The 143,709-nt window shown below is 46.4% G+C and overlaps 4 protein-coding genes across 7 annotated transcripts; all 4 read right to left on the bottom strand.

The window, feature by feature from the left end:
• Positions 1-6,389: 6,389 nt before the first annotated feature.
• On the bottom strand, positions 6,390-12,475 carry CPN2 (carboxypeptidase N subunit 2). Of its 2 annotated transcripts, XM_077826636.1 has the most exons (3): positions 12,367-12,475; positions 11,087-11,147; positions 6,390-8,476 (listed from the first exon to the last, which is right to left on the bottom strand). In XM_077826636.1, the coding sequence occupies exons 1-3, from the start codon at positions 12,473-12,475 to the stop codon at positions 6,829-6,831; spliced, it is 1,818 nt and encodes a 605-aa protein (XP_077682762.1). In that variant the 3' UTR covers positions 6,390-6,828. The 2 variants fall into 2 exon arrangements, with proteins under 2 accessions (XP_077682762.1, XP_077682761.1); XM_077826635.1 differs by lacking the exon at positions 12,367-12,475 and having other exon boundaries at positions 6,390-8,481; positions 11,087-11,204.
• Positions 12,476-18,355: 5,880 nt separating this feature from the next.
• Positions 18,356-22,156, bottom strand: LRRC15 (leucine rich repeat containing 15). The gene is made up of 2 exons (XM_077827206.1): positions 22,084-22,156; positions 18,356-20,142 (listed from the first exon to the last, which is right to left on the bottom strand). The coding sequence occupies exons 1-2, from the start codon at positions 22,154-22,156 to the stop codon at positions 18,356-18,358; spliced, it is 1,860 nt and encodes a 619-aa protein (XP_077683332.1).
• Positions 22,157-38,085: 15,929 nt separating this feature from the next.
• On the bottom strand, positions 38,086-48,363 carry GP5 (glycoprotein V platelet). The gene is given in 3 exon segments (XM_077826836.1): positions 38,086-38,238; positions 46,680-47,216; positions 47,218-48,363. Coding segments are annotated over 3 exon segments (1,836 nt in total).
• A 9,601-nt stretch (positions 48,364-57,964) lies between these two features.
• On the bottom strand, positions 57,965-130,197 carry ATP13A3 (ATPase 13A3). Of its 3 annotated transcripts, none has more exons than XM_077827353.1 (34): positions 130,089-130,197; positions 124,886-124,982; positions 121,982-122,155; positions 117,260-117,430; positions 116,769-116,839; positions 112,926-113,006; positions 108,251-108,320; positions 107,121-107,255; positions 103,136-103,208; positions 100,074-100,205; positions 98,852-99,031; positions 94,618-94,775; positions 93,677-93,865; positions 92,446-92,507; positions 91,412-91,562; positions 90,784-90,900; positions 89,655-89,672; positions 89,388-89,541; positions 89,177-89,297; positions 84,442-84,566; positions 81,516-81,694; positions 80,027-80,149; positions 79,858-79,937; positions 78,896-78,938; positions 78,680-78,789; positions 76,947-77,043; positions 75,603-75,675; positions 73,669-73,846; positions 71,994-72,181; positions 70,676-70,764; positions 70,086-70,166; positions 64,139-64,264; positions 62,244-62,456; positions 57,965-60,124 (listed from the first exon to the last, which is right to left on the bottom strand). In XM_077827353.1, the coding sequence occupies exons 2-33, from the start codon at positions 124,934-124,936 to the stop codon at positions 62,259-62,261; spliced, it is 3,798 nt and encodes a 1,265-aa protein (XP_077683479.1). In that variant the 5' UTR covers positions 124,937-124,982; positions 130,089-130,197; the 3' UTR covers positions 57,965-60,124; positions 62,244-62,258. The 3 variants fall into 3 exon arrangements, with proteins under 3 accessions (XP_077683479.1, XP_077683481.1, XP_077683480.1); XM_077827355.1 differs by having other exon boundaries at positions 64,175-64,264; XM_077827354.1 differs by lacking the exon at positions 89,655-89,672.
• Between the last annotated feature and the right edge of the window lie 13,512 nt (positions 130,198-143,709).

The following is a 143,709-nucleotide window of genomic DNA, read 5'->3' as shown; positions in this document are numbered from 1 at the left end:
ATTTTCAAAGGTACGAACAGCCACTTCCTCTAACCTGGCACCAGAGATTTCCAGTTCCTCAAGTTTCTCCAAGTTAACAAAGGCTCCAACCTCGACTGTCTTGATCTTATAGCCAACGTGTTGGTTTGCACAAAGAGCGGCTCAGGAGTGATGGACCTGGCAGCCTATGGAATCACAACCAACAGAAGAGTTCAAGGTCAAGACTCGCTCTAGGACAGACAAGTACTTCCCTGCTAGAACCACAGCTGTGTGACCCGCACCATCATTACACCGGCTCAGCTCCTGGCCCAGACAGCGCTCCCTTCGAGTCAAGCCTACATCTGCATGAACGCCAGTTCGCTAACAGTGAACAATGGTGCAATAGCCAGCCAGGGGCCCTGCTTGCAGAACCTGGGGTGGAAGGTGTCCTGGTCCACCCCCGCCGCCCCTCCCTGACAAACACACCTCCTTGGTAGGAGTTGGAACTCAGTCAGACTGCTGACAACGAAGCTTCTGTTGCTCTGCAATACTTGTTAATTTCCTCACGATTTCATGAGCCAGCCCTGACTGAGATCAAATCTAGGATCAGTTACCTCCAGGCCACAAAGTTCACCCCCCATGGGCTGTGGGTGTGTACAGATGTTGTGGCCCTTTCACTCCAGGTAGTGCGGAACGAGGGGTCAGGTTGTGGGTGTGGGGTAAAGGAGCCCTGCTGCCCCCACAGCAGTGAGTCCTTGGCAGAAGCACCCTAGTAACCCAGCGTGGGCAGGGTGCGGAGAGCAGGCTGGGCCAGGCGACTCCTGGCTGGAACGTGCTCTGTGCGCAGTGCAGGGGCCGGCGTTCGGGGCCGGCGTTCGGGGCCGTGCACGTGGCTCTCAGGAGGTGTGACTGCAGCACGTGTGGACGTACCCGAGCTAGCTAGAGCAAAGCCAGATCCAGTAACCACCCAGGGAAGCCTCAGCAGCATGGGCGGGTGCATGGGCCCCTCCTGCCCGGGACCCTGGGCACATACCCGCGCAGCCAACGCCCATGCGGCTTTGTTGCTGCGGTTACTCGAGCTGACTTTGCTCCAGCTAGGTCGGGCGGGGTCCGTGTGCTGCAGTCAGACCTCCCGGTGCAGCGTGGACACGCCCCAGGACACCAGCATTTAGCCAGTTACACAGTGGTCACTGAGCGGCCACAGTACCCACGCCTCGGAGAGCTCCTCTGCGTGGGGCAGTCCCCAGCCTAAGGGAGGGCAGGATTTAAACCGCTATTGTTACAGCAGCACCCCGCTGTGCGGGGACGCTCATCTTCTGGTGTAAATGGCTTGTTCCGGTTCATCTGAGGTCGCTTGGGAAGGGCGTTAAGCTAGGCCAGGACACATCACTCCTGTGCAGAACAAGAGGGTCCCCGCCGGGCGTTACGTCGCTGTCACTTCAGCGGTTTAACTCTCGCGGTACAGTTATAACTTTGCAGGCAGAGGGGCCAGGGCACCCCAGGGAGTCTGCAGCCCGGCTGGAGGGCACAGCACCAGGACGCAGCGGGAGCTCCCAGCTGCTCGGAGGGCAACGGTGGCTGTCCACCAGGCAGCTCCCTCCCTCGCCGCACTGCCCTCCTGGCGGGGCAGCCCGGAGCGGAGAAGGAACTGGGGGAGGCGCACCCCATGGGGAGAGTGTAAACACAGGTTTTCCTCTAGCCAGAGTGTGCTGGCTGGCTTCCCTCCCGCCCGCGGACGACGTTGTTCGGGGCGCTGGGTGCCCATGTCTCTAGGGCCGATCCTCGGGCTCCAGTTCAGCGGCACCCCCTGCTTTGGGCCATGAGGTGGCGCTGCAGCACAGGCCTCTGAATAACTTTCCTCCCCAGCTTGTCACCCGGGGGCCTTATTCTGGAGTCACCAGTGGAGTTTTCACTTCACAACCTGCCTTAATCCAAATTGACTTTCCGGTGCAGACCAGCCTCTCCCGGTGACCCAGCCCTCGCAGCGGGAGGGATCCGGATTGCAGGGGCACACTCGACACATGCTTGGGCTTCACTTGGCAGGACTTGAGGCTGCAGGGGGCTGGGGCAGCAGCCAGGGAACTAGGAACAGTAGATCAATAAAGCGCGATTCGGTTCATCAGTGACTGACCTGCCTACAGATGGCCCGGCCCAGCCCAGCCAGGGCTGGAAATGGCCTGGGGGCTCAGCCGGGCTCGGGGGGAGCAGCCGTGCAGGGGACAATCTCCTCTCAGTTGGTGCAGTGGGACCCCAGTACCAGACTTGGGGCCCGTGGGGCCGGAGAGCACTGAACTGCCCAAGAGAAACAATACTTGTATCTACTTTTCTCTCTTTCGAAAAATCCCTCCCTGCGAACGTGGCACGACTGCAGTGAATGGGACCGGTGGCCCCGGGAACCGGAGAGCTCCTTCCACAGCACGGGCAGCGGCGGTGCGCCATCCGGCTCTGGAGGGGCCCAGGCTACGGTCACCAGGCTAGCCCGGTCCCTGTCTCCTTTGGGCAGCACGCGGGCATGGACGGACCAGCTCACTTCACACCAGCCAACAGGTGGTAACAGCATCGGCGCTGGGGAGCGGCCGGTGAAAGGGCTATAACCCCTCACCAGTCCCCTGTCCAGCCACCCTCCGCCCTTTCCCTCCAGGCGATGGGTATTGTCATGCTGCACTCAGAGGCGTGACTGCCGCTTGGGTAGCTTTCCCTGGGCTACTGCAGCTAGACAGCACTGGAGATGCCGGCTGGACGAGCCCACCTGGGGATGTGCTGGGGTTGCTGGAGCCTGCACCCCCGGACCGATAGCGTTTAGCTCGCTAGCGTGGGTAAAGCTGGCAGGGTACGTCTAGCTGGGCTGCACTCACCCCTTGGATTGCAGGGTACACACGCCCTCCGGGGCCGGGTTAGGCAGCCAGTGCAGCGCACTAAAAACAGGGGGAAGGGGTGGAGCGAGGGCTTTCTTGTTGTTATTTGTATTGGCTTAGTGCTGAAGAGAGCCAGCCATGGCCCAGGACCCCAGGGTGTTAGGTGCTGTACAAGCACAGGGACAGGCCCTGCCCCAGAGACCCTGTAGTTTTTATTACTGAATTAAGCAAAGCCCTGTGCCGGGGGGGGGCGGGACACGACCCCGTGCTGCCCCAGCCAGCCATGCAGGCAAGCGTCCTACCCCGGGATGATTCTACACAGATCTCGGACGGAGATTTCCTGCCTCATAGACGTGGTTTCTCAGCCTGAGCGAGGGGTTGCTCTGCATGCGGAAGGCGCCACAGACTCTCTCAAATAACCTCTGGGACAAGGAATGCACTGAGCACGGACAAATTGCTTTGGTGTCCTCTGCTCCCCAGCCCAGCCAGCCAGCCGCAGCCGTGACCTCGGCGAGGGAAGTCACCAAGCGGGGGCTGAGGGGGTGGACAGTTCTGAAAGGACAAACGCTAAGTTTATGACATAGGAGAAGAGCATCACTCACCTGGCCAGACCCTGCACAGCACACCAGCCCCCACCAGACCGACGCTCAGGGGAGACTCAATGGCAAAGCGGCTCCCCGCCCCCCCCATCTGTCAGGCAAAGGCCGGTGACTAGCTAGAGGCCTTGGCACAGGGCTGGCTGTCACTGGGTCCCGGCCCCACGTGACTGCTGTCACCTCCATCCCAAGCCTGCGCACAGACAAAGGGGGAGATCCTCTGGGTGTCCAGCCCACGTACAGCAGAGTCTTCATTCCAGAGAAGGGACGTCACTGTCACAATAGGGCAATCTGCTCTGTGTACCCCAAATACTCCTCCCCCGCCCCTGTGACGCTGGCAGACCAGGCAACAGCTCATGCCAAGCCCTGAAAACTTACAAAGTCATAGCTGGAAACAGTCTTGCTTGCCTGTGCATTAGCATTATCAGACTAGGGACTGGCTAGGAAGTTGGTAACACTGACTTGCATTGCATTGCGTGCTTAGACTTCACCAAATGCTTGTAGGATGCAGCATGTCTTGCTCTCCCTTAGAGCCTCGCTAGCCCATGGGGTAGCTCTGTTGCTGGTCAGCTGTAAACTCTGTCGCTGTGTAACTCACCACACAGGAGCAGCAGCGTTAGTTAAGGTAAAGTCTCAGCCTGTGGAAGGCCAACCAGGTAGTGTTAGCATCAAAGGCAAGAGGCCCCAGGGATTGCAGTCCTCACTCCCTCCAGCAAGGAGAGACCAAGGCATGGGCTCATCCCATGGGTTTGGACTCTGGAGTAGAGGGGATAAAATCCCTGTCAGGAAGAAACTGAATCTCTTTGATGCTGTCTGAACTTGGAGGGGCAAAGATTCCTAGATGTAAGCGGGAGATAGTCCTGCTCTTGTGGGGAACTTTCCTGGCTTCTGCACTATCCCGGTGAAGTGGGCTAGCAAAAGGATCTGAGTCCTCGCTCCTACTTCCTTTACCCAGTGGCTTTCCTGCCCTTGAGGAATCCCCTTCCACTCTCCTGTCTGGCAGAGTCCTCGTAACCCCAACAAGGCTGGGCCCAGGATTCATGGGGGGCTCGACCCCCAACCCTGCTGTGGTCACCTAGGACAGGAGCTAGAGTGTCCCCACTCCGGGGTACTCTCTCTGCACTGGGCACGTCTCTGACCCACTGACCATTACACACAAGTTAAAGCAAATGCAAGTTATTTAATCAACAATTAATTTTAAAAAGAATAAGGGAAAATGGGAAAGTTAAAGGAAACACATCACCCCGCTCTGTGGCAGGGAACATCACAAACTGTGTCTCTGGAACGTCCGGGCAGCTCACAGTCTGCTCCTTGTAAATCCCAGGCCTTCTGCTCAGGCCCTGGCCGTGCTGCAGGGATGCTGCGGGTCGGACACTTGCTCTGGTGGTGGCCACACGCTCTCAGGCTCTAAGTGGCAGGACCCTTCTTCCCGGTGTCGCCCCCGCCCTGTCGGGGTTACGATCCAAGCCTGGCCTGCAAAGCCCCTTGGCTGAGGGGTCTCCCTGTGCCGGGCCCGCTGCCCAGGGTCCCCCTCGCTCTCCCCAGCGGCTCACCGCACCCAGCTCCGGACTGCTCCAGCCCCAGCTGCACCATTCGGTCTCTGCCGGGTTGCTGCTGCTCTGCCCCCTCTGGCTCTGGTTGTTGCAGCTCTGCTCCCAGGACAGGGTCTGCTCTCTCTGGGCTGCGCCTCTGGCTTTGGGGCTGCAGCTCTGCTCCCAGGACAGGATCTGGTCCCTCTGGATCTGGCACAGCTCAGCTTGGCCTCCTGCTTTCCCCTTAGCTCGGCCCCACTCTGTCTGACCCAGGCAAATCCAGCTCACACGGAGGACGGGACCTCCCTGGCCTCCTGACTCCCCGATTAGCCGGCCCGCCCTGTCATGCAGGCTGACCTGGAGCATTGGCCTCTCCCCATTGTTCCTGGGGGCTATCAGTCTCGGGTCCTGATTCCCCATCGACCCTTCCCCATTTTTAGTACTGGGACCTAGCAACTAAAACGCCCCCACTGAATGTTAGTAAGGGGGCAACAGTCCCCTTACGTAGACATAAGCAAAGAGATGCCCTGCTGCTTGGCCAGGGTCAGCCCTAGGAGACAGTTTGAACTGCCAGATTACTACAATCCTGTCGCCTTTTGAATCGGCTACACTGCCAGCTCATGTCGGTTTAACTACATGGAAAATCCACCCCCCGAGCGACGCTGTGATCCCCCCGGTGCAGACAGCGCTACCTGGATGGGAGGGCTTCTCCCGCCAACACGGCTACCGCCTCTCGGGAGGTGGAGTAACTACACCGATGGCAGACGTTCTCCTATCAGCGTAGGTAGCATCTTCACTAAGTGCTCCAGCAGGCAGCAAGTGCAGACGAGCCCCAGACTGACACTCACTGGTGTATGTACAGCTGTTGCTTTAACCTGTAATTAACTCTCTTCTTTCTTGATCCTAGTTAGTTTATTACGGGACGGGCTACCAGCGCTGTCTTTGGTGTGAGGTCTCTGATACAAATTGACCTGGGGTAAGTGAATGGTCTTTTGGGACTGGGAGCAACCTGAATATTGTGTCATCCTTGGTATAACTGACTATTTATCCCTGAGTCTTGCCTGGGTGGCACGACAGACCGGAGTGCCCAAGGGGACTGTCTGGTAAGACGGTTACACTGCTTCAGGTGTTCACATCGGTTACCGAGCTGGTGAAATCGAATTGTAGAACATGCAGCCAGTCTGGGGTCTTGGCTCTCAATTGGTCCCAAGCTTCATGCAAACGGTCGTGAACCGCTCCAGACAGCATGACACCCCCCCACTCATTTGGGGGCCTCTGTGTCCCAGCTGAAGACCAGGGCCTGATTTCCAGAAGCGCTGAGCAAACGAGAGGAGGATTGCTTATTGAACCCCCCACCCCGTCTCTGTGCCCCTCCCAACCCTTTGCTCTGTCCTTCATCCCTGCTGGGTTAGGCTGCTATAGACCATAAATACTCTGGCGTTTTGGAGCTGGTGCCTTGGGCCTGGCTATTCAATAATTCACTCCCAGCTGACACCAGCGGAAGTGAGGTCAGAATCAGGCCCCTCCCTGCTGGTGTGTCTGAGGGACACCCTGGGTAACTGCAGCCCTGCATGTATTTATCTTGGTGATTGCGAGGACGCCCCTTTGCCCTGGGGTGCACCGCCGGAACGGAGGAGGCAGCCTCACCCTGGGAGCCGCCTCACTTTCTTTACGGTGGGAAACTCTGAACTAGGAATAGCGTTTAATTAAACTTGAGCTATAACCAATACACAGGGATGCACGTAATCCCGTAACAATGCCCCGCTCTCAGACAGCGCTTCAGGGACAATAAAGGCACAGAGCAGGGGACAAATGACCTGAACAGTAGCAACCCATCACTCCGGTTGTGACTTTTAATGGCACCAGCCCATTGGGAAGAGCTCCGGTCTAGGGCTCAGAACGGGGGTTGAGAGAAACAGCCTCTTCCTCTCTCACCGTCCCTCCTGGCTCTGCACGGATGGCAACCGAGACCCTCACTCTGCCACAGCTGGAATTCAAGACCCAGTCGCTATCGTAGGCCGGTCCCTGGCCAGTCGAGGCCCCTTGTGGAGGGAGATGAACAGTTAACCGGTGGCATGCGGCTGCATCACAGGTGAGCTGCACGGTGCCTTCGGGGTCACTGTAGGTGCATGGGGCCCGGTCTGTCTCTGCCTCTCCCGGGGACAAGGAGGAGTCTGCCTGGCCTGGAGCAGCCAGACACACCAGTTGCTCTTGAGGTAAAGCTGGGAGCGCCCATCCCTTTAAGTGATCAGGGCTTGCGCAGAAGGTCTGAGAGTTCAGGGGCGCAGACCAGGTCCGGATCCAGCTGGCAAGAGAGGCCAGCCGGCAGTCACACACCCAGGGGTTGTCCTTCATGGCCACGCCGAGCAGGTAGTCATTGAAGTCGAAGATCCCCTCGGGCAGCGCCTGCAGGCGGTTCCCAGTCAGGTCCAGCACCTCCAGGCTGGTGAGGTTGTGGAAGGTGTCCCCAGCCAGGGCGGTGAGGTTGTTGTGGTCCAGCTGGAGCGTGGTGAGGCTGGAGAGGTCTCTGAAGGCCCCAGCGGGCAAGTGAGTGAGCCGGTTGTGTGAGAGCACGATGGTCTGCAGCTGGAACAGGTTGCTGAAGATCCCCTCAGGGATGGTCTCAAGCCGGTTGGAGGCGGCGAAGAGCTGGCTCAGCTTCGGCGTGCCCCGGAGCAGGCCGGCGGGGAGCGCAGAGAGGCGGTTGCCCTCCAGGTTTAGAAAGTCCAGGCTCGGCAGGCAGGAGAAGATATAGGGGCGCAGGCCGGTGAGGGCATTGTGCTGGAGCTGCAGCCTCCGCAGGTGGGTGAGCCCGGAGAAGGCTCCCGGGGGCAGATCCGCCAGCGCGTTCCTGTCCAGGGAGAGCTCTTGGAGGCTTCTCAGGCGCCGGAAGGTGCCGAGTGGGAGGCGGGCGAGGCTGATGTTGCTCAGTTTCAGCACTTGGAGCCGGGCAAGTGGGTCGAACAGCCTGTCGGGCACCTGGGCCATGGGGTTGTGAGACAGGTCGAGCACCCTCAGCTCCCTCAGCGGGGAAAAGATCTTGGGGGGCAGGGCCTCTATCTGGTTCCCTTGCAAGTGAAGCGCTTCCAGGCCGGGCGTGCGGTTGAAGAGCCCCGGCTCCAGGGCTCGGAGGGCGCTGAAGGTGAGGGAGAGTTTGCGCAGCTCCAGCAGGCTGCCAAAGGCCTCGCTGCTCAGGGCTGACAAATTGCTGCCTGACACCTCGAGCTCGGTGAGGCTGGGCCTCTCCCCAAAGGCGCCCGCTTCCAGGGACAGGCTCGGGTTGTTAAGGAAAACGAGCCTGGCGAGGCTGCTGTGGTTGCTGAAGGGCCCGCTCCCGATAGTGGTGAGGGAGGTCTCCACAAAGAAGAGCTGAGTGGCATTGCCTGGCAGGCCCTCGGGGATGTCCCAGATCTCCTCCCCGGAGCAGAAGACCTTTGTTCCATCATAGCACTGGCAGGGGGGCGGGCAGGCCTGGGTAAACCTGCCCAGCAGCAGGCCCTGGAGACACAGCAGCAGGGGTCTGGGAAGCATCATCCTGCACTAGAGAAAAACACACCGGTCAATAGCCCCTGGCACAGCCCCTTTCTAGATGCACCGGGCCCCCGCCAGCTCCGCGGCAATGCCATTGGCTGCGGGGTGGGCGGGGGGGACTGGAAAAGTCACAGAAAGCGGGAGCTCACCAGAGGCTGCAGGGTTTCCTTTCAGGCAAAGGTTGCTCTGGGTGACAGCTGTCTGGTCTGAGGTCGGCTGGTCTCACCTCTGCCACCGTGGGGCAGGGCAGGCTGCTAGGGATCTCCACCGGCTCCCCATGGTACAGCCATGGGCAGTGCCTCTCCTGCAACAATCCCTGCCTCCGGAGATCTGGGGATCTACTGCCTTCACCCAAAATCTTCTCCCTGCAGCTCGGCAGAGAGCCTCCCCCCGACCTGGCAGCCACTGGGTGCCCAGCTCCTGCATGTGGCCCCACGTCGCAATCCTGCACACCAGCCCCCCACTCCAGTGGTCCCACTGCAGGCAGCTCCCTCCAGCCGGGTGGGGGAGGGGCGGGATTTGGGGGGACGGGCGGGAATCCCGATAGAGCTGCTGGGAAGTGACATGAGAGGCAGGTTAGGTCCCCCCGGCTACGCAGCGGCAGGAGCACAGGCCTGAAGCAGGGGCAAGACGAGGTTTAGTCCCTGTTCTGCCATGGAGCCATCGTGAGGCCTTTCCCGAGGGACAGTGGCTGGAGCGGTTCGGGGTGTGGGGGGCCTGCAGTTGGGCTTGTGATCCCAGAGGGAGGCACCCAAGGAAGTGGCCCAGTTCTCAGCCCTGCCGAGTGCAGGCTTAGGCTCAGTATTTCGCAGATTGCTCTGAGCCACTCACACAACTGGTGCCGTCAAAGTCTTCTTTGGCTTATCACCTTTAAGGGCAGCAGCCAGCACCCATTTGTGATTCAGGACCCAGGACCCCGCCCACCCTAGACCTGCCCCTCTCCTCTAAGCAGAGGGGTTTGTCTCTGCCACGTCTCCGTGGCCGCCTGCTCATGCAGTGTTTGTTATTAGACCCATGTGCTGGGCTGGGAGCAGAACCACATCCGGGCTTTGTGCCAGGAGGGGAGAAGGATCCCTCAGGCCTACTGCTGAACGGGCCAGACGCTGTGCCTGGTGACACCAGGGGAATTACTAGCGAGTTACGCTGAGTCAGCAGCCTCGCTGCAGATTTACACCGGGGGGACGGAGCTGGCCTGGCCCCACAAGTGTGCACTTGACACTGATGTTTGAAATCAGTGGTGAAGAGTGATTAGGCCTCACGGCTAGTTAACGTGCACGTGTGGGGAGCAGGAGGGATTCAGGGGGGCGAAAGTAAACGTCTAACTGGAGTTTATTACCACATCTGAGGAGGACACAGTCAGACACTTGGTAGGTTTAGGAATATACCTGTTCTGCGGCAAGGCACCTGTCGCTCTTACTTACATAACTTCATTACCCGGCCCTTAGTAAAGGAATGTTCTGTAGAATTGGTCTACACTCACGTGTCTAACAAACTTCAGGGTTAGTGAGCCAGATCCTCAACTGGTGTAAATGAGCATAGCTCCAGTGACTTTAATGGAGAGATGCCAACCTAGGCTAGATGAGACTCTACCCCATTCGGCCTGGTTTTATGTAAACAGGTCTCCATGCATTGCACACATTCAGTGATGCGCCTGCTTTATGCCAGTACCATTCTGTATGCATTTGGAAATCTGTGGTTTGCTGGTGTACAAAGGCACTTATTTTGCCATGCATGTGCACAAATCAGGGATTTAGAACACCTGTGTAGCAGCGTGCGTGTGCAAAGTAGGTACACAAGTCACACTTCAGCATCAAAGGTTTAGTGAGATTGTAGGGGTGTGTCTGTGCACAGGCAAAGTGGCCTAACTTTGTATGTGCACTGCCAAGAGTATAAACACAATGCCCTGATTTGCACATACATCTGTCAGGTTAACTAGCGGTATCTGCGCATCCGTCCAGTAGTACTTGTAAAACACACCCCTGCACTTGTAACTCCCTAGCTCTCACGGCTACAACGCCCAGCCAGAAAGAGGGACAAGGAGGAGTCTCTAGGAAGCGCCTCTCACATTTATAGAACCCAGTTAACATTTCAGACAAACCCACCAACCATTTCACATTTTCCCCAACCTGAAAATACGTGGTGGGCTTTGAGTTTTGCACAACGCCTGCTATCAGATGAACCTTTGTTCCCTTTCCCAGACCATGCTGGGTGAGCTGAATAGCTGCAGCCAACTTTGGGTGACATTTTACTGTCCCGATGACTAGTCCTAGTCTATATGGAATCAGACAGCAATAGAGATTTCAGACCGCTCGAGCAATGAGCAGCCTCCAGAACACAGCTCTTATCTGCAGTAGCCAAAAGCGTGCACTAGTTACACCGACGAGATATCTGGCCAACTTCTGCTCTCCACGGCACTGCTGTCAACCTAGAGTGATGCCACTGATGATATTAGAATTTACACCAGGGCAACAGAGCTGGATTTGACCCACCCTTTTCAGGTGTACTACCCAAGCTGTTTTTCCTGCAAAGCCAAAAGCAGCTGTAAAAGTCCCCGTTCCTGCCAACAAACCCAGGATCCCTAGCACCCGAGAGGAGTGACAATGCGGACACCTACCGTCGAACCAAGCCAGGCAGCGGGCGCGATTCCTCCATTTCCTTGCAGGAGGGACTTGCCCCTTCAAATAGCAACATGTTTACTGAAAGGGACATGGAGCCAGCTGACTGAGTACTTTCAGACTGGGTGGGGCCAGTGATTTCTGCTTAGCATCAACATCCTGTGTCCTGAGAGCGCTCTGAAAAGATTTAGTGTGTCGGTGTGAACAGAGATAAACACGTTGCTTCTCAGTAAACGAAAGAGCAGCATAACACCACCACTGACTGGCTCCCCCAAAACAAAGGCACTTTCCAGAGCGGGGGACAGCTTCTGGAACACCCAGCATCAGCACTTACTAAAAATATTAGAGTGCGATCAGCTACGCTTTTAAATTCCCCCTTGTCTTTAATGAAGCTCACTCAAGAATGGACCTAGCAAAGTGGGTAGAATATAAAAATCTGATGCTTATTGAGCACCTTTCATTTAGGAGGATCTCACAGCTTTTTACAAACTGCCTGCATAGTAAAGGGGTCTCTCACCCACGCCTGAAAAGCAGCCACCACTGGGGTGGAATGCAGCAGCTGCTTGACACAAGAACACCGCCCAGAGCTTTTAGGGGAGGAAGTGACCAGTAACTTCTCCTGTTGCTACCAAAGGGGAAATGAGAGGGGTGCAGAATGTGCCCCTTAGAGACAGAAATCCAGATGCAAACTGCAACCCCGCACACGCTCTGGGGAAGCTCAGATCCAGGCCACACCCCAACTTTTCTGTTAAGGCCTTTTAAACAACTGCACAGCTCGGCCCCATCAACATTAAACCGCACAGCTCAGCCCGTCCCTAGCCATTAGGAATTGGACAGGATCTAGCACTAACACTGATGATCTTGCAGAAAGTTCCACGGGATTCTTCATAAACCACAAGGGTTTGAGGGTTTGGTTTTACATCTCATCCGAAAGGCATCCCTTCCAGAGTGCAGTCCCCAGGGCCAGACTGGGCACGCTGTCAGAGTTCAGACAGACAACCACCATCTCCTGATCAGCCAGCACTGCTTCCTGCAGCCCTTGGGGCCCCTGGCTAGCCTCACATCCAGCCCCCAGGCTTGCTTGGCATGGGAGAGCAGAGATCTTGGCCAGCTGTGAGATGGCCAGAGAGACACCCTGTTCCCCAGGCCCTGTCAGTGAGTCCTCGCTCAAAGGACCCCCTTCAAGGGCCAAGAGAAAACAGTTGCCCAAGTTAGCAGGGGGGCTGGATGTTGTATTTAGTAAATCTGGGGGGTCGCTGGCGGGGAGATGGTCGCATACCTGAGGACGTCGTCTGGTAAGAGGGGGTTCTTGTGCAGGTGTCACTGGCTGGCTGGATGCCCAGAGCTGCTACTGTACGAAACGTATCGTTTTCAGTCACTTCTGTCATAGTCACATCAGCAATTGGCTCTCTAAAGCCAGACTAAGCCCCCGGCTGCGGTGGGTTGTTTTAAGTGCCTCTGAGCTCCTGCTCTCTGCGGGGTGAGACTGGGCCACGGAAGGTCGGAAGCGTCTCTTGCTGTAGAAGCAGAAAAAGAAAAGCCAGACTCAGCACTTTGTCAGCTGAGTTAACGTGAAGCAACCACTTCCTCTCAGCTGTGCTGGGCTCAATGTACTTTCTGCCCCGCGGTGAAACCCGCAGCTGCCCCATAACACGCCTAACAGTTCAGTTCCCGGGTCTAACGAAGCGCCCGAGAGGAGCAGTGCGGTGAGTCCCCGCTCGCTCACGCTGCTGCAAGTCAGCCGTAGCACCGCTGACGTTGAGGGCACTATTCCAGCACGACCCTGGTGCAAGCAAAAGGTGATGAGATTCTTCATCGGGGCTGGCATGGCGTTCTCTGACCCATTTCAGACAGGCCCGCCCCACAGCTATCACATGGCACTGGCTCCCCGTGAGCTAGAAATGCCCAGGTCCTGCCCCTGGGTCAGCCAAGCCCACACACCTGAGTTCTGTCACCCTAATCGCCTCCTCCACCTGCCAGGGTGCTGCGGCAGGTTCTCAGCTGGGGCACCACAGCGTGTCCCCGTTGCCGTCCGTGGCCATGGGGTTACGCTGAGCCACAGCCGCTCAGCGGCCGGCGCGGTGTGTTCAGCACGCTTGTCGAAGGACCAGAAAATAACTGCCAGGTTATTCGCACGCGCGGGCTAAGGCCCCACGCGCTCTGGGAGTGACACGGCCACTCAGTGTGTCGATAGCAGAGGGCGTGGCACACACCAGGCAGGACTGGAACCGAACGGGCACGGTGCGCTTTCACACGCTTGCAGGCGGTTTCGCACAGCCAAATGCGTTCCTCCGAATAAAACCTGACAGGAAGGTGCTGGGGCAGGAATCACCAGGTGAGCAGGAGTTGGGCCATACAGAGCTACAGGGCTCTTTACAGGCCTCCGTGGCTGGACGTTCACCCTCTCCCTGTCAGTGCCCTAGAGCTCCCAGGGGTGCCCATGGCTAGTCTTGTGTCAGCCTCAAGGCAAGCAAACCCAGTGGTGGGGTCCCTGGTTAGGCTTAATAAAGACATTCCCCCTCTCTTACACCAGTTTTTCTCCCCAGAAAACTGTGCTGACCCCAGTGCGGGTCAGTCCTGACGGACACCAGGGTGTGAGTGAGAAGGAGGAGGTGGGTGTGTGGAGGGGGAATCTGGCCCTTTATATTTCAGTGCCACCAATAGGCACCATCCACACATGCTCTCCTCCAGCCCGTGGCCTCCTGCTGGCACAGAGCCAGGGCAGGACAGCCACCAGGAACGTAGGGTTTGCTGTGGCACAAGGGAAGGGGGGGCGCCTGCAAGCAGCCAGCACAACCCCGAAGATGGCCAGGACAGCTGGGACGTGACCTGATCCCCCCCGCCCCCCAACACACACACACACCCCCCGCAGTCTCAGCCGGCAGAGCCCCTGTGGACGGGACAGTGGTGAGCGTGCCGTCTGCCCACCCAGGGCTGAAGCCCGCTGGACACAGCAGGCCTTGCTGACCCTGGCGGGGAGGCGGATCCAGCCTGGTGTCCGCTCTGCCACGGCACCTCCATAGCGACACCGCTGGGCTCGCTTTTCCCAGCGGGCCGCCACAGTGATAGGGCCACACAGGGGCTCAGCTGCCCCGCTGGCCTGGGTGCCAATCAGGGGCCAGTCACCGCAGGGAGAGACCGGGGCTCAGCACTCCAGGGGATAAGCAATTGAGTCACCTGATTGGATACAGGATTTCTGGACCTTAAAAGTGTATCAAGCAAAGCACCGTCTCGCCCCTGGTGACATGCTACGCCTGCCTGTCAGTGCATGCCGTCTCCACAGCCGGGGTGTAACGAAGTGTGCGTGTGTATGCTGGAAGTGTGTTCTGTACGTAGGTTTTGGAGGCAATGGGTATAACAGCCTGTCCTAGACAAAGGAACGGTGTTTCATCTGCCTGCGTCTCCCCGGTAAAGTGAGTGCAGAGACAATGGAAGGACATTTACGTCTAAGGTAAACTGCGATTAAGCCACCTGGAGAACCAAATTCACCAGCCTGGGAGGGACACAGCCTGCACAAGCAGCAGGGGAGAAGCCGTTATCAAGGGCCTACCTCTCCACGTGTCACTGGACGCTGAAAGGATGGAGAGGGAACCCCCAGTCGCCTAGGGGACAGCACCCGGGAGTGGTGGATGCAGGGCCGGGAAATGCTGGTGGCCTGATGGCAGCGAGGCAGCTGTTGAGGGAAGATGGTAGCTTGCGACAGACAGACACTGAAAGGCCTGTTTGGTTTTGTTTGTGACCATTTGCTGTTTTCTATGATCTCTGCTTATCATCACGTCAGTCTCTGAGCTTTACTAAGGAACGTACTAGTTGTACTCTCAGCCGTCTCCATGCTGCTCTTTTGAAGTAACGAGAAAGTCCGCAGGGAGCCAAACAGGCTGGCGTGTGTACTGTCTCTCTGGAGACATCCGATGCATCCGATGAAGTGAGCTGTAGCTCACGAAAGCTTATGTTCAAATAAATTGGTTAGTCCCTAAGGTGCCACAAGTCCTCCTTTTCTTTTTGCGAAGACAGACTAACACGGCTGCTTCTCTGGAGACAGCAGCCGTGGGTCATTTCTGTGGGTCTCCTGGCAGAGAGACCAGACTCTGCAGAGAGGCATCTCCGGGGAGCTCGGGAACGGGGTTCACTGAGTGTTACCAGGAAGGCTAAGTCTGGCAGAGTCCTGAGGTGGAGGGGTGGACAGACGGGTATGGCAGAGGCTAAGTCACAGCAAAGCTCACCCTTGCTGAGGCAAAGGTAACACAGCGGCTTACGGGTCTGGGTGTCCTAGCAGAGCGTCACACCTGTCCTGGGAGGAGGGCAGTGAGGGGAATCCTGACCCACGTCCCCCAGCTCACTGCCAATGCTTTCCAGTTAGCCAACCCCCCTGCCCCGCCAGAATTTTAGCCATAATTAGGGTTTGAAACTAAAATGAGGGAGGGAATCTGGCTTCGAAACAAAAATCACTGCTCAGGCCAGGGGACTTTTGTTTGACAAATTGCAGCAGAGCGGGCCCCAGCCTGGGCAGCTACGTGCAGTGCACTACGGGGCTGCACTCTTGTTAGCCACGCAGGGAACCCGCCCCGGGGCGCGTGCGTGTCCCTCGGCCTGCGGCAACAGACACGCAAAGATGGCCGTGATGAGTACACTCGCCGGGCGGGGGGCGCCCTGGGGAGAGACCAGCACTGGGAAGTGAGAGTTACATGGATGCGGGACGCAGGGATGAGGTGCTCCTAATGCCAGCTGACCAGAGCAGGGCCAGCACACTCAGCCCTCGCTGTGAACACGAGGAGGAGCTCCAGCAACGCGGGCGGATGACAGCACAGGCGAAGGGCTGTGGTTTGAGGACGCTGACAGTGGTCGGCCAGAGCACGAGGGGGAGAGACTGAGCCAGGCCGGGGCTGGGGAGAAGCCGTGACAGAGGAGTGGGGGGCGTGCTTGGCATGGAAAGGGAGCACAGCTGACGGTGCTATGCCGTTGGCTGACAGGTCACGCCCAGCCCCGGCTTGGGGCAGCGCCAGCCATCAGCCTGGGCTCTTTCCCAGGTTGGGCAGAGGTTCTTGCCACTCCCAATTGCGTTGGAGTAAACGCCCACTGCAGATACAGTCATGTCAGAGCCTTCGGCCTGGCGGGGCAGAGTCTGGCCTCAGTGACTCAGGTGTAAATCCGGAGTGAGTGCAGTAAGGTCCGCGGGGTTACCCTGGATTTACAGCCAGCGTCGCCAGGGTCACGCTCTAGCCCTTGCTTTCTGGGCCTGGAGGTTTTGTTTTACCAGTTTACACCAAGCCCCCCCTCCTCCCCCCGCCAACTCTCCCGAGTGCGTCAGAGGAGTCTCTGACCATGAGAGCAAGGGAGCTATTAGGCCAGGTCAGTCACCATGTGCTTCAGAGGGTGGGGTAGATGCCGCTGCCTGGGGCCTCATGGCAGGCGGCTCTCAGAGTCCGGTGTCTGGAGGGTGGGAGGAGATGTTAGTGAGCAGACAGAGGGGAGTTTGATTGGGTCAGTGATATTTATTGTCACTTATTCTTCATATTGCTGTAGCACCTAGGAACCCCAGCCCTGGGCCAGGACCCATTGTGCAAGGCGCTGTACAAATGCAGAGCAAACAGAGGGTCCCTGGCCCACGGGGCTCACATTCTAAGTATTGGCCAAGAGACAACAGGTGAGTACAGACAGGTCAATGGAGAAGCACAAGGAAACGACGAGACCATACTGGTCAGCACGATGAGCAGTGGGGTCAGCTCCGGAGTGGGGAGATGGCTCGAGCCGTGATAAGTGAGGGATTCCAGCCCATACTGGAAATGGGGGGATGGCAGCGGGGAGGGTGTCGTGCCATAGGGATCAGGGAAGAGGCAGACACTGGGCACTGCTGTGGGGGTCAGAGTTATGGGTGGTGAGAGGTGAAAAAACAGGAAGGTCCATGCTCCATAATGAACAGCATGCAGTGTGGGAGCACAGGGACGCGCCCCGCCGCTGATTGCGCAGCAGACATGCACCGATCCAGCCCAGACCTTGGGCCGCACCATTTCCAGGGCACAGGCATTCGGATTGGGCCCGGTTTTTCCTGAGTTTCCATGCAGTACAATTGTTTGCCTGAATTGGGCTGACTGGTTCTGCAAGCTGCTCGTGGGTTTGGAGCCTGATTCTATGGCCAGCTCTGCCTCAGGGCTGACAGGAGCGGGAGCCTGGGGGGACGGGGCACCCCCACGGACACACACTGCCACAACACACCTGTGTCACGGCTGGGCACGAGCCCCAGCAGAGGCAGTGTGCGGCCATTTCAACTTAGCAAATTTAAAAGGGAAAGTGGTTCGGCAAGAGGGTCTGTGCCCCTCAGCCACCGCCCCCAGCCTGGGTTGGGGAACAAGGCCCAGAACCCGGGGGGTCCCACACAGCTCAGGGCTTCACGCCGCTCAGACTCGCTTTGCCCTAGAGAGAGGCCCCACCAGGAGCAGCCCTGGTCCCAGGCGCGGCGGAGAGCTGGGCTCCAGAAGGGCAGGGTGAAGGGTTTCAGCCCTTCTCCTCTTGCCTTCCGGGGCCACCCGCTCAGCACTTCCCTTTCCGCCGTGACGGAGCACCCTGCTACCTGCCAGGGCCCAGCTCGCACCCGCTCCGCAAAGCTCTGGGCACCCCGTGCCCACCTGTCCCGGCAGCAGGGCCATGGCCAGCGGATCCCTGCACACATGGCGCTGGGGTGGGGGCAGCTCAGAGGCCTGGCCGAGCGTCAGGCCCCCGGCCTTCCCCAGCAGAGCCCTGGACCCTCGCAGGTGACGGAGCTGGGACAGTAGGAGGGACGAAGGGCCAGGGACTGACTGAGCAAACTCGTCACACGCCCATGGCTCTGCCTCAGAGCTGCTGGAGGAAGCCAGCGTTTGGTGCCTCTCGCCTACATCCAAGGCCCCAGGCTGACCCCACCACACAGCGCATGGGGGAGCTGTGCCACTCATGGGGCGGCAGGCCACGGAGAGCCCATGGGGGCGGGGGGGGCTACTTCCTGTGTGCCTAGGCTGGGCCCATGGGGGCACCCCCGAGGGCAAGGGTGATGCGGTGGGGGCAACAGGCCTCAGGCTCTGCCTACAGGGCGGGGTGAGGAGGTTTGGGTCAATTTGTGAGGAAGGCGATTTAGCCTCAGTCGCTATATTCGATGCAAGGCCCGGCTGGTAGCGTGTGGACTGAAATCCTCCCCCTCTCCCAGCCCCACACCCGCCTGCGTTGCCCTGAGGGGGCGGGGCACGGGGGGCTCTGCAGAGCCAACACAGTCCGCACAGAGCTTCACGGTGCTCAGCTTACGCTTTGTTCTGCCCCTTCCTCCGCATCAGGACCAGCTGGCTCCTCTTCCGGCAGCTGTATGCTACCAGCCCCACCAGCGTGCAGAGCACAGCCAGGCAGCCCAGCGTGATGACAGCCACCACCACCCCGCTCTGAGTGCGAGTCAGGCCCCACAGCCCCTTCTCCTGGGCGACGCCAGGGGTGGCCGGTGGCCTGGCCAGGGACCCACGCTCCGTCCCCGCGCCTGGCTGGTTGGCCAGCGAGGGGCCGAGGGGAGTTGGCATTTTCTCTGGAGCCTGGTTGGACGGATGGGCATAGGGCGACGTTTCTGGGTGACCGAAGGAGGTGGGGTTCGGTCCGTACGTCGGGGCCCCAGAAGGGGTCCCTGGGGAGGAGTGCCCCTCATCAAACGATACGACTGGGGCACCCCTAACGAGGAGCGGCAGGGCACACACGGGCGGGCTGTCCCCCACCTTTAGCCGATTGACCCGGAGCCAGTTCTTCAGCGCCAGGATGCTGGCGTCACAGCGCCAGGGGTTGTCGTGCAGCTTCACCTGGCGCAGCTGGGCCAGAGGATCCAGGAGGCCGGCGGGGAGGCTCTCCAGGGAATTGTTCTGCAGCTGGAGGCTCAGCAGCCCCGTGGCATTCCGGAGCAGGTCCCCCGGCAGGGCGCGCAGCCGGTTGTTCTGCAGGGAGACGTTCTGCAGCTTGGGCAGGCCCTGCAAGAGCGCCCCGTCCACGGTGCGCAGAGCGTTGGTGTGCAGGGACAGCTCCAGGAGCTCGCTCAGGCCCTGGAAGGCGAAGGGGGCGATGGAGCGGATCTGGTTCCTGCTCAGAATCAGCAGCTGCAGGTGGGTGAGGTTGCTGAAGACGAAGTCTGGCAGGGTGGTGAGCTGGTTATCATAGAGCCACAGCTCCCTCAGCTTGGGCATGGGCCCGAACGCCCCAGGGGCGATGTCTCGCACCGCGTTCCCATGGAGCGTCAGCTTGGAGAGCTCGGGCAGGTGCAGGAAGACCCCCTGGGGCAGAGCTGCTATGACGTTGTTGGACAGGAAGAGCTTCTGCAACTGGCCGTTGTGCGTGAAGAGCCCGGCCGACAGGCGCCTGATCTGGTTCTGGTGCAGCCCCAGCTCCTGCAGCTCCCGGAGCTTGTCGAAGGCGCCCGCAGGGATCTCACGGAGCTGGTTCTCGTACAGCCTGAGCACCTGCAGCCTCGGCAGCCTCCGCAAGGCCTTGGCCGGAAGGGCAGTGATGCTGTTCTTGGCCAGGTTGAGCTTGGTCAGGCTGGGCAGCCGGTCGAACACCCCCTCCGGGAGGGAATGCAGGTTGTTTCCGTGCAGCTGCAGCTCTTTGAGGTTGCTGAGCTGGGCAAAGTGGGAGGGCTGAATGTGCAGGATCTGGTTGCCTGACAGCAGCAGAGATTCTAGTTTCCCCAAGGTTTGGAAGAGCTCCACGGGCAGCTCTTGCAGCTTATTGCTGGACAGGCTGAGGTAGCGCAGGGCAGCCAGGCCCTGAAAGGCTCTAGGGCTGATCCGAGACAGGTCGTTCTTCTCAATTCTCAGCGCAATCAGCATGGAGACGTTGCCAAAGGGAACGTCACCCAGCTCAGCGATGTGGGTGTTGATTATCTGCAGGCTCATGGCATTCGCGGGGATGGGGCTGGGAAGTTGCGTGATCACTGGTCCTGAGCACTCCACTTGGGCGGATTTGGAGCACTGACATTCTTCAGGACACTGACCAAGTGCCAAGCGAAGGACTTGAAACCCCACGAGCAGCGGGACCCAGCCTGTCAGCTCCATGGGGCCTGGAAGCAAAACAAACAAAGAGAATTCAACTGCCATGCTTTCCCATCAGCTGCAAGAATGTCAGGCGGGCTGGAGGTCCCTAGTGCCATCAATCCCCTCACCAGAGAGTGGATCTTACAGCACAAGGGATGCAGCAGCTTCATACCGTACAATACACAGAACAGGCCAAGGAAACCCGTGACCAGCTGGGAAACTAGCATTCAAGCAGAGATGCCCTGCACTGGCTGGGTGAGATTAGACGCAACTGGCATCTGGGTGAAATGCACAGAGCCCCCGAGACACATTTATACGAGCAAAGGATGATAAGCCCTTAGCAGATATAGAGCACGTGGCTGCAGGGTCTGCAGGCTTTACAGACGTGGGCCTTGTTACCCCCACTTCACAGGGGGGCCTGAGGGGTGGAGAGGGGAGGTGACTGGCACAAGGGCCCAGCAGGTCTGTGGGAGCGGTGGGGTTAAAGCCCAGGTCCCCAGTCCTGGTTCTAACCATTAGAACACGCTACTTCCCTTATTAACATCTTTGGGCTCCAGCTGCCCCGCCCGTGACCTGCCCCCGCCTCCCCGTGTGTGCAGGGACGCCGAGGCAGATGACATTGCGACAGGGAGTTCTCCCACTACCGCTCCAGCTGGAACAGGGCCTTTGGGGCGAGGGTGCGCCAGTTTCCCCGTTCCCAGGGTGGCAACATGCCAGGAGTCCCTCGCCCACAGCAAGGACCAGGGCACACACATTCACACCCTGGCTTCAATGGGAAGATGCTAATAGACACATGGCAGCTGGCACATGGGCACAGATCAATAGCCCATCTAGCCCTGGGGCTGCTGGCAGTGGCCAATGACCGATGCATCCACAGGAAGTATAAAATCCACATGATGCACCTGGACCGATCAGTGCTGCTCTGTGGGAGTTGTACTGTCAGAAATGTAGTGCCCAGGGGCCTAGCTGCCTGAAAATGGGGCCGGAAGATCCTAGCTTGGCTCTGTGGTACAGATTTTGTACATGTTACTAAAACCAGTTACAGTTCCTTCCCTGAGCCAGCCCCTCTCCCTGGAGAAGATTCAGGCTGGAGGGCTCGACCACCCCATTGAGGATGCACAGACCTCCCACCCAACCGAGGGATGGGAACGGGATCTCTGAGTGTCAGCCTGGACAAACAAAGGGCAGGCTAGAACAAACTGGGAGCAAAGCCAACCAGTGTCTCACACGCAGCCCAGCAGCCCCTGCACCCCACCACAGCTACTAGAAGCGTTCACAGACTTTTTGCAACAAAACTGAAAATTGCTTTGCTCCTGCGTTGTCCCCAGGGGCTGCAAGCGTGGTTTCCTGTGCTCCAGCAGAGCAGCATTCGCGAGCTGTTCCAGCTGGAACCAGCTTTGGAAAGTCTCCAGAGCAGAACCCAGTGGAAAACTCAAACCAGCAGTTCCTGGCATCCATTCAGGGTTTAAGAAATTCAGCCAAACCCCAGGACAATTAGGTGAGCAAAGCTGCGAACGAGAATACTGGGCAGTTAGGTAGCACCCTCCATCTTCAAATGGTTAGTGGAGCTGAACTAATTATATCCACTGCATGTGCAACAATAATCGGTGTTAATTGCACGGTCCAGCCGGTTCCCCACTGGAATGAGCCTGCGGCTTCCTCTGCCACAGCAGCATCTCTGTGGCACTTGCCGCTGGGGAGAAGCAGTTTTGAGCACAGACCCCCAGGCCTGCGTGCTTGATGGCAATAAACGGAGGTGGTTAGACTGATGACTGGAAACTCTGAGCCCTGGCGTTTGCAGGGCTGCTGAGCAGGCATAATTACACCCTGGGCTGTGCTTTGGACCTGTTTACAAGCCCCGGTAACTGCAATGACTCCAGCCACTGCACATTCACTGCGAGCCAGTCAGCCCCATTGGCTCACTGCACCGGGTGTACAGAGCCCAGGGGATGCTTTCACAGACTCACTGCAGCTCCGCTGCATGCCAGGACAGGAACCTCCAGGCGCTGTGCAGTCCTGGCGGGGCGAGTTGTGACTCATGTTAAGTGCCAGGCTCTTTGGAACCGTTGCTAACGTTCCCAGAAAGCATCTCTTTGTTCAGGGTTAGCCCTTTGGGGAGACAAAGGAAACGCCTTGGTGCAAGTTCTTCCGCTTGTCCTGTGGGCCAGGTGGATGGTGTCCCTGGGTTGTGGGAGGGAGCCTGCTGACGGATTGCCAGGATGCTCTCCGGGCCAGCCCCCTTTTCTATCTCCCTGGGTTTGTTCAGGCCAGCGAAAGGCAGGGCAGCTCTGGGACTCTGCCCATTGGGGCCGGGAGCACAGGGGTCCTAGAGCCATTCTCAGAATAGGGCCTGGCTCTGGCTCGCAGGCCAGCTACTCAGGGCACATACACAGGAGCTTGGCCGTCCCCAGGGGACATGCCTGCCCCATCTGCAGAGCCCCCAAACCTGACTGACACAGCAGCAGCACTGAGGGCTGCCAGAGGGAGTTCACCGGGAAGGCCATCACGGGCCTTGCTGGAGAGGAAGCCTCGGTGCTGGCTGGACCCTGGTATTGGAGGACAGCCTGGCTCCTTCCTGGGGAGGAGTGCGGAGATGGGGCTGTGGGGCCATCCTGCCTTTGCAGGGCGGGTGGGGATGAAACACACAATGGGGGCACCTGGCTTCTGAGCCCACAAGGAGCAGGACATGCCCCTTCCTGCACCATACTGTGCCCCCCGCCCCCGCAGAGGGGCTGAGCAGTGAGCCCAAACTGGCAGACGCATGCCCAGGAGGGCACAACCCCCCACCTCCCAGAGACACACGGGGTCCCAGCACCCAGGCCCCAACACTGGCTCAGCGGCTCCAGAAAGGCCATCCACAGCTGAGAGCTGCCATTTCGGTTCTGTCTGTTCTAGATCTAGCGGCCAGCCCCGGAGCGCGGATCAGATGCGGCGGGTTGTGGCCCTGGAGCCCATTCCCAAAGAGCCACGCCCGTGAGACAGGCCTAAAGCTGGCATTCTGGAGAGGGGCGGGCGGCCGTGGCTCCCTAGGGGACAGCAGCTCCCCCGGGCTGTGGGCGGGCGGCCGTGGCTCCCTAGGGGACAGCAGCTCCCCCGGGCTGTGGTGCGCTGAGGAGCCTGCAGCCGGACAGCAGAGGCTGGCCGGCCTCTCCGAAACCGCTGGAGAGAGAGTCAAGTGATCAAAGGCAGCCTCCTCCCGGCAACGTGCGGCCAGGCGGAGATGGAGCCTACGCTCAGCCCCCGCTCCTGGGGAGGGGGCACTTGGAGCACAGGCAGCCCGGTGGAGACTGTTTCTCGAAGGCCTGGCACGATGGCGTGGTGCCAGGGTATGGGCCGCGCACGGGTGTGAGCACTGTGGTAATCATGGTGCCGCTTTGCACTTCTCTCGCACGCCCGGACTCCTGGCTCTTTACGTGGGTCCAGAGACCCCTGGCAAACCCTGCCCCAGGGGCAGGAGGTGTCTGCGTGAGGCTCGCAGCAGCCCGGCCCACCACACCTGGGTGGGAGGGTGCGGGGGGAGACAGACGCCCTTTGGAGCCCAACCGTTCTCAGCCACGGGGGGCACTGCAGAGCCCCAGCATCCATCCCGAGCCCCTAGCCTCCCACACTGGGCTCGTGACCTTCACTTCCACTGGCCCCACCCGTCGCTGGAACAGAGCCACGGCCCCGATGCTATCACAGCCCCATCCAACCCCCATCAGTTCAGAACTCGACTTAGTGGCGCTGGTCCACACAGGGCAGAAATGGAAACTCGCTGTTTGCTCCCCTCTCCTGCTGCCCAGGACTCAATCACCAGCCCTTGGCAGCTTCCCAGGAGCTCTGACCCCTGACTCCAGTAACTCAAACTGACACCCCCTTTACCTGCCTAAGTGCTGGGTGAGCGTCCCAAAGTGGAGCGGGGAGGACTCGCTAACTGGACTCTCTGTGTCGCTGCCAGAGAAAATATTTGCTTGCAAGAGGGAAAAAATCCCTAAAAAGCCATCACATTTTTTTGGTTTACAGATGGAAACAGTTTGCATCTGAGAACAATTTTGTTTACCTCAAGCAGCTTATAAACTTAACCGAGCACTCTGCACATCAAACGGTCTCTTCGTGTCACACCCTTTAAAGAGAACTTGAAAGATTCAAGCACCAGTTAATTAAAACCAGCTGAAAACTATTATATTCCTTTGTCTTGGTCAGGACAAGAACTTACCACTGCACAAATGAAGTGCCTGAATATTACACACACACCCCCCCCACACACACACCCTGTTTCCCTTTAACAATCAACCCTTCTGAAACTTTTACTTGGCTTTTTCTTTTCACCCATTCTTTATGGATTATTATTTATGATGCTTTGATTTTTACTCCTCTTATCTAAATATTTCTGATCTCACAATAATTCTCTAGAACTGGTCTGCTGGGTAAGAACAAACCCTTGCCAGGCAAACCCTCAGAGTTGCTAAAAGAACTGAAGGGTTGGATGAACACACTGATGTCCCTCAGCCCTGTCCCTGAAGAGCCGCACTGAGCCTCGAGTGAGAGCTCTCAACAAAATAAATTAAAAAAAACTTACCAGCCCTGTGTCTTGCTGCTCAGATCTTGCAGAGCCAGGGAGATGTTAAGCAGCAGAAAGCCCAGTGCTGCTGTGTGAGCAGAGTGCCGTGTCCCCTCCCAGTATTTAAACTGTCCAAATCAATGAATCAGCAAAGGGGCAGTGTCAGAGGCTAGAGAAATCATTGGAATAGAAAAACCTTGGGACTATTTCCCTCCTGATGTTCCCAAAACGAGCGGAACGTTTGTCTCAAGAGCTGTCATGTAACCCTATATTTTAATCCTTGAGAGTCCTGACGCTTTTGTCTGGAGGGAAGCAGCGAGCCCCGAGAACTGGATGTTACAACAGCAGAGATGTCGCCTAGATCACAGGTCCAGGTCACAGGAGGAGAGCTCCCCCCCCTTCAACAGATCACAGACAACCCTCCAGTGATATGCGGGACCAGCCTACAGACCTGGGAAGAGCGGGAGCTAGGCTGATGATTACCAGAGTCTCAAGCTGCTCAGACAGCGCCTTTCCCCGCTGACCTCAGCACGCTGTACAGAAGGAGGGGGCTGCAATTCTTAGATGGGGACACTGAGGCACGGGGAAATTAAGTGTCTTGCCCAAGGTCACACAGGGATACAGCAGGGAACAGAGCCCAGGGCTGCTGCCTCCCAGCTGCAACCCCCCGTCAGCGCTGCCCCTCCCCAACGGCGGCTTTGACACAGCATGCGCCCCACTGGGGGACAGCTCCATCCCACCCCCTGTGACAGAGGGAGGAGAAATAGCTGGTCACTTACCGAGCATCAGCAGCAGCACAGAGCCGAGGGTGCGCTGCTTCTCCAGGCCAGCCCCCCGCAGCGGGGCCCCTCAGGCGGCTCCTGGGCGCTGGGCCACGAGCCAAGCCCTTTGGGAGTGACCCACTCTGACCCGCCAAAGCCAGGCAGCCTCGTGCAACTTCCACGTGAGCCCTGGTCCAGCTCGCCCCACGGGGACCAGGGGGACAGGGCTGGGGCTTCACGGGACAGCCACATGCCCGGCTTCATCACGCTCTCCCCACAGCTCCATGGGCCTAGAACAACCCCCAACAAACACCTGCTCAGCTCCGCCTCTGGCCCCAGCAGCCGGGGTGAGTCCCCAGCACACACCTGGCCCCACGGCCTCTGGTGACTGCCCCCGGCCCCCGTACCAGGAAGCAACTAGGCAATGCCCGGACCCTCCGCCTGGCCGGGCGGGGAATGAGGGACAGAGCTCTGGCTGGTGTGTATTGGGGGGTCTGGAAGAGCAGGGCGATGTGGGGCTCTATGCAGTACGTGGCCTGGGCGGCGCTGGCTACGGGGCAGATTTGGAGCTAAGCACTAAGTGCAGGCTGCAGCCAGAGTCCCGGTCGGGGCAAAGCTCCAGGCCCGTGTGCTGGGTCAGGCCAGCTCACACGGTGCCACTCCTGGACAACGGCCCTGCTGAGGCGAAGGGGGCCTGGGCCCTCGAGCCCAGCTGCGCTGCTTCGCGACGTGATGGAACCAGCAGCCTGGGGTGAGCTCCGGGGCCGGATCCCACAGGCTCTCCCCGCCAGCCCAGCCAGGCCCCTGAGAACAGCCAGCCGGGCTCCGCACAGGGCACACGAGCGACTGGTCAGAAGGACGAGGCGCTTCCAGCTGCGACACGGAGACAGCTGTGAAGCTTGTGGTTCGCCCGGCTCAGCGCTGCATTGCCACCCACGAGCGTATACCACGGCTGTGCCTCTGAGGGTTGCCAGGCATCCAGTTTTCAACTGAAATGCTCCCTCGAAAAGGGACCCTGGCAGCTCCGGTCGGCGCTGCTGACCGGGCCATTAAAAGTCCGATTGGCAGCGCAGGGCGGCTAAGGCAGGCTCCCCGCAAGCAGCTGGCATGTCTGGCCCCTAGGCGCAGGGGTGATCAGGGAAGGGCCGCATGCTGCCCCCAGTGCCGGCTCCACAGCTCCCATTGGCCAGGAACTACAGCCAATGGGAGCTGCAAGGGCGGTGCTTGCGGGTGCAAACACTGCGCAGAGTGGCCTGGCTGCACCTCCGCCTAGGTACCAGGCCTGCTGGCTGCTTCCGGGAGCAGCGCGGAGCAGGGCAGGCAGGGAGCCTGCCTTAGCCCTGCTGCACCACCCACCGGGAGCCACCTGAGGTAAGCACCGCCCAGCGGGAGCCCACACCCTGAACCCCCTGCCCCAGGTCAAAACCCCCTCCTGAAGCCCGCACCCCAAACCCCCTGCCCCAGGTCGGAATCCCCTCCCACACCCTAACTCCCTCCAAGAGCCCGCCCCTCCCCGACCCCAACCACCTGCCCCAGGCCTAAGCTCCCTCCCTCACTCCAAAGCCCTCATCCCCAGCCCCACCCGAGAGCCCGCACCCCCAGCCAGAGCCCTCACCCCCTCTGGCATCCCCACCTGCTGCCTCAGCCCAGTGAAAGTGAGTGAGGGTGGGTGGGGGAAAGCGAGCGATGAAGGGAGGGGGGCTGGTGTGAGTGGGGGCAGAGCCTCAGAGAAGGGGCGGGGCAGGTTTTGTGCAATTAGAAAGTTGGCAACCCTCGGCCATGGCCTGGCAGTCAGGCCAACACCACAAAGCCATGACATCGCACTGAGATACGGGAACTCACCACCAAGACGGACCTGAGTTTGCTCTTCAGCAGTGATGGCCCCTGCTCAGGCCCGCCTGGCCCCTTCTTCTGGCTGCGTGAGGGGACTCGCTTCTTTTCCTCGACATGGGGTGGCCACAGCTGCTAATCCTGATGCTGCACGTGGACAGCTAGCTGCATTGTCCGCACGTAGCACGTGTGCCGCAGATAGAGAGACAAGTAGACACTGCAAGATAAACGGGCAGGAGGGGGAGGAACGGCAGGGGTGCGGGGGGGGAGTCACCTGAAGAGAAATGGGACCAAGGGCAGAAAAACAGAATGAGGGGAAAGAACTTGTCAAACTCCGAAGAAACTGAGAAGTACAAGAGAGACCAGAGTGTTTGTAGCGGGGGCTGGAAGATTGAGCGCGGGAGAACAGCAGTGCCAGACTCACGGCAGGAGACGTGGCACACGCAGTCACTGCACAATGTACTGAGCTTTTCATTCACAGGCAACAGCTGGGCTTGGTGCAGAGCAAGACGGCAGGACACAGACATACCCAAGGGCACGGAGCCCCCGGCGCACACGCGTGCTCATGACAGCCATGCAATAAAGGAGCGCGCTTCTGCCATCCTGGGATAAACCGGGCGCCTTCGTCCCTGCCCCCATCCAATGGACAGAATTGCGTGGGCCAGTGTCCTGAGCACAGGCTCCATCTGTGGCCGAGGGCGAGTCCCCATCCCTTTCTATGCCTCAAGGGCTGATACAAACACTCAATGTCTGGAGGAGGAGAGGCTCCAATGTGGGTTCTTTGACAAAGGCATTTCCGAGGGTTTTGTTTTTACAGGCTTCTTCCTGTTTTCCTCGGTGGGCAAGGTGGACTCTTGCAATTATCTGAGCCTCACACTCCCTCCCTGCTGACACAGGAAACACCTTGGATCAACAAAGAGGCTTCGCTAGGCAGGGGTGAGCCATTAGCTTCCCCTCCACACCACGAGGGCTCCCCCATTCAGGTGAAGTGACCGGACTGCTTTTCCTCTCACCCAGGGTTGATGACACGCTGCTAAGGGAATGAGTCAAAGAGCACAAGTACATTGTTTTTAAGCCATATGCTGCAGAGGAAGAGCCACTTCAGAGAGGCAGCTGCTTTCCCAGAGCGCGATTCCTGGAGCTAAACGCAGCGCCTCTGTACAGCCAAGGATTCACCCAGCACCGGTGCCATGGATGTCGCTGAGCTAGTACAGGAGGATGGAGGAGAGCTCTCTGCAGCTGGCTTGGCACAGATCTATTGGGGAGCAACATTTCCCCTCAAGGCTGCCTGGAATCTTGGGGTCACTGGTCCCATCACCCCCTGAGGGGGAGCCGCCGAGTCCCTGGCCCTGTCAGACAGGATGCGCCAGGGAATTGCAAACACATGCAGGCTACAGACTGCCATGGCATCTCCTCCAGATGCCACGTCTGCACTACGTTGGGGAGAGGACCACTCTGCCTGTCCAGTCTGACCTGGGGGTGCCCCCAACCTCAGTTCAAAGACAACTAAAGCCAGCCCATGACAGCAGGCTCACGGCCAGCGCTCCAGTCTCTGTGCCAGGCCAAACCCCAGTTCAGAGAGCATCAGCCTTTGGAGAGGAGACGACACCCACTTAGGACCCAGCCGTGAAGCTGTGCCATGCAGCACGCCCAGTGGTTGCTCACCCTGAGAACCCTGCCATGGGAGCTGGGTGATTCTGGGATGACACCAACTGAAACAAAGACTCTTGTTCAAAGCCTGCGCGCGGGTCCATTCCTGGGGCTTTGCTCAGGCAGAACTCACCAGCCGTTTGATGAGTTATGCTTAGTTACGCTTTCCAGGCTGAGACTCCCAAACTGCTTACATGGGGCTGAAACCGAGCAGCCTTTACCTTCTCCACCGGGCGTCTGCATCTGTTCTGCCGACCAATCCCTTAAAAAAATGAGTTTCCTCTTAATTAAGGCCTGGGCTGATTCTGTGCATACCCGGCCCCTGAATGGAATCCAAGACCTTTAGCTCATTGCCACATGAACAAACATGTCTGAGTTTCCAGTGCCATCCCCCAGTGAATGATGTACAGAAAGATGTTTGTATCAGTGCACACATGCAAACAAACACACACACACACACCCCAGAGAGGAACATGCTTCCCTTCAGTGGCTATTCCCTTCTCTATTATCCCATGTACATCTAAAGCCCCTTCCCCCGTCCCCCACCACTGGATTCGGGGCTCTTTACACGCACGAGGGTTTGCTGCAGTAGGAGCTTAGTCACCTCCCTCAGACCCCTTGAACAGAAGGAAGGATCAGACCAACTGATGCAGAGTCACAGGGCCCAGCCACCCACCCGCCCTTCAACACAGTAACACTCATCCTTTGCTGGCCCATGACCTGCTGGGTACTCCCTTGTGACACAGTTTTGGTTCTTGCCCCACCAGCCGAGATCTGCTGCTTTCGACAAGCGCCTGCAGGAGGAGGCGAGTCCTAAAATGCAACACAATTTACCTGGGACCTGGGTTCTTCAGCACTTGAAGCCTTACCTTTAAATCGAGGTTGGATGTCAGTTTCTAAAAGATCTGCTCTGGCTCAACCGGAAGTTACGGGCTGGAGGCAGGAATCCTTGGCTGAGTTTCTCTCATCTGTTCTGTGTCGCTTTTTACACCACACTGTATTACTGCAGTATCTGGACGCCTTTCAGTCGTGCGTTAATCAATGCAGCTAATCGCTGACACGTTGTTCCCTCGGGCAGAAGTGTGTGCAGCAGAGGAGCCCTTGGAAGGAAGGTGGAGAGCTTGGGGTGGTCTTTGGTTCCTGGGGGTGTTCCTTCCACAGCCTGGGACCAGCCCTGAGGTAGCTCTCTCTCCTGCACACAGACACGTTTTACCCATGCTGTATAAAGCCCCACTGGGCCAGAGGAGCAGAGCTGCTGACCAGTCTCCATCCCAGAGCTTTAGTCGATCTTTTAGTTACCCAGGGGCTAGGACATTGGCCCCTCGAAGATGAGGGCTGAGACCATGAACTTGATTCACTCTTCTGTGTGAAGCTGGAGGAGCGAGCCAAGGACAGGTGTGATGTCAAATTACAAAGGATGAATATACAAAAACAACACAAGTATGTGGGGACAAAATTAGAAAGGCCCAGGCACAAAATGAGATTAAACTAGTTAGGGACATAAAGGGTAAGCGGAAAATATTTTACAAATACATGAGAAGCAAGACGACGACCAAGGACAGGCTACTCAATGAGGCGGGAAAGACAACAACAGAAAACGCAGCAATGTGCAAAGTGTTACATGCCTTTTTTGTTTCAGTTTTCACCAGAAAGGTTAGCAGTGACTGGACGACTAACTAGTGAACATCAATGGAAACGGGGTGGGATCTGAAGCTAAAATAGGGAAAGAACAAAGTTAAGAATTACTTAGGTTAGATGTCTTGAAGTTGTCAGGGTCTGACAAAATACATCCTACAATACTTAAGGAACTGGCTAAAGACATCTCAGAGCCATTAGCAATTATCTCTGAGAATTTGTGGAGGACAGGAGAGATCCCAGAGGACTGGAAAAGGGCAAATATAGTATCTATCTATAAAGAGGAAATAAGGACAACCCAGGGAATTATAGACCAGTCAGCTTCACTTTGGTACCTGGAAAGATAATGAGCAAATAATCAATCAATTTGTAAGCACCTAGAAGATAATAAGGTGATAAGTAAGAATGAACATAGATTTGTCCAGAACAAATCATGTCAAATCAACCTAATATCCTTCTTTGAAAGGGTAACAAGCCTTGTGGATAGGGAGAAAGCAGAGATGTGGTATATCTTGACTTTAATAAGGCTTTTGGTAGTGTCTCGCATGGCCTTCTCATAAACAAACTAGGGAAATGCAGCCTAGATGAACCTCCTAGAAGGTAGGTGCACACCTGATGGGAAAACCATAGTCAGAGGGTAGTTATAAGTGGTTCACACTCAAGAAGGAAGGGCATATCAAGTGGAGTCCTGTGAGGAGCTATCCTGGATACAGTTCTATTCAAAATCTTCATCAATGATTTAGATAATGGCATAGAGAGTATGCTTATAAAGTTTGCGGACGATACCAAGGTGGGAGGGGTTGCAAGAGCTTTGGAGGATAGGAATAAAATTCAAACTGATCTGGACAAACTGAAGAAATGGTCTGAAGTAATTAGGATGAAATTCCATAAGGACAAGTGCGAAGTACTCCACTTAGGAAGGAACAATCAGTTGCCCACATACAAAATGGGAAATGACTGCCTAGGAAGGAGAACTGTGGAAAGGGATCTGGGGGTTATAGTGGATCACAAACTGAATGAGAGTCAACACTGTAATACAACTGCAAAATAGCGAACATCATTCTGGGATGTATTAGCAGGAGTGATGTAAGCAAGACACAAGAAGTAATTCTTCCGCTCTAATTACCATTGATAAGGCCTCAATGGAGAAATAGGCACCGCACTTTGGGAAAGATGTGGACAAATAGGAGAAAAGTCAAAAGAGCAACAAAAATGATTAAACGTCTAGAAAACATGACCTAGGAGAGAAGATTGAAAAAATTGGGTTTGTTTAGTCTGGAGAAGAGAAGACCAAGAGGGGACATGATAACAGTCTTTAGATAGGTACAAGTTTGTGATATAAAAGAGGGTGATAATTTTTTCTCCTTAACCTCTGAGGACAGGACAAGAAGCAATGGGCTTAAATTGCAGCAAGTGTGGTTTAGATTGGACATTAGGAAAAACTTCTTAACTGTCAGAGTGGTTAAACAGTGGAATAAATTGCCTAGGGAGGTTGTGGAATCTCCATCATTGGGGATTTTTAAGAGCAGGCTGGACAAACACTTGTCAGGGATGGTCTAGATAATACTTAGTTCTGCCTCAGTGCAGGGGACTGGACTAGAGACCTCTCGAGGTCCCTTCTAGTCCTATGATTCGATGTGCTGGCAGTAGCCAGCATTGCTGAGGAGCCGAACGACAGCATTCGGTACCAGCTGGAGTTTCCTAAGCACAGAAGGTGCACTTGGTCTTTTACGCAGGACTTCAGACTAGATGATCCAATGGTCTCTTCTGGTCGCAGAACGTATGACTCTCTGAAGGCAGTACGGCTCTGGCTCTGACGGCAAGCCTGACAGCGGATGGGGTCGTGGAGAAGGGAAGGGCCGGTGTTCCAGACCTCCCACCTGAACTGCTCCTCACGGAATGGATCTCAAAGAAGAGGTCACCCCTTGTTTTGTTTTGAACGTTTGCAGCACAGCAAGCAGGTACAGATGCACGTCAGCGGCTGAAGCTGTGTCTACCCGAAGCTGTTCCCCACCGTCACGAGAGCTGACGAGTAACGGCCAGAGCACTGTGTACGCAGGACTCCTGCAGCCACTGGCAGTTTGACCACCAGGCTGCCTGCCCCTGTTCACTGGCAGCCTAGAGAACAGTGGATAAAACCCCAGCGGCCACAAGCTCTTTGGCTGCATTAGTGCTCGCCCTGCGGCTCCCGCCAGTGAATCCGTGGCCACTGTGGTGGGGATTTTAGGGTTATACAAAACCAGCACAGACAAGGCTGATGTCACGGGGACTCTTCTGCAGCAGGGAGACCTTTCCACTTCCATAGTCAGGTCCGTTCCCATTCGGGATCTGTGCACCAGGCCCAGTGCCGGGTTTACAATGGCGCCAGTGGCTCCAGGGAGCAGGGCCCATGCTCAGAAGGGGTCCCAGCCTGCTCCGCTTGCCCTGCGCCCCGAGGCCCTGCCAGCCCGCTGGCTCCCACCCCCGCCCATCACTTGCTCCTCTTGGCCTGCCGGCCAAGGGCTCCTCTCTACCCCGTGGCCCCACCTGCCAGCTTCTCCCTGCCCCTGGCCGGACCCCAGTGCACCTCCGGCCCCAGGCACCCACTTAGGACCCAGCCCTGAAGCCGTGCCATGCAGCACGCCCAGTGATTGCTCACCCTGAGAACCCTGCCAGGGGAGCTGGGCGATTCTGGGATGACACCAACTGAAACAAAGACTCTTGTTCAAAGCCTGCGCGTGGGTCCATTCCTGGGGCTTTGCTCAGGCAGGGCTCGCCAGCCGTTTGATGAGTTATGCTTAATTAACTTTCCAGGCTGAGACTCCCAAACTGCTTACGTGGGGCTGAAACCGAGCAGCCTCTTTACCTTCTCCACCGGGCATCTGCCCTGTTCTGCTGCCCAATCCCTTAAAAAAATGGGGCCCCCGCCTGTCTCCCCGGAGCCGAGCCACCTGGGACTGATGCAGAAGCCTGGCCAGTCGGGGGGTGGGGTGGAGGCTTGTCTGGGTTCCTCCAGGCAAGTGGGTCCTGTCGGAGCCGGGCAGGGTCAAGCCCTGGCCGGGCTGATCACGCCGCTTCCGAGGGGCCGGAGCGATTCTCCGCCCCGAGACCAGCTCTGGCTGCACTGGCAGTTCAGCCCGGCAGACACAGTCGCCTCCCAGCAGGCCGGTGAGTGGGGCTGGGAGCCAGGGCGTGGGGGAGTGGGTCTCTAGAGGGCTGGGGGGGGGGGGTGATGGGTTGTGAGGGGGTGGGGAAGATGTGTGTGTGGTGGGGCACTAGGGAGTGGGGGTTCTGTGTGGGGTGCTGGGCCCTGTACATTTGTGGCCGGGTCTGGGGGGACGCTGGGCATAGCAGGTCCGGGGGGGCTTTGGCCATAGGGAATCGGGGGGGGGTTGTTCTGGTGTTGGGCAGGGGGGCTGTGTGGCATGGCATGGGCCCACCCCCGAGGGGAAGGGGCACGCCGGCAGCACAGGGCTGGGCGGGCCATCGTGCATCTGGCAACTGCTGGTTTGTAAATAGTGCCCTCATGCTGGGCGGAGCAGGGCTGCCCCTGCCATGCCATATTGCCGCTGACTGGCCCCTTGCTCTGGGGACTGACCCTCCTGCGCCAGGCTCCATTGCCCCCGGGGGGCCCACAAATATGTTTGGCACCAGGCCCACCAAAGGTTAATTCGGCCCTGACCAGGCACCACCTTTAATCAGGGGTTGAGGGAGGAGCCACAATGAACACCCTAAGACACCGCGCCTGAGTCCGGAGCTCTCCGTCTGGGGCGCTGTAGCATGAGAGCCGTGGTTGCAAAGAGTGATCACTCAGCCAAAACAATAACCTGTCCTCCACCCTCTGCGCGGATCCCACAGCACTGCCCTTGTGCATGGGCTGGCATCGCTTTGTGTCAGTAATAAGCCTCTTGTACCTTCAACGCACTTTGCAAACTGCAGCTGATTTCGTTTCACCGCAGCAGCCCTTGAGGCAGGTACATAAATACTGGTAAACCCATTTTCCAGGTGGGGAAATGCAGCGCGAAGGGAAGTGATTTGCCCTCGGCCACACACCCCAAAGGCGAAGCAGAGTCAGTAATAGAATTCGGGGGACCCCAGCCCCCAGGCCTGAGCTCACTGCACAGCCCTCTGGGATGTTAAGAGGGACTGATGTGGGATGTGCTCCGCATAGCTAGAAAGCAAAGGCAGTGCCAAGGATGAGCATACACACATAGTTTAGGATGAGATAAACATTTTTCAAAGCAAATCTGTTTTGTGTAATGCTCTGAGCCTGTTGTTTGACCTAGGACAAGACTAAGACTGCCTAAAACAACTCGCTAGCCTTTAAAAATAACCAATGACTACGGATTTTTCCCTCATCCAGTTGAAATTATTGAAATAGGGTCAAATCCTGAGGCCCTTACTCAGTTTTTCTTAGTCTTCCACTCATGCAGAATTCACACTGCGGTCAGTGGGATCTGGTCTGAGATCTGGCCAACACGGTGTAGACCTATCGTCTGCACGCCCTAGGTGCAGCTCAGTTAACACAGCGCAGAACGAGTTTGTGTTCTTGCTGAAAAACAGGCTGAGCGCTGAGAAGGGAATGCAGCGTGTAGGGAACGATCTCCTCTCCGGACAAGCCAGGACACTGATGAACAACTAAGCCAGGAAACGGCAGTGCATTAAGAGCTGGAGGCTGCCCCAGGAGATTCGCCAGGCTACAAAGGGCAGTCAGCTCTCTGCTGTCTGGCTCAGGGGGTTCCTCTCACAAGGAAACCAACGCCGCCCTTCCAGAAAAGACGTGGCAGCCAGGCAGAATCCAGCCCCGAGTGTCCCCGTGAGGGCTCGAGCAGGTTCTCCTCACTGCCGCTTTCACTCTTCAGATGCGGCGAGTGCCAGGGACCACCAGACGCTGCTCCTCATAATCAGGGGCCAGCCCCAGACTCCGAGCATCCCTCGCTGAGAATGGATTCACTGCGTGTTTGCGACGGCTTTCTGCTCTAGGCCTGAGATAGCGTGAGCAGATCACAGGCATGTTGCTAACCTTCGGCACCCACCGGTACTGGGGCTCAGACAGGCGGCACCTTCCCAGCAGCCCCCAACACGCCTCTGCCATTCCCCGGAGCAGCGTCTTTACACAATGTGAGCGTAAGAACAGAACGGCCAGGCTGGGTCAGACCAAAGGTCCATCCAGCCCTGTCTGCCGACAGAGGCCAGTGCCAGGTGCGTCAGGGGGAATGAACAGAGCAGGGAATCATCAAGTCATCCATCCTGTCGCCCAGTCCCAGTGAGAGGCTGGGGACACCCAGAGTATGGGGTTGTGTCCCTGACCATCCTGGCTAATAGCCCTTGACAGGCCTGTGTGGGGCTGGCTGCTGCCCGAGCCCGCAAGAGGGGTGCGGTGCTCTGCCTGTCTCGTACATGCTGCAGAGAGGATGTGCTCTCTGCCCCGAATCCGAACGAGACACGCCACGGCAGAGGGAGGGGTGGGATTGCTGTGGGAAAGGGGAGGTGGCGGGGCTTGGGGTGGGGGTTCAGGGGCTGCTCAGCGTGGGAAGACAGCAGGCCTTGCCGCAGTATTTCACTGGTCCTGCATCTCCAGCGCCCCTGGAAGCTAAGCAGGAGATTGGCTCCACGCCATGGTCACGGGGCGGAGGCGGCTGAGGGAACAGGAAGTGGGGCAAGGTGCCTGGGGAGCGTTGCAGCAGGCACGTCCGCCCCGGCTCCCCGGGGGGGAGCCAGCTGCTCTGGGGAGGGAAATAACCGTGCCCAGACTGCAGCTGTTCCACAACCGCCGCCGGGGTGCGGCTGCCCTGCACCCCGTGCCCCCGATGTCCTGCCACCTCCTCGCACCCAGTGCCTGAGCCTAGAGTGGCCTCAAACCTGCCCCCACGCCCCAGGCACACGTCCCTCCCTCCCCATCACAAGACTCTTCTTTAGCAGAGCAGCCCCTCCCCACTGGCACCCTCCAATCCTCCCCCCCCCCCCAGCAAATGCTCACCTCTCCCAGCAGCCCCACCTCTGTGTCCATGGCCCCACAGGCCCTCCCCATCCCACTCCCCCTCCCCACCACCCCAGGACACGCCTCCAAGCATTAACAAGGAATAAAAGTAATGCCCCATGACAGCGCCCGTAGCCTGGGCGTTCCCGTGTGCCAGTCACAGGGGACGCTCCCCCAGCCCCTATCCCGCTTGCCACCCCCACACACTCAGGATCACCACCTCACGCCAATGCGCTTGGGACCTGCTGGTTGCGTGTGTCATCGGGGCAGGGACGGTCTCGGATTTCCTATCTAAACAGCTCCCGGCCCCCGATGGCGCCATTAGCCCTGGGGCCAGCCCAGCCATTGCCCAGGGAACCCTGTGCAGGCCCAGCACTCAAGAGACTTGTCCATGGCTGGGAGCAGGGGGAAGCGCGGGGCAAGTCCCAGCTCCCCCTCGGACAGGCCCGTTCTCGTTCTGCCCTCGGGTAGCAGAGCTGCCCCAGAGCTGCACGCCCAGCTCCCTTGGTCAGTGCGGGGCTGGGGGGCGGCAGGGCTCCGGGGCACTGTTCAGAGATTGTCTGGTTGGAAAATCAGAGTCACAGCTAAAATTAGCAGCTCCGTGGGCTTGGCCTTGGCCCCGGCCCCAGTTTCTCACACAGCTGCCAAGCAGCCGGCCGTGCTCACCCGCAGCCAGGCAGTGAGACAGCAGCGTCTGCTGGGAACCCAGCCAGCCTGGGAGCAGCCTGGGAGCCTGCTCCCCTCCCCGTCCAGGGCGAGAGACGACATCAGCCTCTGAGGCCAGATTACTCAGCCCGGACCTCGCTGGTCCTTCGCGTGTCGAGGAAACGGCACCATGTCCTGTGCCACGGGAGGGGCTGGCCCAGGTCTGAGGAAACTCCCAGCCAGCACGGGGCCCGGCAGTGCGTCCGCTCCCTCTTCCGGCTCCCCCCCGGGGTGTCAGACCCATCTGCTCCGCTCCCCTCCCAAGGCATCAGACCCGGTCGCTCCCCCCAGAGCAGTGACTCAAGCTCAGGGGCTCGGTGCTGATCTCCAAGGCGCCCCCCCTTCCGCACACCCCCTTCCCCCCGGCACAGGACGGGCGGCTGACCCCTATGGGACAGACGTCAGCCGGGGCGCGTAAGGCTCGCCTGAGCGGCGACTCGGATCCCAGGGATGAGGTGGGATGGGAACCTGTCGAGAGCAGAACAAACCTCGTTAGCACAGGCCACTGCTCCCCATGGGATTGAAGCACGACACACGCTAGCTGGGGAGAGCGCCGAGCGCACCCCAAGTGCCACCCCGCTCCAGTCTCGCCTCACCGCCCTCTGCTCCCAGCCCGGCTCCTCCGGGCACCCCAGCTGCTGGGCAAGGCCTGTCTCCAAGCAGCGGGTCTTGTCATCAGACCTGACCTGGAATCGCTTTCCAGGAGCGCACGAGGGAAACACACGTACACAGAGGAAACCGTCTGCCCCCCACAAGCACCACAGGGCCTCCAGCGAGCTGACCTCACTCTCACCGGCCATCTCAGGGGGTCTCTCTCCAGGTACCAACACCCCATGGCTTCCCCCAATATTGCACATGCCGAGATTCCTGCAAAGTGATTTCATGTCCTTCAATCCACCCCCTTCACCATCTCCGCTCTGCCAGTGACGTCTTCCTCAAACTCCTTCCGCTTCCTTCTCCCGCCCAGGCCATACTGCCGCCGGTGCCTGGAAGGCCTGCCATTCCCAGGGCGCCAGGACAACAGCTGCTGTTCAAACCCCTGCTGAAAAGAGAAGGATGTTGCAGTGGCTGGGCTGGGACCCAGGAGCATTGGCTCACTGATCCCTTACAGTCTTCCTGTGCAACCGTGGCTGGGGGCATGTGCCTCAGTTGCCCTCCATCCCCCAGGGATGACAGCCCTGCCCTGCCTCCCAGGGAGTTGCAGTAAAGAGGGCGAGGTGCCCAGACTCTGCAGAAAAGGGGCCATTTATACCTCTGATAAACGGAAAACTCCCCCTCCACCCAGGCACTGTCCCCCTCACCTAGACCAGGCACTCTGGGTCCCTGGTCCCCAGACACCAGCCTCCTGCTCCCCCCATGCCAGGCCTTCTTGACGTCTGTTCAGGCCTAGACTGTGGCTGGCTCCTGCGTGATTGCGAGAGTGCAAAGATCCAGCCCCAGCGGTGGTCTCTGCACCCTCGAGCACACGCCACGCGAAGTCACAGCACCACATGAGGGAAACCTAGCTGCTCTGCCCCCATGTCACCCTGGGTCTCTCCTACAGCACCCAGGACGCTACAGCTGCTGCTTGAAGACTAGAGACCCCCCTCTGAAGGGGTCAGGGCCTCTGTCCTAGGGAGAGCTTGCCACGGTTACGCGGGGGCCATACAGCCATGACTGAGCTGAACAGCGCTTAGCAAAAGCCCCGGGGAAAAGGGAGCATCGCTGTTTCTTTCACCCGGAGATGACGATGGACGTACAGCCCAGCTGTGAACCATGTTCGGATTAGGAAGACATCTGCAGCCTGTTCTCTGTCAGCGAGCGATCAGCTGCCCAGATGAGTGAGATAAAGTTCAGACCTCCACTGAGTTAACAGAAGGAAAGTGACGGTTTATAAAAAGTCCAAACCTTTGTGTTTCCACCCCCACCCCCTTTCTGGAAAAGCCCCGACTGAGCCCAGGTAACGGGAACCAACGGGACCTAGCAGCGTCAGCAACATGGGGCTTTGGCCAGGGCCCCAGGGCCGTGTTCACAGAGGAAGGAATGCGGGAATCCCAGCCAAGTCATGATGCAGAGATAATCCCAAGCGGAAGAGACGTGTCCAAGGGCTGGAGATGAATGGAAAACTGGATTGCAGGGGAGGTGGAGGTGGACCTTGGGCCTCCCCGTGCTCATGGGTTGGAGTAGCGGAAGCAGCTCACTGGAGTTTTGCCAGCCTGGGATTTGTTCCACATCAGCCTTTCCCTGCTCCACCAAAGCGGGGGTGGGCGTTTAAAACGCAGCTGTCCCCATCCACCCTGTAACCACCAAGCCGTCAGACCAGGCAGCACATCAGACACAATGGGCTCCCACCCCCGCCTCCAGCTCCCACAGGTAGGAAGGTGAGGTGTTATTTTCCCTTTTCCAAATGGGAAGCACCCAGGAGGGGAGCCCCGAGCCCAGGGTCACAGAGCAAACCAGTGTCCGAGCACAGATCAGGCACCAGGAGGTGCTGGCTCCCAGCTCTGGCCATTCTCCTGTAAACAGAGCAGACAGCAAGTGGAGATCAGCCCCATCCCAGAGGGACATGGCAAGGCGTGGTGGCAGGCTAGCTGAGGAGTGGGATTGTGGCCACGAGGCGATTCAGGTGATGTGGCTGGCTGGCACACGCTCGAAATACGAGTGCCCTTCCCACAACAAATGAAACTGCATCACCCTCATGAAAAGCCCACCCGCCAGTACCAGCCTGTCATGGGATCCCTGGGCGATGCTCTGGAACCGCTCCCCATGAAGCCAGTCAGGACTCTGGGGAAGTCTCCTTTCTGGGAGCAGCCTGTCTGCAGGACACAGCTCACCCGGCTTCCATCTTCCTAGGTCTGACCTCGGAGCATTCAGCATCCTCTGCCCCTCCGTGCGCTTCCCACAGCGAGTCCGCCCAGGCGGGGTCCTGGGGAAGCCAGAGGGTCCTGCACCCCAACTCCGCAGTCAGACGTGACTCTCAGCCAGCCAGTAAAACAGAGGTTTATTAGATGACAGGAACATGGTCTAACACAGAGCTTGTAGGTGCAGAGAACGGGACCCCTCAGCTGGGTCCATTTTGGGGGGCAGTGAGCCAGACAACCACGTCTGCCCTTCACTCCTCGTCCCCAGCCAGCCCCAAATTGAAACTCTCTCCAGCCCCTCCTCCTCTGGGCTTTGTCCCTTTCCCGGGCCAGGAGGTCACCTGATTCCTTTGTTCTCCAACCCTTTAGCTCTCACCTTGCAGGGGGGAAGGGCCAGGCCATCCGTTGCCAGGAAACAGGGTGTCGGCCATTCCCTGTGTCCAGACCCCTGCACACACCTGCCCTCTAGGGCTCTGCAATGATCATACACCCTACCCCACCCCCTAGAGACTTAAGAACTGCCTAGGGGAAACTGAGGCACCCCCACACTATTCAGAGGAAACATTAAGAACAGTCCCACTTCGTCACACAGCCCTTAGCACTCACACAGCACTTCCCAGCTTCAGAGTGTTGCCCCCGCGTGGCAGGGGAGGAGGAACCTGAGTTTGAGAGGTTAAAACTGAAAGCCACTTTCTCCAGGCCTGAGAAGGCAGCTGTGAGCGCTGGGATTGGAACGCAGCAGTCCCAGGGCCAGGCTCCCTCTCACTTCATTTCCCTGATCATTTTCAGTTTTTAAACAATGAGAATAATGACCCTTGGCTGCACCTCCTCCATCAGCTCCTCCCAATCTGTTATCACCAGGAAGTGCCTTGGCTCCTGCATTGCTATTGAAGTAACTTCACCAGGAGAGATGCACTGGCCCAGAGTCATCACACATCTAATCCTTCAAGACCTCAGCCGGTGAATTCTGCAGCTCTTTTCATATCCCTTGTCGTTCACATTAGCCAACACATGCATCTTCTCCTGTTGCTGGGCCGGCTCCTTGCTCATGGCCTCCTAAGCACAGTGATTTTCAAGCTTCATCTGTTGTAGCGGGAAATATTTTAGACTTTCAACTTTGCAAACCTGCAGTGCGGTGGCAACACAAGACCAAGGATGGGCCGCAGAGATGCAGCCAACGGAAAAGGCCACTGCGGCCAGGGAACTGCATGGCGCGAATTGTGTCACGTCATTTAACCCAAAACCACAGCACTGAATGCTTCAGAGGTGGGTGGGAGGAAAGGGAGAGCACCATGAACAGAGCCCCGCAAATTTGGGGGTAGCCCGAGAGAGCTCTGCCAGAGAAGATCTACCAGGTAGGCATGGGAGGGACCGTGGGGAGAATCTGGAGCTGAGAAAGGATTAGGAGGGAAAGCAGCTGGCAGGGCTGACGGAAACACAGGGTGCCTTAGTCCCAGGGCAGCCTGGCAGACGGCAGGGATGTGCTTGAAGCAAGGGGCGTGGGAGGAGAGTTAGAGTTAATACCTTCTCTCTGGGTAAACTCGTGGAGAGCTGGAAAGCGTTTCAGCGCCTGGGAGCAGACGGGGGAAATGGAGCAGCAGCTGTGATTACTCTGTGCTGCAAGCATGCTGCCTGACCCTGCGTGCCAATGCAACATTTCAGAGCTGCTCCTCCCACTGGGCCAGCTGTGTGTCAACCAGAGCACGCGAGGGTCCAGCCCAGGGCTGTCGCAGAGGGAGCAGGGGTGGCGAGCGGGCACCACAGGGCGCAGAGCAGCTTGCAGGGATCCCAGGTGCAGCAGGAGTTGGCTGGGGCGTGAAGTTCACACTGCACACCAGGTCCTGTGCATCATGTGCGCCCCCCGAGGGGTGAATCCAGCCCCCGGGGGGGCAGAGGCCGCCTGGGCATGCAGGTGATGGGGCTTTGCTGCACAGCCCGTGCTGAATGGGCCAGGGCTGTGCACAGCAGCCTGCGGAGAGGGTGGGGCCAGGAACCCCCCTGCGAAGTTTCTCTGCCGCCCCCTCGCCCCATCCCCAGGCAGGGCTCTATTGGTAGCAGTGTGCAGCCACGGGGCTGAAATGGCTCCAGTCAGCCGTGGGGAGCAGATGCCCCAGCACCAGGCTCAGCGACCCTGGCTAAGCACTGGCCACAAGGGCACCCGTGGAGCGTAAGTGGGTCCCCGGTCACCCTTGGAGCTGCGGGGGCTCAGCACCATGCCGGATCAGGCCTGAGAAAGAAGCTGACCCCTTGACACAGGCGCCAGGGCGCAGAATTAAAGCCTTTACCCTGCACGTGGCTATGTCGGGGGTGAACACCACCAGGGGGCCAGGCAGTGCCCCCCGAGAGCAGCACCACGGGTTTAAAGCGGTGGCACCTTCCCCGAGGAGCTCCCTGTGCGGGAGCAGCTTGACACACAACTGACTTTAGGTTCCCCTCCTGCCCGGAGCCCCGAAGTCCAGCCTTCACTTTGCCCAGGAACCAGGCTGGCTTGTCTGGGCCCTAGGCAAGTCCCCACATCCCCACACTCTAGGAGGTCTGGACTAGGAACTGTACCGTGCAGCTCAGCCCTTCTCTGGCACTTGGGTCGTAACTGTCAGAGCCAGAACGAAGCACAAGCACGGCAATCAGCATGGGAGAGGAATGGGTCGTTCGTCCCCCCCGCCTTCTATTCTTATCTCTTGACTGACCGCAGTGCCTTGTACCAGGGTTCCTGTTGTGAAATCCAGGGTGCCAGCTGATGAAAGGAGATCACGTTGTTCTTTGTTAATGTCTGACTGTGCAGCAGTGAGCTGAAGCCTCCGGTGGGCTGAATTTTGGAACTTGGTCATTATGCATGAACTTGGATTCAGGTCTGGATTAGGGTTAGGCTAGTCTTAGGGCTTGAGGCCAAACTAGGACCAAGGTATGGAAATCTCTCCACATGTTGTTCCCATGAGACTTCTGCCTTTTTGGGCCAAAATCTTGCACAAATAGTTTTTGCAAGATTTCCAATGCATCCACTTCTGGAGGAGACAGCTCCTGCCAGTTTTGGATTCAACTCCTTTCATCAAACCCCACTGCCCTGAAATTTGGGGCCCCTCTCTAATATATATGGCAGGAAGGAACAGTAGCCCCTGCTTGTCTGCAGGACAATTGCCTCTCACATACATGCAGCCTCCCTTCATTTCTCTCCTGATTAGAAGTAGATTTGCAGTATAATATTGATATGACAGGTAGCAGAATTGATCTGACACCAAGTGCTCATAAAAACGTGCATAAGCAGGAATCCACATGTATGGTAGCAGCCTGTGAAGTCTCAGTGTGCGTTAGCCTGGAAACAACTGAGACATAGTTTCACATGGTCTTCCCTCTTCTCTTTGAACGCACCGCAATAAACCACTCTGCTGCTTCTGTTCACGGTTCTTCCAGGCAGATCCACACTTGCTGTAACAAAACAGACCCAACCCTCCCACTCTGACGGGGTTTATCACATTGTACTACAAGGCATATTAAACACAGATGAGCCTGTTTTCATCAGCAAGACCACTGCTATTACGCACAAGTTGAGGAAAGGGCAGGGAAGGCTATGTTGCCTGATTGTGGTACCTGTTCCAGGTTGAGGTGTCATTAGAGGAGGTTTTGGAACAAACTGATAGATTAAACAGTAAGAAGTCACCAGGACCAGATGGCGTTCACCTGTGTTCTGAAGGAACTCCGATCTGAAACTGCAAAACCACTAACTGTGCTATGTAACCTGTCACTTAAATCAGCCTCTGGGCCAGGCGACTGGAGAGCAGCCAATGTAACACTGATTTTTTATAAAGGCTCCAGAGATGATCCCGGTAATTGCAGGCTGGTTAGCCTGACTTCAGTACCAGGCAAATTGGTTAAAACTATATTAAAGAACAGAATTGTCAGGCACAAAGACGATCACAATATTTTTGAAAGAGTCAACACGGCTTTCGTAAAGGGAAATCATGCCTTACAATTCCATTACAATTCTTTGAGGGCATCAGCGAATGTGGACAAGGGTGATCCAATGTATATAGTTTATTTGAACATTCAGAAAGCCTTTCACAAGGTCATTCACCAAAGGCTCTTAAGTAAGTAGTCTTGCAATAAGAGGGAAGATCCTCTAGTAGATCAGTTATTGGTTAAAAGACAGGAAACAAAGGGTAGGAATCAATGGTCAGCTTTCAGAATGGAGAGAGGTAAATAGCAGGGTCCCCCCAAGGATCTGAACTGGGAGCAGTGTTGTTCAACATATTAATAAATGATCTAGAAAAAAGAGTAAACAGTGAGGTGGCAACATTTGCAGATAATACAAAATTACTCATGAGAGTTAAGTCCAAAGCTGACTGTGAAGAGTTACAAAGAGATCCCACTAAACTGGGTGACTGGGCAACAAAATGGCAGATGAAATTCAATGCTGATAGATGCAAAGTAACGCACATTAGAAAACATCATCCCAACGATACATAAAAAATGATGGGGTCTAAATTAGCTGTTACCACTCAAAAATCTCCGCTCAACGTGAATAGTGCTCCAAAAATCTCTGCTCAACGTGCAGCAGCAGTCAAAGAAGCAAGCTGAACATTAGGAACCATTTGGAAAGAAAGAGATTAGACAGAAAATATCAATGCTACTATATCCATCCATGGTACACCCACACCTTGAATACTATGTGCAGTTCTGGCTGTCCCATCTCCAAAAAGAGAGATTAGAATTGGAAAAGGTACAGAGAAGAGCAACAAAAGGGATCAGCAGTCTGGACCAGCTGCCATACAAGGAGAGATTACAAAGACTGGGACTGTTCATCTTAGAAAAGGGATGAGTACGAAGGGCTATGATAGAGGTCTATAAACTTGGGACTGGTGTGAAGAAAGGGTTATTTACCCCTTCCCATAACACACGAACCAGGAGTCACCCAATGAAATGAACAGACAGCAGGTTTACAACAAACCAAAGGAAGTATTTCTTCACACAACTCCAAGTCAGCCTGCGGAACTCATTGTCAGGGGATGTTGTGAAGGCCAAAAGTATAACTGGGTTCAAAAAAGAACTAGATAAGTTCATGGAGGATAGGTCCATCAATGACTCTTAGCCAGGATGGTCAGGGATGCAGCCCCATATCTGGGTGTCCCTAAACCTCTGATTGCCAGAAGCTGGGACTGAGTGACAAATGGCCTTGTTCTGTTCATTCCCTCTGAGGCACCTGGCACTGGCCACTGTCGGAAGATAGGATCCTCGCTAGATGGACCTTTGGTCCCATTATTGTGTTCTTAGACATTGCAGTAGGGTGCAAATGCAGATCACTAGAAAATAAAACTGACTAGAAACAAAGGAAAGTGACTTGTTTATTTTCCATTGTCCAAGCAGAGTAATGTCCAATAAGTGAACACGCTCTGGAAGTGATGAACACCGTCAGGTTTTACAAATTTTTCATCTTTAGCAATCTAAGGTGCCGTTTGCAAGCCCAGTGAGGACACGGATTTTCTAACCATGCAGTTTAGTCCTTCCCAAACACACACAATTTGAAGGCCAGGCTGGGCCATATGATAATCTAGTCTGATCTCCTGCCATGGGAACAATTGTATAGTGGGAGTGCGGAGAGCCATTGAACCAAACTGTTAACCCTGTCTGTGATGGAAACAACACATTGGTTGCTATTATTTCTGCAAGCCATGGGTTGCTGGTTGCTGCCGCATCCCCATCACCCTACTTCCAGCATGTCTGCATCACACAGGTCAAGAACCTCACCTAGCCATTCCTGCTTCAAGCCCATAACTTCTGTTTGAGCTGGAGCCTCTCTTTTAAAACCACCAAAATAATACATGTAACTGAGGGTACAGAATTATCCTGCAAACAGCTGAAACCAAATAAAGCGAGGGTTGTGAGTTCAATCCTTGAGGGGGCCATTTAGGGATCTGGGCCAAAAATTGGGGATTGGTCCTGCTTTGAGCCGGTGGTTGGACTAGATGACTTCCTGAGGTCCCTTCCAACCCTGATATTCTATGATTCTACGCACAAATTGAAAAATCCTTACGATTACATTAGTCTGTTTCTCTACAGCAGTATTAGTAGTTAAGCATGATGGCCAAACTCTATACCCAATCGCTATAACTAGTTTGCTTGCCACGGCGTATCGCACTTCAAAAAGCTAGAAAACTGGCTAAAGCTGGGGCTATTACTGTAGGTAAATACTATAAAATACACAGTACATAAAGTACATTTTCAATGTACAATGCTGTGCAGCTGAGATACAAACACAGTCTTCTGTTTACAGTGCTCGCTACGCAAGATCTGCAACACAATACTTTGAATGACATCTGTAATGTCCGAAATGTAAGGCCTGTGCCCAGTAATGCAACTAACCCTCTATGTTACATTAGTACTGAGCTCCTAATCTGCATTCCTAACCCTACGTAAAATTCTCACCAGTACAACGGATTGAGCAGGGCTATTGCTACAGTGCGCAAGCCGCCTGACTTCATATAGCACGTACAAAGTGGTCACAACAGTTAAAACTTGGACTATTACAGCCAAAACAGAGATACAAAAATGTTTGACTATATGGAACTTTAAATTTAAAAAATGGCCGAGCACTTAGACGGTCTTGTGATCCACTGACCGGTGTGGCAGTGGTTGAGACAATTTTTCTTACTCCGTTGATTTCTCTCATTATGCCGGTGGGAGTTTGGGTTGGAATTTCTGTGGGGTGAAATTCAGATGGCCCGACGTCTTCAGTGGTGGAATCAGTAAAATATGGAGCAGCAGACAGAGGTAGCGAGGGGGTGTTCGTATGTGTCACGGACACAGAAGCTGTGGGGGTCTTCCAAGTAAAAGGCAAGTATTCAGTGACAAGAAAAGATGAAGTGTGGGAACCCGTGGAGCTCTCAAGTGTGTGGTGTGGAAGGGCTGTGGTAGAGGGGCAGTGAAAATGATCATCTGGTAGAGACAAGAGAGAAATATTCCTTAATGCTACGGGACTGTCACAAGTTAGGAACGTGACATTTTTTACTATGTCTAAATTCCTCTGGAGACACCCTTTGAATTCAGCAATTTGACAATCATATTTCCAAGGATTGTTGTCAAGCACGACCTCTTGCAGCTTGGGTAAAGAGGTAAAGAAGTCTCCAGGAAGAGACTGCAGGCTGGTACAATTTAGGTAAATTGCCTGGAGATTATTGAGATTATAAAAAGAGGTTTTTAGGAAGAACCTCAATCCTGTTATGGAAAAGGGAAATCTCCTGAAGTTTCTGCAGACCCTGGAAGATGCCCTCCGGGAGACTAGAGAGATTATTTGTATGCAAAGACAAAGTAAGAAGTTCATTTAGACCACTGAACACGTTCCTTGGGAGAACACTTAACTCAGGATTGCAAGTCAGCACAAGTAGCTCTAAATTTGTCAAATTACCAAACACAAAATCTGGCACCGTTGAGAGTTTGGTGTCATATACCCACAGACTCCGGAGAATCCTCATTTCTCCAAACAATATTTCTGGAAGGTATCCCAGTGGATTCCCATACAAGGTCAATTTAGTCAAATTGTGCAAATGCAGAAAGAGCCCATGAGGTAACAACTGCAACTTATTTTGAGAGAGAGTTAAACTTTTTAGTTTAAGGAGATTGTGAAACGTGCCTGGGGCAATGGACTGAATGCCGTTTGAATGCAGAAGAAGCTCTTGCAGCTCTCTCAGGTTATCAAACACACCAGAGTCTATTGAACTGAGCCTGTTCATATACAGAGCGAGCTTCTCAAGTCTGGTTAATGTGCTAAATATATTTCTAGGCAAGGCTGCCAAATAGTTTCTGGATAAGTTCAGTAGTTTAAGCTTGGCGAGGTTTCTTAGCACTCCTTCAGGAAGCTCTGTCAGATGGTTTTTGTTCAAAAACAGCTCCTGCAAGTTGACTAGTTTGTCAAACAGGCTGCGCTCAATATCTTTCAGCAAATTATTTTCAAGGATCAACTGCTGAAGGTCCATCATTTCACCGAACACTCCTGTGGGAAGCTGAGTTAACTTGTTGTCAAACTGTTTGAGGGTCTTCAGTTTTACTAAGCCTTTAAAAGCTCCTGGCAAAATTAGGAAAAGCTGGTTTGAAGACAGAATGAGACGCTGTAGCACTGTCATTCCAGAAAAGACTTTGTCCTTCAAATCTGTTGCCTTAGTATTTGTTATTAGAATGTGTGTCATGTTGGTAGGCAGACCTAACGATGCCAGGTCTTCGATACCGGGACCAGAGCAACGGATGGCATCTTTCAGAATACACTCGCATTTCTCAGGGCAAACGGATGCATTCAGCTGAAGGAAAAGATGGATGATTACAGCTAAACGAAAAACCAACATCCTTGCTGAAGTGCCTGGAATATGAGCAGTTATAAATTAGCACCAGAGAATTCAGTTTCCATTTTACATATTTGTAATAATTTTGTACTAATCATAACATTTACTGTGTGAATGACTAGCAAAAACCTAAACATGTACTAAACTTCAGTTTGGATTATGAAGAAAACTCCCCAAACTCTTTTATTTGATTACAGGCATTTTGATGGTGCTCACCAGGGTTGCCACCTTTCTAATTGCTGGTAACCAGACCCCCAGTGGCCCCGCCCCTTCAAAGACCCCAACCCTTCCAAGACCCTGCCCCATACTCCACCCCTTTCCCCTGGCCCAACCCCTTCTCTGCTTCTTCCCCCAGACCTTGCCCTTTCTGTGCCTCTCCCCCAAGGCCCCATCCCTGTCGCTCATTCCTCCTCACCCCCAATCACTTGCTAGATCGTCTCCATCTTCCGCCTCTCTCCCCCTCCCCCAGCTGGGCTCCCTCTGCTCTGGGGCTGGGACGGGAGCTGCTGCATCCTGACAAGGAGCCTGCCTGCAGGTAGGTTGCGGCCCCGGCTGGGCAGGGGCTGGCACAGGTTAATGACCCAGCGCCTCTCCTCGCCCCACGGTAACAGGACTTTGGGGGCGAGGAGAGTACATCTAACTGGACACTACCAGGTCAGTACATCTAACTGGACACTACCAGGTCCCCTTTTCGACCAGACTTTCCGGTCAAAAACCAGGCACCCGGCAACCGTAAATGGTACCTGGTTACAAAAGCCAAAAAGCAGACTGTCTGGGTAAAGGCCGGATGGATGGCAATCCTGGTGCTCCTCTCTAAGTTCAGAGGACTAAAGATTTATCATCTTTAACTTTTCATATTTGTATTAGTCAACCACAATAAAAGCATATAATATATCATCAATATTTTGTGATCACTGTTAATATTTTAAAGCTCTTTGAAGCATGCTCTTCTTTGAAGATTGCAACTTTTATGTTTTATCTTCATCACACAAAACAAGCACTCGTACAGATATGGCCAAACAGCTCAGCGTAAGCCATCCTCCACATCTATACAGCTATACGAAATTTCTCTTCCAGTTGTAGGTCATCTAACATTTGGAAATTAGCTGTGCAATGTATGTATTAGCAGAAGCACAATAGGGTTTTAGATTCTGTCATACCTGGGTAGGAGTTTAACTGTTGAGAGAGATCAAAGAGGCAACAAAATCTAACACAGTGATGATAATGGAGGACTTCAACACCTCACCCATAAACTGATCAAATGGTACAACAGCACAAAGTAGAGAGAAGCAATTTCTCAACACTTCAAATGATTGCTTCTTGGAACAGCTAATTCCTGAGCACACAAGAAAGGATATTCTTGACTTAGCCTTAAGTAATATATAGGAGCTAATTCAAGAAGTAACAGGAGCTGAGCCAGTAGGTAATAGTGACCATAATATAATTAGACTCAACATCCAAGGGGGAGGTAAGGTACCAGTGGTACTAAACTTTAAAAAAGGAGATTTCAGTACAATGTGGTTCGTCAAAAAGGCCCTAATGCTACAAGTAAAGAAAGTAAAATCCTTAGAAGTGGCATGGAATATACTTAACCAGCCCTTCCACCCCCAATAATAACAGAATCTTAGAAGACACACACATCGCTGACACAGAGAATTAGGATGGCAACTAATGAACCATTATGGTGAAATGGCAAGGTTTGAGAGTCTAATCAAGCCAGAAATAAATCCTTCAAAATTTGGAAATCTGACTCTTGTGAAGCCAATAAATAGGAGCATAAGTACAGCAGGCATTAAGTAAAAGGGAAATTAGGAGGGCCAAAATAAATTTAGAAGAGCAAATAGCTACAAGTATAAAAACGAACAACAAAATTCTTAAGTACATAAGAAGTAGGCTGCCTGCGGAAGGTGGGGTGGCTGGTTTAGCAAGGTTAAAAGGGGCCAATTAAGGAAGATAAGGACATTTTGACGGAGCTGAATGATTTCCTGGCATCATGTTTCACCACAGAGGATGTTTGGGAGATTCCTATTCTGGTCCTGCTCTGAGCTGCTCTCAGAGACGGAGATGACAGAAGAAAAGTTGCTGATGCAAACGGATAATTTAAAAAGCAATAAGTCATCAGGCCTGCAGGTCCATCCAAGAATTCTGAAGCAGCTGAGCTGCTAACAGGAACATCAGATCATTCATTAAAAACAGTCACTGTTCCAGGGGACTGAAGGGAAGCAGATGTTGTATCTGCTTAAAAAGGCTCTAAGATTCAGGGAACTATGGACCCGTAAGCCTTACATCTGCCTCTGGAAAACTGCTTGAAATGATCAGTACAGACACTAACAAAACACCTGGATGTTCCTGATCTGACAGGGTGTAACCAGCTCGCCTTCTGCAAAAGAAAACTCTGTCGCAAGTAGGATCCTAGAATTCTTTGATTGTGTCAATAAAGAAGCACATAAAGGAAAACCAGCTGACAATTTATTCAGAACCCACCCCCTCCCCGCAAGGGCCTAAGATCCCACACAAAAGCCTGCTAAAGAATCTCATCACTGGGTGAGAGGCAAAGCATCCTCATGGATCAAAAGCTGGCCATGACACAGAAAGCAGAGTAGGATTGGATCGAGTCCAAAAATGTCAGAAGATTCAAAACAGGCTTGGACATTTATATGGAAAACAAGAATATCCAGGGTTGTTATAATTAATTATGCTGAAAATTCTGTAAGGGACATTAAACCTCATGCTTCAGGACTTAAGCCATTCCCTGTTGAGAATCAGGACGAGACCAATTGAGGGGCAATTATCCCACTTCCACTTACTGCAGGGTTCTTGCATCTTCTTCTGAAACACACGGTGATGGGTACCATCAGAAATAGGACAATGGGCTAGACGGATCCTGGGTCTGACCTAGTGCGGCAATTCCTGGGTTCCTAAGATTTCTCAGTGTGTTGTACAGGAATGCCAGGAATTCAGCACATGAACATGTCAGACTGACAAGTTTACACACCAGGACTTGAACCCACATTATTCGAAAATCAAATATACCAGATTCAATAAAACGTTATCTACCTTATTCTGAATTACTGTCCTGTACACATTCTAAACCCAGCCCTCAGCCAAATGTTACATAAAATAAACTAAAATTGAACTAAAAATAGCTGCGTGAGTCTTACCTTAGAGGCGAAGGAGCCATTTTAGAGGCATCGAGTAAGCGTACAGGAGACAAGCGAGGACTCAGATGATTCTGCATTTTACATGGGAAGGCTGACAGCATAATGCATCCTCAAGATAACACCTCAACTTATAGTTATGCAAAAATGAGTGGTATTTTAAAGGCAAAGGCCAGAATTTATTTTAACTTCACTGCCAAGAGTTAAATTCATATTTAGTCACGTAAGAGAAGTGGACTGATCTTCAGAGGCTCCCCATACCCACAGCTCCCATTTACACACAAAACCCCCAAAGGGCTTCTACAAGCAATATGCTTTGGGACAAAAGAGGAGGGTACTTACCTTACAGTAACTGGAGATGTGTTGGCCATATCAGTATTCCACAGTGGTTATGCATGCGTGCCATGTGCTTGGAGTTTGCGAATTCTTGCCAGCAGTGTCCATTGGTCCTTGCCCGTGCCCTTGCCTTCCTTGCGCTTCCAACCAAAGGCTTAAAGGGCGGCTTAGTCTGCCTGCCTCTCTGGTTCTTTTTCTACCGCAAATCCAGTAAAGAGCCGAAGCAAAGCGGTGGGCAGACAGCAGAATAGATATGGACCACACATCCTGAAGAACCTCCAGTTACTATAAGGTAAGTAACCGCCTCTGAGTGCTGGTCCCTCTGTGCATTCCACTGTGGGTGACTGACAAACAGTACTCAAGTAGGGGGAGAGTGTGAAGATGCAGGCAGCAGAGCTGTTTGGAGAACCGCTGTCCCAAAGGAAGCGTCAGTGGGCAGGTCTGCACTATAGCACCAGGCCTCACAAACGTATGGATGGAACTCCAAGGAGCTGATTTGCAAATGTCAAGTAAGGGCTCTTCCTGAAGCAAGGCCACTGAAGTTGCTTGTGTTCTTGTAGAATGAGCTCTCACCCCATCAGGAGGAAGAAGCAACTAGTAACAACAGGATACAGCCTGAAATCCACTCAAGGATCCTCTGGGAGGATCTAGCTTGAACTCAGACTCATTCTGCTATAATGAGAAACAATGTAGGTCATTTTCTAATTTGTTTTGACCTTTCCAAATAGAAGGTAAAAGCATACATCGAGAGAATGAAGTTTCTGCTCTTCTTCAGATGCATTTTTCAGATGCATGCAGATTCAGAAAAAACAGATATGTGGACTGACTGGTTCATGTGACACTCCGAAACTTCTTTGGGGGAGGAACTTTGGATGTAGTTGTAAAGAGATTTGGCCTTATCAAATATAGTGTGTACCACACCCACCACTAGGACTCCCAGCTCACCCATCCTTCCGGCTGAGGTGATGGCCACAAGAAATGCAACTTTCATTGATAGCTACATGTTCCATGTCTAACCTAAAGGCTCAAAAGGAGGCTTAGTGAGTACCGGAAATACAAGGCTTACATCCCAATGAGGAGTAGGTTTTCTTACTGGCAGGAAAATTCTGATCAGGCCCTTTAAGAATCTGCTCCCCAATGGGTGAATGAAAATTGAATAATCACCTGACAGCGGATGGCATGAACTGACTGCTGCCAGGTGGACTCATATAGAACCAAGGGATAGCCCAGCTGTTGTGAGAGAAAGAAGATAGTCCAAAATAGGGAAAATCTGCTGACTCAGGAGCTGTTTCTGCTGTGCCGAGACAGAAAAACGCTTCATTTGGCTGAATAGCATTTTCTAGTGGAGCCCTTTCTGCTATTATTAAGGGTCGTTTGTTCAGCTTCTGATCAGGAATGTTCTAATGTTGATGCCCATCCAAAATCCAAGCCATGAGATGAAGTACTTTGAGGTTGGGATGCTTGATCCTGCGTTTCTCCTGGATCAAGAGATCAGGGAAGGCCTGGATGATGAGTGGATGATGAGATGACTGTTGTAGGAGATTTGAGAGCCAATTGGGGGGAAATGGAGATGAATTGTACCCTGTCGTGACTTTGTTAGACCCAAAGTAGGAGCAGTATGGGAGGAAAGGCATGCTCAGATGGTCTGAACAGGGGAGAAAGACAGCATCGCTCTGAGGGCATAGTCAAAGAGCTCCTCTGGAGCAACCTATGTTGCACTTGTTCAGTTGGCAAAACAGAACCCGATCAGGGGCCACCCATTGAACAAAAATGTTATTTTGAATCATGCAACTCCCACTCGTAACTGATGGAGAGATACCTGCTGCGGGTGTCTGCTAACACATTCTGAGTTCCTGGAAAATAAGCTGCCAACAGGGTGCTTTGATTCCGGATACACCACAGGGTGGCTGCTCCTACACATAGGGGGACTGATCTCACTCCTCTCTGGTTATTGATTTAAAAGGCAGTTGTCAGGTTGTCTGAAGTTATGAGGACATGGTGGGATAGGATGAATTGTAGAAAAACCTTGCAAGCTTCTCATGCTGCCTGGAGTTCCAGAAGGTTGATGTGTATCCTGGTCTCTTGGGACATTCAAGTACCCTGCGCCGTATGGTTGTCCATGTGGGCTTCCCAGCTGAAGAGAGAGGGGTCACTAATGATCATCTTGTCTGACAAGGATAATAGGAAGGGGACGCTCACACATACCTGATGGGGATCCTTCCACCACACCAAGAAAGATGTTACTGTGGACGGAATTATTACCAAGGTATTCATGCTGTATTTGACTGGTGAATACACTCTCTGGAGCTATGTCTGAAGGTGATGTAGGTGAAGTATGGCAACTGGGATAACATAAGTCCATGAAGCCATTGGCTCCAGAAGGAAAACAAAGTTCTGACTGGAACTCAAAGGTTGTCTATAACATGATCTAACCTGACCTATTAGCATACTCCTGGTGCAAAACCTTTGGAGATGAACTCCAAAATCCAAGATCCAAAATCTTTGGAGATGAACTCTTGCCATGACCGAATCTAGAGTGGCCCCTATGAAGTCTGTGGTCTGCATGGAGTGAGGACACTTTTCCAAGTCCACACTGACTCCTAGGGAAGTAAGTCGTTGAAGCATTGATGAGGTTGACCCATAGGCTTCCTGATATGTTTTGGCAACGAGAAGCCTATCATCAACATAAAAGGGAAACAGTGAAGCCGTTCTGTCTGAAAAGAGCTCCTACTACCAGAAAGATCTTGGTAAAAACCATGGGGGCAGTGGTGAGGCCAAATGGGAGGACCGTGTATTGAAAGCGGTCAGGGCCCACCATGAATCTGAGAAAATGCCTGTGGATGGGGTGAATATCCACGTGAAAGTACGTGACCTTCATATCAAGAGCTGTAAACCATATGTCTTTTTCCAGGGGTAGGGTATTGATGCCAGAGTGACCATGTGAAATCTCAGTTGGTGAATAAAGTGGTTGAGATTACAGAGATCGAGGATACATCTCTGTCTCCAACTACCCAACTTTTTAGGGACTAGGAACTATGTAGAGTAAAAACTTTTTCCTTGGTGTTGAAGAGGTGCGCACTGTATTGTTACTTGCTGGAAGAGGGATTCCTCGTGAGAATGCAGGTTTTGGAGAAGGTAGGTAAGTAAACTCGATCACATAGCTGGGATAGATGATATCTAATACCCACTTGTCTGCTATGGCACTTTAGTTGTGGAACTAGAGTACTGAACAACCCCCAAAGGGTATGTGGGGGTCACGAAGAGGCATCATAAATGGTTTGCAGCTCTTGAGTTCCTGTCACAAAATATCTTTTTACTGGGGGGATAAGATTGAGACGGTGATATAGGCATGGGAGGTGAAGGAAAATGAGAGGTCTGTACCCTGTCTCTTACCAGGAGGGTCATAAGACTGCTGGTGAAATAATTATTGAGATGCCGGTCTAGGTTTGTAAGGCTGCCTGTGATACTTCCCTTTTAGGGCAGCTGTATATATTCCCATGGAGCAGAGCGTGGCACCGGAGTTCTTTAAATTATGTAAGGACTCATCAAGGAAGGCAAAGGCACATGCACAGAGCAACAAATACTGCTTTCAAAAATTCTCTGACCCCAGGGGCATGAAGTGCATGCATTCCCACAGTGGAATACACATAGAAACCTGCATTCAAAAAAGGAGGACAGCTGTGGTCAGTGTGGATGTGGTCTACCAGAAAGTGTGGCATATGCGCCTGTGACAAATTTCTGGCTCTACCTTGGAGGGTCTTGCGCTTATTGGCGGATTTGCTCGCCTTGGAGCTTCACGGCAGCCGTCAGCTTGGCCGTTTTTCTGAACCCACAGTCCAGGTCGACTCCTCCCGTGTCTGACCAGGAGTTGGGAGGATTTGGGGGAACCCGGGCCCACCCTCTACTCCGGGTTCCAGCCCAGGGCCCTGAGGAATGCAGCTGTCTAGAGTGCCTCCTGGAACAGCTGTGCGACAGCTACAACTCCCTGGGCTACTTCCCCATGGCCTCCTCCCAACACCTTCTTTATCCTCACCATAGGACCTTCCTCCTGGTGTCTGATAATGCTTGTACACCTCAGTCCTCCAACAGTATGCCTTCTCACTCTCAGCTCCTAGTGCCTCTTGCTCCCAGCTCCTCATACGCACACCACAAACTGAAGTGAGCTCCTTTTTAAAACCCAGGTGCCCTGATTAGCCTGCCTTAATTGATTCTAGCAGCTTCTTGATTGGCTGCAGGTGTTCTAATCAGCCTGTCTTAATTGTCTCCAGAAGGTTCCTGATTGTTCCGGAATCTTCCCTGTTACCTTACCCAGGGAAAAGGGACCTACTTAGCCTGGGGCTAATATATCTGCCTTCTATTACTCTCCAATTCAGTTGTGGTTAAAACTTAATTGGATAAATAATGTAATAAACTCTGTTCAGGTAGTTGGTAACACATGTTCTTTATTCTCCCATTTATTAAATGGTTGGAGTTTATTTTTGTCAAAAAAGGAAAGGCAACTGCTCTAAATTCCATGTGACTTGCATGCATAAAGTAAAACTGACCCTGTGTTGTTGTCTTATTTGAATATACAGTTTGAAAATGTGTGGTACAAATACTGTTACATCTTTTGTGATAAGATGGAAGTGAAAAGGGGAGAGATTTCACTACCAGAGAAGAGCTGTTTTCTGCTGTCATTTAAGAATCATAGAATATCAGGGCTGGAAGGGACCTCAGCAGGTCATCTAGTCCAACCCCCTGCTCAAAGCAGGACCGATCCCCAATTTTTGCCCCAAATCCCTGAATGGCCCCCTCAAGGATTGAACTCACAACCCTGGGTTTAGCAAGCCAATGCTCAAACCACTGAGCTATCCCTCCCCCCAAGCAACAGTGTACACCATTCCAGCTGTAAGGGTTTGGAACTGATTAAAATTTTTTTTTTTTAATTTTTTAAACAAAAGACTCTCCTATAGCCGTCTGGCCCGACCCTGTCACAGTGCCCCAGCAGCCCAGTAGAAGTCTGAGTAGAGCCGGAATACTTTATTCCATCCGCCATCATGAATAAGGTGGAGAAATACATGCCCAAGAGCAGCAGAATGTCTCGCTTATGTCACCTGTCCAATACATAACTGGATATACAGGCTCTTGTAGTAGACCCAAAGGAACATCAGTCTCAGATTCATGTATGTATTTATTTTTAAATCCCCTGTACTTCTGCCAAAGTGTAAGTGAAAAGGGAAACCAGGTCGTTCAGTTCCAGCCACTTCTCCATCACAAGGCTTTTCTGCATCAGAGCTAGAATCGCGGCAGCATCAGTAGGGAATGGGCACCTTTCTGCTCCAGACTTAGACTAAGCAATCCAGATTGGGCACTTTTTACCTCCTTTCTGTGTCTCCACAGTTTAATTCCCTTGCCTCCATGAACTGTCTGCAACAAAAACTTAAGTCCATAAGGATCTTGGTGAAAGCAAAAGGTTCATAAAATATTGTTTTGGATCCAGGTTTGTGCCTGGGTTTTTAAAAAACCGGTCAAGCTTTTGGGTGTTGGCTGGACCCCTCTCAAACACATTCTACCTTAACTTTTCTTAAACAAAGTTCTTTGTCCTGGAATATTTAAATGTATTTCCATACTGCAGTATGGAAAGGGTCTCAGCCTCACTCATGAAGTGATGTTTCCAGACTCAGAGCAGGATAGATATGATAGTGTCAGGAACAACATTGTTTGCAGGCAGAAGACTGGCAAGAAATGAAAGTGTCACCTTAGAAGAAATGCTATCAGCACACCATGCTGCAAGGAAGCAGCACGGGAAGATCTCAATAATGAAGCAAAAATGCATCACTACCCTTCGTAAGGTACAAGTTACAGCCTCAACACGGCCTTCATCAATCCATGATGGAAGACTGAGGTCACTGTCACTGTTTCCAGATAGTCATCTGGTGTGTGAATATGCGCACACGTGCCCCTTACTCAGCAAGAGTGCATGGAGATGGGGCTGAGCCGAAGCCCACTGAAGCCAATGGGCGTCATTCTTATCTATTTCAGTGGGCTCTGAATTGAGCCCCAAATGTGTGACAGAGGGAACTAGAGAAACATTCCTGAACACAAATAACAAAAGCTATGAAAGTACACGCTGTTCATTTACATTTTTATTTCAAATAGCTTCAATCATAAAAATGATTTTACAAGGCTATTTACAATTGCAATGTACAGTGATGCAGGTGTGCCCCTTTGACACCTGGTACCATTCTAGAGCAGCAGTGCATGGTTTTAAATATAAAGATGCAGAGTCACTTCTGATTTAAACTAGCTTTTTAAAAACAAGAGGAAGGTGAGCTTCCAGAGAACACTAAAATCATGAGCCTTCTATTTTTGTTAGATTCAAGGAAGTCATCACCGAAACCAAGAGTAGTTTCTGGTTCACAATTATCAAACAAGCTGCAATTCATTGAAAATAGCTGTAAAAACCTGAAGCTATACTGTATAAAATTAACATATCCAGGACTCTAAAAATTGTCAGAAAACCACCCCTTTCCCTCAGACATATAAAAATCTAATTTTATCATTCAAAATTTCATGGGAGAAATTCTAAAGCACTTCCTAAATCTTGAATGTTGAGATGACCAAGGAAAATACTAAAAAACTTGCAGCATAAAAAAGCATCCTGCATGTGTTTAATGTTAATATATACATAATACAGTAGAGGATTATTTACCCAATTTCAGATGAACTGATTCAGCACAATCTTCATAAACACAGAACAAGAAATAAAATAAATAGAATAAAAACGGTGACCATTTTAAAAACTGAAAGTGCAATTGTAAAAGTTCCCAATTTAAAGTTTACAAATTAATCGAAATAATCTTTGCTTTGTGGCTGGCTTCGCCACTTTTACTCAAGCATTATTTGCAGGTCATTTTACAGCAGACTTAGTGATATAATGTAGGAAACCTACAGTTGCCATTAGTTGTATCTGAAGGGAAGGAGAACTTTAAAAACAACCCTGAGGGATACACATGTTAAAGATCTGGTTATTTATTTAAACAAATTTAAAAGTTACATTTATTATTTAACAATTGCTTTCCTGGGCAGACCATTCCTTTAAGTATGTGCATAAATAATATTTATATCAGTCATATTTACAAATCCTAACACACTGAAGTAAGATGTATACAGATTTAAATTTAGGTCTGTATACACTTAAATAATTTAATAAGAAAATCTGAATCAAACTCCTCAGTGTGAGGCTGAATTATATAATAGAAAGAAAAAAGACCATCAAGAGTAATTAGTAGGGCCCACTAAATAGTTCTGTTCATCTGAATTCATTAGCTTTCAAGAACAAATTTACAGAAGGTTTCTTTTAAGCACAAACTCTGAAGTCCAACTTACTTCAGCGTATGAACTGAACTTGCTAATTTGGGGCCAGATCTAGTTTGCTATCTTTCTGTACACTTCAAAAAAAATCACATCTTCCTTTCAAAGTGATATACAGGCAAATAGGGCTGAACCCTGCCCTGAGGTAAGAAGGTGCAATTCCCAGGGACTTCAGTAGGAGCTGCGCCTACTTCCATGGCTGTATTTGAACCCTCAGAAGTACAAAACCTTGCAACAAAAAGAAAAGTTTAAAAGGATTTTTTTCCCAAAAAAGACAGCTGATCTATTATTCTGAACAATAACTAACTGTTCTTGGTCAAAGACCCTAGCTGCTCAGTCATATGATGTCAAAAGCATCCACTAATTTTGGTGCCCAACTTGAAGAACATAGCACCTGACTGTCAGAGGTGCTGAGCACCCAGAATTCCATCTGCAGTCAAAGAAATCTGCAGGTGCTCAGGACCAGTGAAAATCATGCTCGCCTTTTCACAAACCATGCACCCAAAATTAATGGACACACTTGACAATTTTGGCCCTAATTAAAAAAATTAGAATACTCTTTAAACAAACTCACTGCTCTACAAGTAGTTTACTCCTTATTATCTGGATATTTCTAATGGGCTGGTACACAGAATATCATCATCACAAATGAAAGACTGACTTTAACATCTGAACGAGGACAGACTGATTAGCAGTTTGGGGGAAGAGCACTAAGCAACAGTACTTGAAAGACGCAGACCACGTGCACATTTTCCTCTTCACTTTTGACTGAACAAGCAAGTCAAAATGAATGAAACTAACTCAACCCCCCCCCGTAAGTTAACATTTAAACAAATCTAGGATGTGGTCGTAAGTCACAGCGTCAAGGTCCAAGATGCATAGCTTCATGGAATCTTTCCACTAAAGTAAAATATTTTCTATAAAGGGGAGATATCAAGAATATTCACTTAGCTAGCAATATTCTTCCCCCCCCGTCTCCCCCGCCCCAATTCCACATGAATGAGATATTTCAAAGACTCAACAGTGGCAACATCAGTAACAGTGATTCAGTTTTTACACTCTTCTAAAGTTACAAATATTGTTTGAAGTTCAACAGTACGAAAGGCAGGAAAAGGACAATTCTGTTCTGCACTACTGATTAAAAGCTGGTAAATGCCGTCCCAACATAAAACAGGAAGAGAGCTGTCAGTTGGCATAGGGGATAGTACACCCATTAATTCATGAGGTGTAACTGTTAACGTAACTGCTAATCTTCACAGTCCTAGAAGAACCCTCCAAACCATTTATGCCCCAATTATTAATGCCAAGGTTGGCATGGCACATTCAACCCTGTCCAGGCAGGAGGATATTGCCATACACGAAAACACAAGGGAAATAGGCCTGAGCTGCAAAACTCCTCTTACAGAAGAACCCTAGAGAATGATATCCTCCCTAGATAACGTAACAAGCTACCCCCCAGGATTTTATAGCAGGAGACCACTCCCTAGAGTGGAGTAATTTCCACAGGTTTCATTCAGCCCCACATACAATCCTAGAGGAGTTTTCGTGTAAGGGTCAGATCTGGATTTCTGGTGTCCTCTCCCAAAGTTCAGAGTTGCTTAGATCAGTCTATTTCACGGAGTTAAAAAGGGCAGTCCAAATCTCAGCACTTTTTATTCTTTCAAAAGAGCAAAGGAACTGACTGTAGGAGTTTTTCCTCAAGGTTTTACTGTTATTTGGTTGCCAAAGGCTTTGGGTTTTTACCCATTTTGACAGGCTTCTAAAACCCGGTATTTTTGAAGTTGTTGCTGCTTGCTGTCTCATATTTGCGATTTCATTTCCCTAGTGGCCTAGTACAGTGCTCTTTGGCACCACCTCACCGTGAAACTGCACTCGCACTTCAAGTACTCATGGCACCACTGGCTGCAAAAGGTTTAAAAAGAGAGAAATCCACGGCAGCCCGATCATTTTATAACAAGACCTGGATTTTGGCTCATCTGTTTCCATCTTAACACTGCTGCACACAACTACATGGTAATTAAGACACTGGTAGACCAATCCTTTGGTATTTATAAGCCCTTGGTGTCCAGGATTAATATTTGCTAATGCTAAGGGCATGTGAAAACCATTTTCTGCCTCCTAGCGATAGTTCTGGCCTTTCTGCTGCAAAAGTGTTAAAAATTGCTCACACAATACCAATAAAACCTGGTCTGCTAAGAGTAATCTAATCCCTTTGTTGGACACAGAGAGCGTATGGAGCCACCAGTCAGTTAAATGCAACAGAAGTGAGACGTAAGGGAAGAAGAATTATTTGGCCTAGGTTCTTCAAAGACCCCAACAACCTGTCCTTCTGCAGCCTACGACTAGCTGAAGAGGAGGGTAAGAGCTCCTTTGAGAGTAATGTGCTTCCTTCCTCCTAGGGACTGAGCACACGGTTTTTACTGCATTCCCAGTACCTGCAGGGTCAGACTTAAGGACTAGCTGCAAGTCCAAACCATTACCTGTCCAACAGCTGGAAACTCTCTTGCACTACTAGGTATGAACTTGTTTTTAGTCCATGTGAAATAGGAGGGATACACACTAAAACTCCAGGATCATCTTACAGTCATGATGCTTTCTCATAAAAAGTGAAGAAATAACTGACAACCCTTTCCGTGTGGTTTCTATGGGTCTCTAGTACTGCTGTGAAAAGGTTGTGTCAGACAGCACACTATGCTCACATTGCTGTTGGTACACAGGGTGGAACAATTACCACCAAATATTAACATTCCCCAAATATTCAAAGGACCCTATTTAACTGCCCTGCAGTTTAAACCTTTAAATACAGCTCACTTTGGGCAAGTGAGGCTTCAAAATTTAGTAAAAAATTTTTTCTTCTGTTGTACGTCATCTAGCTCAATGTTTTTTGATGTATAATTTGTATGATGTCCAGCTCTGAACTTTGTATTCAGAGACAAAATAACCAGAAATGTTTGTACTAGGAGAACACTTAATATGCGGCAATACTAACGAAAGCCATACAATTACTTAGCTCTGAATACTGCTAAAGAAACATGCCACTGAGATTCATTGTTATGTTATAGTGATTATTGGATATGAACCATTTTCCTGGGCTGGAGCTTTAGCTTCTGTAGTAGTTCTAGGTTTTGGTGGCCATTCTGGATCAACCAACAGTTCCTGAGCTAAGTGCATGTACTTGGCTTTTGGAATCTTCTTTCTGCAGCCAAACAGGGAGGAAAGGAAGCATCCTCTCCAGCGATCCAAAGCCTCCTGCAGAAGGGACAGGGAAAGGAACAGATATGAAAACCAGGCTGCCAAGAGCAAAATACTTTAAAACCACATCAGAAATTTTACAATGAGACATCAGAAATGAGACAGACTCTCATTATGAATTGTTTTAGTTTCTCATTTAGAAATTGTTGTCATTATACAGGATCAAGACAGTGTGGTGCAGAATCTACATACGGGGCTGTGCCTACTCCCTCTTCTGCAGTATGGCAGCAATGAGATCTCAAAAGGTACAAACGCGAGGAGAAAAGAAGATTCTGCATCATAGTATCCCGGTCTCCTGCATCTGCAATCCCGTTCATGCACATTCCAAAGCACTCACAGTACTGCCTATAACTGCACGGTTTCAGAGGAACTAGTCAACTCCCAAAGTATACAATTGAGAAGTAATGGCCTGAAAACACTTCTTGTGATGTAACTGTCTGTTTGATGCCCAAGTTTGGGGAAAAAACCCTCTAAATATTTTACACATACACAGGTTTGTTCAACGGTATCCAACCAACAATAAGCAGTACACAATTTAAACTAACCATGCCTATCTGACAGTATGTGCTATTAAAAAGCATGCAAAACAGTGAATTAGAAGCAATCTCCTAGTATGTACGCATAAATCACACCGTGTTTATTTATTTTTTAAAAGTCTTCCTCACTCCCCTCATCCTAAATAGGCAATACATAAACCTTAGAAATGTTACTGCACTAACTGGAATAAATAGACAAACACACTGCTAACATTCTCCAAGTATTTGGTTCCTCCCATTTCTCAGTCTACCTCAGCTACTGTGTGTGACTGCCGTGCTGGTGGATATACATATAAGTGATTGCCCTTATGCTCCCTGGCTTAGATTTACCCCCGTGCAGAACCCTAGGCACCACGGACGTTCTCACAATCAAGCTCAGTTCTGACTGAAGCAGTGGCTGGGCCTTGTGCCGGTTCCCTGCCCAGAGGCAGGCAAAAGCTATGAGGCGTTAAAGGGAATAACCAAACCAGCAGTATTTTACTGCACTGCATTTTCCATAGACTGTAGCCTCTGGGTGGTACCAAATGCAGTTTGTTGACTATCTCTTGAGGAGGAGGAGCTGCCAACACCAGCTTAAAAAGCTTAAGAAGGAGTAGTAATTTACCATGTCTCATTTGGTTTCCCTTTGTTTGTATGTACCATAAATTACTGATCACACAGAGGATGCTCCAACACCTTCTGAGTCAATTTAATTCATTTCACTGGGAGCTGGATCGAACCCAGAGTTAAGAACCCGGTTTTCATGAGAATTAAGACGTTTCTAGTCCCACTCTACTGATCTGCTGACATGCAGACTACAACTAAGTGTCTGGGATGGACACTGGTGACACTGCATGCGTTAGTCCCTGAAATTCTAAGTGTGTCATTTTGGAGTGAAAAAACAAGCCAATGGAAAAATTAGAGAGGCCTCACACTGTTTCTCAAGTCCTGTAAGTGAAGCTAAACTTCTTAACGTACACTTACCTGCTTAGGACATGTTTATAATAATATTTAAAGATGCTTCTGTTAAAATCCCTTTTAATTGTAAAGTTACAGAAAGATGATAAAGACATTATTTAAAAACAGGTTTATACAAGCAGAAAAACAAACACACCCAGAAACCACTACAAAATGCATGATAAAAAACTAAATTAATCTGCATACTGTTGGATGATTAGCAGCAAAACACTGGTCTCCAACCTGAGGTGGCTGGAGCCTGGCGAGGCGATATTCCCCTTGTTTAATTCGACTGGACACAATCTTCCAAAGGATCATGTCAAGGAGGATATTCTGTGAGACATTGCAGGGAGTGGGAAGAATTAAAAAGACTAATGATCATTTGTTGTTAGTGTGCACATAGAAATAAAATCTGAAACGGTGATGTTGGCATAATTAGCTCAGTGCAGAACTAAACTCAGCTTTCATTTCACAAAATTTATTTTAATCAGTATTTAAGAGAGAAACCATCTTCAGTATTTAAGTGCTTACATGAGGGTTTTAAGAGTATGAATAAATGCTTCACATTAATTGCAATAATTATGACAACTGCATTTACACAAATAGGATTTCTTTTTAAAACAAGTTTTGACACTACTATTTTAAGAATCCCCAATAAGCACTGCAAGTTCTAAGGAAGCTTTGAATTAAGATTCTTTTCTCAAATCATGTTTTGCATTCTGATTAGTCTGATCTTTTGGGTATATATTTAGCAGTGTTGATCACAGTCCAAAGTTAGTTAGGTTTCAGGGGGCATAGGTGTGGATGCTGTGCTCAGAGGCAGAGGAAACTGGTGAGTGGTGTGTTTGGTCTGTCTGTTCTCCAGGAAGGTTGCGTGGCTGGGCTGTGGACCCCTGACCAGGCTAGGTGAGACAGGTCTGTCTGTGTCGCAGTGAGGGCAGTGTGGCTGTAACCCTGTTGTCTTTGAACAGACCCAGGGTTTGAAGTGTCAGAGGTTAACGCTGGCCTGCTAAAGAGCGGGTAGAGCTGAGCAGTGAAGCTTAGTATATAGTCAGTTGCCAGGTGAACTCCTGAGGTAGGCAAATAAGAGTGACAAGCTGGTGAGTTCTGGAGGGAGCCTGGCTCCTTCTGTTGAAGGTATAGCTCTACTCCACATAGCTAACATGGACCACAAGGAAACAACTGTGTCCTGCCTCAGACATGCTATGTTTACTTTTCTGTCAGAAGACCAAATCGATTTCTAGTGCATGAATGCAAGCTGGTGGCCATACTGCAGGAGAAAATACGTGGTCTGGAAGCACAAGTTTCAACACCTCTTTGACAACCACATTTGGAAATCACTACTACAGACACGACAAGGGGAAGAGTCTGTGAAACGAGAACTGGAAAGAACAGAAACCAAAGAAATGGACTGACCAAGAGCAGAAAAAAAACCAGGAGGTATTCAACCCAGCTAAAAGTCCTCATTCAGTATCAGGTACACAGTGAAGCAACTACAGAGGAACCTGTCTCCGGAGTAACAGAACAGAAAGCTAAAAGGGACATGCCTCATGGGCACCGTTGCATTATGAAGCAAGCAGCTATAAAGACAGGGTTTTCACCTATCTCTAGAAGGCAAACAATCCTCACCAGTGACTCCATATGAAGAGTGGACACAGAATTTAGCAAAGGACACAAGGAGAGCAGGATGGTATGCTGTCACCCCAGGGCGAAAATATGAAATGTAAGTGCAAGAAGGATGGGGTTATTAAATCTTCTGGCAAGTCTCCACTGGTGGGGATACACACTGGTTCCAAAGCTATGGCATCCCACAGATTGCAGAAAACTTCAGGGATCTTGGAAGGGAGCTGAAGAGGAGGAACGTCCAAGTTATCTTCTTGGAGAGCCTTCCAGTCCCACAAGCAACAGAAGGCAGAAAATATTGGATGTGAACCATAGACAGTACAACTGGTATGAAGCTGAAGGTTTGGATTTGTGGAGGACTGGGCCATATTCCAGTGGGAGACAGAGCTATATGAATGGGACCAGCATGCATCTCACAGGCAGCTAATCATCTTGCTTCGAGACCAACTGGAGCCGATGAGGGGGAGAGGGTAGGGACAGGTGCTAAGGGGGCAAATGCGGTATTAACTCAAACTCAGTGTGTCATTAACAAATTAAACAGATGTGAAAATGTGAAGAGCATATTGCTTATACACCAATGCTAGGAGTCAAGGTAAAAATTAGGAAGAAGTGGAAATTCTCACTGATGAGAAGAAATTTTAGATAAGTGGCTTTACTGGAATCTGCTGGATGATGCACATGATTGGAAGGTTAAAATCACAGGTTATAAACCTGTTTAGGACAGACAAAGAGGGTAAAGGGGGGAGGGGAGGATCCGATATTACATTAAAGGAACCATTACCTGTTTCAGAGTTATTGTTAACTCAGAGACATTGGCTCTTGAAAGCATATCGATCCATGTGCTAACTAACAAAGCCCAGGAGGGCTCCGTGGAGGATCTGTTGTTACAGAACATCACACCAGCAAACAGGATGAGTTATTCCTCCTTAAATACTGGTCTTTAACGTGTGGAAATAAAAGTTGTGTTGTTATGGGGTTCTTCAGCGTGGGAGACACATGCCGGCAGAGGCCGCTCAAGACAATCTGCCATCTTCAGCAAAACTTCCGTGTGCGGCTCCCCTCCTCATTGGCCTCAGGACGCAGATTTGGCCTGGCTGCTCCACAATCACGACCACAGATTTGGTGGCCAGCCCAAATTTGTGCGAGTGGTGTTGCAAGCTTGTGCGTTAGGTCACAATGCCACTCACTCAAATTTGGCCCAGCCACCCCTCCATCATAATTGAGGGAGGACTGGCCAAATCAGCCACCCTCGGCAGCAGCCTAGTTTGCTTACGGCTAGAGTTGTCCCTGCATACTGGAGATCTCCTCCAGCCAGTCACAAAACACATATTCGTTTCTAAAAATTGTAGATGATCATTTTTTAAACACAAAGGGTATTGCACCCAATGAGGTAATGCTTTTGGACTTCATTATGACAGAACTATGAATTAATCACTGGACTGGGAAGTTGGTGGTTGCCTAGGGACTACTGCTCATGACTTGATTACATTTAATATGAGCAAATAGAGGACAGTCCAAACCAGTGATGTAAATATTTGGTGCTTCAAAAGGGCTAATTTCTCAAAGCTGAGGACAATAGAGCAAAATTGATTGCGAGGAAAATTTTAGATAGAAAAATGTGACGGAAAATTGGGAGTTCTTAAGGAAGTTTATTAGATGGGCAAAAAGTTATGATGCTACAATCAAGAAACATGACAACTTGGTTGAAAGCCCATCCTGGTTCAGTGACAAAGTACATCAGCAGTTCAAAATAAAAAAGCAACAAACAACAAATAGCAAATGAGGGAAGCAGATAGCAATTAATATAAATGAGAAGTTATGAAGTGCAGAACATTGATAAGGGAAGCTAAAGATGTCAGGGAAAACTCTGTGGCTAAAACACTATCATAGAATCATAGAATATCAGGGTTGGAAGGGACCCCTGAAGGTCATCTAGTCCAACCCCCTGCTCGAAGCAGGACCAATTCCCAGTTAAACCACTAGCAGCGCTAAGGACAATAAGGAGTTTTAGAAAATTAGCAACAAAAAAAAAATCCTAGCATTTGTACAGGCCTATTATTAAATGGAAATGGTAAAACTGTTAATAATGAAATGTATGCAGAAAAAGAAGTGCTAAATAATTTCTTCTGTTCTGTATTTGAGAAAGGAAGATGATGTTTCACATGAGGATGAAGAAGTACTTTCAAACCAAGGGGGATGTCAGACAATATCTATGAGAGATAAATAATTTTAAATCAGCAGGTCTGGATAACTTGTACCAAAGAGTACTAAAAGATCTGGCTGAGAAGATCTCTGGCCCACTGATGTACATTTTTAACAAGTCTTTGAACACCAGGGAAATTCTAGAAGACAGGAAGAATGCTAATGTTGTCTCAATATTCAAAAAGGACAAGTGGGATGATGCAGGTAATTACAGACTAGTTAGCCTGACATCAAACTCAGGTAAAATAATGGCAAAGCCGATATGGGATTCAACTGATAAAGAATTAAAGGATGGAAATATGATTTTAAAATTGGCACTATCAATAAAACACAACCTAAATGAATTAAGAAGTGGCTAACTGACAGATATTAAAAAGTAGTCATCAATGGGGAATCATTAGGGCCCTACCAAATTCACGGTCCATTTTGGTCAATTTCACAGTCATAGGACTTTTTTAAATCGTAAATTTAATAATTTCAGCTATTTAAATCTGAAATTCAATAGGTGTTGTAATTTTAGGGGTCCTGACCCATAAAGGAGTTGGGGGTTAGGGGGGGTCACAAGATTATTGTAGGAGGGGTTGTGGTACTGCTACTCTCACCTTCTGCACTGCTGCTGACAGCGGCGCTGCCTTCAGAGCAGCTGGAGAGTGGCAGCCGCTGGCGGGGAGCCCAGCTCTGAAGGCAGCACTGCCGCCAGCAGCAGCGCAGAAGGAGGGAGGGCACGGTACGGTGTTGCCACCCTGACTTCTGCGCTGCTGCCTGCAGAGCTGGGCCCTGGGTCAGCAGCCACCGCCCTCCAGCGGCCCAGCTCTGAAGGCAGCAGTACAGAAGTAAGGGTGGCATTACTGCGACCCCCACTACAATAACCTTGTGACCCCCTTCAACTCCCTTTTGGGTCAGGACCTGCAATTTGAGAAACGCTGGTCTTCCCTGTGACATCTGTATAGTATAGCGTAAAAGCACACAAAAGACCAGATTTCACTATCCAAGATGTGTTTTTCATGAATTTGGTAGGGTCCTAGGAATAATTATTAAATGGGATGTTTCTAGTGGGGCTCCAGAGGGATCAGTACTAGACCCAATTTTTTCAACATTTTCGTCAATGATCTGGAACTAAATATAAAATTACTGCTGATAAAATTTGCAGATGACACAAAGATTGGCAGAGTAGTATATAATAAGGACGGGACGGTCCTAGAGAGCAATCTGGGTCACTTGGTAAACTGGGCCCATTCAAACGAAACAGCTTTTAATGCAACCAAATACAAAGTTCTCTCTCTAGGAATAAGAAATACAGGCTATCTTTACAGAACGCAGCAACTCTAAAAGGATTTAGGGGACAAACAGCTGAGCATGAGCTGCCAGTGTGATACTGTGGAAGAAAGGACTGATATGATCCTTGGATGTATAAACAGGGGAGCAATAAGTAGGAGTAAGGAGGATATTTTACCTCTGTATATAGCATTGGTGAGACCAATACTGGAATATGGCGTACATTTATGGTGGCCACATTTTTAAAATGACGTTTAAAAAATTGAAGATGATGCAGAAAAGAGCCACAAAGATGATTCAAGAAAATGCTTTACAATGAGATATTTAAAGAGCACAATCTGTTTAGCTAATCAAAAAGAAGAGAGGTGACAATTACGGTGTGTAAGCACCTTTGGGGGAAAAAATACCAGGTATGAAAGGACTTTACACTAGTAGTGAATGGCAAGACAAGAGCCAATGGCTGGAAATGGAACCCAGACAAGCACAACGTAGAAGTTAGACACACATTTTTAACAGAGGATGATTAACCATTGAAACAAATTATCAAGGGAAGTGGTGGATTCTCCGTCTCTTGATCTCTTCAAATCAAGATTGAAGTAGTTCTGGAAGATATGCTTGAGCCAAACCCAATTTACTGGGCTCAATACAAGGGTAACTGGGTGAAATTTAATGTGATGTGTAGGAGGTCAGACTAGAGGATCTAATGGTCCCTTCCACTGTTAAACTATGAGTCACACTTGTGACCCAGCATAAGGATAGTGACACACACCCTAAAAAAAAATTAAATGTCAGAAGTCTGTGTTGAACATAGTTCACTGGTGCTGTACATTACGCTGAATTCAATAACAATGCTTAACTCAATTATTCACATTATTTCTTATTTTATTAATTATCTGTATTATGAAACTTTAAACTTTGTGGCCTTAACCTTGCCTGAAAATACGTTAGAAATACAAACATAACTGTACTCCATCAGCATTTTATATAGGATGTACTTGTACCCCAGGAAAAGGCTACACGGAAAAAAACCCACTTGTTAATCTGAGCTACTTACCTCCACCAAGATGGATACAATTGCATTGATGATGATAATGACGAGAATTGTTATACGCCACTGATATGGTACACAAACTAGCTGCAAGACAAAGTTATCACAGGTGAACACTGTCCACTGTATGCATTGAGCAGTTACACACAAAAAATTGTGTATGTATGAAATAAAGCAAATTTGAAACAAGCTTGGTTGTAAACTTGAATTCTAACTCCTATTTTATTACTTAAACACGACTCTTTGTGATAGGGCAGATAATGCTTATCTGCACAGTGCACTAGGTAGCATTACCTCTCGTTCTACAGTATCTTGTTGAGAAAGGGTTAAGGGTTTTAAACACGTGTTTCTTCTGCATTAATTAGATCGAAAGGGATTTTTTTTTTTTAATAAAAATTGTAAAATGGTGAGACCAAGTTTATATCTGGTTCTCATCTGACTCTATAGGTATATGCCAGATTTTCATTAGGCTAGCCTTCTGGTAGAATTTGAACTCTAACTTTCAATCTATCCAATGGGAACTTTAGACTGGAAGAGAAACCAGCCAACTTAGTTTATGAGGTATAAAGTGTATACACCTGCTTGTTGAATCTTACCTCAAGAAACCTGTCAATGGATTCAACTGGATACAACATGATGAATAATGTGAAGATATAAATAACTATCACAGATATAACAAACAGAACTGTAAAAAGAAAAAGAGAAATACAACTTTAAACATACTGTCACTCTTAGCTTTTGCATATATATCTATTACAATAACCCCTAAACAATAGTTCACAAAATGTATTTTTCATCGGTAGACCATATACAAGTACATATTACATTAAACAGTTTTGGATTTCTCTCCTGTAAAATTATATTGCAATGATTTTATTGTATATGCAAAAAAGCCACCTTAAACATCTGGTTAATTCTCATTAATTTATAAAAACAATGCATCTTATGTGACACTTAACTTACAAGAAGTTTTCCCCTTTCACAACAGCAGAATATAAACCCCAAAGCACATTGCAATGGTGGATATAATCCTCATTTCACTTTAGTGTGCGTACACACACGTGTATATATTACTTCATTAACTGTATATGTATATTTTTTCTCCATTAACCTTCTACAACAATATATACCCATACACATAATTTTAGATAAATATAAAATGACTAAATTACAGGAGTTCAAATCAACCACTGCCCTAACAACAAAAAGTTACAGATTTTAGATTACACTTTTTTGCTCTCCCAAGAAAAGACCATATTTAAAATGTAGGTTTTGAGGCCTATAATGCAGACCAGAATCTTTCAGAATTCTGAAAAACATTAAAGCACCTGAATCTAAATCTAAAAAATCTGAATGTGAGATTTCTAAACACATAAAACTATCTTAAGGATATTAGCAAGCAGATTTTAGTGTATGCAGCAAGCACACAGTCCCCACAGATTAAGAAGTGAAAAATGTTATTATTCCATGTCTTAAACAAAACAGCAGTGGAATGCAGGAGTATTCTGCTACCAAAATCATTGAGTCAATAGAGAAACCTCATTCAATACAGTGGTAATGACTGTATTTAGGTGGTTTTCCCAGAGAGAGCATACCATTCACATTTCATGCATTTTACTTTGGAAAAAAAGTTAAAATTTGTAGCACGTGAGAATTTCTGCATTAACCTCCCAAATTCCCAGAGGAAATCTTGACTATTCTATAATACTGCCCCATCTATTTTCACCTGAGAAACTATCCCCTCCCTCTTCTCTTGGGGGAACCCCACATTCTTGCAGCAGCAAATCTGTTACTGAAAAAGCAGCACAACTTGCACCTAAACAAATGTGCTGAGTGAACAAAACATGCCTCCTGTAATCTGGATTCTTACTTAGAAAAATACAGAGGAATTGTATATAATGAGAGGAGACTTACCATTTTTGTAGCAAGGCTGTCTAAAGGGCTTCCCTTTAGAAAAGACAATTGCCACTATGAGGTACTGAAAGCTGGAGATAAAGAACACTGTTGTGTTTTCATAGTTTTTGATATTGTGCTCGTCATGAAGAGTCTCATTCTCATGTTGCGAGGAACTGGTGTTTGTGGCTGCTGATAAGTTACATGCACTGCAACACAGAAGAACATTCAACACGGAGTCAACGTTGAGGATTACAGTAAGTTTTAGCCTTGTCTTTATTGTGAAAATAATTCCAGTATAAATGGCTACAGAGGTTATGGTGGGTATATTTTAGACATTTTACAACAGTTAATGAAGTAATTCAGAAAGGCCTTTGTGTCAGGTGGTGACTGAGGTCATGAACTGGAGTTTCTTTTGTGCCCCTTGAGTTCTGAATTCTTCTGTGTTTCCATTGTGTCAACTAGTGATACAAATTGTATAGGACTTATTGTTCTACTGCCTGTAGAGGCTGCAGTAAGTGAATTTTACAAACTGAAAAATAAACAAAGCGAGACTGGTATAAATAACGGCCTGTAGCCGTTATTTATACGCCACTGATATGGTACACAAACTAGCTGCAAGACAAAGTTATCACAGGTGAACACTGTCCACTGTATGCATTGAGCAGTTACACACAAAAAATTGTGTACATATGAAATAAAGCAAATTTGAAACAAGCTTCATTGTAAACCTTGAATTCTAACTCCTATTTTATTACTTAAACACGACTCTTTGTGATAGGACAGATAACGCTGCTGCTTCATAACAGGATGATAGAACTTCTCTATACAGAGCAGAAAAAGGTTGGATCTGAAAATTGCTCTGAAGTTCAGGGCTCCAGTGCAGACCCACTTCTACTAACATTAACAACTGGAAGTAATTGCTAAGACTCTATCTTAGCACATCAGACTATCATACAAAGATGATTACTTTCCCTTCCTTTCCACCCTCCACACAGTGATGTAAACATTGATAGTCCATCTCTGATGGTCTCTTGTGGTCCCTGCAGCCATTCCTTATAAGGGGGTCATAGAACTCCCCCAGTACATTATCTTCAACCCTTAGAATATGGTACCGTAGTATTCTACACGGTGGTACTGCAGCTCAGTGAAACTTCTTCTGTACTTCACCTCTAGCATCCCAATCCCATAACACATGCTTCACTAATCCTCCTAACCCGGACAAAATGAAGTCCATTAGGCCGCTTGCCCTGATGTAACTTCCTGAGTATGAGAAGATTATTCGTCTTCCTCCAAGAGGGCAAATCATCTCTCACTCTCTGCTCACCTTGCAGCATCCCCAACCCTTTGCCAATTCTTCCACACACCATATCCTGATCATCTGACATGACCCCACCTTTCCCTACTGGTCCCCACATGAATCTTACAGGCAGCAGGGAAGAGGGAGACCTCCAGTTCTGTGAAAGAGGCTGTCAGGGCAAGCTGAGGCTCACTCAAGGCAAGAATCCCGTTGTAGTTTGATTCCAAGAAATCAGAAGCCTTTTCTCCTTCCATGGCAAGGAAAACTGCCCATTAGCCAGTTGCCATGTGAAAGGCACCTTGGAATTTGCTAGTTACCAAAGGGCATTAAAATATTTATAAACCATTCCCCCTAATCAGTGTTACCATATTCTGTATTTACCAGTGTACAACTTACTCTGACTGTGTGGTCCAGGGCTCATACCAGGGTTGTTGTTTGACCCAAATAAATCCTATGGTTTGAAAACTCAGGCAGGTGATAATCTGAGACAGAACTGAGCAGAGAAGTTGACCTGAGATGAGACCTGAAGGTGGCCTTTGTGCAACAAGCTCCTTCCAAGCGGAATTTAAACTCACTGTATTGGGAGAAAGAAAATCAAGGAGTTTATAATCTGCACATTTCCAAGTATTATTTTGTTAAACTTCTATGGAATTAGGCTATGTGTACGCTAGGAGGTCTGGGTATGATTCCCCTGCTCCCGTACCATACCACGCTAGCTCTCCTTGGGCTCGCAAGAGGATAAGTAGCCACGTTAGCACAAGTAGTAGCTGCCTAAAACTGGGGGGTAAGCACTTGGCCTGGTTCAGCCATGCCTCTGGGCTACCATGACTACACAGCTGTTTATACGCACACAGGCTGGATGAGAGCTAGTACAAGTATGTGTACGTAACCCGGGGACTCTCACTCCTCCCTCGTAGCCTAGACAAAGCTTCAGAATGTTCTGCTTGAGATTTTCAGATATTTGCATTGTCCCAAATTGCTTTGGTGGTTCTGAGTCCTAGTAACGTGCATCAGTTTGCACAAGGCAGCATCTCAATAGGCTGCTGTCACAGAGATGGAGAAAACCAGCCTCCCATTGGCTAACCCAGCCTTGTGGCACCCAGGGCAGCCAAGGAACAGGGGGCCAGAGTAGCAGCAGAGGTAGACCAGCCTTCCCATCTTCATGGCACCTGTAAAAATCAGCAGCAATTACAGGTTCCCGGTCTTTGTCTTGAGACAGTATAATTCAATTTCAAGAGCAATAATAATTCTGCTAAAATCCCCTGAGCTAATCACTATCTGCTTGCTTTACAAGTGTGGATAAATACATATGCCTACAGCACAAGTGAGACTGTAATCTCTTGTGCATAAGAAAAAATCCACTTGTGAAAATGTAAACAACAAAGTGTAATCGCACCATGATCTTTTGGATGAAATGAGCCGTAACTCTTTAAATAATGCCTACTCGCTATTGGTCAAATTTCAGCCTCACTGTACTGCCAAAAGCTGCATTCATGACATCATGACTGCTAATCAACTCTGTGTGCTGACACAACGTCAGATACCTGAGCTCACTCCGATTTAGTGCAATACTTCAGCATTAGATTTTCTAATTCATACACTGTTTTGGGGATTATTCCCACGGTTTGTTCACCCTTTTCTCCTACATTCCCTTAAGGAGCGACCGACGTAAGTGGCATCTCTCTCTCGTGGGATAGGAAGGGAAGGAGAGAAGGAGGTTCCTGTGCCCCTTGCCTGCTGATGTGTGTCAGGTGGGAGGCGGGGTGGGGGGGGGGGGAAAGGTCAGTCCCTTCTCCTACCCATCCCCAGTGTGCAGAGACTGGGAGAACATCTGACAATGAAACAGTAACTACTGAACGAAAGCAGAAATCACACAAAAAAAGCACAAGGGCCACAAGAGACCTGTGGCTGCCCAAGGACAACCAGGAAAATACTTACTGGCATGGCAGACATAACTAACAATGTACATTTAGACCATTTACATGAACAATGGTATTTAAAACAAGAAGTAACAGGTTTTTTACCTTCGGGGTTTTTTTAAATAACCCCATCTCCCTCCTATACTATAGCTACATGCAGAACTGTAGAAGAAAGATGCAGGGGGACACCTGTCAGAAATGTGTGTACTTTATCATTTAGTTGACTCATACTTTTGAGATGGAGCCTTTACAGCTACCAAACCACAAGTCATAGTGATGGTTAATAGGAATATTTAACAAGATGCTAAAAAGTATGTGCTTGAGACACACATTTGCTCTTTTTTCCTAGTTAATTAAACAGCTGATTGCTAATCAAGCAAAGCATGAGAAGTAATTCAGCACAATACTCACTGGTAAAGACAACCACCAAAATGATTGCCAGATCGATGAAAAGAAACTGGAAATCTCCTAAATTACTCAGGATCTATACAGAAAACACAAGGACAATATTACTCATTTTACAGCTTTTTAAAAAAATTCATCTACATGAATACTTGAACCGAAACTTTATAAACAATGGGTGAGTGTCCAAAGTCTGTGGGAGTCAGGAGTACTGTGCACAGAATCAAACCCTGTGGTACCAATGTACTGTATGACACTAAAGCATGCAGATTCACATCAATTTCTAGGTAGTTTTTAAGTGTAAGTTGTTCTTTGGCCAAATGAGTAGATTACAATGCTGCCTACACCCAGCAAACAAAGGCTATCTTAAACCCTGAAGTTCCCTAAGGGTTCTATACCAGAAAATCCCAATAATTTAATCACATAGCATATGGCTCAAAGCTGCTACTCCAAAACTCCCTTACTACTAACTGGTATTCTGAATTAAAGATACAGAGGTGAATTAGCCAACAGTTAAAGTGGAAGGAATTTCCACTGAGGGCCTTTTTAAATTAGGTCATTTCTGCCAAAATACACCCAACCCATTTTCTTCCCCACAACTCAGTATCTTCCAGTTGCTCTGTCTCCAGTTGTATGTCATTACTGACGTGCCATTTTGTTTACAGTACCGTTCCTTTGGGTAGTTGTTGATACCATGGCATGGTAAAAATGGAAAAACAGGTCTTCATTCTACCCGTTCTGTTAGATTTTAGTATTTTATTGCTCTCTCTGGGTACATACCTCCATCACAGCAGTTCTGAGAGCCGTTATAACCTGATTTTGGTTTTTTTGCCTTTAACAAACAGAAAATGTTACCACAGTATTCCTTATACTAACTACTGAGAAGGACATGAAATACTGTCAGGTTTCAGAGTAACAGCCGTGTTAGTCTGTATTCGCAAAAAGAAAAGGAGGACTTGTGGCACCTTAGAGACTAACCAATTTACCTGAGCATAAGCTTTCATGAGCTACAGCTCACTTCATCGATGAAGTGAGCTGTAGCTCACGAAAGCTTATGCTCAGATAAATCGGTTAGTCTCTAAGGTGCCACTAGTACTCCTTTGCTTTTTATGAAATACTGTGAATACCGTGGTAAAGTTAGCTAGTCATCAAAGGCAAAATTGTAATATTTTTCGATGACCATTATATACATTATCTAGAGAACGAAGACACGATGAATCTTACCATAATCACCAAGCTCCCAAAGAAATTGACAGTACATTAATTTGCACCAGCCAGAGGTTAATTTGCTTATCTTAAGCCCTTTGAATTATATTTAATAATGTTTCAAGTGCTATATTGTCAAATACTCACAGAATATAGTAGGGTAACGCTGAAATACTGGATAATGCTGTACAAAGCCATAAACTTAAATACGCAAAAGGAAGTTATTAAAGCAGCACGGCCTTCCCTGTAAAAACAAATACATCCATATAACTAAAGCCATTTAAGCCAACAATTATAGCCTGGTTAGCAAAAAGATAGCTAGCACTGAACAGAATAGCCAACGCAGTGAGATATTTTCAGCTAAAGATCGAAAGGTCAGAAACATGTAAAGAAACTGAGAAGAAAAAAAAGGGGAGGAGGGGGGTGAGAATACATTTGCTAGCAGATCACAATTGTGAACAAGCCATCTACAGAGAATCACCACATTTCTGCTTGATGCTGTTTAATTTTAAAAAGGTTTACTGGAAAACCAATCAATAAATTAAAATGCACCTCTCTTCTAGGGTGGCACCTTTTTACTCAACAGACATGCTCTCTGGGAGCACCCAGAATCCCATCTTCTGACTTCGGGGACACACATTACTTCTGGGTAAAGCCCTGGCTGGGATGATTTGATTGGGGATTGGTCCTGCTTTGAGCAGGGGTTGGACTAGATGACCTCCTGAGGTCCCTTCCAACCCTGATATTCTATGATTCTATGATTCTGGTTTCAGAGTAGCAGCCATGTTAGTCTGTATTCCCAAAAAGAAAAGGAGGACTTGTGGCACCTTAGAGACTAACAAATTTATTTGAGCGTAACCTTTCGTCCGATGAAGTGAGCTGTAGCTCACGAAAGCTTACACTCAAATAAATGTGTTAATCTCTAAGGTGCCACAAGTACTCCCTTTCTTTTTACATTACTTCTGAGCACTTATCACAGACCTGCACAGCTGCAGTAGACCGAACCGGGTTCTATTCTGGCTTGTGCATCGGGAAAGTTGTTAGCCAAGCTCCAGTTACTGGGACAAAAATCAGTTCTCAGCATCTCCATTTGAAACTTCAATGGGTTTCCCCCAAAGTTATCGCTAAGGGCAGAAGTTGCCAGAAGAATTTTTAGTGCTGGTGATTATGCACAAGCAGGAAAGAACATTGCTTGCCTCTCAGACCCCAGGTTAAGTTTGCAGGGACTGACAACACCTAGAAAGAGACACCTTTATAAATGTAAACAGAGTAAATCTGGTCCAGCAATCATTGAGACAAACATGAAACCCCAAGTGCCTCTTTTACTGTCACTCTTCGGAGCAGAACTGCACTTCAGGACATGAACAAAATCTGTGGCACAAACCACAGCTTTTTCAGTCCTGAATGGTCTCTCTCCAAGAGCACAGATATTAGAATTGTTGTTAAAGCTGCCCGTAAACTCCAAAAAATTAATCCTGATTTCTAATGGCAGAAAATCAATTAATTCTTAGGACATTTAATATACCTTCAGACTACTTTGGATGGCTAAAGGCTCACTCACAACTTTAAGGAAGAAATTAATTTTACATGGATAAAAATTGGGATAAAAACATATGGGATCATTCTGTGGAAATACAATACATTACTCCCAGAGTGCCTTTACTAAAAGCGAAAAATATTACGGGTTATGTCTAATCCTCAGGATCCAAACTGGGCCCCTCTCATATCAAACAGCAAGTTAAACTGTGTATGGAGAAAAACAGGCACACAGTGCTTTGATTTCATATTGCTGGCATGTAGGATATTGCAAGGCACACCGTGCTCTATCAACCACATCTACTTATGCAAAACAGTTTGTTGAAAATTCTGAGGTGTGTTACCTGATAAGGTTTGGCACACAGGAAATACTAGAGGTTCTGGAGGTGAATGGTGATGCCACAGAAGCCTCAAGTTCAGACAGTGATATACCACCATGGGCCTTCTTCAGTGCCTGCCAGTTATCATGAGGATAGTTAGAGATTTTTTAATAATCTTTTAGCTTTACAATTCACAATAATGTGACAATAGCTCCTTAAACAAAATAGAAGTGTACTTACACCACAGTCATTTGCACCATCTCCACACATGCCAACATAGTAACTATAAAAACCAGACAAGTGTCAGCATTCTACTTCATTCCATAACTGTAATACTTAACTCCAATTATACTGAACACTTTTATACAACCTTACGCTTTCCAAATGCTGTACAGACTTTAACAAATCCTCAGGATAGCAGATTATTACTATTATCATTATGTAGATAGGGAAACTGAGGCAGAAAAGTTAAGTGACTTGCCCCAGGTCAAGAAGCAAGCTATGGACAATGCCATAGCCAGGATTAAAACTCAGAAGTTTGCGACCACCTTTCCCATACTTCATCTACTGCACCATGCTGCCTCTAGAGCTTGGGTAAGGTGCATCTTGCAATATTTTATTACATATTTTTTCAACAAATTATTTCTAAGGTATCAGATGGAAACTATCACTAAAACTAGAAAAACCTACATCAGGAGAAAAAAATACAGCGGCAAAAGTAAACCAGCCATTTGGCTAATCCCCTTTAAAAAACAAAGAAAAAGTAGGAGCCAATTTGACGGGACATGAATGATGGAACACACAGAATTCATCCCATAAATATTTACTTGTTTAATAAGATCCTCAGTTAATTTCTACTGAACAGTTCATCCTAAACCAAGTAACAAGATTTTTGATTATGCCTCAGAAACACACTGGTCAATTTAGGCTAAATTGATGCGGTGCCAAATTAAATCCTTCCGTTGCAACCTCCTGAAAAAGCAGCTATTTAAAAAAACTGTGTTTCACAGTCCTCCGAAAAATGACACTATTTTGGAAACAGCCCTATTAACGGTCCGATTAGTCAACTAAGATTTCATAGTCTAGCCTTTTTATCAGGCTAAATGTAAACAGCTCAAACAGTAAAATGCTCTGTTTTCACCTAAGAACATTTTTCTCACACACTAAACACACAACGTTTTCAGAAACAAACAAATACTCACTCCACATTTTGCAACGCTTCCACTAGCTGGGTTTTCTGATCAGGTGCCATGCGGGCAAATACAGTGCCATGCAACACCAGCTGAAAGACAACAGATTTCTTACCAGCATTAGTCACAGTGCAAAATCTGCACATCCTCCAAAAGGCCAAACACCAGTCAGGTTACTAACCTTGGGCACAAGGTCCTGAAAATGCTCCAGGATCACTGCAAATGACTTTCCATTCATTGCAAAATGGTATTTAGTCAGCTGGAGGCCCTCAAGACTTTCATGGACCAATTTAATTGGAATATCCTGTATCAAAACAAGGAACTTTGGTTATTTTAGTCATAATATACTTACCCATATTCTTTATATTTTAAGACACTACACAAAGGACCAACAGAAGTAGTATCTTTGGAAATATAGCTTTAATAAAGGTTGCTGAGAATTTTAATTTGAGGTGCAGGAAACCTTGTAAGATTAAATCACACTTATTTAATAGCAAAAATTCTACGGTTTATTACACAGTTAATTATAAATAAATATTTTAGAACGAGCCCTTTAATAAAAACAGATTTTTGATGTATGAAAGTCGCCTGCAGCTGCAGCACCATTCTACCAGTTATGTTTTTAACATGTGTTTGGAGTAACACTTGATATTTTACTGCAGGTTGGTGTTTTAAAACGTAACGCAATAAGCGGAACTAGAGCATGCAGAGCCCCCGGGCACAAATGACATGGAGTCACAGGTCTCACACGTGAGGATGCTGCTGTGTCTGGGGCCGGTCTCTGCAACTGGGCAGTGTTTTGCTGCTTTGGAAAGGTGGTCGTTCAGGACACTCCCCTGCAGCACTGATGACAAATGGGGTTTTCCTTAGCTGACTCAAATGGGAATAAGATCAAGCTCGTAAATGGAGGCAATTTAACACGGTATAATATATCTTGGGGTGGTATCTTTATGCAGGCCAGTGTTCAGTAAAGCTGTTGTCTTTGAGACAGGTTTCAATATATTTACGTTTTTCCCCCGAAGAGGACAAAACCCAGCACTTGAGTAGATCTGTTCCCTCAAGAGCAAAGTTCTGTTTCAATGTAATTTCATGATTTTAATGTGTGCACAGTGGTGTGAAGAGGAGAACAGCAGTATACATATTACTATCATTACAATCTCTCTCTCAGGTGTAGTTTACACTAAGGGCCTTAAAATGAGGCTGCTCTGCCACAGGTAAAGCTGATGGCTTCCCAACTACGCCGAGGGTTAGGATTTCGGTGTGCTGGCCAATGGACAGCTTCTGCAATAGAGAGGCACACCCTGCTGGCCAGCTGAGTGCATCTGAGCCAGATTTCCTCAGATGGTCTCAGACAATTTTTCCAGACTGAAAATGAATCAACTCTGAGTTTTAGTTGTTAATTAAATCAAGCAGAGTTCAGTGAAAGATCAAATCATAGGAATTTGTTTCTTGAAACAGTTTGCAGTTCTAAGCCAGCCCCACATTGTGAATGGCAGAATTGTGCTGTACTTATGGGATCACATTTTGTTGCATTTTCCTTGGTAAGTTAAGTAGTGCATTTATTATGACTTGTACAACTATGTACTAGAATAATTTAAGGAAACGAAATAAGCGAACCTAGTATTAAACTCATGCTAACACTTGTCGAGATAAAGCAATGCAGAAATTACCTGTGAGTTAATGGCTGGTGATGAATTAGTGCGTTTTGTGAAGGTATCTGCATAATGCCAGTTTACCCTGGCAACTTGCCCATCCTTTGGAGGTAGTGCTTCAGCAATAATGACCTTATCCTGAGGTAGAATCATTCCACAGTCTCTAGCCACAGAGACAGCAGTTAACATGTTATCACCTGTTAAGCAAGTAAAGTAAAAAAAGGGTTTCATTAAACAAATGGCAATATAGATGATCATCAGGAAAGGATCATACTTAATTAAAACCTGCTTTAAATAGCAGGAGCAGCAGATCTGTCTCACTGGCATCAATTACTTCCTTACAACAATTAAAATCCGCAGACAATCATGATATTGTACCTCCTGGTATTTAGTCTTATTTAGTCTGCAGAAGAGAAGAGTGAAGGGGGATTTGATAGCAGCCTTCAACTGCCTGAAGGGGAGTTTCAAAGAGGATGGATCTAGACTGTTCTCAGTGGTAGCAGATGACAGAACAAGAAGCAATGGTCTCAAGTTGCAGTGCGGGAGGTCTAGGTTGGGTATTAGGAAAAACTAGGTTACTAGTCACTAGGAGGGTGGTGAAGCACTTAGAATGGGTTACCTAGGGAAGTGATGGAATCTCCATCCTTAGAGGGTTTTAAGGCCCGGCTTGGCAAAGCCCTGGCTGGGATGATTTAGTTGGGGATTGGTCCTGCTTTGAGCACGGGGTGGGACTAGATGACCTCCTGAGGTCCCTTCCAACCCGGATCTTCTATGATTATTAAATACCTACTATTATCCATTTCATTGTACTGGGGGGGAGAAGAGGGTGGGGGGACAGAGATACAGCCCTGACAGTCTTGTGCATGTTTCAGAGGGTATACAGTTTGTTTTGGGGGTATTTAGGAAGCATGCATCCTTTTAAAAATATGACCCAAAGTGACTTATGCAAGGTCATATGAAAAGCAAGCCATATAGCAGGCAATAAAATCCAGGTCCTGACTCTTTGTCCCTGCATTTATATAGCACCTTTCATTCCAGGACAATATATAATTATTCAGGGGACACCATCACAGGGCCTAATAACATCAGCCACACTATCAGAGGCTCATTCACCTGCACATTTACCAATGTGATCTATGCCATCATGTGCAAGCAATGCCCCCTGCCATGTACATTGACCAAACCAGACAGTCTCTCCACAAAAGAATAAATGGACACAAATCAAACATCAAGAATTGTAACATTCAAAAACCCGTCGGAGAACACTTCAATCTCTCTGGTCACGCGATTACAGACATGAAAGTTGCGATATTACAACAGAAAAACTTCAAAACCAGACTCCAGCAAGAAACTGCTGAATTGGAATTCATTGGCAAATTGGATACAATTAATTTAGGCTTGAATAGAGATTGGGAGTGGTTGAATCATTATAAAAAGTAACCTATTTCCCCTTGTTTTTTCCTCCCCTCCCCCCGCTCCTCAGACTTTCTTGTTAAACCCTGGATTCATGCTGGAAATGGCCCACCTTGATTATCATACACATTGTAAGGAGAGTGATCACTTTAGATAAGCTATTACCAGCAGGAGAGTGAGGTGGGGGGAGAGAAAACCTTTTGAAGTGATAAACACCCATTTTTTCATGGTCTGTGTGTATAAAAATATCCTCACTGCATTTTCCACTTTTATGCATCCGATGAAGTGAGCTGTAGCTCACGAAAGCTTATGCTCAAATAAATTGGTTAGTCTCTAAGGTGCCACAAGTCCTCCTTTTCTTTTTGTGAATACAGACTAACACAGCTGCTACTCTGAAACCTGATATAATTATATATGCACATTTCCACCTACTTGTGTCTCTGCGCTCTGCGTCTTGTGACTAATCCGCCAAACATTTTAAATTACAACAATATTTCTAGCTTTCCTTGCGTAGCAGTATCATTCTAGTCTGCGCAAACCTCACAAAACTAACCCTGAGTGACCCACTTCGCTATTTCACAACCAAATCTTTTCCCTTTTCTCTTCCAGGGTAGTAATGTCAGTTGTTACGGTATCTTCTGTGTCTGAGTTTAATTTCTGCAAGATGTCCACTATCCATTTTCATAGGCAGCAGAAGTCTCAGGTCTACTCCATACCTACCAAGATGTAAAAGCTAGAAACAGAAATATTCCTGGAGAAACAATGAAAAAGAGGCAGATGGACAGACCACTTTTAACTCTACTGAAATACAGTGGAGCAGGAAGGCTTATTCAGAAGAACTACAGGTCAGATCAATTAATTCAATCAAAATAACTATCAATCAACCACAGAAACAAGCACAGAATCACCACAGCATTGTTCACAGTTCACTCTTGGATATTATTACAGTAAGGTAGACTTTTGGTACATCTATACAACAATTTAATTTTTTTTCTTTTTTTCACCCCAAATAAATGCATAATTTTTAACAAATAGCACAACTCAGATTGATGTGAATTTCCATTGCATCTTCCTTCCAAGCATCTCAAAAGTGCTTTATACATATTATTGAACTAAGCCTCATACCCCTATACACCCCTCCTTTTACTGATGGGGAAACTGAGGCACAGATCAGTTAAACGACTTGTCCCAAGCCACACAGGGAGTATACAGCAGAATAAGGAACAGAATCTAGATCTTCTGGCTCTTAGTCTTGTGGGTTGTCACAAGATCATACTTCCTCTCCTCAGATACCAAAAGCAGAAATGTTATTGTCCCTTTCTCTTCTTCTTTCTGTACAATATCAAACTTTTTCTATACAAGAGAGTGAACTTGGACCAGAGAAACTAAATACAACTCACTTTGCATGCTGGATGTTAAATATAACAACCCACATAGACTATAGAACACATAGATGGGGAAAAAAGCATTATACCCTTTCAAAACAATACATTTATTTGTTCCCAAAATGTTGGATTAACTATATTCTAACCTGTAACCATGACTGTGCGAATGTTGGCTTTATGCAAGTCTTCAAGTACAGCCGGGGTTTCTTGCTTTAGTTTGTTTTGCATTATAATTAACCCCATAAAATCCATGTTGCTTTCAATGGCATCTCTGTAAGAACAAGGGAAATCATTTTCAGAAAAATTACAGCTAATTGGTGTAGGATGGACGTTTTTTTAAAACAATGTGACTCTGCTATTCTGGCAAAGCAAAGAGAACGGTTTTATTTTTAATTGTGAAAAATAATAAAAAGATTCAGCCTCATAAGTGATCTGAGAAATAATTTCTGTTCATTTTTAATTAGTTTATTTATTTAAGGAAAAATAAAACGTAATCACAAAAGTGGAAAAGAAGTCACTCATTTTGTGCAGTACCTGCATCTCTTTGAGGTGCGTCTCTCTGTGGGTGCTTGTGCAGCTCTGGAGTCCTTGATCGGAGATTTTCTGTCTGTTTAGCCCACGCATCTGCACTGTACAATCTCGTGCCACGCACAAGGGCATATAGGGCTGCGCATTCTTTTACATTTAGCTGGAGATCCAAATCGGGGTGGGGGAGGGAGGGGCTGTCTGGGGAAGTTAGTTCCATTTTGTAAGATCAACCCTTGAGTAGCCAGTCATCGAGATATGGGAAAACTCAAATTACTTCTTGCCAAAGGTAAGCAGCGACTACTGCTAGATCCTTTGAGAACAGAGACAAAAAGGAAGTACTTGATATTGAAAATGATCCTGGCCCACAGTGTTTCCTCTGTGTGGGATGTATTGCTGTATGGAAATAGGTGTCCTGTAGAGTGAGAGCCAAAAAACAATTCTCCCGCTTCTAGAGAAGGGATTATAACTGCCAGAGTCACCATCCTGAACTTTTGAGACTTTACACATTTGTTCAGTCATCTTAGTTCTAAGATTGGTCTCAACTCTCTGTCCTTCTCTGGCATGAGAAAATACTTTGAGTAAAACCCTTTCCCCGCCGTGAGGGGATGGGACCAGTTCTGTGGCTCCTAAATGATGGAGCGAGTCTACCTCTTGAATCTGTAGTCTTGTGAGAGGGGTCCCAGAAGAGGGAGGGGGAACAAGGGTGGGAGGGAGCAAGGGACACGAAGCGGAGGATGTAGCCTGATGTTAGAGCCTCCGTGACCCACGTGTCTGTTGTAATATACTGCCAGGCCTGTCAGATGGGAAAGGTGCTAATGGCAAAAAAGTGTCCAAAAGTGGTGGCAAAAGTTTGCAGCTTGCAAACTCGGAGGCGGGGGAGGAGTCAACCCTCAACCAACCCAAAGTGTTGTTTCAATGATAACTGGGTACTCACTGAAGGGGCTGGGATGCTCTTTTCCTCTGGAATTTGTCTCTTTCAAGAGGGTTCAGTGATTCTGTGAAATCCAGAGAACTGGACTCGGCACAGTCTCTGTGCAGTCTGAGACCTGCTAAATCTCCTCTTGTTCCTAAGAGACGTCATTGTGGCCCTGTAGTCCTTCAGCGTGTGCAGAGACTTGTCCACGGTTTCCAAGAAGAGCTTCTGACTATCAAACTGCAGGTCCTCAACAGTATTCTGAACCTTTCTTGGGAATCGTGCAAAGGGCATTGTGGCTCCAGCTGTCAGGGTTCCCAAGAAAGGTTCAGAATACTGAGAAGAATACTCAACTACTGTGGAGATTGTTCTGGTGGCAGCGTCTGGGGTACGTAAGGACACTTGGAGAGAGGTTCCAGCTAATAACTGACCCTCCTTAATGATGGCCTGGAAGTGCTCTCTATGCTCCTGTGGAAGATGTGCAATAAAGACTGCAAAACTGACTGATAGTTTGAAATATGAAATTGGAGAGTCACGGATGAATAGGCCTTTGGCCAAAAAGGTCTAATCTCTTCTGGTCTTTATCATAAGGGGTAAACCTGGAGTAATACTGGTTACCCTGCTCTCATTTATGGCATCCACCACCAGGGAAATAGATGGGGGATGGGAAAACAAAAATTTTAAGTCCCTGGTGGGGGGATATAATATTTCTTATCTACTTTTTTACCAGTTGGCGGGATGGTGGCAGGAGTTTGCCATACAGTCTTTACTGGATCCAGAAGCACTTCGTTAATGGGTAGCACAATCCAGGTGGGTGTAGCCAACTGTAGAATGTCCAGGAGTTTGTGCTGTGAGTCTTTAACCTCCTCAGGAGGTTGCTGGAGGGTGTCAGCCACCTTCTTCAGAAGGTTCTGGAACTGGTGAAAATCGCTGGCCATCGGTGGTGACGGAGCCATGACTGCATTGTCCGGAGATGACGACGAAATAGGAGTGTGAGGGGTAGCCTTTGTCTGTCCTTGCCTCTTGTTTTTCAAAGGTCTCCTCATGTTGGGGGTTTGGTGGAGGAGACTGTGTAACTCATCTCCCAGTGCAATGGAGCCAGATGTCTGGCAAATTCCTACTTATACACTGCCCAAGAATCCCAGCATGTCCACTGGGGCGCCCACATAACAGAGGGGATGGTACCCAGGACTGATCCCACCATCCCTGATGGGGAAAGAACCCTTGTTGAAGTAGGGGTTCCTGTAACGATGTGGACGGAACCCCACACTGAGAGTGGGAGACTGACTGAATGTCTCCTTCACCGTCCTCAATGTCCTCCAATCGAGGGCCCCCCAAAAGAAAACAGCAGAGAATCCTGTGGTACTGGGAAGCAATGGCAATCCAGACACCAGGGTCTAGGTACCAAGAGTTGTTCAGTACACATAAGCAGTGGGGACACCGACTTGCCTAACACTGACAAGTCCTGGCAGTAGCAGACTTCCTCCTGTGCGAAATGGGTTATTGATATAGCAGAAGAGGTGGATGGTACTGTTGATCTTGAGCATGTAGGCACCGGAGCCAAAAGTGTCTGGCACTGTGGCTTTGCTCGTGCTTATGGAGCCAAGCGTGAAGGCACCATTAAGAAGTCTGATGTAGATGGTGCTGTTCTAGAGGAGTACATGCCCTGGGCCTTGCTGTCCTTCCACACAGTACTCCGGGGCCTGCTAGTGCCATGCTCCGAAGTGCTCTGGCATCTCCCGACCCCCACTGGTACCGGAAGAAGAGTAATTCATGTCCACGGTACTGAGTCGAGAGGTCCAAGACTGACACCGCAGACTTAGCAGGGGATTGAGGCCTTTTGGGAGCCAGCTTCTTGTGGTGGGAGACCTGGGACAAAGTTGAAGGGGCACTGGGTCTGTCCGGAGACAGATGTATGCAGGGATCTGCTGACCTTACTCAGAAGCAGGTTGAAGGGAGCATTCCATCTTTGGAAGGTTCAATTTGGTCTCCCAATTCTTCTGTGCTCTAGGATTTGAAAGCCAGGCAGACGTTAGCCTTCTGGAACTCTCCCAAGCAACAGACACACTTAGAGTGGCCATCACTGACTGGGATAGCCTCCCAACAAGAGAGGCAGTGTTTGAAACCTGGCAAGGCAGGCATGCCAGCCAAGCCAAATGAGCTCCCGAGAAAAAAAGGGGGGGAAGAGAGAGGGAAATACCCACAACTCTCACTAGTGTCTAATTAATTCTATACTAACAGCAACTAACCAACACTAAACTAACTACAGATCAACTACAAAACACCCTGAGGCATGCAAAAGGTGGACACACTAGAGCCTGTCTCAGGCAGAGGCAGTAGAGAAGAAATGGAGGGCGGTTCACCCACACAGCCCTATATACTTGCAGTGTGCAAGACCGCATAGACCGCATCTGGGCCAAACGGACACTGCTAATGGAAAATCTCCAATCAAGGGCTCCAAAGGCATACAAACACCCGACGTGTGGCACCCACAGAGACAGTACTCGAAGAAGAATAAGAAACTTTTTTTAAAATATCAATGTCTAGCTTCTTCCCTGAGAAAAACTTTCTAAACTAAATTTTGGCTTTACAAAGAGCGCATCTTATGGAATACTTTGAAAGTCATTAGAATTATAGCCAATTTTGTGTCTTTGTTTCAAAGCCACAACTTTAATTACTTTCCCAGGCAGCTTGCATGGAAAGGTGCAGGTAATAAATGAAAATGATCACAAAGCTCTGGAGATTTCTAAATAGACACATGATCTACCATACTTTCCATATTTTCTTCTGTCACTTTTGTGACAGAACAACATGGAAGTATGCAAGACACTGGCATCTTTCGTGGATGTTCAGTTACTTCTATTGATTCTTCCACATCTGAAGCATGGAATCTGATTCTCTATTCTGGTACATCAGCTTAGAGCTGCTGTAACTCCCTTACTCAAACAGGGTGCAGACCTTGTGCAACAGTGTGTAGAATCAGGTTCACAATCCCCATTATGTCTTCCATGTTTGGTTGTTGTGAGGAACACCATACCCAGTGACTCTTTAATGGACGCATTACCTTCTGTTACATAAATATGCTTATATCATCAGAGTGAAGCAAGTGGAGATTGTCATGTTGACCTGCATCAGATACCACAACACAACAGTTATGGTACATTGTAGTGTCAGGCCTGTTCCACACCACACACTTTATCACCAAAAGTCATTTGTTTGCCTTAGGCTTCTCTGCCCAATGTCCAGGATATCAACCCCACTGCACGGTACTGCAGGTGAGTAGACACAGAAGAAAGAGATAGACAGTAGATGTAATTTAGGTAAAACCAAAATAAGCAACCTTCAGGCGATTCAAGTAGTACAAAGAATGTAAATAGTGCATGTTTTAGTATTAATTGTCTTAAATAAGTTAGTTCTCAATTAAAAGCAGCCCCTCTTACCTGTTAATATTCTGGGCTTTGTGCCATGAAAGTTTTGATTCCAATTTTCGGTGAGCAAGAGCGATAACTCTGAAGCCCTGCTTAGTGTAGTCTTCCAAAATGGTTTCAAAATCATCAGGAACTTTAAAAAAAAAAAAAGTCAATTACAAAATTATTAAAACCTCCCATACCACATCTGAACTCTATGAGAAAAGTCAGTTTATTCCTTTACCTGTTTCTTGTTTACACAAACTGGCAATCACCTCTGGGGCACCTTTCATGAAAGCATCCATTCTCTTCTCCCCTAGCACTCTTGCTACTACACACATGCGTTGCAAAGCAGAAGAAAACGGAAACTGACGTACAATTCCAATCTCATAACTGGCCTGTATAATTGATCAGAGACAACAAAGGGGGAGAGTTGCTGGGCATATCTATCCCCTTTATTTATTTTTTTTAAAGCCATTTCCTTAGGAAAGGGAAAAATATTCACACTTACCGAGAGCTCAAATAGTTCCTAAAAAAGACCAAAAAAAAAAAACAACTTTGTTTCTAACAATCTACTACAAAGCTTCATTTCCAAGCTGTATTTCCAGTGCTATTATCAGGTATGTATCATATCAGTAATACACCTGAAGAATATAATATGCCAGTTGCATCCACAAGATAGATTTTCAATTTAAATGGCATTGCATTGTAATTAGGCTTAATAAGTTTGATATTAATGTCTTGCATTTCTATAGTGCCTTTCACCCCAAATGATCCCAAAGCACTTCACAAATAGGGTGTAACAGTGAAAGGATGAGCCTGGCATCAGTAGATAAGAATTTTATTCCCAGCTTTGCCACAGCGGTGCTATGTGTCCCTGTGCCTCAGTTCTTCCACATGGGGAGAAAACTTACCTGCCTCACAGACGGTGGTGAGGTGTAACTCATTAGAGGCTGAGAAGCACTTGGGGTATGTCTATGCAGCAAAGAAACCCTGTGGCTGGCCCACGCCAGCCAACTCAAGCGTGCAGGGCTGTTTCATTACTGTGCAGACTTCCAGGCTCAGGCTGGAGGTTGGGTTCTGGGACCCTCTCCATAGACCCTTAGAGACTCATGGATTGAAGGTGCTAGAGAATTGCTAAGTATTATTCCTTATTGCTATAAATTCAGCGCTGTTAGAGGAATTAAAATGCAGACCCCTGTTGTGAAACATGGTACGAGTTTAACAATGCACTCCCAACTCCACTCAACACCTAAGGACAGGACGTAAGAAGAGAATATTGCAGCTACTACATGGGGAGCATACAGAGGCAAACTAGTTACCAGGTAAGGGTACCTAATTGTTTCAAAAAGCATCATAGTATCTTTAAAACAACCAGAAGTGGTCAGAGCATCATCATACTGATGCTTTAATTTGGTGTCAAAGGGAGTAGTGCATTCTACCCAATCACCAACTCCTGCAATACCCGAGTGTTCCCTAAATTTTCCCTTAGAAGTAGTGACCAGTCCTGTTCCTGTTTAGGATTAGATCTGCAGGACCACAATACATGGGGAATATGCATCCATTCTTAATTCCTCTAATAAGCTAAAGAACAAAATGCGTGCAGAACAGAGGTTTATATTTGCTTTGACATTTTGTACCATTTCTTGATTTGTGGCAGGTTTGGATTCTGGAAGAAGCTGTTTTGGAGGTCGAACCACGGTTGGCATTATTCGATTGTGAAGAGCTGTTTCCTCTTCAGTTGCTTCTTCAAGAATCTAAATGAAAACAACACCTAATTCACTTCTTTCATTAACTAACTTTACATCAGACAATTATATTTCTGAAACAACAAAAATTCCAGTAGTCAACATCAAGAGCACTGATCTTTCTCAACAGGATTTCTATTAAGAATCAACAATATTAAATACCAATGAAAGAGCAGATAGACCAAGGTTCCTTCAAAAGTTTTAGCTAAAAAAGGGTGCAAACACTGTGCCAGAAACTGACCCCACACTCCCAAGACTGGAGAAAAGTAAATTAGATATTAAGAATTCTTTCAGTTTCAATAATTCAGGTTTCAGTATGAGAAATAAGTATTTTTAAAACATGAGTTTCTGTGTTGACACACTCACTTTAGAGTGACACTCCAGTACTGTAGCACACCTAGGAATTTAAATCTTGCAATCTGAGGAAGCATATAACAGATCATATATCATATGACTATGTGACATTTCATATTATTGCACTTAGAAATGCTGATTCCCTTGAAAGAACCAGTGGACTTACCCATCCTATGGCTTCAAACATCTTTAAATCAAGCGGGTCCCCAGAAAGCACTCCTTCAATTTTTGTGAGTGAGTGACAAGTTGCCATGCAAGCAACAAACTGAGACTTCACCAGGCTCTCATTGCAAGCTCTATCTTCTGGAAAAAGGAAACTAACACAGAACACAGTAAAGCCAATGAAGTGATGATGTGCTTTGTGCGACAATAGTTTATTATGAGATAATTCCAAAGGGTTATATTAGCAGAACACTGGATACACAAGCCTTTTGAAGCGTATCCTTTCCACACAACACAGGGAATGGATTAAGACTCCAGGCTGGAATTTACAGTAGAGCCTAAGGGAGTTAGGCAACCAGCTCCCATTGAATTTCAATGGGATACAGGCATGTACACCTTTTAGGCTCCTTTGAAATCCCCATCCCCACTATGTAAGTAGTCAACCACCTCTGGTTTGATCACCTGTAACTTCACATGGGGCCTGTCTACACAGGAAGTAAAAGTGGGTTGCCTGAATCAAGTTCATGCTAACTCAGATAAAACAGCCTGACCAGCCAGTGATAATAAAGTCAAAAACAAGTGCATAGACCAAGCTCACAAATCACTTTGAATTATAGAATATCAGGGTTGGAAGGGACCTCAGGAGGTCATCTAGTCCAACCCCCTGCTCAAAGCAGGACCAATCCCCGACTAAATCATCCCAGCCATGGTTTGCATGGTTTCTGTGCTCTGTTCATAATTCCATTGTGGTTCCTCCCACCTCAGCTAGCTAACCCACATTTTAGAGCTGTGTGAAAGTGTCATGGACTTTTCACCAAGTCTTAATCACATTTTGATATGTACCCCTTTCTAGACACTTTTTTGTGCACATTCAGGAACAGAAAATATCGCAGTTTCTTTTCTACTTTATACAGGTTCTTCTATCATGCTCATCACTGTAGTCTCTGAGTGCCAGTTACAGATTTGCTCTCATATCAATCACAAATAATGAAACCAAACTTCTCTCCCATGCAAATATTACAGCACATTTGTCCTTACCGAGCATTTTCCACTCTTTGGATCCCCCAAAGATCTAAGCCATCTTCAGTAAGAGTGCCAGTCTACCACAAAAACAAATTAATAAAACAGTATCAACAGGGAAAGCCTTCAGAGCCGAGGCAGGCTCTGAAAAGTGCCAGTGGATACAGCAGAAATATTAGCAGAAAATGAACGAAGTTACACTTGAGCAGTAAGTGTTGCACTTTTCCTTCCAGCCAAAATACAGATTTGATATTTATTAACTGACCTTTACAGAGAAAAAAAAAAGAGCACATTTCCTCATGGATTCTGCTGATAACTGCATATGGCTTTGTGGAAACATTCATTTTGTAAAACAGAATTATATGACTATGTCACTGGCCCAGTGCTATGTATTCACTGCTCAGTGTCTGTAATAAAAACTACAGCTATCTGTGCTCATGGGGACAGGATGGAATACACAGCCGCTCAACCCTCAATTATGTGAGCTCACAAGGCCTTTTGGAAGAGGAAATTCTTAAACCTTTAAGTAGAATTCTAAGTGAAAACGACAACAGATGGACAAAGGAGCAACAGCCCAAACTGGAGAGGGAGGGTCGGCACTAAACCGTTAGCAGTGGCAGTAGTTATTTATACAGCGTTAACACACCATTTTGAATACATCTGCCAAACAGAAATAAAACAGTTGTGTAGACAGTTTAAGGACAAAAATTTAGAGGGGAAAGAAGTTTGGATTAAGTACTAGCTGAAAGGAAGAGACAGACTAGCTGTGTTTACTTGCACTATTTATGACTTTTAATTGTGCCTATTCCTACAAAAGGAACAACCTTAAACGTATTAGCTTGGCCTTTCATTTTAAATAAAGTTAAATGAGAAATGAGGCCGAGCTACACAGTTGGAATCCGAATTTTCTTGAAGGTTGGGGGCCATCAGACAGTTTCAGTTTGGACCCAATCTCCACACAACACTTTCTTGGAACTATTGACAAAATAGCGTCTGGAGCTTTGAGAGTAACATTCCACTCACATTTTTAACTATTTGCTAGGGTTATTTCTATGTTTAGCATCTACCACCAACGAATTCACTTAGGATCTATAACTATTGGAATAGAAATTTTTTATTTTAACAAGTTAGCCCTTAAATCATGATTACGAATGCCACTGTATCCACAACTATAACTGCTGCTTTTTAAAAATTGCACACAACACTTCCCAGCCAATAACCAGCAAAAAAGAATTAAAATGTATCTAACCTTGTCAAAACACACGAGATTCAACTGGCCACAGATATTTATCCTCTGAGGACTGATGCAGAAGATACCAATCTTTTTCAACCGTCTCTGTGCATAAACGATCCCAGCAGTCATTGCAGCAGGAAGTGCAGGCGGCACAGTGATGGTTATAATGTCAAGAGACTCAATGATTATTATATGAGCAGGAACCTAGAGTTAAAGAAAGTACAGTAAGTGAATAAAAATCCAGAGTTCAAAGGATTCACCAGTCTCTCCTTAGTACATTAAGTTTAAGGGAGTATTGGACTACAAATTTCAGAGGTGAAGCTCCTTTCATCTCTTCCTGGATTATCACAGGTAGCTTCTGTTGTGCTCAGAAAGTTAGCAAAACTTTACTTGCACAATACAATTTTAGCAATCTAGTACTAAAAGGTTTACACTTTTAAGCCTTTAGTATCTTTCCCCATACATTAGTTAAAAGTTAAAGTGAGTGAATAATGTGCAACAAATTTGATAAATTTGTATTTTCTATAATCTCACCAAATAATTTCTATGACTGCTCCTTGGTATGTAGCTCATTTCTGTGTAATAGGTTTTGCCTATGCAATAACTGATTCGTTTTGATTAGATATAAGTCACATGGTATCCTATTTCTTCTCTGGATCACAGTAACTTCTAGAATCAGTATTCTGGTGCAAATGCTTGTGATTATAAATTCAAATTTCACTTTCCTCTAATATTCCCTTAAATTTTGCTTTTTTGCTGAACATTCCTGTCAGTAAATTTGTCTGCTACAACATTCACAGAAAACAAATGCAGCCACAAAGGTTTCATTTAAAAATTAGACTTAGTATTTGCAGAAAGTTGTCTTGCACAAGCTCACCCAGCCCTACTAACAAAACACAGATCAGCCTCTACAGTTAAAATAAATTAGTAGGGTGATGGAGAGATGGTAACCATACCTCATTTAGTATGCTATTGACAACTGTGTAAAGAAACCCAACACCTGCCACCACCACAAGGAACAGCAGAAACATGTAGGCATCTCTGTAGAGTTTGAAGTCAGTTGGCTTTGGATACAGTATCGAATGAACAAGCTGTCCTTTTGATGTACTAAAGCCTATAATGAGAGGGATTTTAAAGTATCAGATTAAAAGTGCAAACAATGGCAATGTCATACAATAATACACCAAAAGCCTTTGAGAGACTAAAATCCTGAGCTAGTCTTTTGATCCTCAGGTTTTGTACGTGCTAAACCTATTAGCATGCTGTATCTGCAAATTCTGACTTCCAGAATTGAATCATTAAAAAGATGAAGAGCAAATTTAGTTTTATCAATGTTTCACTCAGATAGTCTTTATACTTTAGCTGCAATCCTGCACATAGAACAGTTATTTACCCTAGAGTAACTGGTTCTTCAAGATTTATTGTCCACACAAACTCCACTCTAGGCATGCACGGGTTAATAAGCACGTGAGATTGGATTCTTTTTACATAACAGTATTTGTTGGGGCCATGCCTGCACTCCACCTGCCCTTGTGTCCACCGTAGCTGGGTGGCCTCAGTAGCCACTCAGTTCCTTAATGAATGAGAATTCCAAAAGGAAAGGATTCTGAATTAGTGGGGAAGAAGCCATGGAATCTGTGTGGACAACACATCACAAAGAACCACAGTTACTGCAGGGTAAGTAACTGTTCTTTTTTCAAGCGATTGCTCACAGAGATTCCACTCTAGATGACTAACAAGCAGTTATCTCAAACCTGGAGGTGGGAAGGAGTCGTCTTATTTTCAAAGTAACAGCAGGACAGCCCTGCCAAAGTTGGCCTCCGATATGGAAGCTTGAACCAAGGCATAATTAGAGGTAAATGTATGAACTCAGCTCCAGAAGCTGTCTGTGCCCTTGTGGAATGGTCTCTAAAGTGACTTAGACAATCCTTGCTTGTTATCTGATACCAAGTCTTACTACAGTGCAAAACTTACTAGATAACCTGAGTGGAAATAGGTTACCCTCTAACCCTTTCTACAGCAGGGAAGCATTGCCAGCAGATCAAGGGACATGATCATTCCCCTCTATTCGGCACTGGTGAGGCCTCATCTGGAGTACTGTGTCCAGTTTTAGGCCCCACACTACAAGAAGGATGTGGAAAAATTGGAAAGAGTTCAGCAGAGGGCAACAAAAATGATTAGGGGACTGGAACACATGACTTATGAGGAGAGGCTGAAGAGGAACTGTGATTATTTAGTCTGCAGAAGAGAAGAACGAGGCGGGATTTGATAGCTGCTTTCCACTATCTGAAAGGGGGTTCCAAAGAAGATGGATCTAGACAGTTCTCAGTGGTATCAGATGACCGAACAAGAACTAATGGTCTCAAGTTGCAGTGGGGGAGGTTTAGGTTGGATATTAGCAAAAAGTTTTTCACTAGGAGGGTGGTGAAGCACTGGAATGGGTTACCTAGGGAGGTGGTGGAATCTCCTTCCTTAGGTTTTTAAGCTCAGGCTTGACAAAACCCTGGCTGGAATGATTTAGTGGGGGACTGGTCTTGCTTTGAGCACAGGGTTGGACTAGATGACCTCCTGAGGTCCGTTCCAACCCTGATCTTCTATAATGGAGTGTGGGCCCCACATGATAGCCCAAAAAGGGTAAATGTGGCCCAAGAGGCATTAAGTAACCTGACAGGTCACATCTGAGGGACATTTAGGTTTGATAAGCAATCCCTGACTGAGGAAGGAGGCCAGCTGAGCAGGAGGGGGCTGGTATAAGGCCAATTAGCAAGGGCAGGAGGAGGCTGCAGCATGGAAGCCTGTAGTCATTCTCTGGGCTTAGAGAGGGAAAAGGAGAAAACAAGCGGAACCCCTGGGATCTTGGCCCTGAGGAAGGTGGTGCAGAAGGAAGTTTGGCAGAGGTGGAGTAGGAAAAGACTGAGGGAAACAGTAGCAAGACTTTGGCCGCTGACTCAAAGGTCTCTGAGCTGGAAGCTGTAGTAGAGAGCAGACCCAGGTTCCCCTATCAGCCACGGGGGACGTGTCACAGTCTGGGCAGTGATCTGGAAGACTGCCTGAGACAATTCTTACAGAGAGTCTTTGATACCTCAGAAGGGGGAAGACACATAGGGACCTGGCTCGAAGGCCAAGCCATGAAGAGGGAGTATCCCAACTCTCAAAAAGGAAGCACTAACTCCTGGACCATGAGAGGGGCTGCTCCAGGAGCAGAGACAGAAGGGGGCATCACACCAGTCACAGCTATTCCCCAGATGCAGCCACAATGAGGCATCCCAGCAGTGAGAAAAGAAACCCGTGACCCCTGGGCCCTAATGCATGGAGAAAAATTCTGCCCAAAAATGGCATTGGCTAAACACTGGATGGCCAATATGTAAAATCTGGTGAATTTAGGAACTTGTGGACATTTGCCCACATAGCAGATCTCAATACATGAGACTTGACTTCTCCGGCCTGACACTGTCAGAACTTCTAGGAACTGGACTTTGATGTTCAAAATAAATAATATTCTTGAACATATTAAGGGAATGAGTGCTATGACAGGACTACCAGTCAGAATTAAAAGAACAATATTGGGTCTAATCTGAGAAAGCTCCTAATTTAAAAAATGTATCTAAGCAGAGACAGTAGCTCTTGGGAGTCGTTTAATGAACAGAAAGTATAAGGACACTTCCTGGCCGGGGTTCAATCTGGATAATTCCATAAGAGGCAGAATGAAGTTCCAAGGTTTTGCTCTATGACCTTGTGAGTCTGGAATAAGGTTGTTGACCTAACGAAGCATTTAATGTTAGGATTTGTACAAAACGTCCTTTTCTTCAACATGCTCCTGGTAAAATTATACTACAGAGACTTGACCTTTTGGCTTGGACATTGGTATATCCACACTGAGGCCCTTCTGAAAGAATTCAAAGCTAGGTTTTACTTGAATTAACATGGTACTTAAACTATGGACTATGCAGAACTATGAACGTCTACAGACCTCAGTATGATGAAGGGCAATTTACGATATTGCCTTTAATCTGAAGTCAAGGCAGGAAGTGAGACTACTGGGCTCCTTTGCCAGAGGTTATTTGTAGACTACATATTTTACATGCAGAAAGAAAACGATATATAATTTTAAGAATGTTTACATTTAACATATCTGCACTGACATTCCTCAGGTTCCAACCCTCCACTACCTAAAGAACTCAGAAATCAATGAAAATGAAAAACAAAATGAATCAGAAAGAAAAGAAGAATTTAAACTGAACATATGCAGTGTTTCTATCAGAATTTGTCTTTTGAAAATAATTTTTGGTCTTTAATAGTAGTCCAAACATATGTCCACTAGAAAAAAACTACTATAAAATAGAAAGGAAATAAGATTAAAATAAAACTACAGAAAAAAATAAGTTAGATGTTTTTAAAAAACACACAGCAGTAAGATTAGAATAGAAGATGATTAGTCCATGCCTATATTAAAAATGAAAATCATCTATCCATGCATCTTATTCAGGCATTGATGAAAAGCTGTTAGGGGTTTAATGATTTTACTGGGAAACTCCTTTAGAAAGCTCACAGTGTTTTATTCAAGCTAAACCTAGCTCTCCTGTCTAGAATTATGGTTTACGCATAGGTCTATAGGTAGGCTTCTTTTTAAGGAACAGACTTGCAACACACTGACAGCTATTCCGGGGAATCCTATGCAGAGTTTTAAAATGATACTTCTCACTACTTTAATAGCTCTGTAATCCAGAATATTAATATGACTAAGTATAGTCTTATAAATAAAGCTAGTGAATATACAACAAGGTGTCTGCCATTTTTGGGCAGAGACTGCCTTTTAAATATATTTACTTCTTCAACGTGAGAGACAGGCAAGTGTATCTAAAAGAAAAAAAAATCAAAGAAATAGACACAACACACTCTTGAGCAAAAACACTGCAAACTGAGTTTAATGCTACTGCAAATGTTTCTAGGCATGTTTTAAATCCCTTGACTCTAATGGTTAATTGGTTTGTCAGTGCTGAAAACTCAATAGCCTGCAAGGCATTATCAAGTACCATTGTAAAAAAGTTTTAGAAGTAACTTTGTTATTCCCTAAAGCAAATATCTATTTAATACAGCTAAATTAACCGACAAAAGGTAGAAAGCAGCAGATAGACATAACTATAAAAATCAAACAGTATGCAAATAAGTTAGAACAATTAAAATTTGTACCTGTTCTCACAACTACGGCTTTGACTCGTTCTCCAGTATAAAAACGGGTTTGAATGACATTGGTCCCACAGAACAAAGTGTGTCGCTTATGTACTTCTGGACTGTAGATTTCATCTCCCATTGCTTTTGGGTCTTCTGCAGGATTTGGGAGATTAGTCTTTGTTACAGGAACACTTTCACCTTAAATGGAAAAAAAGCTCTTCAGTTCGTCCAAATCAAATACAAATAATAATCTCATCCACAGCTCTCAAAGCACTTTCTATAATAGTGAGTGGTATCCCCATTTTATAACAGAGAAGTAAAGTGATCTGCTTAAATTAACCCAGCAAGGCAGTAACACACCTGGGAAAAGAACCCAGGAATCCTAATTCCCATTATCCCATTCTTTAACCTTCTAGACCTCCCCCGGAATCCAAGAGTCTTGACTCCCAGGCTTCCCTCCTATAAATCGCTGCATCAGGTAGCAAAACATAAAAGTGCCGCTGGTTGTAGTGAAAACCCGTCACACAATACATCGACCCGTTGCTGTAGAGAGTCGCTGGATATAGGCAAGGCTCCCCTTAGTAAGCTGTGCTCGCACATCTCCCTCAACCCACCTTTACCCAGGTTTGATCATTGGCTTGCTAATTATTCATGTAGCAAGTTCAACACTTATAAACAAAACCAAAATACTATCATGCCTAGCAATTAAACATGACCCAGCTCGAAACCAACACTTATCTTGCCGAAAGGAAAGGCGATCCAAAAGCTTTGCACGGACATATCTTTTAGTATGGTTCACATTTTAGGACCTTACATTTGAGAATTCTTAAACTCTCAGCTTGCAGATTCCTTACTTAACAGAAACATGCTTATTTTAACTAACACAGTGAAAATAAAAGAGAGCTAAATAAGAACAGTGAGATGAAGACACCTTCTCATTACCCCTTTAATTATACAAATAAAAAGAATAGCACCTTGCATAATGAGGCCCTGATCTAGTTGGCTTATAGGCAGTACCACAATATAAATGCTTATTAAATAACATTAATATTGCCAAGATTTGTATAAATACTATCAATACTGTCTTGAGTACATTATAAAAATACACATTTCAGGGTATGTAAACAAATTCCTTCTGATAAGGTAAGTTGCAACTCAGAAAAAGAACAATGACATAACTTTATCAACTAGCATTTTTAGCCATATAGCTCAGCCATCCAGGATGTAAATTTTACTTCACCTGTTAACATGCTTTCATTTACGATGCAAGTACCACTGACAAGTACTGCATCACAGGGCATGATTGTCCCATTAGATGGAATCACCATGATGTCTCCAGGCACAAGGTCTGTGGAAAGGATCTCTTCTATTTCTGGAAGTAAGGCAAGAATTTAAGAACAAGCTCTTTTTCTGCAACTGTAAAGTCTTGCAAATCAGCACCAGGAACAGAATCCTGCATGGATATAACAGCCATGGCCCATGCTACAGCAATTATGCTGCTGTTTCTATTATGAATAGTATGACTTAAAATGATTAAACTAATGATTCACTAACACTCTCTATGGACCCTTGATTTTACACTGATGGGTGCCTCAGAAATAATACAATAAACAATTTGCCACACAAGGAACCTAAGGCAGCTCAAGACTCCTGTTCCCCACGTAAGGTGGGGAATGGGAATTGGCCATGCTGGGTCAGACCAAAGGTCCATCTAGCCCAGTATCCTGTTTTCCAATAGTGGCCAATGCCAGGTGCCTCAGAGGGAATGAACAGACCAGGTAATCATAGAATCATAGAACTGAAAGGGACGTTGAGCAGTCATCTAGTCCAGTCCCCTGCACTCATGGCAGGACTAAGTGTTATGTAGCCCATACCTGACAGGTGTTTGTCTAACCTGCTCTTAAAAATCTCCAATGATGGAGACTCCACAACCTCCCTAAGCAATTTGTTCCAGTGCTTAACCACCCTGACAGTTAGGAAGTTTCTCCTAATGTCCAACCTAAACTTCCCCTTGCTGCAATTTAAGCCTATTGCTTCTTGTCGGAGCCTCAGAGGTTAAGAAAAACAATTTTTCCTCCTCCTCGTAACAACCTTTTACATACTTGAAAACTTATCATGTCCCCTCTCGGTCTTCTCTTTTCCAGACTAAACAAACCCAATTTTTTCCATCTTCCCTCATAGGTCATGTTTTCTAGACCTTTAATCATTTTTGTCGCTCTTCACTGGACTCTCTCCAATTTGTCCACATCCTTTCTGAAATGTGGTCCCCACAACTGGACACAGTACTCCAGTTGAGGCCTAATCAGCACAGAGTAGAGCGGAAGAATTACTTCTCGTGACTTGCTTACAACACTCCTGCTAATACATCCCAGAACGATGTTCTCTTTTTTTGCAACAGCGTTGCACTGTTGACTCACATTTAGCTTCTGGTCCACTCTGACCCCCCAGATCCTTTTCCATAGTACTCCTTCCTAGGCAGTCCTTTCCCATTTTGTATGTGTGCAACTGATTGTTCCTGCCTAAGTGGAGTACTTTGCATTTGTCCCTATTGAATTTCATCCTATTTACTTCAGACCATTTCTCCAGTTTATCCAGATCATTTTGAATTTTAATCCTATCCTCCAAAACACTTGCAACCCCTCCCAGCTTGGTATCATCCACTAACTTTATAAGTATACTCTCTATGCCATTATCTAAATAATTGATGAAGATATTGAAGAGAACCAGACCCAGAACTGATCCCTTCGGGACCCCACTCGTTATGCCCTTCCAGCATGACTGTGAACCACTGATAACTACTCTCTGGGAACAGTTTTCCAACCACCTTATAGTGAACCACTGATAACTACTCTCTGGGAACAGTCTTCCAACCACCTTATAGTAGCTCCATCTAGGCTGCATTTCCTTAGTTTGTTTATGAGAAGGTCATGAGAGATAGTATCAAAAGCTTTACTAAAGTCAAGATATACCACATCTACCACGTCCCCCCATCCACAAGGCTTGTTACCCTGTCAAAGACAGCTATCAGGTTGGTTTGACATGATTTGTTTGTTGACAAATCCATGCTGACTGTTACTTATCACCTTATTATCTTCTAGAGGTTTGCAAATTGATTAAGTATTTGCCCCATTATCTTTCTGGGTACAGAAGTTTCACTGAGTGGCCTGTAATTCCCCGGGTTGTCCTTATTTCCCTTTTTATAGATGGGCACTATATTTGCCCTTTTCCAGTCTTCTGGAATCTCTCCCGTCTTCCACGACTTCTCAAAGATAATCGCTACTGGCTCAGATATCTCCTCAGTCAGCTCCTTGAGTACTCTTGGATGCATTTCATCAGACCCTGGTGACTTGAAGACATCTAATTTGTCCAAGTAATTTTTAACTTGTTCTTTCTCTATTTTAGCCTCTTCTGATCCTACCTCATTTTCACTGGCATTCACTACGTTAGACTTCCAATCACTAACAACCTTCTTGGTGAAAACCGAAACAAAGAAGTCATTAAGCACCTCTGTCATTTCCACATTTTCTGTTATTATTTCCCTGCCCCCCTCACTGACTAACAGGTAGGCCGGTTACTTAATGAGGGATCATCAGGTAATCCATCCCGTAACCCATTCCCGGCTTCTGGCAAACAGAGGCTAGGGACACCATCCCTGCCCATCCTGGCTAATAGCCATTGATGGACCTATCCTCCATGAACTTATCTAGTTCTTTTTTGAACCCTGTTATAGCCTTGGCTTTCACAACATCCTCTGGCAAGGAGTTCCACAGGTTGACTGTGCATTCTGTGAAGAAATACTTCCTTTTGTTTGGTTTAAACCTGCTGCCTGTTAATTTGGTGACCTCTAGTTCTTCTGTTATGAGAACCATGCCAGCAGAACCTGCAATAGTTGGAGATGTGGCTGCCAAAGGAGTTTACAGCTCCGGCTCTGATTTATTGAAAGGTACTAAAAAATATCTCCCTGTGGGGTTTCTATTTTTATCCTTAGGCCACAAGTAGGATATTGCAATGTTTGCTATATGCATGGAGAGGTAGATAAAAGAAAATGGGTGAGAGACACGAGGGGCTAGTCTAGATCTGCTCCAGCATAAATATTGAGCTGATCATCTGGAAGAAGACACTCAAGTAGATTATTTTCTCAACTTTTAACTTCCACTTACCCCTTTTATTGAGCAATGTTGCTAAGAGATCACAAGGACCCAATTGCTTTAATCATATAGAACTACGCAATGACTTGTATTGATTTTTAACTATTCATTAAGGACCAGTTTTAGATTTATCTTTTCAACTAGGGCAACTCACCTTGATTCGCTCTGCTGACAGAAACTCTGACAATGCTGTGAGCTGCCACCATGTCATGTAACATAATATATTGCTGGAAGTGGGGAAAAGAACAAGTCACTAATTAGAAGCATTAACAGTCTTCTAGATCCATAGAGAGACAAGGTGGGGGAGGTCATATCTTTTATTGGACCAACTTCTGTTGGGGAGAGACACAAACTTTCAAGCTTACACAGAGCTCTTTAAGGTTAGCAGAAGGAGCTAACACGTAATTCAAGGGACTGTTCAAGGTGAAGTGGCTCTTTCCCCCTATGACTGGGGAAATGTTAAAGGAAGTGGGAGGGTGGCAGCTGAGGTGGGGGGTTGTTAGTAGGTTATAGATTGTTGTAATAAGCCATAAATCCAGTGTCTCTGTTCAGTCCATGATTTGTAGTATCTAGCAGGATTATGAATTTAAGCTCCCAGACTCGTATTTCAAAGGTACTGTGCAAGTTTCCTTTGAGGACTAGGACTGATAGATCACATATAGATTGATCACTTTGTGAAGTGACACAGGTGATAGGGTGTTTTTGTCTTTCATCATTTTCCTGTGAGAATTTATTAGAGAGCTCAGTGATTGTCTGGGTTCACCCACATAGTTGTTGTTTGAGCATTTAGTGCACTGGATAACATATACCACATGTTGTCATGAGCATGTGTAAGACACATGGATCTCGAAAGATGTCTTGTGGGGGGTGTTGAGCATTGAGGCAGTGGACATATGACCATAGATTTTGCATCTGTTGTTCTGGCAGGGTCTGGTGCCGCTTTGAGTTGGTGTTTCCTGGTCTGTGAGGAGCTTGCTCTGATGATGAGCTTGGAGAGGCTGGGGGGTCGGCTGAAGGCCAGAAGTAGAGGTTCCTGAAAGAAATCTTTCCTGATCAGGTCCCCATCGAGCATGGGTTGTAGTTGTTTGATGATACCCTATATGGGTTCCAGCATGTTGTGGTAGGAGTGTGCAGAAGGAGGCGGTTTTATTTCTGTACTGAAGCAGGTTCTCTTGGGGTATTTTGGTGGCCTATTCCATGATGTGATCTATTTCTCTTGTGGAGTGTTCTTGTTTGGTGAAGGTGGCTTTGAGTGTGTTAAGGTGTATATCCTGGACTTTCTCCTCAGAGCAAATTCTGTGGTATCTGAGCACGCTGTAGATAACAGATTCCTTGGTGTGTTTGAGGTGGTTATGGGATCTGTAAAGGAGGTGTGGTGATCCATGGGTTTCTTACATATTGTTGTCTGTCAGGTTCCATTGTTGTAGCTTGCTGTTGTGTTCAGGAAGCTGATGCTCATGTGGAAGTGCTCCAGAGAGAGTTTGAGCAACCAGCACCCGTCGCTGAAGTTGTGGTGGAAATCTATGAGGGAGTTTAAGCTGTCTGCCGAGAGGAGGAAAATGTAATCCATGTTCCTCAGGTACGTCATTGGTTTCGTGGTCCATTTGTCCAGAAATTCCTCTTCAGGGTGGCCCATGAAGAGGTTGGCATGTTGGGAGCCATCCTAGTACCCATGGGTTGGACACAGTGACTGTTGTTGAATGGAAAATTGTTGTGGGTGAGGATGAAATGAATGAGTTTGGCTTTGTGTTTGGGGTGGATAACTGAGGGTTGTCCATTGTCTTGTAAATATTTGAGGTAGGCAGTCATGCCGTCATTGTGAGGGATATCGATGTGTAGGGAAGTGACATCCATGGTGGTGAGGATGGTGTTCTGAAGGAGGTTGTTAATGTTGCAGCGTTTGTGAATGAAGTCGGTTGTACCCTGGAGGAAGCTGGCCCTTTGTGTGATGAGTGGTCTGAGGATGGTTTCTATGAGTCCTGACATTCCTTCAGTAAGAGTGCTGTGGCCAGATATGATGGGTCTGCCGGGGTTTCTTTGATTGTGTGTCTTTGGAAAGATGTAGAAGGTCCCTGGGGTGGGTTCTTGGGGAATGAGTTTGTAGAGTTTCTCTTGGGGTTGTGTGGGGAAAGATTTGATGATATCTTTAAATTCTTGGGTAAACTGTGGTGTGGGTTCTTCTCCGAGTTCTTTAGAGTAGGTGTGACGGACAGCTGTCAGTTGACACTGTATGTTCTAGGTCCATACTCTATCATGCCACAGAATAAGCTTCTTTAAATGACCTTGAACTGCATAGTACTATGGGACCCATTCATATAGAATATTTTAGGAAATGGATTTGGACCAAAAAACCTGGAATGTGTCAAACTTTAAGGAGCAGTGCAAGGCCCATATTTTTACCCAGGCTTCTTGAGAGGGAGTGCAAATTCACTGAACAAATGCTAATTAAAGCTGATCAGAAATTTTCTGATGAAACTTTGCTTCATCAGAAAACGCCGATTTGCTGAACCCAATATATTTGGATTCAATGACATTTCAGCAAATCCAAGGCAGTGTTTCCACAGCAGGGTGCTGGTGACCCCAGTGCCGCCAGGTTCACAGCTCCAGGGCAGACCCACCAGGGAACTGCCCTAGAGCCGCAGACTTCGGCATTTCTAGGGTTTGTGGCTCAGGGCACACCTGCCATGCCAGGGCTTCAAGGCTCCCCACTCCCTGGCAATCCTGGAAGCCCCAGATTCCCAACTCTGGACTCCAGGGTATTGCTACACTGCAATAAAACACCACGGCTGGCTTGGGCTCGCAGGACCCGAACGTCTACGGAGCCCAAATGTCTACACTGCAGTTTTACCATTCTGCAGCCTGAGCCCCATGAGCCCAATCAGCTGGGGGTGTTTTATTGCAGTGTAGCCATAGGCCTGGAGTCCTGGTGTCCCTAGCTGGGCATGGCAGGGCTGCTCCAGAGCTGCAGGAGCCCTCTGCTGCTGAGTGAAACTGACACTGTCAGTTTCATAGCTCTTAACTCAGCAGCTTCAGGTCCTGGGGAGTAAAAATCAAAATTAATTTTGGGGCATTTCTTGTTTCAGTCAGAAATCTAAAAATTTCAATTTTGGATTGACCCAAACTGATTTTTTTATCATCGTATTTTTCGGTTCAGCTCCCAAACTGAAAAATGAATTATTCTCTCTGCTCTAATTCTAATGCAAACTTCATACTCACTAATTTCTATACATTTTAAAAATGCAGAGCTTGATTGTGAACTTTAATTGCTGCTCTTTTAAAAAAAAGAGCCAAAAGTCTTCTCTGACCTCGAACTATTGAACATTGCTTTTAAATGGTTCCATGGTAGTTCTGTCTTCAGTCAAGACTTCCTGACTCTGAATTCAGAGTCCCACAAACTATATGATAATCTCATTAATTTCAACTTCAGTAAACTGCAACCCCAATCTCTGCACTGAAAGTGGATCACCAGATTTGCAGTTCACTGTGTGACAGTGCTGAGGCTCAACCCCCTTCATTCTCTCTTCCGAGGAATCGTCCATAGGAGGTGGAGCAACCAGTATCAACAAGTAATCTGTAAGTGTTGTAATGAACCATAAGACTGAACTAGGAGTTGTAGTGTCGTTCCTCCCTTTGGCCAACAGGAGGTAAACATTCAACACGACCCAACCCCAAGGCCACATGTTTTTCAGTTTGACCTCTGTATATCTGTTTATGGGGGTCAAACTGAGAAACCAAATCCAAGCACCCAGGAACTCTAGGTCTGACTGCATCCAACTTTCATAACTTGGACCATTCTCTTAGCCTCACTAATCCACATAAGTTAGGTAAATTTTTGCAGATGTAAACAGTATCTCCACAGCATAGAGCATGTGAAGGACTTTAGGTAAAGGATTCTTATACACTTTAAACATAGCTAAATGGTCTTATCTCCCTTTCTGGAAAAAAAAAAAGCCAGAGGGGCGGCGGGGGAGGTTGTTTTGTTGTTTTAAATATTGAGTTCTTTGGAGTCAATTTCATCTCAAAATTTCACACACAATGAAGTTAAAAACTTTAAAGTAGGGTTTTCAGGGAATGATTTTGAAATGTGTACTCTAGTAAAAATCATATTTGTGATGACAACTATGTTAATTTGAACTTACCTTTCTAATGGTGTACAGTGAGCTAACAATGGATATCATAGACATAATCACAATCGCTAATGCATAGTAGTAATATTCATCAGTGACCCACAATATCACACTGAACAGTTGGAAAATGTAAAACGGATTTAGAACCTGAGAGAGAGAAAAAAAACATACTAAGGTTACATCAAATGTAACCCTTCTCCTATATTAGTCCAAAATAAATTCAACTTATTCTCAGTGGGAGAAACTTAGGCTTTTCAGTTCCTTCTGTCTTACAAAACGTTTTCAAAGTTTTGCCTATGTGCGTCCTGTTTTCCACTAACAGTTCACTTCATGTGCCAGAGTAAATTACAAAATCACAGAGTGATTTCCTTAAAAAGGGCCAAATTCTAAAGGCAAACGGTTCTCAATGAAGTAAATGGGAGTAGCCTGTGCAAGTAAGAGCAGAAGTTGGCCAAAACATTTTCTCCAACTTTTGCTATCTCTACTTCCAATGATACTGAACACTTAACAGCAGCCTCAAGAAAAAAAGATAATTTTAACTTGACTAACAAGGGAACTGGTATCCAGACAACTGCACAGCTGAAGGTCTGGCAAGTTTATTTTCCTAAGGAGCCCAAACTTCAGGAGTAACTGCTAGCTCAGTGAGTTTAAAAACCACATTATCCATAAAACAAAACAACTCTAGTCATTTGTTTGTACCTCCATGAGAAGATACAAAAAAAAATGGAAGATAAACATGCAGTTTAGACTCACTTATCTGGTGAATACTCTTATAGAGTCTTTACCACGTTTACAGTTTGTGACAAGTATATTTAGTGCTCATGAGTAGAGACCTGGCAAGGGCCAGACGCAGCATGGGTTTTGCTCTGTAACTCTCTCTATAGAGCCCTGACATGATCTGAGTCTAAATAACAAGAGCATTACAGAACTGGCCTCTGGGCCCCACAAAGCCTGCAGCTGTTGGCGCTCCCTGATCTGGAAGTCTAAGAAATATTAAGGTCAATCTCACTAGTGAAGAAAAGGGCTAAAATTTACTTTATACAAAATAATCCCCATTTGAAACCTCTCACACATTCAGTGACACTCCAAATATTTATTAATTCTATATAGTACTTTTTTTTAAAATCAAAAAAAGTTCTTACCTCCTTAATCAGAAGCTTAAAAATGGAAGGCACTTTCACGGCAATTTCATTTACTCCATAGAATACTTTTCTGTATGGAGGGAGAGCCAAAAAGTTAGTTGCTCTCTGGTTGTAGATAATTTATTCTACATTACTGCTATTTTAACCTCAATTATTTTACAGCACTTTATCTTCCCATTCATTTGAGAGTGTTAGATTGTCTTTCACACAGTCAATATAGCCTTTTAAATGCTAGGTGAGGATGAATAATAGACAAATGTATCAGCAGTGAGTAGAAAAAAAATTATGTCTGGAGGAGACACTGCAGGCCTTGAACTTTCAGGTATTTATGATCTAGATATACGTTGACCCACAACTGAATTTTCTGGTGATGCCAAAAAAATCTGAGAGCTACCAAGCATACAACAGAAAAAACCCTAAACACAAAATGACCTGAAGAGATGAAGATAATGATCTACATATAATAATATGTGATGCTACATGAAAACAGAACTGTAGAGAAGAAAAAACACATACAAAACCAAAGAACGGTGACCTGGAAATAGTAAGAGAAAGATTTAGAGATAACAGTGGATAGCAAGCTACATGTAAGTGTGATGTCATTGCCAACACCACATGCACAAGAGATGACCCTGAGCAGATAAAAACAACTACAGGACTCTGAGAATGAGGATGAAAGGGTCTGGACCTCAGGTGATGTTCTCATTCACCCTGCCAGTTGAAGGCATAAGCCCAGGCAGGGACAGACATCCTGGAGATGAATGCATGGCTACACAGGTTACGTTGACAGGAGGGCTTTACTTTCCTCAACCATGGGATGCTTTTCCATGAAGGAGGACTGCTTTGTCCACTTGACAAAAAAATGGAAGAGCCTTTTGGGACATCAACTAGCCAATCTAGCGATGAGGACTTTAAACTCGGTGCAGAGGGGCCAGCTGACAAAAGCCCATAGGTAAGTATTAAAATAGGTGACCCTGAAGAGGGTTGGAAGCAGGGGAAGAGGAGGAGAAATGGAAATTTACAATAGGATCATAGGAGTAACAAGAGGGAAATCTCTGCAGGAAACTGCTCACCATCTTAGAAGTCTATACACCAATGCCAGGAAATGGAAAACAAACACGAAGAACTGGAAGTCTCAGTACACAAGCTAAATTATGACTTAACTGGCATCTCAGAGACTTGGTGGAATAAATCTCATAACTGGCATATTGCTTGTTCAGGAAGGACAGGCAAGGACAAAAGGGAGGAAGTGTTGCCTTACACAGCAGGAATATATACACCTGTTCAGCGGTCCCGAAAGAACTGAGGGGCAGATTAACTGAAAGTCTCTGGGTGAAGATAAAAGGGAGAAAAACAGGTGCGACATCATGATAGGGACCTACTATGGATCAAGCCAGGAGACGGCGGATTAGGCATTTCTAGAATAAGAGAAATATTCAAAACACAAGACCTGGTAATAATGGCACTTTTACTACCCAGATATCTATTGGAAAAGTAATATGGCAAAACACATGTCCAGTAAGTTCTTGGAATGTGCTGGGGACTTCTTTCGGACGATGGAGGAAGTGGCCGGGGGACAGCCATTGTAGACTTGACGCTGACCAACAGGGAGGAACTGGTTGCGAATCTGAAGGTGGAAGGGAACCTGGCTGAAATGATAGGTTTCATGACCTTAAGGAAAGGAAGGAGGGAGAATAGACTTAAAAAAAACAGACATTGACAAACTCACAGAACTGGTAGGTAAGGTCCCGTGGGAAGAAAATCTAAGGGAAAAGGAGGTCAGAAGAGCTGGCATTCCTCAAAGAAGCAACAGTAAAGGCACAACAGCTAAGTAACTCAAATGTGAAGGCAAGATAGGAAGGACAGTAAGAGGCCAATATGGCTCCATGAGGAGCTCTTTAATGACCTGAAAATCAAAAGGAATCACACAAAAAGTGGAAACATGGACAAATTTCTATGGATGAGTACAAAAGAATAGTGTAAACACACAGGAAGAAAATCAGAAAGGCTAAGGCACAAAATGAGTTACCCCAGCAAGGGTCATTAGAGGCAATAAGAAGAGGCTCTACAAATACATTAGGAGTTTACAATAGAAGAGTTTACTCAAGATAGTTAGGTCCAAAGCATGCTGCAGAGTTACAAAGAGATCTCGGTGACTGGGCAACAAAATGGCAGATGAAATTCAGTGTTGATAAATGCAAAGTAATGCACATTGGAAACCATAATCCCAACTATACATATGAAATGATGGGATCTAAACTAGCTGTTACCATTCAAGAAAGAGATCTTGGAGTCATTGTGGAGAGTTCTCTGAAAACATCTGCTCAGTGTGCCTCAGCAGTCAAAAAAGCTACCAGAATGTTAGGAACCATTAGGAAAGGGACAGATAAGACAGAAAATATCATGATGCCACTACATAAATCTGTGGTACACTCACACCATGAACACTGCCCGTAGTTCTGGTCACCCCGTCTCCAAAAAGGATATTAGAATTCTAAAAAGTACAGAAAAGAGCAACAAAAATGACGAGGGGTATGGAACAGCTTCTATATGAGGAGCGATTAAACAGACTGGGACCCTTAAAGCTTGGAAAAGAGACAACTGATGGGAGATATCATATAACTCTATAAAATCATGACTGGTGTGGAGAAAGTAAATAAGGAAGTGTTATTTACCCCTTCACATAAAACATGAACCAGGGATCATCCAATGAAATTAACAGTCAGCAGGCTTAAAACAAACAAAAGGAAGTACTTCTTCACACAACACAGAACTCATTGCCAGGACATGTTGTGAAGACCAAAAGTATAACTGGGTTCAAAAAAGAATTAATTAAGTTCATGGAGAATAGGTCCAGCAGTGGCTATTAGCCAACATGGTCACGAATGCAACCCCATGCTCTGGGTGTCCCTACACCTCTGACTGCTAAAAATTAGGACTGGACAACAATCACTCAAAATATCCTGTTCTGCTCCCTCCCTGTAAAGCATATGGCACCAGCCACTGTGGGAAAACAGGATACTGGGCTAGATGGACCATTGCTCTGACCCAGTATGGCCATTCTTATATTCTTATAAGCAAGAGAAAGACAAAGGAAAGCATAGGTCCACTATTTAATGGGGAAAGCAAGCTAATATGACACCAAGAAGTCTGCTTAGAGTTTAATGCCTATTTTTGCTTCAGGTCTTTGCTAAAAAGGTGCATTGTGACTAGATGCTTAACCCAATTAATATTAACTACAAGGGGGAAGGAACACAAGCCAGAATAGGGAAAGAACAGATTAAAGAATATTTAGATAAGTTAGATATATTCAAGTTGGCAGGGCCTGACAAAATTAATCCTCGGATACTTTAAGGAACTAGCTGAGGCAATCATCAACAACTCATGGAGGACAGGTGACATTCCAGAGGACTGGAAATGGGCAAACACCCTACCTATCTTATAAAATACACTTAAAAGTCAGAAGTTGAAACAAAATTCCTATTTATTAATTACTGTTTTTCTGAAGATAAGTGGGATGGGGTGTACCAGGCACTTTGAGGCACCTGCTGGAGGCCCCAAGGTCCCACCACACTCTATCCCAGGAAGGAGCAGCGGAGATGGGTCCTCCAGGCCCACCTAGATGGGCCTTGTGGAAGCAGCCAATCAGAGCCCAGCAGGCTCAGATAAAAGGACCAGTCCCTGGCTGAGACCAGAAGGGTGCTCCTCTGTGGTCAAAGGAGCTCAATGGGCTGCATTTGCTAAACCTGGGAGTGAGAGGCTCTGAGAACTCTAGTCCTAAGGTACCAGACAGAAGTAAAGAGGTCAGGTGGGATGAGGCCTAGGGAATGTAGCAGCAATCAAGTAAAGGAAGCACTAAGTGGCTGCTGTGTATAAGGTCCCTGGGTTGAGACCCTGAGTAGTGGGTGGGCCTGGGTTCCCGCTCCGGGCAGTGCTGGAGTGTCCCAAGCCCTGAAAAGGGGACACGGCTACGTTAAAAGCCCAGGAAAAGGGGCTAGATTTAAAGGGCCCTGAGACAGCACCACAGCCCTCAAATCTTGTTCAGAGTCACTGCTTCCCAGGATAGAGTCCCCCATTCTGTTACCACAGCCTAGATTCTTTGTTCCTAGATATATACACTTTGCTCCATTGTGTTCACCAAACCCAGTTTCCTCCCAACTTTATCACCTTCACCTCGCTAGCTCATAACAGCCCTGTCATATCTCTTACCCAGCTTATTGTATTCACAATTGATTTCTGAATCTTTTGACAGTTTGTGGATTTGAAAAGATGATTAAGCATCACAAGAATTTCCTGCCAGGAATTAAGCAATTAAAGCCTTTATTTTTCAAAGACAATAGGCACTGCTGATTCCACTGTTAATGGTAATACTATTGCTGAAAAAATGATCTGACATGAACACAGTTTAAGAGACTAGAAAAAAAAACATTTCTATCTATATTCAATGCTGATATAAGCAACCACAAAGGATACCACTCAAATTTAATATGATTTCTCAATTCAAGGCTATACATGTAAAGTGTTCTTCTGAAGGGAAGTTTAACATCCAAACCACACACACTGATCACACTTAATTTTATTCATTTATGAGAAATACCATAAACACAGCTATCTAATAACAATGTACCTTTCTGACATCTCTTACATTCATATTTTAGTCTGAATATTGTATTACCTGTAGTCATGCACCTCCTTTGTCAACCCTGTACTATGTTCACTATGAATTGAAGAGCAGGAAGTAGACTCATCCAGTCCCCTAAAATAATTGTAGAAATTAAACAAGTTCTCAGAATCAAGCTTCTTAGCTAATATCCTTTTTTAAAATATCCCATTACGATGCTTAGGAACTGTAAAGACCAGACATTTTTATTAGAAGTTTAAGTTGCATTATACAAGAATAATATTAAAAAACAGTCCCTTATGAATGTCATTCCACTCATTTTTGCCTACTTATTGCAAGTATCAATAAGGTAAATTAAAGACTGAGCAGAAGGCCCCTGAATTCACTGCTTGGTTAGGTCACATCTTCCCTTTGCTTTTACATCACTTATTTTTAAATTTAAAGTTTTATTTTAAACACCCGTGTAACGAGTATTGGACGCTTCCAAAAAAAACAGGCAAGAATTGAATTAATTTGCATTTAATAAAATGGATATGATATTGATTAGCTTTGACCTATAAATTATTATTCAAATCCCTCTTTAAAATTCTTTTCCACGAGGCCTACAAAAATTGACAGCCACTGGTACAGAGAAACCACAGCCCATTCTGCTGGCCAATATTGTCTCATTGTTTCCTTCTACCCCCACATACAACCTTAACTCAACCCCATTGTGCATATGACTCATTTTTAAATTATATGACATACCAATTTTCCCACAGGGCCTCTGCCTCATTCAGTGCACAGGATGGATTCAATATTTCTTTTTATCTTCATCATTCAGTGTGTGGCCCCATGTATTTACTGCACATCATCCAAACACTACCCTAAATACAGAATTATTAGTTTCCTCATGGGTTTTCTATAGTGCTCATAGTATCATTTTACCTATTTACAAAGATTAATGACCTTATCTTCACAACATTCCTGTGAAGTGAGGTGGTAAGTTTCCTCATGTACAAAATGAGGAATTGGACACAGAGATTAAGGCCAAAATTGTCAAAAGTGTCCATTAATTTTGGACAATCAATTTAAGAAGCCTTCGGCCTGATTTTTCAAAATACTTAGCATTTTATAGCACTTTATATGTTGGACAGCAGAGCTCCCATGCACCTCATATATAGTTGTGAACACTTAGCTCTGCTGCAAATATGACCCCAGGCATCTTAAGTTGGGTACAAGGAAAATGAGGAACACATGGTGGCCAGCAGAGAAATTCTGGTTGATGTGACTTGCCCAGAATCACATAGGAACTCTGTGGCAGAGGCCAGGATAGAATTAAATTCCCCAAGGGAGGCCTTAACAACAATGCCATCTTTTCTCTTCCTGCAATTCCCTGCCACATTCACTATGCACTTTCCAACTTGTGCAACAAATGAGACAGGGGTCCTACACTGACAACAACCTCGTTCACTACACAACCCTGCTTCACTCCCAGAGCACAGGAGAGAAAGTCTCATGTACAGAGTTTTTGTGCCTAGTGCCACAGCAGTCCTGGCAGATGGGATGAGCAACTGCACAGAAACCCTACTCAGCTCCTGAAGCCCGGGGATGGAGCACCCTAATGTACTCTGTGGGAATGGCATATGCGCAGTCCAGTTCGGCAGGTAGGAGCTGTGCAGGGATGAAGTATGTTCGGCACAGATGGAATCTTCAGAGAATTTAGCAGTCAAGCTTTAACGAACTTCTTCTAAACACATGCAAACAGATTTTTCAGAGGCTTTTTCATAGAAACAGCAGAAGACATCCATGACACACGGGTGGCCTGCTCTGCCAATTTCATATGTCTGCTTCAAAGCATGGAAGAGGTAAAGCTTCTTAATCAAACAACTGGCAGTTTTGTTTGTGGGGATTTTTAACAGAGGAGGAAAAAAATTATTTCCCCTAATCTCATTGTCTGAAACAGATGAACCTGTTTTAGTTGAAAGTAAAAACAAACAAACAAAAACTGCCACCCACACCTGAGGCAGACACCTCTCACGGAAAATCCACCCTGAGCAGTTTAAGTCTGGCAAACTGCAAGCAACGGAAAATAGGGTCCTATAAAGCAAAGTGCTGGGCAATTACCTGTAGCCATTGCTGCCACATTACCTCTAATTAAGGTAAATTTCGGGATTGAATACAGACTTCCAGTTACAAGATCTTTGCACACAATTGAAATTAGCCAAGATATATATTTTTGTCCCCAAAAAAGACAGTAAGTTTCCTTACAGTTTTATCACTACTTGTACTCTGATGTAGTGGTTTTGCTAACTTTTCATGCTACTTTTTTTTACAGATTTCTTTAGAAAGCAAGAAGTGTTTGTGGGGCAACATGACTGACAGGCTTTCACTTACGTAGCAAAGTTCCTTAATAGTGGGGTTTTCGTTATTTTTGCTAACTGTAGCAAGCTGCTGTTGGAAAGTGGAAAAATGGGACCATGTGTTCATTTTGCCTTTCAGCATGAAAGGAAAAGCTTGTCTGCAGGGCCTGACATTGGTAACTTTCTTCTTGAACTCCAATGCCTTCTGCACTGCTACTAAATAAGGGAGGCGGTGGAGTGAATAACGCTCAGTAAGAGCGGCTGGGGCTGTAACTCTATCTGGAAGCACTGTTAGGTCAACGATTTTCAGACCAATCTCATACCGCGTTCTATTATTAATGAGAGAGTTCCAGCTCAGAAGCAGGATTAATGTGGAATGGCTGGGGTACATTTATGGAGAGCTGGATAACTGGCCACTGGGGTGAAATCCCTCCCTACCTCTGCTTTGGACTTGACTGAACAGCAATATAAGGAGGTGGGTATTCTTCCACTGTGAGCTCTATATTGAATAGTTGCAAAAAAAAAAAAAAAAAAAGAAATGTCACTTAATGCTGGGCCTCTGAAACAGCTTGCATCCACAGGCTTGCCTGCCTTTGGGAAATGAGTGAAGCTCCCTCTTACTCTCTTTGACCTCTACATTTTCCCCCTACATCTCTAATTTAGACTGCAGATCACTACAAAAAAGTCACAGGTGACCTAGAGCACAGGGGATACGTAGAAGTAAATCAGAGTGGACTCACTCAAGAGCACACCCTCCAGGAATCAAAAGTTATAGAAATATTCTCCTAACTTAACTCAAATTAAAGAGGAAATTACTCTTATCAGCTCTGTAGGGCACCAGAACAGAGTTATCGCTAAGGTATTTACAACCAGATTCTACTCAAAATAAGATGTAAATAAAAAGTCTCAGAAGTGAGAGGCCCCAATGCTGTGATCCCAGGAAGTGGAAGTCATTCAAAACAGTGGTTGAGAGAGTTTTGAGCACCTAGACCCATGATCCAGACAGAGGACCTAAGCTTGCTCACATTTCACATGCAGAATTCTCACCAACTCCAGCAGTGCCTCAGGGCAGGATGGCTCAATATGGGCCAGGAAGGAGGAACACACATATAGTGGGGCACAGAACACATCAGTAGGCTACACCCGTTCCCCAACAACAAAGCAAGCCTTCTTAGGGTATGTCTAGATTGCAGTTAAAAACTCATGGCTGGCCTATGCCAGATGACTTGGGCTCGCAGGGCTATTTAATTGCAACGTAGATGTCCAGGCTCAACCAGAGCAGGAATGTCTACACTGCAATAAACCAGCCCCACAGCCCAATTCTGCAAGCCCAAGTCAGCTGGCACAGACCCCTGCTAGCAATCAAGAAAGTCCTGAAGTTCATTAGGGAGATGGAAAAGGCTCAAACCACAGAAAGATTCACAAGAAAACAGAATTGGAAAACAGTACTGGAATACTGTCATTTTTTATAAGCTTTTTGGGAACACAGTTATGGCTACCAAAAAAATATGTATACTTGCTCTGCAAGGCAAGGGTAAAAAAGAAGTATTCTTACTTTTTGAAGTCAAAACTTTGGACTGCATCATTCCAGAAATATTTTATGCTGTGGTGTGTGAAATAGCGAATCTGTAAGGCAAATACATGCCTTTAGGTATTAAGCTGGCACTGTTCAACACCTGATTTCTATTTAATTTAGTATCACTGTTAAAAATTTATAACAAAACTGAACTTAAATTAGGTACACTGTAAGTTTTAAAAATGAAATACAAAATGTTTCCTGTGTGCTCTCTGCTATACTGACAATATATTTTATACAAGATAGTTTACTTTTCAATAGTCTTATTCTTTCATTAATCCCACAATATACTGACACACAAGATCTGTTATACTTTGTGACTTTAAATATAAGAGCACATTTCCCTACCTCAACCAACTGACCTCTTTGGCAGTCTAAGCAGGTCACATGTATTGTACTGTGTGCATAATATATATTCTTTTCATAGCTGCCTTGAAGATTAAGGATTCAGATACCACAGGTCCACTTACAGGAGAATATTTGTTCGGGTCGTTTCTATTCTCTTCAGCAGGGCTTTCACATAAATGATCACTATGGCCATTTGAAACTTTGTCTTCAATAGATTGAGGATTCTGTAATGGGTTGTCTCCCCGAGAAAGCACAATACGAATCCTTGCACAAAACCATATCCTGAATTCATCCTAACAAAAAAAAAATTAATAGAGAATAGAGAATTTCTCGTTAATAGAGAAACAAATTGCAGAATACTGTTTAATACCTTGTAAGGATGCATAAAAGTGAACCTAGGGACATTTTTCTTTTCTTTAATAAGTACCAATGTCAGTTGGAAAACAAGTCAATTAGCAAGGTCCACATATACTTACAGAAATGAAAGATACCATGGGATTTATAACAAATTACCCCAAGGACAAGGTTTTCCCTTTTATTTATAAAACATTTTACCACTCTAACTCCACATAACACTAGCAGAAAACTTTCAAAGCTCTGGTGTGTGCTAGTGAACCCTCAGACTTAGTTTTGAAATCTTTCGTTTTTTATAAATAAATGGCATGGTATTTCTTCCATAAATTCCACAATAATTTATTATTTCAGAGTACAAGGGGGACTGTTTACGCTGAGTGGGGAGGTGTCACTTGTGTAGGGGACAGGAAACACAGAAGGAACGGCATGAGTGAAACGACCACACCCTTTAACTATTCATCTCCATGTTTTCCTATTTCTGAGCTATTCTGAAGTATAACACATATTGTATAGAAATTATGGCATTTTTTGTGAGTGTTCTGCAAAAACTTTCAACCTTAATTTCTAAAAGTACGAGGTGGGGGGATTAATAAATACATGCATAGCACTCCCAAATGTGGAGGTGATGTCTGTGATGTTGCACCCCATAATGCTTTATAGAAATATGCTTATGAATGTAAAGATGACATAACTGGAATATGTTTTATGCTACATGTGCCATGTAACATATCTCTGCAAAGTTTATGATCTACTGAATATATTCACCCTATTTGTATGCATGTATCATTTTTGTATTCAAAGTTCTGAATATTGGCTGTGTACTTGTTTGATTTTAAGTAGCCTCAGTGAAGCATTTGGTCAGCTTCTTGAGCAAAGACTATTCTCAGTAAGTGCCCAATCAAGAAACACTTAATCTGACAATAGACTTTAATAGAAGCCAGTCCACATCTAAGATTTCCAGGGAACGTTCTGTAGAGAACTAAGTCATGCATGGACATGTGACTTGCCCAGGTGACTCCAAAACTCCATCTTGTAGAGGGATTCTACACGGGGGGGGGGAGGGTTTCCACCCACAAGAGAGAAACTATATAAAGCCCTGAGAGACCCCTCCATTTTGTCTTCAGCTGGCTCAAGAGGTAGCCTCTCCACCCCCAAAGAATACCTGAAAGAAACTGGAACAAAGGACAGTACCTACAGGGGTGAGCGTGATTGCTGGACCCAGACTAGAAGGAGGCTAGTCTGTAAAAGAAGCTTATTGGAACGTCTCTTAGGGTGAGATTTACCTGTATCACTTTCTTACTGTATTAGGCTTAGACTTGCGTGTTTTATTTTATTTTACTTGGCAATGTACTTTGTTCTGTCTGTTACTACTTGGAACCACTTAAATCCTAAATTTTGTATTTAATAAAATCATTTTTTACTTATTAATTAACCCAGAGTATGTCTTTATACCGGGGGGGGGGGGGGGAACAGCTGTGCATATCTCTCTATCAGTGTTATAGAGGGCGAACAATTTATGAGTTTACCCTGTATAAGCTTTATACAGGGTAAAATTGATTTATTTGGGGTTTGGACCCCATTGGCAGTTGGGTAACTGAGTGCTGGATACAGGAACACTTAGAATATCAGAGTTGGAAGGGACCTCAGGAGATCATCTAGTCCAACCCCCTGCTCAAAGCAGGACCAGTCCCCAATGTTTGTCCCAGATCCCTAAATGGCCCCCTCAAGGATTGAACTCACAACCCTGGGTTTAGCAGGCCAATGCTCAAACCACTGAGCTATCCCTCCCTGTTTTCAGTTAAGCCTGCAGCTTTTGGGGGACAGGGTTCAGACCTGGGTCTGTGTTTGCAGCAGGCTGGCGTGTCTGGCACATCCAGGCAGGGCACTGACGTCCCAAGCTGGCCGGGAAAACAGGCTCAGAGGTAGTCTCAGCACATCAGGTGGCAGTCACAAAGGGGGTTTCTGTGGCCCAACCCGTCACAATGTCCATGTGAAGTGGCAAAGCCATGTGATAAATTGCAGAATTATGTGATAAATTCACTCCACACCTTTGTCTGCCTCCTCCTGCCCAGGAAACCTACTACTCTGGGCCCTATTCTAGCTTCCAAAATTCATTAACAGACAGCAGGTACCATTTTATTTTGAAATTAATCTGCCAGAGAAACTTCATCCTGAAAAACATGGCATCTTCCCTAAAATTACACCGGACCAAAGCCCAAGACAAGCAAGATCTAGCCTTGGGTCGTAACAAGTTTTTCTATACACAAGCTTTATATCATTGGAAGAGGGAAATTTCCAGTTTCCCAATGGGATCCATAACACCTACTTCTAGCCCCTGGAGTGCCAGAGACATTTTCGTATGTAATATATGTGGGAATAAGTAGAATGGATGCAATAATCTTGCTTTAATATGAAGATGGTGTTGCACAGCTTTGTCCCCATGTTTTGCACTTCTGTTTATATCCTCTTCCTTTCTACAGGACTTGACATTGATTTAAGTAAGTAATTAATACCAGATATCCACTCATAACCTGCAATCCCTGATGCTCTAACCTCTCCATGTCACTTTGTAGTTTACTTCTGTCCTCTTCCATATAGACTATCTCTCCAATTTGGTGTTATCTGCACAACTGTTCATTGCTGAATTTATATCAAAGAAACATTGGAGAAAGACAGACATGAAAAGAGGTCCAGAGCTTTCTTAAGGGTTAGAAATGAGCAAAAAAACTGCTGGAAATCCCAGCAGTCCTGAACAAGGGCCACAACTAGAAGAAAGCATTACTGTTAGATGCGTGATGGATGCTGCACCATTGTGACAGAAGCTGCTCTGCACACCACTGACGGTAGCTTGAGAATCTCTATATTATGCTATACAAAACTCTAAGGCCAGTGCATCAACAGCATCAGCTCACGGCCTTCCAAAACCTAGGTCTAATCAGTTCCTGAAATCTTCTATACAAAAGAAAACTACTGAATATACTCATTCATAAGGCGAATTTTTTTGGTAAAAAAGGGAAGCATCGGAGAAGGGGGTTGGCTTATGAACGGGTATAGAGAGGGAGAGGTTGGACATGCCCCTGCCCCCCAACAGAGGGGGCAAGGAGAGGCAGCACAGCCAGCAGAGCCAGAAGGGAAGAGGTGGGGCCAGAGTCTCTCCGCTTCCGGCCACGCTGCTCTCCCCCACAGCCTCTGAAGAAGCTGCAGCTCCAGGGCTGGCAGGCTGCGGCCGAGCCGCCCACTGGAGCGGCTCCAGCCAGGCCAGAGACATCCTCCCCTACACCGCCCCAGGTAAGGTGGGAAGGGATGGGATGTGATAGGGAGAGCATGGGGGTCCCAGGCTAGGGGTGGGGCAGGGATTGATTACATGGGGAGAGGTTATGTGGGGAGGTCCCGGACTAGGGGCAGCGCAGGGTCATGTGGGGGGTGGTCATGGGTGTTACTCCCCTGACCCCCAGCTTCCCCTCCCCCCCATTCCAGGCCAAAGGGGGCTGCAGGAAGAGATGGCCAGTACATTCCTCGGCCCGCACTGCTTCCCACAGCCCCCATTGTCCTGGAACGACAAACCACGGCCAATGGGAGCTGCGGGGCTCCATGCCTGCGGACGCTCCAGGTAAACAAACTGGCCCGGCCCACCGGGAGCTTACCCTGACGGGCCAGGAGCCAAAGTTTGCCAACCCCTGAATTATAGGGTTGGCTTATGAATGGGTCATAAAAATTTGCTATTTTTACTTATCCTTCTTGTGGGGGTCTTATAAACGAACGGGCTTATGATCGAGTATATACGGTAAGTAGGATATGAGGAGTAAACCTTGAAGGAAACTAGTCTTCTTTAGACGTTTACATACACAAATTAAATTCTAAATTAAATATTAAACAGTAATATTTCTTTAGCTAAAAAGGACACTCAAGATATTGTCTGTACATTTTTCATATATTTTGCCTGTGCACCTACCTTATAATCATCCCTTTTGAGAGTAAATTCAATTTCTTGATATTTATTTTTCTCAACCATTTAATAGAGTTATGAATGCAAACAATGTGGAATAATGAGTGCTTGACTATCAAACCTTTTGAAAAATCATCTTAGCGAAGATGTTAAAAGTTTCACTGTATGCTATTTAGTTTCTATTACTTATTTAGGCAAACACAAAATACTAAAATATCAAAAGTCCTTACTAAAAACAGCAAATGTCCTTTGGATACTCACCATTCTTCTCACACACAAAACTACACAAGCAGAGTACAACCTTTTACAATTCTCATAGTAAATGGAGTATTTTTTCTGAAATCCTCATGATTTCATTTACCCCAAAGCCTCCTTCAAGTTTTCAATTTGCTTACAACTGGCAAACTACACCCATCATTTATTTATAAACCGTGATGCAAAGAAAGTAATATCACTAGCCCAAGAGCTGATAACTACTACCTCTAACTTTTCTGTTCAATCACTGCATTCACAAAACTAGAGCACATTCAGTGTACAAACTTACAGTTGTTCTCAGTAGCACCACTTCACAGTCTTTAAGTGTAGTCCTTTTGCACGTTGCTCTCACACGCCACTCAGGCATCCAGTAGAGGAGGAGGAGGAGGAAGCCACCAGTACAAAGCACCCCTATAGCAACTAAAACTAGCTTCCAGAGGCACCGATTATAACCATAAATCTCCTGTACGGAAACAGGGAAACAAATAATGAACAAAGATATCCTTAATTGCTTTGGCTGAAAAATTCAGTAGTAACCGGTTACAAACTGTGGCAGATAAATGTGTCATATTTCAAAGGTTTTTCCTCCTTTTCTTTGCTAGGGGGAGGGTTCAAAAAAGTTTATTTACTATAGCGTGGCAACTGCTTTGTTCAGTCCGATGCACATAGACTCATTAAAACCCATAGAAGTGCTACATTCACACCTATTTAAAAACACTGCAATAGAGAAACAGACTCCTCCCCAGACTGCTCCTGAGGCAGCTATGCAGGGAAACTTACGTTACAATCTAACCTTTAGTTTTTAAGGACCCAGTTCTGGTCCATGGTTCTGAAGATGTAAGGGAACATGGCATGCAAGCCTGCTCTACGCCCCAACAACAGCTGTGAACAGTTTAGTATTCTTCTTTCTGCTCACATTCAGACAACAAACTAGGGTGGATACAATTGATAATTTTTTGAAAAAAAAAATTGATTTAAATCTTCTTTTTTATTTTATTTAAATTGCACAGTTTTTAAAAATAAACCTGTTAAAATGACATCTGAATTTAATATAAAATATGTTAAGACCTAAACTTACTAAAATATCTTAAAACAATAAAAAAATATGCTGAATACATGAGCCTCTATCAAAATCTTTGAGTTAAAGACTGCTTTTCTATATGAAGAAAGAATCACAGGTAAAACATCTAATTTTTAGGTCAAGCTTTATAGATAGGGCACTATAGGTCATGTATTGTAGTAAGGGCTTGTTTTGTTTAATAAAAATAAATTTTAGATGCTGTTTTGGGTGTTTACTTAAATTTCAGTTACCATCCTAATGCAACTTGACACAAATCATGAGCAAAAGGTTAATTATCTATAAAATAGCATATCATTCACCATTTTCTAACATACTAAAATGTGCAATTAATAATAATCTGAACATATTAAGCTGTATAATTGCTTCAGTAAATGTATATAGTTATAGTGTACCCTCCCAGGCTGCAAAAAGATGTACCAAATCTCGTGTAAAGGCTCTATTTAGCTGTAAATTAGCATGTTTTAACAGTTATTATGCAATCAATGAAAAAGCATCTTCTTTAGAAAATAACAAGTAGAAGTTGATTCAAATCGAGGACTTAAATCAACATTGTCTACTTGGAGATTTAATGCATGATTTAAATTGCTGATTTAAATCAGGCTGACTGACAAATGGTTTTCATTCTCTGGGGAGGAAATAAAAAGGGGGTAGTTGGGAATGGGAGGAAGGAATGAACTACGTTACTCTTATTTCATCTTAAAATGTAATACAGCCAAGCCTCTAATCGTAAGAAGGTACTTCTCACCCAAATGATACTTGGGAACATATTGTTTTGGAAGTAGGGCTACCCACTGTAATGCTTATGTACAGCTGGTGAAACACTAGCATGAGACACAGCCAAAAAAAAAACCCCAACCACGCTCCAAAGACAGCAGTTACTGTGGCAACTGGAGAAAGTCCACTCACCTCCTAGTAGGAAGCAATATTCAGAGTACTCTCTTGTTACAATGAAGAACAAATTACACAAAAATATGAAGTGCCTCTTAGGATAATAAATTAACAATCAAGGGTAAGTCCTATCACTATCTGGGTACAGCCTGAGGCACAAAAATTTGGCTGAGTGTTTCCGTGCAGTAACTCAAAGGAAACTTTCAGATGCTGAGCGGTATTTCCTCTGTCTCATATTACATGGAACAAATTTCCTGTTCTGTAGTATCAGTAAAATGGAAGCGATCACTGAGACCCACCAGCATCATTCACATTTATGAAAATATTAACACCTAAAGGTATCTGCAAAATCTCTTTTTGAAACATCATCACACTCTAATTGCTAGAACTCATTTATTTTCGTCAAAAGGTTGGGGTTTTTTAGGGTTTTGACCGGAACAGTCCCTTCTTTAAGCCCTGTTCCAGCCATCCCGACTTTTTTGGCAAAAATGGGTGTTTGTCCCATTTATTCTTGCCAACGTGATCAGCTGGCAAGTGCCAACGGGACCAATGCAAATGGGACACGTACAAATGGGACAAATGCTCACTTTTGTCAAAAAAGTTGGATGCAGAGGAACATGCTGGGTGGGGCTGAGCTACAATGCCGGCCCCGGGTGCAGGGGATGCGGGTCGGGGGAGAATGATGCAGGGCTCGGGCAAGCAGCAACGCCAGCCCCAGCCTTGCACGGGGAGCAGGCGCGCTCAGGCAAGTGGCTCGGGCCAGCCCCTCACAAGGGCGGGGGGGTTGGGTCAGTCTAGCCCCACACAGTGTCCCGTTTTCCCTTTGGGAAATATGGTCACCATACTCTTGGGACAGGAACTGCATCTGGGTAAGTGTGCCAAGTGTGTGCACAGAGCACAACCAGGCCCACAGCTCTAGCCAGGCTCTCTACACAAGGGAGCAGGGCCACAATTTGTTTTTATGAAACACTTCACTGCAATTTTCCTTTCAAAGGGTACTGAGAAGTAAAATACGCTGTGGGACCGGTTAGAGTTTTGGCTGTACAGATCTGCTTGGTTCTTCATACTCTCTTTAGGAGTTTGAATAAATGGAAATTCGTACCCCAAGATTAGTCCTCTATGATTCCAGAAGGGGCTCATGAGGACTGTGCCTAAAGCAATATGCCCCAAACAGAAAAGCAACATTTTCTTCAATTTGTGAAACGAGACTGTAAAACTGATTACCATCTCATCCTCCTCGTCTGTATTGACAGTCTTCTTTTCTTCCTTTTCCATGTTTACTGAGATGTGGAACTTCTCAACTTCAGATACCGGAAGACCTCTAGCAAGAGAAGTATTAAAAAAAACCCAGTTGAAGCCATATTTTGACTACTGTGCACATGCATTAACTTTTGATGTTTCACTGGCATAACTACATTCACAACATGCATGTACATGAAATGCACGGACACCCAACCTGCTTTCATCTAATTCTTAACAGAATATGTGACCATAGTATATGTTAAAGTATTTTGCTGTTCAATAGACAAAAATGTCCACTAAAATAGTTAACTTTAAAAAAATATTTCAAAACCCAATCTTAGTCTAGAAGTCTATAAATTGTTATTTGACAAATGGAAACAGATATAACTAAAAATGCACTTCTAGCCACTTAGATGCCTCACTAATATTAGTGAGTTTATTCTCACAACACCCCTGTAACGTATGAAAATATCTTCATTTTAAAGATGCGGAACCAAGATATATAGAGATTAAATGATTTACCCAAGGGTCACACAGGAAATCTGTGGCAGAACCAAGAACTGAACCCAAATATCCTCACTCTAAGTTCAGTGCCCTGGCCATAAAGCCGTCCTTTAATTTCTACTTGAAATTGGCTGACACCTCTAACTGCATTTTAATTTATTATTATTATATTCCAACATCAAAACTAAAGCACCTCAATAAACATACACACCATTATATATCCTTAGTATAAACTGTATTTTTAGATTCTTATAGAGATGGAAATGCACAGCTGGAGAGCAGTACTAAATAGAACACAAGAATTAGAAATTCTTATTTTTATTTATTTATTTATTTTGATATTGTGACAGCACCCAAGGGCCCCACACCACTCTAGGTGCTGAACAGATATACAGAAAGACAGTCACTGCCCAGACAAACCATTTCCAGACTCAAAAAAAGACAAGAAGTGAGTAACAAACAAAAGAGAAGGCGGAAAGTCAAGGGTGACAAGGGTAACAGTAGTTTGGTCACACAGTTATGTGAGTTTATTACGTGCCCACATTGATGTTTCTGTCTCATTAGAAAGGTGCTCTCTTTTACAATTAAATATTAACTATCCAATGGACATTCATCCTAGCCATAACAGATGGACAGTTTCTTGCAGGGTACACACCAGACATCAAGAATTGAGAAGTGGCTTGGAGGAGAAGTAGTGGCCATAGGATTATTTCCCCAGGAGTGCAGGGGGCTGGACTAGATGACCTCTCGAGGTCCCTTCCAGTCCTACGATTCTATGACAAGGGATAGTGTGGAAAAAACTGCATAGCAGTAGTCTCCAACCTTTTTATGCCCAAGGTCTGCTGGCATGGTTCTCATAACACAAGAACTAGGGGTCACCAAAATGAAATTAACAGGCAGCAGGTTTAAAACAAATGGAAGGCAGTATTTCTTCACACAACGCACAGTCAACCTGTGGAACTCCTTGCCAGAGGATGCTGTGAAGGCCAAGACTATAACAGGGTTCAAAAAAGAACTAGATAAATTCACGGAGGATAGATCCATCAATGGCTATTAGCCACGATGGGCAGGTTTTGCCAGACCCTGGGAATGGGCGACAGGGGATGGATCACTTGATGATTATCTGTTCTGTTCATTGCCTCTGGGGCACCTGGCACAGGCCACTGTCAGAAGACAGGACACTGGGCTAGATGGACCTCTCCACCCCAGCCTCCAGTTACTCCTGCCCACATTCCTCAGCCCCACTGGCTCCCCATCTCCCTCCTTTTTCAGTCTCTTTGCCCATCCCATCCCAGTTCTCTCCTTTCCAGCATTCATCTGTATCTGCCCCCTCCAACTCCTTTCCTCACCCCACATGGGTTCCCAGTTCTCATCAAACTGCTTCCCTCTCTTGCTCCCTGTCTTTCCCTCACCCCACCAGCTCTCAGTCCCAATCTCCTTGCCCAGGCAGTGCCAGTGTCTGCCCCCTCTCCCCACCTCTCCCCACCCCACTCCTTTCCATTTCTTGCCCCTTCTGCATTTGAATGAGGCAGTTTTTCCCTCCACACTGCCGGGGGCAGGGGGCATGAGTAGCAGGCGAGAGGCGCCCTGCTCTCAGTTCCTATGCCCAGCCCCAGCCCCAACTGCAATTGCAGTGAAAGTCAGCCCTAGGCTGGAGCATGTCCAGTGAAGAGAGAATCTTCAGTGAATGTAGCCACAAAGCCCTAGCAAGTCAAAATTGAGCATGTGTGAACTGCGATGTTTCAAAAACTTATCACTTGGCCAAATTTGGGCAGATTTTCATGTGGAAGGTGTCATAAATATAAAGGGAAGGGTAAACACCTTCAAATCCCTCCTGGCCAGAGGAAAAACCCTGTCACCTGTAAAGGGTTAAGAAGCTAGGATAACCTCGCTGGCACCTGACCACAATGACCAATGAGGAGACAAGATACTTTCAAAGCTGGAGGGGGGGAGAAACAAAGGTTCTCTCAGTCTGTGTGTTGCTTTTGCCGGGACCAGAGCAGGAATGCAGGTTAGAATTCCTGTAAAGGGCTAATAAGCAATCTAGTTAGAGATGCATTAGATTCTGTTTTTTTAAATGGCTGATAAAATAAGTTGTGCTGAATGGAATGTATATTCCTGTTTTTGTGTCTTTTTGTAACTTAAAGTTTTGCCTAGAGGGATTCTCTATGTTTTGAATCTGATTACCCTGTAAGGTATTTACCATCCTGATTTTACAGAGGTGATTCTTTTACTTTTTCTTCTATTAAAAGTCTTCTTGTAAGAAAACTGAATGCTTTGTCATTGTTCTTAAGATCCAAGAGTTTGAGTCTGTGTTCGCCTATGCAAATTGGTGAGGATTTTTATCAAGCCTTCCCCAGGAAAGGGGGTGTAGGGTTTGGGAGGATTTTGGGGGGAAAGACGTTTCCAAGCAGGCTCTTTCCCTGTTATATATTTGTTAGACACTTGGTAGTGGCAGCAATAAAGTCCAAGGGCAAAAGGTAAAACAGTTTGTACCTTGGGGAAGTTTTTACCTAAGCTGGTAAAAATAAGCTTAGGGGGTTTTTCATGCAAGTCCCCACATCTGTACCATAGAGTTCAGAGTGGGGAAGGAACCTTGACAGAAGGCAAAAGGCATATATATCCCTGCCACAAAGGCTACCTCTCGGCCAAAATTCAAGTCACTGCTCCAAAGCATAAGGGTGCAAAAACTTCTCAAAGAAGGTCACTGGAATTTTTTAGTATGGGCAAAACACCATGTTTTTCCCTAGCTTCATTCTCGGAAACGACTGAACCATTTTAGCTGAAATATCAACCCAAATGGTTAAAGTTTGGCAATGTTAAAAATGACTGAAAACAGGGTGAAGGGAACCATCAGGCAGCATTAATTGGGAGTGCTTGCATCCCCACCTATAACAGAACATGTATTATTGTATGCTTAGGCCTTGATCCCTCATGGAGAACAGTGCAGGCAGCCCATGTTCCAACACAGACAACCACTGAAGTCAACTGAGACCCAAATGGGTGCAGGAGTCCATCTGCAGGGAACTCCTTGCAGGATCAGGTTCTTAGATAATAATACAAGACTCACTAAGAAATAAAGATTAAAAATAATTTCTCTATTATCCTTTTTTTAAATAAACATCACTTCTAGTCAGCTGAATAACTGTGTCAATGTCCTCCCACATTCGTTTGAACCAAGTAAGTAACCTCTTTCTACAATATTAGTTGTCACAGTTCCAATGGAAGCAGAATCTCAACAAACAAATCATTCAGAAAAGTGTATTAACACCTAGTGTACTGTAGAGCTAGAGTGTCCCCATTTGTCTTCAAACTATGCTTTGGCACAATTCGTTGACATGGCTGCACAAGACAGGCCTCTGTAGAACACTGTGGAGCTAAAATGATTTCTCCTAATAAAAATATATGAATTTTAAAAGTCCAGTTGGACTACTTACTTTGGTCATGCATTCAAGGTGTCTACATTGCTAAAAATGCTTCCAGTCATAAAAATACAAATACGACAAACTCAATTTCCCATTCCACTGCTAAACTGACATTTTCACATGACCAACTAAAATCAAACTGTTGGCGTAAATTTCTGTTACTCTAGTTTGACTTTACATATTTTTTTTTTTAATTTCAGATGCACACCACTGCTCCATGGAGTACACAACAGTTAAAGTACTCTCTAAAACCAGGTATTTGAGTTTATTAAAATTGTCACATGCACGTTCTTCACTACACAGCAGATTAATTTTGAAGTCTGTTTAACTGAGGAAAACATCTTCGAAATGTTATTAGTAAAAAATGCCCTAAATTAATGAATGGTTTCTAACAAAACTGAACATTGGAATAACAACACATGTCAAATGCAAGTTTATGTACGCATCACAGATAAGTCACAGGATTTTTTTCAAATCAGTTTGTATAACCAGAAAAGTTTTTGGTACGTAAAGAATTATAGTTTACAGTAAAGTTCACAGCAGTCGTGAGAAAAGATTTCCATTTCTCATGCTGGAACTAACTTGCTCCATCCCTAAACAAAACATGCACGTTACTCTGCTGCACTATCAGTGTCAGTGCCCGACGGCAAAGTCCGATTCTTGATGAGAACAAGAAGAACAGGAGCACTTGTGGCACCTTAGAGACTAACACATTTCTTTGAGCCTAAGGTTTCGTGGGCTACAGCTCCAGCCAAAGCAAACAGTTGCCAACACTGAGGGGCAGAAGAATAAATGGCACCGAGAAAGCACTGAGGGGGAGAGGAATAAATGGAATTTGATTATTCATATTTGCATATCTGTTTGCAAAACTGGGTCAGTTTAAATTCTTAAACTGGGAATCATTCCACAAACCACATGGCACAGATAAACAAAGTATTTTATTATACTGTTAGACAGACAAAAAAGTAATAAAAAAGGCAAAGCATGCTGATACACCATTTTCATTTTGGTACTGAAAATCCTGTTTCAGAAATAAGACTGTTACTTTAAAAATTAATAAAAATATAACAAACTACTCCCTCATACAAGTTCTATCTTCTTTACTAATACAAATATGCACATACCATGCTGTCTAGCCACCAGAACCCACAACAATAAATATATGCATTCCAATGTAAATACATGAACATGCCCTCACCCTGTCAAATATCAGAAAGCTGCTGCAATTTGCAAATTAAATGTTCAATTCTGCAAACCTTGTCAACTATTTCCAATGGAACTCCCTGAGTAAAAACTACTCATGTGAATAAGAGTTTGCGGGACCAGGACACAACCTCAAATATTCAAACAGTTAGTACAAGTAGTGTGTCCTCAAAACTTTCCTAGCATGAACTAATGTTAAGCAGATAAAATTCCTTCATCTCACCACTACCAGCTGCTCTCCCCCTACATCTCCCCTCCCGCTAGCTGTGCTCCAGAGGAAGCAGCTCCTGGAATCTGAAGGCCCTCCAAAAGCAGGGAGTGGAAGCTTGCTCCACTCCCTGCTGCACAAATAAGTCATAGAAATCAACAGAAACAGACACCTGCAAATAGCAGCTGTGGTAATGGATCAGCTCCCCTCTTTGCCAATCATGGCCCTGGTACAGAGCAAGGCACTTTGGTCTTCAGGCAGCCATGGACCTGAGGAAAATGCCAAGGTTCAGCTGGCTCTATCAACAGCATGGAGAAAAGAGAGTCAAGATTAGAAGGAAAGAGAATAAAGGAAAGCAGCGCGAACAGGAAGAGTGTCCTTCCCCCCGCCCCCCAAAAAAGGAAGTTGAGGGAACCCAATAAAAGGCATAATGAAAGAGAGAGAAAAAAAATGACATGAGAAACAAGATGGCAGATGTGGAGAGAAAGAGAAAGCAAAGAAAAAGCAAGTAGCGACAGTTTAAGAATAGTTTTATTAATATGTTTTACTTATTCTAAATGCATCACAGTGAATACAAATAGACACAAATTAAAAATTGTATCAAACTGGTTTAAGCGCTTATGTTCTAGCATCTTGCCAATATAGTCCTCTGCTACAAAGCTGGGCAACATTAATAAATGTGATATTGTTAAAAGCGTTCTAGCCATGATACAAAGTGACTATATTCTCCTCCGAATATTCTCAATTCCTCATTTCAAACTTTAATTTGCACTAATGTGCAAATGAGGCAAAAAGGCACAAATATACATAATCTGTTAAATTTAACATTTCATGGTAATTTATCTATCAAAAGCCTTTTTAAAGTCTAAAGCCCAGGTACAGAACAAGGCCTGTATATTCAGTTGTCTTGCAAAGTAACACTAAAATAAGACACTAGCTAAAATATTGTTGACATAATACACTTAGACTTCTGTAAAGAATTTGACTTGCTACTGCACGATATTTTGATTGAAAAACTAAAACGATACAAAACTAACATGGAACACATTAAATGGGTTAAAAACTGGCTAACCATTAAGTCCAAAAATGCAATTATAAATAGGGAATGATCATCTGGTGTGTTTCTAGTGTGGTTCCATATGGTTCAGTTTTAGCTTATGCTATTTAATATTTTTATCAATGGCCTGGAAGAGAACAAAATCACTGAAAGTTTGGAGATGACACAAAGACTGGGGGAGTGGTAAATAATGAAGAGAAAAGGTCACTAATACAGAGCAATCCGGATTGCATGGAAAACTAGCACAAGCAAACAATATGCATTTTAATACAGCCAAATAGAAAGTCATACATCTAGGAACAAAGAAAGCAGGCCACACTTACAGGATGGGGGACTATCTGGGAAGCAGTGACTCTGAAAAAGCCTTGGGGTGGGGATGGGGGGCGAGCCTCATAGTGAATAATCAGCTGAACATGAGCTCCCAGTGTGACACTGTGGCCAAAAGGGCTAATGCACTTCTTAGATGCATAAACATGGGACTACCAAGAAGAAGTAAGGAGGTTATATTACTTCAGTATTAGGGACAGGTGCACCCACTATGTAATACTATGCCCACTTCTGGTGTCCACAATTCAAGAAGGATGTTGATAAATTGGAGAGGGTTCAGAGAAGAGCCATGAGATTAAAGGATTAGAAAACCTGCCTTAAAATGGACTCAAAGAACTCGACCTATTTAGTTAGTTGAACAAAAAGTAAGTTATGGGTGACTTCACATCATCGTTCACAAGTACCTACTTGGGGAACAAATATTTGCTAATGGGCTCTTCAGTCTAGCAGACACACGTATAAACAACCTCCAGTGACTGGAACTTGAAGCTAAACAAATTCAGACTAGAAATAAGGTGCAAATGTTTAAGAGCAAGGGTGACTAACCACTGGAACAACTTACCAAGGGTTGTTGTGGATTCTTCATCATTGGCAATTTTTAAATCAAGACTGGATGTTTTTCTAAAAGATCTGCTCAAGGGCAAACAGGAATTAATTCAGGGAAGTCCTATAGCCAGTGTTATGCAGGAGTTTGGTCGACATGATTACAGTCGTTCCTTCTGGCCTTAAAATCTAACTATGTGTTACAAGGACTTGAATCTTGTGCATCTGCCAAACCAAAGGTTCCTGAGAGGTGGGAACTACTTTGGAACCCATCAGAGTGGATGATTATTTTAATTAATTCCTTCTAACAACCATTAACTTTCACTTTACTGTGCTACATTTCATCTGCTGTCCTATTGCCCATTTTACATTGCTTTGTTAGATCACTAATCTATCAACACATTAAATAGTGGAATCCAAATGAACAAATTTTGCCCCAATTTGCATCCTGTGCAACTTCATGTAAAACAACTGTGATGAACAGGAGGAAAGCTGGGGGGAAAACTTTCCCTGTCCTTTCTTTTATTCTGGTCTCAGGTATAACTAATGTTTGCTTTTATCTGTGATTCACCAAGATACAGACTAACACGGCTGTTACTCTGAAACCTGTCAAGATAGCAAGGTGATCAGTGAACTGTAAATCACCAAATAAAAGTCTCTCAGAAGAGGCTTTTAAGGAACCTCGGTGACCATAGGGCTAGAGATACAGATCAGTTTTAACCCCTGATCCTTTCAGAGCTATAAGAGAAGTGTTAGGAAAAGCCAAGAGTAAACACTGAGGTATCTCAATCTCCTTATTATAATCAGTGATGTTCTAACAAGTTAGCCACACAGAGGAGAGGCTGAATAGTGGGGTTAGGGTTAGTCAAAATTAGGAAATACTGTGAGGAACACCAGAAGGGCCACAATTATACTCATATTGTTAGATCCAGCAATAATTTTTAATACAATTACCTCATTTCCTGAGCAACACATTCAACCAGTACAGTAGAACCTCAGAGTTACGAACACCTCGGGAATAGAGGTTGTTCGTAACTCTGAAATGTTCGTAACGCTGAACAAAATGTTATGGCTATTCTTTCAAAAGTTACAACTGAACACTGACTCCATACAGCTTTGAAACTTTATTATGCAGAAGAAAAATTCTGCTTTCCTTTTTCTTTAAAAAAGTAGTTTATTTTTAATATAGTCCTGTTCTGTACTTGTCTTTTTTTTTTTTTGGCGGGGGGGGGCGGGAGGGGGAGAATCTCTGCTGCTGCCTGATTGTGTACTTCTGGTTCCAATGTGTGGTTGACCGGTCAGTTCATACCTCTGGTGTTCATAACTCTGTGGTTCTACTGTACATATCACCCAGTGTTCCACATGCTGTCCTTAACTTTCTGTTCAGTATGGAGTATAAGTTCTAATATGCAAAGCTCTGGCTACATCAAGGATCACTTCTCTGACTAGCCATGGTAATTATAGTCAGGGGTTGGATTTGCGATGGAAGTGGAGGGGAGAAATATTGGCACTCTTTCAACGTCTGCCCACAAAATAAACTCTGCCCACTTGATACCACTCAGACTATGTACTAATTCAAAATATTGAATCATGCAGGCTCTCTAGGCTCAGCTCTCCTCTGATGAGTTTAGTGCCTCAGCAATATAGCCACATGCTCTTCTGGGCTGGCCTCCTTGGCCTTAGCTCCTTCTTGTTTGTAGGGAGATAACCCATCCACTCAGTAAAAATGTCAATACATTATGCTGATCTGCATAATGTGATCCTTCCTCCCATATTTTGAAATGAGCGGTGAAATATTTAACAATGCTGATGTGTAAGGCTGGGATTTTCAAGTGAGTGTAAGGGAGTTAGGCACCCAACACTCACTGAAATTTAGTGGGTCCAACTCTAACGTATCACTTGCCTGGAGTTAACTCCTTTTGAAAGAAAGGAAGCAGCTCACCCCTCTCAGAGCTATTGCTGGAGCTCAACAGACATACTGTTCACTTTTCCAAAGTTTCATTAATAATCATAACAGTGCCTTTTTAAAATACTTTATTTTGAAATGAAAGCTGAGATCCTGGAGAACAAAGCAGCTTGAGAGAAGTGCTAGTAGGCCATGCCGCTGTGTACCAGCCTAACTCATGCCCTGGTTACAGTTATCTAAGGACTTATATGGTCCTCATCACCACAGTATCCAAGCACCTACCATAGCAAGAACAAGACTGGTAGGAGCAGAGGACTGGGTTGTCTCAATAGCTGGCTCACAGGTATGGAACTCCAGACATCAGAATGATTCCAGCTCTCTCCAAAGGTCTTCCACCTTTGTTTGAATCTCTCTTTGCCTTTCCTTCTGTATACCCTCACTCCCACCAGGAGCCCAAGATCAGCAGTAAAGGAAAGTGAGAAGTCATGGTAAAATAAGTATGAAGAAGACCAAAAACAAACAAACAAAAAAACCACAATGCAGGAAGAAATTGAAAATACTATCTTGATTTCTTGTATGCTTATGTAATTTTTGTTCACTGAGTCACCATTGTGACAGGCATAGTTCGATTGCAAACATCCAACAAAACCAGACAAATAGGCAACATGAAATTCAACACAGAAACAGGTCAGGCAATGCTAATTCGAAGGAACAATTTAAACCACTTGTGTACCCAGATGGGTTCCAAATTAATTGCATCCTCAGGAGATAAACATAGGTATCACTGGACAGCTCAATGGTGAGTAACAGGCAAACTGTTTAATATACTAATACTGAAAATAAGCCATTATGTAAGTTAATGATACCCTCCTCTTTTGTACTAGAGTGTGCAGTTTTGGTCACCTCATCTTTAGAGAGTCAACAGAAATGGAACGTATAAACAGATGAGCAACAAAATATAGGGAAAGGGAACCCTTCATCCAAAGATTAAAAGACAATGGAATTATACTTATGAAAATTTGGAAAGAAGACAAGCGAGAAACAATATCATGAATGGTATAAAAAAGGACATTTGGACAATATTGCTTAAACTATCCCTTGAAAATTAAAGGCAACACATCAGAAACAGATAGAAGTAAATAATGATTGTGCAACACATAACCAGCCTTTGAAATACACTGACCTCAAGTTCAGCAGTATGATTTTAAAAAGAATTAAGGCAGTATATAAATGACATCTGCAGTTATACTAATTAAGGTAAAAGGCCTAGTAACCATTCTTCAGGACAAAAAATAATTATCAACTGGGGTCAGGAAGAAAGTTCTCGCATAGTAAATTATGTGCATTACTGGGGGTGGATGGATGGGGTGAAACACTTTCTGAAGCATCAGATTTCAACCTTGGCTGTAGACAGAATACGGAAAGATCACTGGCCAGTATGGCAATTTATAATAAAATGACTGAAAGCTATAAACATTCAAATAGTATAAATAACAAAGATTTTTCTTACTTAACTGCATAACTGTTTGAAGAGAGCACTTGATCAAAGTTGCTAGAATCAACGTAACAAAGCAGCATATTTTTAAACTAGACACATAACAAAAATATAAAAAACTATACATTTCAAAAACACTTTTTTACTCATTTAGAAATGAATGAGATTCCTGAGGACCATTATTAGACTATTTCCTTTGGTTCTAAATCAACTTTCTAAGATTTTGTATAGTTTTTAGAGAACATCTGTAACAATTCTGTATGGAAAGGATTTTAAGTCAACAATGCTGAACATTTGTCACCCGTATGAGTAAACCTTAAAAAAAAAAAGTTTCTGCTGAAAGCATGAGCAGTTGCCATAAGTTAAAGAACTGGAAAAACCAAGCTCACTGAAAATTGCAGAATGGTAGGAGAAAATGAGAGAACCCCTAATCTTGGGAAGGGTATCTCTACATAAGAGGAAAGAATGAAGTTTTGAAGAGAGACATTCCCAGTGCCTTGATGTATACAATACTACGTTCTAAGATAGCAACATAGACACCAGTATGGGGACGGGGGGGTGTCGTTTTGTTTGTTTGAAGTGTTTTGCCATGTAGTTAGGTCTACTTACTATAGATCCTCCAATATCATCCCCTTCTTAGTCTGTTTAATTATGTAAGTATTTTTATTTTCTTAGTTTAATGGTGAAAAAAAGTAGTTAAATCTTAAACATCTTTTGTTCAACTGCTTCACAGATCTTTGGAACAACATCTAAGTAACAAAAAAAAGTTTCTCTTACCAGTAGCAGTCTATCAACCGTCAACTCCAAATGCTTTTGTTATCACAAGTTCCACGATGCAGTTCTTAATAACCGAGACCCTATCTACAAGGGAAGTCCTGCCAATGAACTATTTTGTCTAAAATCTAAAAAAGTCTCCAAGGGCTTTTCAAACTGTGTTATCAAAAGATTAAAATATCACAGAACATTTGGCACTGCTTGGGTTTGGGTTTTTTTATGGGGGGGTTTTTGGCGGGGGGGGGGGAAGGGAGGGAAGGGGAACAATTGAAAAACTTTAATTGGATTTGTACAGAGGATATGCCTCCAGCCACCAGACTGTTGGTACAGCTCACTCTATTCAAACCAGTACAACAGCTCACTAGGGTCCTAGGACGTAGTTTCATGTGCATGCATGAGCCCTGATGTTATCTGCATGGCTACACACATATAGGATATTATGCTTCTGACCAAACCCTTCCTTGTATTTACAGTGAGTAGCTTTGAGCTCAACATTTTTATATGACTAAGTACACAATACAAGACACACACACACACAACTCATCAGTGGGCACAGGTGAAGTCGAAAAATATATATTTTTTATTATTCTTTGCTCCACAAAAATGTTGTAAAAAAAGTTAATCAATGACATGGCCATGGTACACCCAATTAGAAACCCATTAGATCTTGTAGTGAGGTAAATGGGAGTTGGCTTGATCAATGCCTGAATAGGAAGACCTTCAAAGTGCTGCAAAAACTGGAGTTCATAATTCAAATGGTTACAAAGCACTCTTCCTTAGGAGTCAGAAATAAACCAGCATGGTGTTAAAGGACTCTGTGCTTGCTGGAAGTGCACTTTTCACAGAACATATAAAAGTCAAGTTACTATCCGATGAAGTGAGCTGTAGCTCATGAAAGCTTATGCTCAAATAAATTTGTTAGTCTCTAAGGTACCACAAATACTCCTTTTCTTTTTGCAAATACAGACTAACACGGCTGCTACTCTGAAACCTGTCAATAGATTCTAAAGGAACACCAAAAGGCAGGGGTATTAACTTGTGTTCGTGGCTGAATGCATGTAATAACAGACAACCTATTTAAACCTAAAAATAAAACAATAGGTGGCTATGACACACAGGCAGAGCACAAAACAACAAGAATACTGGTCAGCAAGAAAAGCGGGGGGGGGGTTGTCACAGAACACCACCTGTCTAATTATCGTTAAGAGAGACAAGGTAGGTGAGGTCATATCTTTTATGGGACCAACTTCTGTTGGTGAAAGAGAGAAGTTTTTGAGCATAAACATAGCTATTTCTTCAGATCTGAGAAAGGTAATTGGAAAATAGCCAGGGGTTGGATTTGTGATGGAAGTGGAGCTCAATACAAGTTGGATTTGGGATGGAAGTCACAGCTAAATGCAAGGTGGAACAAATAAGAACTTAACACATGTTGCAAGAGGCCATTCAAGATGAAGTTGGCAGATAACATCTCTAAGTCATAGGACAAAGAAGGGTTAGTATTTTACAGATTGTTGTAAACCTAAAATAACTATCAAAAAACTCTGATAACAGCCATGCAACACAAAAACATAAAGTAGAACCAACTACAACAACTCCACAACCTACAGTACAGCATCTCCAGGAGAAACCATGACATTGGGACTCAGCACATGGACATTACATGGCAGTTCAACATCATCAGCTTACCAAGATTACCCCTCAGCAGAGCTGAACTACCTGTTCTCTCAAACAAACAGTACTTCTGCCCCACCACAGAACCGGATAGCATACTAATATGTGGAGAACTAGAAGAATTCTTTCACTGACTCCACCTCAAAGAATTCCTTCACAACAAAGACACTACCACCCACAACCACCATGTCCCTATGAACAGTCATAAGAAAAAAGAACCACCTGACTGGACACCCTACAGCAGACGAAACCATACGCTTGATCATTACATCAATTGCTTCAGGGGGGAAAAAAATCAACTGTGAAATCCTTAAATATCACAGCTGCCACAATCGCTCCATTCCCTAGCGGACAGCTATGCAGTCCTAGACATCCAACCACCACTTAGCCCTGGTCTACACTATGAGTTAAAACGGATTTAGCAGCGTTAGATCGGTTTAGCCCTGCACCTGTCCACACTACGAAGCCATTTTTTCCCCAACTTTAATGGCTCTTAAAACCGGTTTCTGTACTCCTCCCTGACGAGTGGATTAGTGCTGAAATCGACCTTGCTGGGTCCAATTTGGGATAGCGTGAACGCAATTCGATGGTATTGGCCTCCGGGAACTATCCCAGACTGCTCCATTGTGACCACTCTGGACAGCACTCTCAACTTAGATGCACTGGCCAGGTAGACAAGAAAAGCCCCGCGACCTTTTGAATTTCATTTCCTGGCTGGCCAGCGTGGCGAGCTGATCAGCACATGTGACCATGCAGAGCTCTTCAGCACAGATAACCATGCAGTCCCAAAATCGCAAAAGAGCTCCAGCATGGACCAAACGGGAGGTACTGGATCTGATCGCTGTATGGGGAGACGAATCCATGCTATCAGAATTCCGTTCGAAAAGACAAAATGCCAAAACATTTGAAAAAATCTCCAAGGGCATGAAGGACATAGGCTATAACAGGGACGCGCAGCAGTGCCGCATGAAACTTAAGGAGCTCAGGAAAGCCTACCAAAAAACCAAAGAGGCAAACAGCCACTCCAGGTCAGAGCCCCAGACATGCCGCTTCTATGATGAGCTGCATGCCATTCTAGGGGGTGCCCCTACAACTACCCCAGCCCTGTGTGTGGACTCTGTCAATGGACTCTCACGCAACAGGGATGTGGATTTTGGGGACGAGGAAGATGAGGAGGAGGTTGAAGCACAGCAAGCAAGCGGAGAAACCATTTTCCCCGACAGCCAGGACCTGTTTTTCACCCTGGATCTAGTACCCTCCCAACCCACCGAAGGCGGGCTCCCAGACCTAGAAGGTGGGGAAGGGACCTCTGGTGAGTGTACCTTTGTAAATATAATACACGGTTTAAAAACAAGCGTGTTTAATGATTAATTTGCCCTGAAGACTTGGGATGTATTCGCAGCCAGTACAGCTACTGGAAAAGTCTGTTAACATGTATGGGGATGGAGCGGAAATCCTCCAGGGACATCTCAATGAAGCTCTCCTGGATGTACTCCCAAAGCCTTTGCAAAAGGTTTCTGGGGAGGGCAGTCTTATTCCGTCCTCCATGGTAGGACACTTTACCACGGCAAGCCAGCAGCACGTAGTCTGGAATTATTGCGTAACAAAGCATGGCAGCGTATGGTCCCGGTGTTTGCTGGCATTCAAGCAACATCCATTCTTTATCTCTCTGTGTTATCCTCAGGAGAGTGATATCATTCATGGTCACCTGGTTGAAAAGGGGGAATATTATTAAGGGAACATTCACAGGTGGCCATTTAGGTCATACTCTTCTTTAAGTTTTGTCTAATGGAGATTCAGTCCTGCCTGGAATATTGGCACTATGCGCTCAAATGAACTTACACAGAAAAATGAGATAAGACAAAAACATTATATTACCCCTGAGTGAAAAATTTCCATAAAATAATTACTTCCATATCAATCTCTCAGTCCTCATACTCAAAGGAAACCTGCACAACACCTGCAAAAGTCAAGCCTGGGAGCTTCAATTCATAACCCTGCCAGATGACAAAACCATGGACTCAATAAAGACACTGGATTTATGGCTCACTACAACTATCTAAAACCCACTAACCTTCCCCTGTCCTACAACTGTGGAGGCGTTAACTGCCCACTGCACCTTGAATGGTCTCTTACAACATGTATTAACTCCTTATTTGTTCCACCTTGTATTTAGCTGTGACATTCTGAGGCCAGGTCTACACTATAAACTTGCACTGGTATAATTACATTGCTCATACATGTGAAAAAGCCACACCCCCGAACCACACAGTTATACCAACCTAATCCCCCGGGGTAGACAGTGCTATGTTGACTGGAGGGCTTCTCCCTTTGACATAGCTACTGCCTCTCGCAGCAATGGATAACCTATGTCGATGGAAGAAGCTCTCCTGTTGGCATAGTAGCGTCTTCCCTAACACTCTGCTGCTGCTGCACCACTGCAGCCGTTTAAGTGTAGATCTTCCCTGAGTATCTTTCCCAGACCTGAAGAAGAGCTCTGTGTAAACTCAAAAGCGTGTCTCTTTCATGAACAGCAGCTGGTCCAATAAAAGATATTACCTCATCCACCTCGTCTCTCTGATATCCTGAGACCAACATAGCTACAACAATGCTGCAAATAACTATAGTCAAGTTTTTTTTGTAAGCGTAATGTCAAAGACGTTAAGGAGATACTTTTTAGTAGAGGGCTTTGTGAATGTTTACGGGAAATCTCTCCCGTGAACAGCAGGTGGCATGAGAGACAGCATGAAGATGCTTGTCTGAAAATTCAACAAATGGGTGATTTAGGCTGGTATCGATGTCAGAGCAGAAGCAGGGGTTGATGTCTTGCTAACATATAGAAGATGAGAGGTGGGATGGGGATAGGACATGAAGGGCCTATGCACATAAATGACTCAAGAGGAGAAGCAAATGCCAGTGGAAAGACGCAAAGGGGAGGTGATCTGGTCAAAGCAATGAGAGAGGAAACTTATTTGCATCGGCACTTTGAATGCCTATAAATGAGGTAATGACTGGATTTGTCAAGATTGAACATAAGGATGTTGCAGTTATCAAGACATGAAATGAAGGCATGAATGAGAGATTTATCTTTGCAGGCAGTGAGAGAAAACTAGACTTTAGATATACACCGGACACTCACTAGAACACACGTCTACATAGTGCAAATTCGCATATAACGCAGTCACGGCCATGAATCCCAAATTTAATTACTTTAATTGGAATTCATTTTAATGAGGTCCCCGCGTTAATGCGGTACCACGCATGGATCCCAAATCCTGCATTTTAGCGAGGGTCCGGTGTATTATGCAGAAAGCAGCTGCAAAATTTAAACAAGGCCTGGGTGTGAGGATTTAGAGATAAGGCAGAGTAGAATATAACAACCACATTATGGGCCTATAAGTCAGGGAGAACAGTGATGTTGTCTATGGTGACTGAGAATGGAGGGAGAGAGGGAGGGAGGACATGTGGGAGGGAAAGATTAAGAGCTCTTGTTTCGGGCAGGTTGAACTTTAACTGATGTCTGGACCTCCACGAGGAGATGTCAGAAAAATAGACCAACAACTTAGTTTGGATTGAAGGAGACAGGTCCATAATGGAGTCATCAGTATAGAGATCATAGCTGAAACTGTGTTTTCAAATGGGATCACTGAATGTGATTTGGATCTCTTTCTAAACGTGGGGAGGGGGGTGATTTAAGGTGTTTATGTGGCCTCCATTACTGAAGTATCAGAGCACCTCAATCTTTAATATATTTATCCTCACAATACTCTTGTTCAGTATGGTAATATTATCATCTCCATTTACAGATAGGGAACTGAGGCACAGAGAGACTAACTGACTTATCCCAAGTTACACAGGAAGACTGTGGTGGAGCAGAGAATTGAACCAGAGTCCCAAGGCCAAGATCAGTGCCCTAACCACTGGTCCATCCTTGCCTTTGGATCCAAATGGATTCAATAGGATGTTGGTATCCTGAAGGTTTTTAAAAGTCTTCTGAATTCAGTAAAACATGGGGGAGGAAAGCAATGACATGATAGTGTATTCCAGCTGTTGGAGAACTGGCACATTTCTTGGCTGCAGAGGTCGAAAGCTAAAGAATTACTCCTAGACTTAATGAACATAAAGAACAGGATGGTTCTGAATAAAACAAACTGATGGGTGTCCAGGTGTTGAAAGCAACACTCCTCAAGAGCCAAGGACATGAAGTCATTAAAAGTCTTGCAGATTTCTAGTAAGTGATAGTATTCTAGAGACTGGACAGGCTCCAAATATTGAGGACTGAATATGTTTCTCGAGGTGTAATACAAAAAGCAGAGATGTTCTTGAGTTTTGTAGGAATTTCAGACATGGTTCTGACTACTTTCCTGCAAAATATGTAACCTACCACCAGCTACCAAATGCTACAAACAGCCATTACGAGATTTTATTCCTGTTTAGGTCCCATAAGATTACTGCAAATATCTGAGGACAGTTTTAGCAAACTGAGTACATTATATAAAAACATATAATGAAAGACCTACTGAGAGACAGAAAAAATTTGGACCTGCAGCAAAATGGATGCATATGCAAAAAACTAATGCATATGCAAAAAACTAATTAGTGCTCAGTTCCTATGCCACGATGGCTGTTCAAACTTTTGTGAAATTCAAAATTGCAAATGGATGTCAAGTTCAAAGTAAAGGCAGTCATGAGCATCCAAAGATGGCATCTTTGGCATAAGGGGTTGACTGTGGTAAAAGGTCTTCTGGAAGTGCCACATTCAAGTTCTTAAGAGATCAAAATGCTAGGCTGCACCTGAAAAGGCGGTAAAGCTGCTGAACCAAATCTGTGGTTCTGTAACTTCATGGGGGCTGGGATGGAGGGTGGGAGCTAGCAAAGGAAAGTTGCCATTAAATCTTAAAGGAGGGAAAGACTATTCCGCACAACATTTCTCAGAAAACGGTTTTCGCAATCACTATATCATGGTCGTGGCGTAAAATTCAGCATGAGAGTGCTTGCACACCCCACGGAAAATGGCTTTAGAAGCAGGTTCTGCCACTCACACCAGTGGCAATCCCACAAACGGGAGCATAGAGCCCCTTGAAGGACACCTGGTACAACACTTGAGTTGGGATGAGAGGGAGTTGGGAAGACAACATGAAAGTAAATTATAAAATTATACTAAAAGGTACTTCATGAGAAGTTTTGAGTGTTAAAAGTGTGTCTAACTTAAGTAAGGTTTTCTTCATATTTCCAATACTAGAATGTTATAGTTAACTTTATAAATTAAGCACCTCCTATCAATGTGGTATAGAATTAAAAAAATAAAACGTATTTTCATGTTAAAATAAAATGAGTCCATCTAAACATTTAAGCAAAATCAATTAGGTGCTTAAAGAAGTGAGAGCTTGACAGTATTTATACAGAGCCACCAGTGTGGACACTAAAATACAGGTATGGAATAAAACAGACAGTGATCCTTTAATACTTCAAAGCACCTCTGACACCAGAGCAGAAAACCCATTCGTGAAATCCCTTATAGGCCACAGTGGCCTATTCATAGAATCATAGACTTTAAGGTCAGAAGGGACCATTATGATCATCTAGTCTGACCTCCTGCACAACGCAGGCCACGGAATCTCACCCACCAACTCCTGTAACAAACCCTTAACTTATGTCTGAGCTACTGCAATCCTCAAATCATGGTTTAAAGA

This window comes from Eretmochelys imbricata, chromosome 9 (assembly GCF_965152235.1).
Source record: "Eretmochelys imbricata isolate rEreImb1 chromosome 9, rEreImb1.hap1, whole genome shotgun sequence".
Taxonomy (NCBI): Eukaryota; Metazoa; Chordata; order Testudines; family Cheloniidae; genus Eretmochelys; species Eretmochelys imbricata.
Note: the sequence above shows the minus strand (reverse complement) of the source record. Positions and strands in the feature narration are given on the sequence as shown.

Bases quoted from the DNA above. Each gene is read 5' to 3' on its own strand.
- LRRC15 (XM_077827206.1), bottom strand. From the start codon at position 22,156: ATGAGTCACAACTCGCCCCGCCAGGACTGCACAGCGCCTGGAGGTTCC. The intron at 20,143-22,083 runs GTGAGTCTGTGA...TTTTGCTTCCAG, and splicing joins TGGCATGCAGCGGAGCTGCA to GCCCCATGGAGCTGACAGGC.
- CPN2 (XM_077826636.1), bottom strand. From the start codon at position 12,475: ATGACAGAAGTGACTGAAAACGATACGTTTCGTACAGTAGCAGCTCTG. The intron at 11,148-12,366 runs GTATGCGACCAT...TGCTATTTGAAG, and splicing joins TTACCAGACGACGTCCTCAG to GGGCAAGTCCCTCCTGCAAG. The intron at 8,477-11,086 runs GTAGGTGTCCGC...TCTCTAGTGCAG, and splicing joins CTGCCTGGCTTGGTTCGACG to GATGATGCTTCCCAGACCCC.
- ATP13A3 (XM_077827353.1), bottom strand. From the start codon at position 124,936: ATGGAAAAGGAAGAAAAGAAGACTGTCAATACAGACGAGGAGGATGAG. The intron at 73,847-75,602 runs GTGAGTATTGTG...CTCCCAATACAG, and splicing joins TTTGGTGGTTGTCTTTACCA to TGAGTTTAAATTCCGCTTGG. The intron at 72,182-73,668 runs GTAAGTTGTACA...TCTGTGTTGCAG, and splicing joins CCCTGGACCACACAGTCAGA to TGCATGTAACTTATCAGCAG.